This window comes from Rhipicephalus microplus, chromosome 4 (assembly GCF_043290135.1).
Source record: "Rhipicephalus microplus isolate Deutch F79 chromosome 4, USDA_Rmic, whole genome shotgun sequence".
Taxonomy (NCBI): Eukaryota; Metazoa; Arthropoda; class Arachnida; order Ixodida; family Ixodidae; genus Rhipicephalus; species Rhipicephalus microplus.
In genome coordinates, this window is record NC_134703.1 from 65154490 (window position 1) to 65288877 (window position 134388).

The window sequence follows — 134388 nt, forward strand, 5'->3', positions numbered from 1 at the left end:
TGGAGAGCATGCAAAGAAGCAAAGCTGCTGGTGAGCATCAGGTAACATCAGATCTGCTGAAAGGTGGAGGACAGATTGTGTTAGAAAAACTAGCCACCTTGTTTACGAGGTGTCTCCTGATGGAAAGAGTACCAGAGTCTTGAAGAACGCCATCATCACCTTAATACATAAGAAAGGAGATGACAAGGGCTTGAAGAATTACAGGCCTATCAGCTTGCTCTCTGTAGTATACAAGTTATTTACAAAGGTAATTGCAAACAGAGTAAAGAAAACATTAGAATTCAATCAACCAAAGGAACAAGCAGGATTTCGAACAGGCTACTCAACAATCGATCACATTCATACTATCAACCAGGTAATAGAGAAATCCTCAGAATATAACCAACCACTATACATAGCCTTCATAGATTATGAGAAGGCGTTTGATTCAGTAGAAATATCAGCCGTCATGCAGACACTGCGGAATCAGGGCGTAGATGAAGTAGATATTAACATTCTGGAAGAAATCTACAGGGGATCAACTGCTACCATAGTGCTTCATAAAGAAAGCAACAAAATACCGATCAAGAAGGGTGTAAGGCAGGCGGACACAATCTCCCCAATGCTATTTACCGCGTGCTTACAGGAGGTTTACAGAAGCCTAGAATGGGACCAGTTAAGTATAAGAGTTAATGGAGAGTACCTTAGTAACCTGCGCTTCGCCGATGACATTGCATTGCTGAGTAACTCAGGGGACAAATTGCAACTCATGATTACGGAGTTAGACAAGGAGAGCAGAAAGGTGGGTTTTAAAATTACTCTGCAGAAAACGAAAGTAATGTACAACAACCTTGGAAAAAAGCAGCGCTTCGAGATAGGTAATAGTGCACTTCAAGTTGTAAAAGACTATGTCTACTTAGGGCAGGTAATAACCGCGGAGCCGAACTATGAGCTTGAAGTAGCTAGAAGAATAAGAATGGGGTGGAGCACATTTGGCAAGCACTCTGAAATTATGACAGGTAGATTGCCACTATCCCTCAAGAGGAAGGTATATAACAGCTGTATCTTGCCGGTACTTAGCTACGGAGCAGAAACCTGGAGACTTACAAAGAGCGTTCAGCTTAAATTGAGGACGACGCAACGAACAAAGGAAAGAAAATTGGTAGGTGTAACCTTAAGAGACAAGAAGAGAGCAGAGTGGATTAGGGAACAAACGAGGGTTATGGATATCGTAGTTGATAGAAAGAAGAGGAAATGGACATGGGCCGGGCATGTAGCGCGTAGACAGGATAACCACTGGTCATTAGGGGTAACTAACTGGTTTCCAAGAGAAGGCAAGCGGGTTAGGGGGAGACAGAAGGTTAGGTGGGCAGATGAGATTAAGAAGTTTGCGGGTGTAAGTTGGCAGCAGCAAGCACAGGACCGGGTTAACTGGCGGAACATGGGAGAGGCCTTTGTCCTGCAGTGGACGTTGTCCGGCTGATGATGATGATGACAGGCTCCACTTGCACGCACGTGAGATTCATTGACCATTTGAGTTCTTCGACCTAACCCAGACTACTTTGTGCCTCCAAACTGACGTCTAATATGGAGAACCTGGCTGCAAAAGCTGGCTAGAATTCGAGTTCGGGCGAAAAGATCAGTCCTAAACACGACCATCGTTCGTTGGGCATCACGTAAGAAAGCGATCAGAAGACACTATGGAGCAGTGCGTTCGACAGATTACGGTGAATCTGTGACAAAGTGTGGCCGAAGTGGCAGACGAAGAGCCACAAAATATTGTTCAAGAACATGGCATCGATGCTCGGCATCTTTGGAGCAAAAAATGACCATGAAGCCTCACAGCAAGAGCTAGTGAAGATTTCAACAGAAGAAGGATCACTTGCGCCTGATGGCTGTCATCAGGGTAAGCAAACGACTGGCCAGGAGTGGTGTCAAGTGCTGGCTTCCTATAAGCACTTTATGAGACAGGAAGGCATGGTGAACAGAGACTGCAAGTGCACGTTGGTCCTCGCTGCTTGTTTAATGACCACTGGGTTTTGCTTGGCTACTGCTTTCTTCGAAAGTGCTGGTTTTCGGGTGGGCCTGCCACCTGACCAATCTCAAGGGAACGCACTGAACGGCAATTATGATGTGAACGTCAGTGCTGCCAACGCCATTGGTGAGCTTAAACTTGTTTACATTGTGAACAGAGCCGCGACCGTGACTAAACGACGACAAACCAGCTCAGAATCTACTCAAAGCAAATCGTTGTTCTTCAGTTTTGAAAACTATGCCGACAATAGCACAGACGCGGTAACTCAAGCTACACAATGGTCGTCATCGGTGGGCAAGAACGTGAGTTTTAAGCGACCGACTGCAACCAAAGAAGGCGTCACCAGAAGAATGAAGGGTGCTCCATCTTCCCCAGTACGCGAACCGATGCCTTCAGGGGATATGAATGGTGAAGACACCACAGTGGAACAGGATGATGTATTTTAGATGAAAAGTAGCCGTTTTTTAATTATTATAGTATAATATGCCAATGAACTAGGATAACAAACTATTTCTAAATTGAACATAACTAATTTTTATTTGCGAATAGACGCGTGTACAGAGAGGCAACAGTTTCCACACTATATTGGGATAAGGGCTATCCACTATTTCGTGTAGGCGTAGTATGAACTTAGCAGTAATGTATTTGCAATTTCGCGAATCGTAGCTGGTAAGATAATTCGAGCCAGACTATGAACCAGTGCTCCGACACGTTAGGGTTGGATCGACGTAACTATGCTACCACGAATACATATTTTATATTTAATGAAAGTGAAACAGAATAGTCCATGACCAAACTTCAGGGTGAGTTTTTCGACGAGAAGAATGCGGTTTCGCATATGCTACCATGATGGAGAGGTGGCGACCATTTCGCAATAGCATTTCATTAGGAAAGAGGTTGTGTAAATAGGTTGTATAATCTTGCTGTTATCCCGGTCATTCAATGTTGATATCTCCGTCTCTCGTCTACTAACTTTGTTGTACGGACAAACTTTTGGTAGTTTTCAAATCGAGCTACCCTTCTTTAATATGCGTAGTAACTGTTCCGTTTTGTGAGACCTACGTTTGAATAAGTTATAGAACTATGAAAACACCATATTAGGATAATAAACATGACAGTACATTAGTTTGAAGCAATGCAATAATGTGCACGAATAAACAGTAATTATGCTTGGAGGGCGTGCAAGCATTTACTTATTGCGCGAAAATGGCATCATTTCACAACCAACTTCCCAAATAAGCGATTACTGTTTAATTTTTTTATCACATTTGAAAAAGCGTGAAAAGACAAAATATTCATTTAAATACAACATTTATATATTCGTCGCATGGCAATATGGAAGCAGCATTATTGCAATGAAAATTACAGAGTCTGAAGTCGTGTTTTCTCACTCGAGTCACTGTCATCATAGGGACATTATATACTCACCTTAGGAATTCTTGAAATACGCGTTGACCTTCTTACAGCGAACTACAGCAAATTACCCTTCATTTTATGGCCACTTGTAGCTTTCACGACAGTGTTCCATGCATCCGACATGATCGAACTAAGACCAGTCGTGCATTTGTTCATATGCGAATATTTTTGTTGGGAAAAAAATGGTGCACGATTTTTTCTATAGCTTTGCGATGCTCTCAACTGCATTACATGCATTTTCCTTCATGACATTTCTCTCTTATGCGCATTGCCGTAGATCTCATCTGCCATTAAAACAGTCTACCCAGAGTTGATCGAACCAATAAGCTTGTAGATCATCTATTCCTACTGGGCAGAATTCGGAAACGCTTCTTTTCCATAAATTCTCACACAGCAGCTATTACCTGTGTCACCTTGAACGGCTGGTGGGCATGGGTGCCTGTGACAGAACGGTGAAGGCCAAAGGTAGTTGAATCTGAAATGAATCCGCTACAGAGAATTGATTGATTGATATGTGCGATTGAACATCTCAAAACCACCGTACGATTATAAGAAACGCTGTAGTGGAGGGTTCCAGAAATCTCGACCATCTGGGGTTCTTTAACGTGTACCCAAATATGAGAACACGGATGATACAAAAAAGGCTTGTGCAGGTGAACTTATGGCAGTCCCTCCATAATGATTACTTTCTTACAATATGTAGTCCAATTCCGTTTTGCTGAAACTCTGTGCGGATCACACTCACTAATAACCTTGAACCCCCGTTTGTATAACATAGGGCTTAAAGACTGCCAATGATTAAGCTCGAAAAAAAAGAGATTTAAATTGAACTGATGCACTGCTCCTGCCTTTCGGATGAAGACACCCAACAAAACTGCAAAGCATATATAATACGCATAATAGCCATCCCGTATTGAATTCACCTCAGGTGAAATAAATTTTATTCTATATAGCCCTGAGGCGTTCTCACAAATTCGGCGAGAATGTATTGTCTCACCGACCGATGTTGGCTGAGGCTAAAGGTCAGGTCATGGCACGTGCCACTATTTCTTTTTCGGGCCTCCGTTTTGTTAATTCTCACTTCGTAACAGTGGGACTATCAAGCACGAAACTATGCTGAATAAATGTAGGTGTTTGTGCACGTATGAATGAGAGAAGCCTGACTCGGCGTGGGCCATGCTCTTTGATAAAGCGTCTAATGAAAATGCGAGAAAAATAACTAAGCATGCATGCATTTGCGAACGGTACAATCGGGGGTATATCATAACGCATTGTGTGTAGCTTGTTTCTTTGTCGACATTTTTGCCGTGTTGGAGTGGGGATTTAGTTTGCCGGGAAGACATCTGCAGTAAAATATACTGACTGAAATAGTTGTGAAAATTTGTGAGCATGGGGCTATTACAATGTTTGAAATGCGAAACATTCTTTGCGTACTAAAAGTACTTTGACACACACACGCACACACACACACACACACACACACACACACACACGTCCGTCCGTGTCCGTCCGTCCGTAGATCCATCCATCCGCCCATCCGCCCGTCTGTCCGTCCGTCCATCCGTCCATCCATCCGTCCGTCCGTTCGTCCGTCCATCCCATTATCCATCCATCCATCCATAGACAGATGGGTGTACGGATAGATGGATGAACGCGTTAGTGTATGACAAGACGAGCTGTGTGGGTGATCATGTATTGTGCTGCCTTATATTTGATTACACATAAATTGATTGTTTACACATATGTTCTTGTTTTTTTGTTGTGCAGGTGTTCAGTTTTGGTTTCGGTTTTGTGGGGCATGATGGACGCCAACAAGGTCGGCCCTAAGGAGCTTCGCCCCTAAAATCTGGCATTGGCTGCGTTGACCTAACATAAGCATAGAATAAAAATATCATGGTTATATCATTGTCCCAGCACGAATCGAATCCCAGCAGTCTGCGTGGCAATAAACTATTCTACCACAGAGTCACGCCAGGTCTCGGAAGTACGTTACGAATAGACCGTAATGTTCGTGACACCTAGCTTCTGGTTGCAATGCTGGCTATCCAATCTCATAGACGGCACATGTGCACTGATTTCATACAGACGTCACGTCGGGTCAACAACAAGCGCCATCCACTGAAGCTCATTTATCTAGCAGTGTCCAGCGCCGCCATCCTCGTCGGCAGAAGCGCTACATATCAGCTTACCGCTTCTGGTATTGCCAATATCCATCTTGTTTTTGGCATAGTTACGCAACAGTAAACATGCGACTGTTTAACATACGTCTGTGCGTATAACATGGGCACATATTTTTAGCGTCATTTCGCAACGTAAGCTCAATTAAAAAATTAAAACACAGTCACGTTCCCTCCGCTTGTTTCGCATAACATCGATTCCCATGGTACGTTGGATCTGCTGAATTTTTGTGGTCTTCTAACCAAAAAAATTCATGCAAATTAGGTGACATGCATGTTGAAAATTATCATTGGGCAAAGATAAGTAATCGTGACTCTCGATATAAACTACAGTGTGATCCAGTTGCACAGTGATTTTGTTAGTGACAATACCAATCACTGCTTGATGAGATAAACATAAAAAAATGTGTATGTCACCGTGACAGGAGCCAATAAAATATCTCGTCCAATTTTCAATGGTTGTTTTTCACATGGGCAGCTTGCCATGGGCAGCTTGTCAGTCCAGATACACATGCCCGAAGTTTCAAATGGCTGACAGCTCTCCTAATTAACAGATTTACTGTAAGAATTCATTTCCTTAATGTAAGTACTGTAGCACTTTGTGGCACTAGTACTTGCAATTTGTGCGCGAAAAGTTCCATGGATGTTTGGAAAGAAAGAAATCCGGTATTCATTTTTATTTTGTATTATATATGCATGTTCTGTGGGTCTAGTATAAAACTTCCAAAGGCAACTCTAACCTTAAATCATGGCGACGATGACAAGGGTCAATAAAAAAGTAAAAGAGAGGAGCCTAACACAACACGAAGATCAAGACGTGGCATCGGCTCATACAATAAGCGTTCTTTCGCCTTCGTTCTGAGAAGTTTGGCCCTTGCTTGCGTGTGATATACGACCGGTGCATGTACATAGCGGTTTCACAAGAAGATTGCCGGGGACGCGTGGCTCAAACAAGGCGATTTCGTCATAAGCTGCTGACGTCGATGGACGAAGGCGGGGAGGTCGAGAAATGGCGCTCATGTTTGCGAAACATCACCCTGCATCTTCGTCAAAACACTGCCGAGCAATCACTTTGGGTTGTAATGGGCACAGTCGACACTGAAATTGAATGGATGAGTGCGCGAGGTTGGGGCACAACTTTAGCCACGCAATTCGCCTGCCCTGTGTAGTAACACCGCGTGTCATGCTATGGCAGCGAAGAGGTGGATGACGGAGTAGAGTGTTACGTCATGCGAAGTGCTATATTTTGCCTGTATGTTTAGCATTGTCTTTACGTATTGCTTCGCAATGTCCTCGTATAGCTGTGGTGCAGGCAGCTTGGTTCACCGGGGTTGTAATTTTGTGAGGGTTTCGATTAAAGTATAGTTTATGTGGTCTCTTTTGTCAGAAGCAATACCAGGATATTGCTTTAGCGTTACTTATTGCAGCAATGCAATTACTGGGAACAGATAAACTGTCGTCGCCGCAGCGCGACATGGATTCAGTGACACCTGTATAGGGCGTACCGGTAGAAGCAGTGCTATGTGAATAAAAGGCTGACTTCTCGGGTAAAGAGTGTTAATGGGGCTCTAGGGGTCAGTGAAATATCAGAGCATTACTTGTTTCATATCACAATTCTGCTGTCACCAATATGTTATGGCAATAAAAAAACAAAAGAAGGAGAATTTTCAGAGCATTTTTTTTCTACACCCAACAATGAATGGAACAAACAAGCATGATAGCCAAGAGATGTGCAGAGAAACGCATTATTCTAAAGTCGAAGCTTCGTTTTCTGCCAGTGGCAAGCTATCTTTTCGTCCGCTTTATCTTCTTCTCATATACATCATAAATACTACAAACAAAATCTCCTATACATTTATTGGCATTCGTATCTGTTGGTACTAATGAATGTTAAGGCAGAAAAAAAACGGTACGCAAATGACGTTATCATCATAGTAGGTTAATCACTGTAGATATATAGTTTGATAAGTGATACTTCAGAAGGTTGAGTAGAAGGAAGAAGGTGAAAAAGGCGCAGAACATGCAAGGCTCGACCACTCCCCGCAGTGACATGAGCCACAAGCGAAGGTGAACAAGAACAAATATAAGAAGGACCCGTAGAAAAGATACGACCAAGGATGTTCAATTTTGAAACCTCCTTGGATACGACAAAATTCATTCGGCTCCAGCGAACACCATGTAAAAGCTCGGCAACATTTCATGGCAACGATAAATTGAGTGATACACTCTGCGACAAGTAGTAATATAGAATTGGAGCACCCCATTGTTCCAAATATGCATGGCACTAATGTGTCTACCATATGTGGCTTGAAAGGCCTGTATACTCGCAAGTTATATCAGCTCAGCACATGAAAATAAATATACTTTTCCGATGGTTGCATTTGAACTTTGGGTTTCAATGTATAATTGCGATATTTTAAACTTGATGCCACAGCTCATTAGTGTGGTGGTGTAGAACACATATAGATATATCCATCTTGCAAGCAAGCGCGTTCAGATGTTAGGCGGGTGTATCCGCATAGACGATGGCTTCCTCAGAAAGTATCTCCGTACAGGCTAGCAGGTTGGGACGCATGGCTTGTTTTTACAGTAATGAAATAAGTGTCATTGAGTTGGCGTTCCGTCCAGTGTTAGTGCAGATGAGTACTGTTAAGTAAAGTCAGCAAATATCCTGTAGCATTGGAATCCGTGATAAGCGAATCATGCATCACGAAGTTTGCTTTTGGCACTTTAAAATGAGAATAGTCTAACGAGGTGGATGGATGGATCCAGAATGCGTATTTAAACATTTTATATTCATTCAGGTATTCAGAAAGTACGCTATTGCGAGAACTGGCCGTTCATAGTTTTGTAACGAACTGGTCGTTTATAGTTGTGCAACTACTAGCACCAGAAGTGGTAGGCTGAAATGTTCTAACATTCTAACCACGATGAAACATCTAACCACGATGTTGGTTGAGCGAAGCGTAGTGCTGAAGCGTATGCAATTTGTTTTTGGCTTTAAGGCAAGTGTTATGAGGTAGATCAACGTTAAGCGCAGTAGATGCGTGCACATCATGAAATGACCAGGAACGTCCACTACACTGGTGTCTGCTGGAGAGTACAGCGAGTAACCTATGGTCTGGCATTGCCTAAGAACTCACGTTAGAGCTCAGACGTCGCTATTATCAAAGGGAAGTGCGCTTCACGGTGTCACAATGTGAATGGCTCACTTAAGTTTCGTTAGTGGATTCCCCTTGGGTCGAGCAACGCGTGAATACGGCTTACTGAATCGCAGTAATACATGGGTAATGCTTGTTAGACTGCTATAAGTGGAGTCAACATTGGAACTACAATTCGGGTTGACCCGCCATGACCTCTGTGTCATACGTTTGCATGCGTAGTTATTTTGCTTCTTTCGTTATAAGATTAGGTAGACAGCACTGCAGCCCTAATTGAAGTCACAACGACCTTACGCCTGCACAGTGTCTTTTTCCAAAGCAGTATCTAGACCTTGTGGTCAGTTTTGTATGTGCGTGTGTGTCGGTGTTTTTCTCTTATTTATTTTTTAACTCTCCCTTTCTCTTTCAACCTCCTATTCCCCAACCTCAGTGTAGGGTAGCATACCGGATACTAGCATCTGGTTAACCTCCCTACCTTCCCTTTTTCTCGTTTCTCTCTCTTTTGTGGTCAGTACCTGATAGCCACGCAGAACACTTAGGTTCTACCCTTGCTCAGATCATGATTTATATCTTTGCGTTCATAAATCTATGCTGCCACCTGTCCTTTTCCGAGAACGACTGCCTTTTTCCAGGGAAGATACAAACTGTCCATCACCTGTGGCGCATAATTGCGTACCATGGCCCGTGGTATACGGCTACGTGCGTCGGGAGTGTACCTGCTCACGACATGAATAACGGGGCAGTCATATTCCTCATACCTCGTAAGTGTCATACCAGTTTTGGTCTACACCAAGTTAAAGAGGTGATCACGATAGCGTGAAAACGTAGTGACTAGATAGATGGATAGATAGATAGGATAGATACATGGAGAGGATAGATAGATAGATAGATAGATAGATAGATAGATAGATAGATAGATAGATAGATAGATAGATAGATAGATAGATAGATAGATAGATAGATAGATAGATAGATAGAAAGGCTGCAAGTGCCTGTAGTTTGCTATAGGTACTTTTCATACATGCTTCTTCAGGGCTTATTATGAGCGCTACTGCACGTGGTAAATAAAACCCCTGAGCCACATACATTTTCACAAAAAAACGTCAAAAGATAGATGGCAGATACGTGATGTCCACGGCAGCCAATGATTCGACCTCCTACACAAGATTCTCAAAAAAAAAAACAGTCACTCTCTGTCTTGTAGCCGGTACTACAATAATATACGTTTGTAGACAGAGCTGGAGAATAAATTCGAATGTGTGTCATAAAGAAAGCACTTCTGAAATGACGAGAAATCAATGCCGGTCTACGATTTATGCCGCATACGGTTCCTGGGAGGACGCTGCACCATAAAAAGAGAAAATATTTCTCTGATAAATCAACAAGCGTTTTCCTGAATATTGGTTATATCTGGTCCTACTAGTTCTGCTTGCTTCATTGTTTATAATGATGATGCGCCTTTAAGTTATGCAAATGCCAATGTGTCACTCGTGCCTGTATTCCAACATAGCAAGGACTGGAAAGTAACTGTACACTATTTATCTCATCTTTGTAAATGATAATGAGAGGCTGGTTAAATGGTTTTAGTGTACAGTGAATGCGCACTCGCTGTTATTATTAATTGGGTTCACTTACTGAAAGTTTGAAACAGATAACAAAAGGAAATGATCTCGTTATACGGTCCTTCAAACAGACCGGGATGATATGCAGTCGTGGCCGGATGACCACACTTTTACCGGGCTCAGCCTGGCTGAATGGCCTTCCGAGTGCCTCATTACGCGCAGTGAATAGTCTGTCCGGTGGATGTGTGTAATGAACTCACTGATAGAGGGTTTTGCACCGAGACAAGCCACGCTTTTTGCGCTTCTTATTTACGAATCTCGATAAAGTACTTGAAGAACGAACAGCTCATCGTCTGTCCTAAAAAGAACAATTCAACCAGTCGACCTCTCGAACCAGTCGTGAGCGAGGAGTGAGCTCTGATCGTTCATAACTGTGAAGCAAATCTGGTTCATTTCGCAAGAGCGATGGAATCGAGCTGTTGATGTCGATAGTTACGGGTGAAGATGATGTAGGAGACACCGCTTCGTTATTTCGGCGCTGAGAAATTAGATGGGGCCGCACTCGAAACAGCGAGCACTTGGGTGAGGTCGGGTATGGCATCTGTCAGTTGCAAATGATCGTGAACGTGGCCACCTCTGGATATGAAGAGCCTTCGCGTTCGCGCAGAAACTCATCCTCGCCGGTGAACTCGTGAAGTTTTCAGTTTGTTTCCAGATTTCTGCGAGCAATGGATGTGTTCAAACGGCCAGAGCAGATGAACAATTTTGGAGCTAGTCAAGTAATTTGTATTAAGGAAGTGAAGCACAAAGGGTATTTATTAAACTGTGGCAGGCATATAGATTTTTTTTTATGGGAATAAAGCATGGAAAGCACAAGTGTGGTATGTTTTGTTATACTTTATTCAGGTCCTGTGCAGACTTTTTCCTATTTTCACATGTATCATAATGAGTAATACTCATGCATTAAGATCATTGATATCACAATTTCTATGCAATCATTCCATGGTTCGGGCCGCGTTTATGATAGCGGGGGCTTCCGCTTAAGATCAAGTCTGATTATACAGGGTGTACCACGTAGCTTTAGTCAGAGTTTAAAAATATGCCGGAACTTGTAATCACGACGCGACCAAACGCATGTTGCTCACCGTTGCCTGCAGTTAGTCAGAATATTTTTTGTGTTCTCAAATATTGTTTAATTATATATTTTTAATTAACTAACTCTTCAAGGAACAGAGATGGATAAAATTTCAATGAGAAAGTTGTAGATCAGTTAGCAAAACGTCCTATTAGACAGTTTTGAACTTTATATCTGTTAGGTGTTAGTATTTTTTGGCTAATTAGAAATGCCCGCGAAATAAAAAAAAACCACATGACAAACCCACGCTTTCGCCAGTGCTCGCAATGATAATATAGTGCTCCCTTACGTTCCGCGTACGAACGACCATAGCGTTTGCCCCATTGTGCTGCCTCTGCAGGACCGCAACGATGGTGGTGGCTTTACGATGATCATGTTTTACTATCGGCCACAAAAGCAATAACCACTGTGACTGCTTATCGCTGTCATGAACCGGTGCGAGGGAAGCGTGTCGTTCATATGCGGAACGTTAGGGAGCACTAGAATCATCGTGCGCATTGACGCGTGAGTGGGTTGGTCACGTAATATTTTTTTGTATTTCACGGGCATTCGCAATCAGCAGAAAAAGCCTAATACCTAACAGATACAAAGTTCAAAATTGTCTAATCGGACGTTTTGCAAACAGATGTACAACTTTCTCTATGAAATTTTTATTTATCTTCGTTTCTTGAAAAGTTAGTTAATAAACATACCTAATTAAACAATATTTGAGAACCAGTCTGACCTACTACAGGCACCGGTGAGTAACATGCATTTGGTCGCGTGATAATTACGTGTTCCGGCATATTTTTAAACTCTGGCTATGGTTACGTGGGATACCCAGTGCACGTTTATATATGTGAATATTAGTCAATATTTTTATTATATACTTATATATCTATATTATCAACGATTGTAATACAACTGGAATAATTCATAATAATAACCTCTACAGTGCGAAGTTTCGGGACGAGAAAAGCGAAAGGGGAAATTAAAGATGGGTTTAGCATAGGGTGTACGCCACATATTCAAAAAACGACTTCATTTCACTTCGGGTCTCCGTAGCCAGTGCCCCAGACACACTATGTTTTTTTTTGAATTACCTCAATCTGTAGAAAATCAAACAGTTGGAGCGGGCCAATGGACCTTAAGGACCTAAGTTTACGTCAAATTGTATAGCGCTTGTTTTGCGCCTCCTTTTCTGCATGTACTCTACAATTCGCCAAGGCAGTGAGTGATTCACTGTAGTGGGTTAGGCGCTCGATCGAGCAGCGCACATAGCTGGGCACGAGGCAACTCGCGCAGAAGAAGAAGAGAGCAACCATAAGACAGGCACGTCTCTCGTAGCTCTAGAAATTACCGCTGGACGTGTACCGTCATGGATACGCAGAGCACTACAGGCACCTCGAGGCTGAAGAGGAGCAAAAGCAGTTTCGACGACCTGCCAGTGAGGCGGATTCTACGGGAAGGCCGTCGACGAAAAACGGACGAAGGGACGTACCAGGAGCTGCTTGTCTTCGACAGATCGCACGCGGGTCACTTCGTGCGCTACGCGTCGTTCGTGCTCGGCGTAGGCGTGACCATGTCAGCGGCGCTGATCACCCCTCCTGTCCTGCTCATCGCTCGCTTCAGGGCCTGCGAACACGGCTGCCAGTCGCTCGCCGAGGACCTGGCTCGGTCGGTCAGCCACAAAGTCCACCCTTGCGATGACTTTTACAAGTGAGTCGCCTGTTTCGCTCCATCAAGCGTGGTTTATGGACTTTGCGAGTGCTACGTTAGTCATGGCTACGCACTGAAAGAAGTGTTGCGTAACCATTTTCCTAGCATCGCTGAAGTATGCATGAACAAACTCCAGTTTCGATTGGTCAGCTTAAGTCACCAAACTCACTGGTGAGCCGACTCATTCGGACTCACTCAGACCGTGAGTGAGTCCACATCAAGCCGTGAGTCTGAGTCCGAGTTAGACTGGATGAGTAACCTTTTGGTTAGTTAGGTTTTGAAAAAAAATTCCTGATTGTAAGTTTGAGTGAGTTAGGCTCAGGAAACATTTCGTGAGTCTGAGACCGAGTGAGTCCGAAGCGCTAAATACATTTCATTAGTGAGTCTGAGTGAGGTCCCCAAGTTTTGATGAACGCGTCAGTGTTTATAGTTATACAAATTGGCAAGAAATGACTCAGAAGGAAGAAAGTCAATGGAGCCCCGATAAGGGGCTTGCGTTCAACACGTCCAACGCTGGCCCTGTTTGTTCTTATTTGCCCGAGAGGAAAATTGGGGTCAAATAAAGCGGATTGTTTCCGTCGTTGGATTTTACTGCATCACCACGACTGAACAAAAGTCGGGAATTAGTCTATACGCGACCATGAGTATTGTCTCCTGTCCCATGATGCACTTGAGGAAAAGGTTCCCATGACGCACTTGAGACACTTTCAAAAATTTTTTCTTGTTAAAAGGGTGACATTAAAAATTTTTACTTGTTAAAAGGGTGACATTGAGGGCAGGAGAAGACATTAATACTGACAGGGGACGGGGAACTGCATCGTGTCGAAACAAAAGGATTTAAACGCTAGAGACATTTAGTCATATTCATGAAAGAAACTAGACGTACGATGCGTGGAATCACAACGTATTCGAGTTCCTTCGCTCTATACCACAATGAAATTTTTCTGACAATATTTAACCTTTAAATCATACACAAATTTTGAGCAAACTAAGAGACTAGCTTCTAGTCGAGCTATGACTTTGTGCGCATTCTAAACTCGCTCATATAATCTAAGTATGCCTGAACTTATGCACGAAGCTTTCCACATACATTCAGAAGCAATATCATTGGAACTAAAGATCATAGTCGAAACCTCACAAAATTTCCAAGATCCGCTACTGTTGTAGTAGGAAACCCGGCTAAGCACTCTCAGTCGGGACCCAAAATAAAGTAAAGAAGGATTTAAAATGAGAATTTCGTATATAAACAACAAGTAATGTGCTCATACCTGGAAGGTAGATGTATCTCTCGCCCCACCGTGGTGGTCTAGTGGCTGAAGTACTCGGCTGCTGACCCGCAGGTCGCGGGATAGAATCTCGGCTGCATCGGCTGCATTTTAGATGGAGGCGGAAACGCTGTAGGCCTGTTGTGCTCACATTTGGGTGCACGTTAATGAACCCAGGTGGTCGAAATTTCCGGAGCCCTCCACTACGGCGTCTCTAATGGTAATATCATGGTTTTGGGACGTTAAACCCCACATATAAATCAAGCAGATGCTTGTTTAGTTCAACAATAACTGCTACCGAATGATTTATTCAAAAAGGGCAGTTAGAATCGCAGATCTTGATATTATACAAATTATAGAGGGAAATCGGTACTAATGTTCTACGAGGATCCGTGAGCGGTGCTTTAACCATCACAGCTGTGATGGGAAGTACAGGCTTGTGATTCTTTTCACATTCAGTCCGTTTTTGAGATCCGCGACGCCAGTTTCCCGAGTTTTCAAGAAAAGTTGCTTTCCGTTAATATTTACGCCGATCTTTACTACGTAGAACTCATTGATTAAAGTTTACGTGGCTGTAAGACTTGAACGAAGCCTGGGCTAATTGAACTATCGAGGTATGAATTGCTCTGAAATTGAGTTCCAGGTTTGGCGTCAGCAAAGAATAAATTATTTTGAATTGTAGAGCGCTCTAAGGTCTTGGGTGGTCATACGCTGTTGGCGCTTGCCGTAACGCAGACAGAACCACCTATAAGCATAAAAAAAGCAAGCAAGTGAGACATAGAGAGAGAAAAACAAACGTAAATACAGGAAGAAAAATATACAGCAAAAAAGCAATAAAAATAAACAGAGAAAAAATTAAATAAAAATAACGAGAGGAAAAAAAGGACAGACCGAAGACGAAGAGCAGAAAAAAAAAGAGATCAGAAAAAACAGAAAAAAAAACAAAAAAGATGCCCAGATACACACTACGTTTAGGCTTGACACCCCCATAGTGTGAAGCCACCTTAATTTTTTGTGCAACACCTTATGAAAAACACGCTTGTTCTTTCTTCAAAATTAGGTATTTTTAATTATAGAAATACAAATACTGTATTGATAAAAACATACTGAACGTATAATGTGCCGCGACACCAGCTGCACGTGTCCCATGCAGTGGTCTGCTCCCAACGCGATTTTCGCTGTAAATCCAAGTCAGAGAAGCGTAGCGGGGCTTCTACTTCATTTCCATAATCATATGATGGTTTTGGGAGCTTAAACTTCACATATAAATGGATCATTACTTCACTTCATCGTCGTTCTGCATCCAGTTCGAAGGAGTCATCTCAGGACGCGCTTATGAAAAAAAAAAATCAAGCAGTTTCTTGCACTGGCACAGGAGGCTACATGTGCGCGCAGCTCTGAGTGCACGACGCTTTGCTAAAACTGTCAAGTACAACCTGAAAAGCTGCAACAGCGTATCAAACCGAGAGACATAGCATTCTTTAGGCCTCGTTCTACAACAGTCCCCGTTTTATTGCTTTGCATCACACCCCACTTGCGATGCTGCGCGAAGAACGAAATCGGAACTGTAGGAAGAGACCTATAGACAGTTCGCTAACTAATGCAATCCAGTCCGAAGCCTGTACTACCTATAATGCCCTTGGCGGTTCAACAAGCTCAGCGCCAGGTTATTTTGTAGATGATTGTATAAAACTCTGTGCTACCAAGTCACGGCACTAAAAGTAAGAAAACATTTCTGCAAAAAGTCAATCTCCATGCTTTACTAAAAAAGTTTCACATGATCACGAGAAGTATAGCAATGCTTCTGTTTAATTTACATTCGCGCTCGGTACACAAAGCTCCATGATATAGAGAGCGTAACTATTCATTTCTTCATTCTCCAGTCCTATATAAAGAGCTATGCTTTAGTTTTTATTTTATTTTTGTTCAGATTGCGCAGAAAATGCGAGAGTAAATATTATAATTTTTCGCTCATAGGCACGTATGCACCGGCTGGGACCGCGCAAAAATACGATCTCCTTTGGATAACTACAGGGCCGCCTTCAGCCGGAGGATCATCAGGAGCATGATGCTCAATAAAGTCCCTACACGTTCCACCAAGGCCCGGGGAAAGGCTGCAGGATTCGTGTACCGGTGCCTGAGCCGGGTGAGCAACTATAAAATACGACCAGATGCGTACATCGAGCTTGGAATACACCTTTGCTTATACTACAAGGATGCTTCATCGTCATTCTCTATAATCGCAAGAACAGTAACATCGACAAAGGTTGCTTACTGAACGGCTTTCTCGTTGCATAAGAAAGACGTACATTGACTGTGAAGCCATGATGTTCTTACGGAGAGAGAGGTGGCTCAATAATTAGAGTAAATTAATTGAAAGCTATGTTGTCATTGTAACTATAATGTTAGTCAATGTTAACCAACATATTTTATTATTCAACCAGTTTAGACAAAGTTGTTCAGCATTATAGCGAGCGCTGGCCGATATTAAACATTACGCTACAACAACCAGCGCCAGGTTGTAAGAGTGGCTGTATTGAAAAAGAACTCAGGTTGGATCACGTGACACTTTCTCTAATAATGTGTATCTATTTTGTTTATCTCCCGGAAGCTTATCGCTTTACAATTAACCAACATCAGCAAACATACAGTCGTATTTAGTCAATATTTAGTCTGCAAAAGTAACCACTTAATTGTTCGCGAAAACTAGTTCACAGTGGAAATCATATGGCCAAAATTAGGGTACATTGGCCTGCAATATTTGGCACCCATAGTGGGACAGTAGATCAGGTTGTTCAATTCGGTCAAAAATTGTCGTATACGTCATGCGCCGTACCGGAATGCAAGTGGAACTAACTGAGAAAGGCACTATCCTTAAGAAGGCTAACTTGATTGACTAGACTGGCGCTACTGCAACCACCAGTTTGGAACGCTGGTAACAGAAAGCTGCCTGATCGCTGCTGCTACGTCACTAGCAGAACTTGTCGAGCAGCTTGTCACCAGCATGGAAGGAATCATGCAAGAGATATTAGAAAAGAATGATGAGGTCGGGTCGCTCACCTTGCTATGAACCCCGTATAGTTGTCAACGCATTTTAGTTGCAGTGACAGTGCCATGTACGCGGCATATAGAGCTGACGAAAAAACCTATTGAGATATACCCGTAAATGATTTCACCCCACGCTTGTCGGCATAATTGTTGATGCAACGAGCATCATAATAACGAGTACTTACCATTGCTTTAGCAATGTGTAGCATGACTTTAAACATTCCTATTTGTCATCGTGTTCAAGAATGAATACAACGGGAGAACACCCGCAGAAATGAACTTATGTGGACAATAGATAAGCATAGAAACATAGTTTTAAATATCCGTGTAGGTGCTGGCCACGCCAGAGAGTGATTGAAAATCCTTTTATTTGTGGCAGACCTAAAAAAACAATGAAACTTTCTTGAAAACATTGTCCTAACTTTTCATTTAAGCTTCGTTTTTCAATAGGAAAACAACATTTCATTTCAGTGCAACACAAACGACAGTGTCTAATTTACCTTCATAAATTGTCAGTGTGGTTTATTGGTAAACTTTTCTTTTCATGTTAGTAGGTAAGTCCTTGCGACTTTCTTTGAATACAATTTACTTAAAGTACAACTCGGGCCTTAACACGCGCAGCTGCTACACTTCGCTGCTCAACGTAGTAGTGACATATCAGATGATGTCTTGTACGTTCCAGTATTCAACATCGCCTCCGTAACTGCAGGTGGAATTGAATGACTTCTCAAGAATCAACTCGTTCCTAACCGAACTGGGTCTTCTGTGGCCGGACCGGTCTCCTACAAACCGAAAGCAGCTGCTCAATATTTTTGTGACGGCGTCATTGGAATTCGGTATGCCGATGTTCTTGGCCTTTTACGTGGGCCGTCATCCAACCCGGCCGTCCGTGAACACCATCTACATAACCCTGGAAGCACGCTTCAGCGAATGGATGGCCGACATGGAGGCACTCGCCGAGAACGGCAAAGAGGACGACTACTTGAGGCATTGCGCGGAGAGTATCGGTCGCGAGGGACAGTCCTACTCGAGCATGATCCGGCAAGTGCGGCAGACGCACCTTGAGGTCACGAACCTCGTGCGACTTTTCTGGGAGGATGCCGCCGTGCCACGGCTTTACAACCTCAGCGACCCCGATGTGCGCACGGCAATAAACGGCCACTTGCCCGACGAGTCGCAGCTCTGGCCCGAAGACGAGATTGTGGTGCTCCAACCCGAGTTAATCACCAAGCTGGACGCGGATCACTTCAGCCACAGTTTGAACCAGGAGAGTTTCAACCTGTTCCTTGGCGCGTACGTAGTCTGGGCGTTATCGCCGCTAGTGTCCAGGCGCTTGACTACCCGCATGCTCGTCGATATAGGTGGCTGGAGAAGCGAAGCGTCTCATCGTTTGTCCAAGTGCATGCAAGCTATGGAGGTAATGATGCCGCTCGTAAAGTGGCAGCTGCACCGAGACGCACAGAAAGATCTCTGGCCCACTTGGACCATCACACGCTTGTCGGCGCGCTCAATGGTTTCGTTTTTAGCCATGTACGGCCGCAAGACAGAAACGTTTGGTGATGCAATATTGTCGCGGCTTGGAGCGAACGCTTTCAACATGACGAACACGTGGGAAGCGCTAGACTACGCAGTGGCCTACCTTCCGAACAAGACGGACACGCCATTCTACGACCTTTATCGAGCGGCTGCAAAGGCGACAGTATCGTTCTTCAAGAAGTCGCTCCGAAGGCCAATACACAACATCCACCACGTGCCAGGAATCGTCAGTGTTCACGTGTACCGATTGCTGGTGACTCGGGAAGTGTCACTCTTCCACTACCTGACGTCGTCTCCCGTATACGAGTCTTGGCACCCAGCCGCCGTTATTGCAGCGCTAGCGGGAACCATTGTCTCTGCCCAAATGGCCACTTTGATTCTACTCGTAATGTTGTACGACAGTAATTTTCAGGTGAGGCATCTTTATCTTTTGAAAGTATGATGTAACAATCGATCTTCTTTACGGTGCACTTATCTATGGTGCCGAGCTGCACGCAGGGCTGTAATACAAATGGGAGATTGAGTGAGTGATTTTGATGGTCAATGACGTGAGCAGCCATTATGTGATAAAGCTAACAACAAATTTATGCCTTCGAAAAGCTATTCTTGGGTACTACATTCATGTTCACTTAGAAAGACCTCAGTGACAGCGACAAAATATCACTACTTTGATTTTAGCACCACGTATTATTTCAAACGTAACTCGCACTGCATTCGTAGCATCTGCCGCTGAATAAAATTATTGAATTTTAATCAGCACCTGAAGAGCTTTCATGAATAACCTCCCAACATCTTTCGCCAACACACGCGCCTACCCACAAATTTCTGAAATTATTCCATGGATAGAACTTGCTATCTTCTCTATATCAGTGTGGGGAATTGTCGATTTACCCATCTTCCTTCTGCAGTAAGCCTGAATCACGTTCAGCTTAATTGGTTGTGTGACATCGCCATGAGATCACAACTCGGGTCTCGCGCAGAGCCGGAGTTGTCCGCTGCCGCCGTCGTCGCCGGTGTGCGTTACCACATCTCGCGAAATGAGAAAAAACAACCTAGTACCAATGACACAGTGGAGCTCGAACCCAGATCTGAAGGTGCCAGCAGAGTATTTTAGCTTTGAGCCCCACCGGTGCTTGGGACTTGCTGTCAAACTTGCTTTAGGCAGGCTTGATGTCAGGAAAGCAATCGCGTTAGTACGACTTATAAAGCGTTTTAAAACAACAAAAGAACACGCAGTCGTCGCACAATGCGAATAGCGTAACGAGTGGGTCGTGCAATGCTTCAACTCATTACAAAAGCTTGTTTTTGTTCGGCTATTTAAAAAAAAAGCTTGCTTTTGTTCAGCTAATGGTGGCGCATACCCACTTCAGGCATAATCGCTCACCGTCTACAGCCACTGCATGAACAATTGGAACAAAATTTCTCGCAATACTTTAGCGGACACCACGCTTCTCAGAAGAATGACGAAAAATAGCATAGCGAATGTCAGCCCACTACACAAAAATAATTGTTAAGGCCGTGGTGGGAATCAAGCAAGTGTGCTTTCAGCAGTTACCCAATGAATGTTTACAAAATGTTCTGAAAGGCCGCTATTCTAGTTTTCGCCATGACTGTGGTGCGCCTTCCGTGCAGGCCTGGCATTTTTTTTTCAGAAAGCCGCATGGATCGCTTCCATAGCTTCACTGAAATTGTTCGAATTACAATCCTTATTTTGTCCCACTTGCTCATTACTTCATTGCAAGAGCGTAATGGGTGAAAAACTTTAGCTATTAACTATGGCATTTATCATAATCTTGGCGAACCTTGCTCGTGAGCTAGTTAGCACATGCTTACTGAAATGGAGAGAATGCATTTACGATGAAGGACGGGATAATGACTGAACAGAAAAGGAAGTCACTCCCAGCTGACTTAATCATCAGGAACGCTGTCTTCTGAAAAGTTTTAACTGCTTCCTTGATGACACTCGTCTTCTCTGTGTTTCAGTTTCATATTTTAAGCGCCTAAGTCATTCACTCACTCACTCTTTCCATCATAGGTCGGCGAAATTTGTGGAGCTCACTCATACTCACCAATGAGATAAATTTTGAGCTTTGTACTCACTCGGACTCAGACTCGGGAAAATTTTCCTGAGCCCAACTCACTCGGACAAAAAACTCACCACGAAATCACCAACCCGGACTCACTCAGTTTTACGGCTCGATCTGAGTTTGAGTGAGTCAACTCGAGAGTTCATCAGCGTAGACTTGTGGGGTTTAACGTCCCAAAACCACCATAATTCGTCAGCTCAGAATCAGCTTCAACAGTAGTGTCAATGCTCTTCAACTCCTACATCTCATATATTCGGTGTCTTCTTGGCACAGTAGCTTTGAAAACCAGTTATGAGTGCTTCCAAACCTGCAGCGTCACATTTCTTTGAAGAGATGACAGCATACGTTGTAATAATCAAGAAATTCTCCGGAACAGTTCGTGAGGGGAGGTCAAGGCACCCGCCCCCCTCCCTACATAATTCACACCTCTAAATAATAAATATTGAAACAGCGTATGAACGACACCGCTTTAGAACACATGTGAGTAGAGGCAAGTGTAAACGTGAATGCAGGTAAGGCTGATAATAATGCTGAAGATGACTAGATAGGATCTTAGGTCAGCAAAAGAACTTGTAACTCACTCAGACTCACTCAAGATATATAATTTGCGCTTTGGACTGACTCGGACTTTGACCCACGAAAATATTCCTCACATGGTCTTACTCAGACTCACGGTGGATCGATCCGAGTCTGAGTGATTCCGAGTAAGTGGACTCATAAGCGAGTTTACCGACATATGCTCCCCCCCCCCACACACAAACGCAAACACACACACACACAAACGCAAACACAAACACATGAACACACACACAAACGCGCACAGACACGCACACAAACCCACACAAACATGCACACACACAAAACTACATACATACACACGAACACACAAACGCACACACCACACACACACATACACACACAAACACATACACACAGACACACACACACACACCCATATAAACACACCCACACAGACACACACATACACACGCAAACACACACATACACACAAACACACAAACACACACATACTCTCTCTCTTTCTCGATCTGGTACTTTCGATTACACAGCTAGGAAAGAAAGCCTGAAAGTGGACATTTAATGATCTTTTTTTTGAATTTATCTCATCCGTGATAGTAACTTGAAAATGCTGTATATATATAGTCAGACATTGCAACGTCTAACGGATCGTCCCCTGCAATGCCGTCTAGTAGGACGCCCTCTTCCGTTCATTTCTAAAATAGCCCCGGTAGTGCTTGGAATTCCGTCCGTGTTCTCTCTTGACTCTCGGCGTTGCCTATTGTCCCCTAGTTCCGTCAAACAAACACTTTGGCCAACTACCTGTATTTTTACCTTTACGATGGCTTCCTTACATGAAAAAATACCGTGCGGCATTTAGCTTTCGATTATATTATCTGAATATCGCGATAAACGCATTTCAAGTTTCTGAAAGTGTCGTCTTTTTTTGTCGCGCGTGCAGCGTATCCGGTTAAGCGACGTTAAAACCCAAAATGATCAATTGGTACACGACGTGTACAAATTCAGTCTTGTGCTCGAAGCTAGTGGGATCTTCCACGGTGAGAACGAGCAGGAGCGCAGCGACCTGTACATAGCAAGCATCGCTGCTCACGTGGCAAGCCGGGTGCCGGAAATGCCGGAGTGGTCTCGCATTGCTGTTGACGGTGGACAGGACTCTTCCTTGAACGGCGGCGACAGGTTGAAACCATTCCGGAGGTTCCGGCCTGAGCAGCTATTCTTCTATCTGGCTTGCTTCGCACACTGCGGCCAACCCACGCATCAGCGCCAGAAAAGCGTAAGTCTCACACGCATACATCTTATTAAAGACGATAGCCTTTCTTGGGGACCTTCGACGCAAATATTTTGGTTTGCCTGTCTGTCCATTCGTCTGTTCCCCCCCCCCCCCCCCGTAACGGTACCGGGTACTTTAAACGGCAACAGCGGATACCCCAAACGGCCGACCCCATCTCCGCAGAGCGCACCAAGGTCGCTCAAGATTCAGTGTTCATACTTGTGTGATTGTCAATTAAAAAGCAATTATCGCGCATATCTGAGGTACCATAACCACACGTATATATTCTGTATGTGCACCTTTACTAGAAGAGGCATACATAAGTTATTCCAAGGACAGTAGCGTTTATCACGCGGCGCTAACCATGTAACGCTTGCTCGAAACGGCAAGTGTATGCAATGCTTTGCTAAGACCAGATGATGGAGGCACCTCCCCGACGCCTTGCGTCCTACACCTCATCACCTCTGAGATGGGCGCACACACCCGTCTCAGAGCCGCGCACTTCGTTTCCCAAGAAAACTGCCAGATGGCACTCATGTCTCACGTGTGACGCGATTTGATGCACTCATTCGCTTCCGCTGCACGCTCGAGGCACTCTAACACAGGGCCTCCAGAATACCATACACCAATTTTTTTGCGCAGAACATCAAATAATTGTTTTGTCCACTCTCTCCACACACAAGACAGTCGTCTTTCGACGACATTTGCAGATTGATTGATTTGTGGGGTTTAACGTCCCAAAACCACCATTTGATTATGAGAGACGCCGTAGTGGAGGGCTCCGGAAATTTTGACCACCTGGGGTTCTTTAACTTGCACCCAAATCTGAGTACACGGGCCTACAGCATTTCCGCCTCCATCGGAAATGCAGCCGCCGCCGCCGGGAATCGAACCCGCGACCTGCGGGTCAGCAGCCGAGTACCTTAGCCCCTAGACCACCACGGCGGGGCGACATTTGCAGATTATCATGAACATAGGGGGCCAATTTTTCTAAGCGTTCGGCTCATAAACATAGGGGGCAATAGAAATGAAAGTCACTACATTAAAAGCACTTACGGAAGCGAAATCAGTTAAAGATACACCTTGAAGTTGTGATAAAGCAGTCGTATGATTTATTTTTTGGTAGCTGGCAGTCTATACCATCTATTGTGAGCACGCAAAGGTGCGATGAGATTACGTACGAGCATTATTAACATCACCTCCCAACCACTCCGCACTAAGGGTTAACCAGTGAAAACTGAAGCGTGCGGCACCAGTGTTTAGATGAGTGCTTAACACGACACCGCACTGAAGTCTTTCCTAATTATTGGTTGCGTGCTCTTGCTTTTTAATGAGATTAGACACCTTTTGCCCGGGGTTACCTCAGTGTTAATTTCACATCTCATACATTGTGTTTCGCTTTATCACGGTCGAGGAGGAATGCAATGAGTGGCAGAATGTGTTTTGCAATGTGTTAATCACATTGGTTGTTCTCAAACTACAGGTGCTAATAGATGTTGCAGCCGAAGCTAAAGTACCACTGGAGTAATACCCAACGAAAGCTAGCGTTCACCGTGACGAACGCCTCGCAGTCAGCATGTTGACACTGTTTTCCCCACAACGCCGCTTGTCATCGCAAGCTTACTCGGCGGCGGTGTTAGCACCGTCCACCCGCCACCAGCGCTTCCATTCTCGTTCACGTTCTAGCACGGCTTGGAAAATTGCAGGGTCATCACTATCGCCAAGCATGGGTGCACCAGTTTCTACTGAGAGCTTCCACGTGGGTAAGCCACTGAGAACTTTATAAAAGAAGAGCACCGACAGTGGAAACCTAAGAGAGCTCGCATTCGCCGGGCCGATGGTGCAATCCAGGCACAAAAACAGGCCCGGGAGGCCCAGTGCTGGCAGAAAATACGTACCGATGTTTCGGCAGCCTTCCAAGCTACGCTAAATCGTAAACGGGAACGCAAGGGCCGGTGGCGGGCGGATTCCGCAAACCCCACTGCCAAGTTAACTCGCGATGTCAAACGTTTGCAACAACGCCGCGCTGTTGCGGATATGGCAGAGTCAGCGTGAAGATTGCGGGAGTGAGGTCACCGGGGCGAACGCCTGCTTTCGAAGGAAGTTTCTCCAGCCACACATTGGCCTCGGCTGCGACGTCTTTGACTACGGTTGGTTCGAGAACAACTGCTTTAACAACTGCTTTAATGCGTCGCGAAATGCATTAAAGTAATGTTAGAAATGCGCACATTTCTAACATTACTTCGGTTGCTCTGCGCAAGCTCTTTTATCTTCGCAGATGCCTTCGATTGGCCCCTCACTCAACCAAGCTTTTAGCCTATACTACTTACGTAAGACCGGTATTAGAATATGCTAACACAGTATGGTTTCCTTATACAGTCACTAACATTCAAAAGCTAGAAAATGTACACAGGAAGGCAGCAAGATTCATCTGCAACAAATATAAGCGCACTGATTCTCCTACAAATATGTCAGCAAGCTCTGGCCTCCAAACACTTGTGATTCGAGCAAAACAAGCTCGACCTAAATTTCTTTTTCAGCTACTTCACAACCATTATAAAATTGACCCATCATTGTACATCCATCCGTCAGACTCCCGCGTTATTAGGCACAAACATTCATACACACTGAAAGAGTACTCTTACCGCAATGATACGTTCAAACACTCCTTTTTTCCACTTGCCATAAGGGAATGGAACTGTTTGGATTCCTCCATAACTAGTGCGAAATCGGTATCCAACTTTGGACTAAAATTAGAAAATATGTTCTCTTAATGCGGCAATACTGGCATTACCAGAAACATTGCGCCACCAGTGAAAGCGTATTAGTGGAGTGTACAAGTGTTAACTGGAGTATTTAGAAGTTTGCTATTTGTTTGCCTGTGTACCACTGCACTTCATGCAAAATTTCTCTTCTTTTTGGTGATGGTTTCTTTGTCTTTGCATATGTAAACAATTTGTATATTTTTCGCTCTTATACTTTGTGATGACTGTCATTTCACTACACTCCTGTTTCTGTTTTCTGCGCTGTTAATGTACCACCTGCATGTACAATCTGTACGCCCACCTGCTATGGTCTCGGAATGAGACTGGCAGTACTGAAAATAAATAAAATAAATAAATTTAACCGCTCATTACACTCCTCCATGACCATTATCTTGCGAGGTACAACATGTGATATAACACTGTGTTAAGCTCAAGCCAAGCGTGTGTCTAACGTCATTAAGAAGCACGAAAATGTAGCAAATAATTGTGAAAGGCTTCAGTGCCGCGTCGGGTTGAACCCACTGCTTATCACTTGGCTGCGTGTTTCAGCTTTTGTTGGTTAACCGTTTGTTCAGAGTGCTTGGGTGGGGATTTTTTAGTCCGTGTCTTTCTGTCTTTTTATTTCCATGCCTGTAGCCAAACCTGGACCATAACAGCGTTACAGTAAAGCTACTATATATAGCTCGTATATGCCCAGACATTGGGTAAATACTACTGCTGGCTACACTGGCACACTAAAACTACTGAGGGAACACACGGTCTGTGAACACGATTTACGAGCAGCACTTTGCAGCTTTGCTTGTTAACAACTTTACCGAGTGAATCGGTGGTGATTGAGCCTGTATGAATACATAAGTCCTGTCTGCTACACTCCGCAGACTTGGGGCAGCTGAGCTGTAATACTTACCTGCACACAAGAAGGTAATTATAGGTTATATTGTAGCATCAAGTTGCATATGTGGCTTATATTGTAGCGAATTGGTTGTTGCACTGAGAAATATAAATTCAAGTGTAAATATTGAACAGGTATCCATAGAAGAACATTTAAGCACCGCTTCATAATGTCGCACTTGTATGCGGACTTACAAGATGGCACACGGGCTCCCACACTCGGACGCCAAGGATTAGGGATACAGCGTATGGAGTGCATGTTAGCAGCCTTGGGAATGATGCTTCTCTAAAGCTCCAATGAATGCGATGCGTCTTATCAATTTACGAAGACGCGCGTGGATGTAGCCAAAGAGTAAGCTTGCTGTATTCGTGCACAAACGTGCTGAGAGGTTCAGCGCGAGACGAACAAAGACAAAGGCAGGAAGTGACAAACACTTAATCACTCAAGTTACCTGACCAGATCCAACTCGCCGAAATGCAAGTTATTAAGTAATCGTGTACGTTAACATGCATTGATTGATAAGTGGGGTTTAACATCCCGCGTTAACATGCATTACCATGCAAGAATTAAGTGTCGGCAAAGTGGCAATTGTATGGTTTTGTGATTGTAGCTTCTCTCTCAACTTTGTTGCAGATCGCCATTTGCAACGTCGCCCTTCCTGCGTCACCTCGTTTCCGACGGGCATTCAGGTGCTCGTCTCACCACTCACTCACCACGAACTTCACCTGGCCCGATCCACCAGCATCGCCTGTCTCCTAATTCATTCTAGAAAACCAAGAGCGATGTCACTTGTTTTTAATTATTTGGGGTAATACTTATTTGTTGATACCACGTCGTATTCGCTTATTTCAGAAAAAAAATAATGATTTAAGTATCGTGCAGCTGCCGCACGAATAATTATGCATGCTCACCTTCTCAGCCGTACTATTTTGAACTATTCATTTCATGTTCTTTTTGTTGCTTCGAGGCCATGAAGTTTGTTTATAGTTGGTCACAGTTGTGACTTTTATACAAAATATTACCGATAGTGTTTGGCGAGTGTTGTTTCACGATGACACCGAGGCACTGTACGAGCGAGAAGTAATTCTGCTGTAGGGTCGATAGATGGAACGACCACCACGCTTAAACAGTAGCATGTGTTGTCATGTGCGTGATTACACTGTGCTGAATATGCAACCAATGAAATAGGTTGCAATGGTTTTTCTAGAGCTCCCAATTGATCTTGGGCAGACAAGGTAAATTATGACAGACAAGGTAAAAGTATGAAAGAAGAAAGTGTATCAGCTACACGAATATGAATGAAAACGTATATAATCTTTAAAAGACAGTGAAAAATGACTCACATTCGAGCTAGATACGTTTCAATACGCGATAGAAAAGTTTCTTCGAGTCCAATTATAACGATCACGTTCCTCATTATACGAGAGTGCTTCTACTAGCAGTCAGTCAGTCAATGAACTTTATTTACAAATTGTCCTGAGGAGCCGATTCCCCCCAAGGGGGAGGGTCGGCTGCGGGCCGCACCCACGTGGGGACAGGAAGAGCGAGCCCCTCCGCCAAATTGCGGGCCCTCTGGACAGCCCGGATTTGGACCTCTCGGTCCGAGCTGGTAATTGCCGTCCTCCAGGCAGCTTCTGTGCTGAGAGGCTCGCCATCGCGCAGCGCCGCGCATTGCCAGAGCATGTGGGGTAACGTGCAACGTCTCTCTTCGCAATGCGGGCATTGCGGCTTTATGCTGTCGATAAACTTGCTGTACACTAAAGGCGACGGGTAAGTACCCGTTTGCAGCATTCTTAAAGTGACTGACTGGGCCCTAGAGAGTTGCGGGTGCGGGAGCGGAAAGCTACGCTTGGCCTATTGATAATTTTTGCAAATTTCGTTAAAGGTGAGGAGCGAATCAAGCTGCCAGATGCCATCCCCAAAATTAGATGCTGATTGCCCGTCACGGTGGGACAGTTCGCGTGCTCGGGCATGGGCAAGCTCATTGGCATTGGGGATAACAGGGTGGACATCCTTGCCCATGTGGGCAGGAAACCAGGTGATGTAGCCGTCTATTTCCGTGCAATGTGGTCTTTTGGTAAGAAGATGGGCCGCCTGCTCACAGACTGACCCGGTCATGAACGCTCGTGCAGTAGCTCGAGAATCAGTGAAAATGCGCGTGCGCATGGGAATCGCCACGGCCATTGCTATAGCAGCCTGCTCTGCCCTAGCCGGCGTGGTATCTCGAAGAGATGCTGCTGTGAGGATTTTACCGTGAAGGTCAGTGACCACAGCCACGAAATTGGATGTGCCGGGATACTGTGCTGCGTCAACGAACGCCACAAGTTCAGGGGTGGCAGCGGCGGAACTGAGGAGCGACCTAGCCCTAGCGGCCCGGCGGCCGACATTGTAGAGAGGGTGAACATTTCTAGGAATTTGTGAGACCGTAATCTGCTCCCTCAATTTGGGTGGAAGCTGTATCTTTTTGTCTGCTACCATAGTTGGTTCGCAACCCAGAAACTCCAGGATGCGTCGCCCAGCTTTGGAAGAGGACAGTCGTGCAGCTTGTGCTGTTTGTTGCGCTTCTGCAATCTCACTAAATGTATTATGCATACCAAGAGCCTTGAGCCTTTCCTCATTTGTGTTGTTTGGAAGGCCCAAGACCCTCTTAATGCACTTTCGAATAATCGCATCCAGTTTCCCTTGTTTTTTCCTTTCCCACCTATGCGCTGCGGCAATGTAATTATTGTGACTCATAAGAAAGGCATGGAAAAGCCTCATGAGGTTGGCCTCACAAAGCCCTCCACGCCTACTACCACGCCTACTAGCACATGCTATGCGTTCTTAGTATAGCATGTGAAAAGTTATTACTTAAACTAACCTCGAGTAGATTATGTAATCGTGCAATAACTACTGTAAATAAAGCGAAATCTAACAGTACTTTGCATATAGTGATTAGACATATACACCTTCAGAACAACACAAAACGTGATGGTCAACCACAAGGCGCACTGACTTGTTCCAACTATTCTATAATAAATAAAAATGTGATTATTTATTGGATTATTTATTTATGACAATGCCAAAGCTATATACATTACAGACGAGAGTGGTTTTGCGGGAAATAGAATATACCTATATTCCGTGAAAACGAGATAATATATAAAATTACGTGTAGGAAATGTCTGTCAGGGTTTTCTCGAAGAAATACTCGATTGCGGTAAAGCATGAAGGTTAGACACGGCAGAAGGAGACGTACATGAATGAAATAACTTAGTCTCACTTTCGCAGAGAGAAACTTCTTGTGCGTGATATAATTTAGATGAACATACCCAGGTGGAAATATTATAAACTTTTTGCGGAGTACAGAATTTCGTGGAAGGCATGCTTAACTCCCCTTTGCAGCTAGAAAGGATGAATTGCGTGGAGGTGTTTTCAACAATTTCTAGAGATTCAGCAAAAATTTCGTGACTTCGACCCCCGACTCGTGCAGAATGTTCTAGTTAAGAGTCAATTAGCGATTTCTCAACAAGAAACATAAAAAAATGTAGGTGCTTGTGCAAAGTTACAAGGAATACCAGTATCCTTTCTCCGTTGCCAGTGAAGCAAGAAGTGCGGTGCCCTCGGGAGAAATGCCTGTCGGAACGAAACCGTGTCTCGTGGAAATACCATTGAGACGAACATTTCGTTGTCTGCTACGTTCTTTAAACAGAGGTCAACAAACCGCCGCATCTACGTGAATAACTCAAGGGTTCTATGCAGGAACTATCTTTGTTCCTGCGTCACCGTTGCTGTAAATTGTAATCAATTTTCATGTTCTGTGCGTGGGCATTTTCGTTGGAAGCAAGGGTTCATCTGCGTCAATCAGTGAGATTCACTTGCATCTTGCCGTGGGTGGAGGCATCCAAGAGAAGTGATTGATATATGTTTGGGGTTTCACGTCCCAAAAACGCCTTATTGTTCACGTAACAATATGATTATGAGAGATGCCGTAGTGGAGGGCTCCGGAAATTTTGGCCACCTGGGGTTCTTTAACTTGCACCCAAATCTGAGAACATGGGCCTACAACTTTTCCGCCTCCATCGAAAATACAGCCATCACAGCCGGGATTCGATACCCCGATCTGCGGGTCAGCAGCCGAGTACCTTAGCCACATGTCCACCACGGCGGGGCCTGGAGAAGCAAGACCGAGCAGCAAAAACAAAAGAAGCGAAAGTAAGACACACAGCCTGCCATGCATTACCGCCTCGCCACCCGTCGTAAACAACCTTAGCACATACACACGTATGGCCATGCCGAGTGCCTATTCGACCAGGATGTCATTAGCGCTCCACACGTTCTCTGAGCGCATGCGGGTACCATAATATGCGCATAATGCCGTATTCCCTTGGGAAACACAGCTAATCTTTCTTACTCATCGTGGCCTCGTCCTTTCGTTGTTACTCAACGTCAGCGTAAGGACGAACAATAGGGTTAACGAGGCTGACCTACTAGACTTTGCAGCCCTCGTGGCGTATTGTAGCGAGCGGAAAATTTGCCCTGTGCATGCTGTGTAATGAAAGATACGAGGGAGTATTGGTGCTTTCATGACCGCCCAATTGTTTCTTGCTCTTGGATGCGGCTCTCTCAAGCGTGTTGGCAAAATATATGGTTTCTGTGGGTTAATAGTAGGTGCTTTGCCGCTATGCTGTTCAAGATGGGAATAAGCGAAATGTCTTCGCGATGTTCCGCTGGAAGCTCTGAGCCTCTAGTTACGAATCCAAATGCTCTAATTAGGAAGTTGCCGGTGCACGTCTTGTCAGGAAGTGTGGAACGATATGCCCTACTGCAAGCGAGTGATTTTACTCTTTCACGTACCTGTAGGGTGTTTTTATTGCTTTCCTAAATTTCTTGGGGGTACAAGTCAGTGCATTAGGACGCATTTTTAGAACGGTACGGAGTGACGTCGAATCATGCGTATGCCATATTCAATGACGATGACAATAGACACATGTAAATTTCTGCCACAAATATATTTTTGGCAAATTTCATGATGCTTTGGTGTCAAGTAACACATTCTTATAAATTAGCACATAAAAAATAGCTGGCTCTCTTGTCGTTCTATGGAACAGCGACAGTGTAAGGCCAATGCAAGAGCGTTAAATGTCCTTTTCCGCTTGTGACCTCTTGAAATCCTAACTCTGTCTGGCCAGTGGCTACAGGTGCGTGGCCTTACCGCTCATGTCCTTGCTGCTACATGAGACATAACATCAGTTCTCAATTACTGCCATCAATTTTTCTCTTTCTTAATTACAGGAGCCAAGACAAGTGTACGGACACACAGGTGTCCATTATTACCATCTTAGACTTCGTGCCAAGGCCAAGTTCTGTCTTGCTCTTAAGCGGTAGCATCAAATGCCTGCTGGAAATGAGGCAATCACCGAGATTCGAGTGCTGTTAGATTTAGTGAAAACGAAGAATTGAGGCGAGTGGCACCACTAAACCGTTAGCCACCCTCTGACTTCAGCCCTAATGGGAAAGTGATTGGAAAGCGTGTCGCGGTAACGGACTGTGGGCGTGTCGGTCGCTGCTCGGGAATAGGTAGAAATCAAAGGCCTATCAGTCGGAAATGAAATGCTATTTATTTAACGTCTGTCATTTCATTCAAGTTAGAAAGATGAAAGACACACACACACACAGAGAGAGAGAAACAGAGAGAGGAGTAGAAGGAAAGAGAGGCAAGCAGATGAATTTCCTGTTCGTGATTGCGGACTTTGACAAACAAAAACTTACTAGCGACTCGGGGAAAGGGACCTAGAACTTACTTCTAAAGAGTGACTTAGAATTCAAGACAAAATTAATTTGAAGAAATGCGAAGATATTCTCAAAGGAAAAAAAAAAAGGCTTGCTATGAACCGGGTAGGCATGGCAGTCTCAAACCACGAGGCGCGATGGGAGGCGGCACTGCTCAGCCGCGACCTCGCCAATCCACTTTGGGCAGTCCGGCACGCCCAGAAAGCCGCCCGTGTCCAAGGACGTTTTGCAATAAAATTTGCGTAAAAATTTTTGAAATAAATTTTGCGTACAAATAAATGAAGCAAGTTTCAATTAAACATACGTTCATATCACTTTGTTTTATGCTCGGCAAACAAGCGTTGCGATTCTCTAGAACGTAATCCATGCAAAGCAGATCCTGAGCCTGTACTTCCCATCATTCTCATGGGAGTAGAACGCGCACCGCTGAAGGAGCCCACGTAGACACTAGCGCCAGATTCTCGTCTAGGTATTATTGTATGAAACTTTATGATTGAGCTCTATAGGGGTGCGCAGAGATGAATCTCCCCCCCCCCCCCTTCATTGAGAAGGGGAGATTCATCACAGCGGACCCTACCTATTATGTCAATGTATGCGGCGCACTTCCTGCCAACTCCGAGTCACAGGCCCACTCCTATTATGTGTCAATTTTTTGGGCAGACTCTGGAGGAGGGAGGCACAGCCATCCACCTGCACTTTCTCCCCCCGGGCACACAGCAATGTTGGGCTCAGAACAGAAACCACTCCATAAGTGTTCGATGGCGTTTGAAATCCTCGAGGCGTCTTACGCAGCCTCCACAAAAACAGTTTCCTCGAAGGCGACAAGAGTTCAAGACAATGAGAAGAGAGAGAGGGAAAGGATGACAGATGACAGAAAGGAAGACACTATCACTTTCCTTCGGGTGTAAATTGATGTTTACGGTTGCCGTTTGGAAACAGCTTGGGCGATATAATTACTGTCTCCGGAACGTGTAGGCTTTCTCGCGTTGCACGGCCTTTCTAGAAAGAGTGATGCTTTCTCAAAAGTCTCCCGAAATTACCGCACAAGTTATCGACGAAATAGAACATAAGGATAAAAAACCGTGGTGGTTAGTGGAATCTTGATTTATTGGACATAATTTATAAAACAAAACATATGATAAATATAATTTGTTCTTTTACAGCACGTAAAGGGAAACATGTTGAGCCAGTGCCGGCGGTGTCATTGGAGGCTAAAAATAACAACCGAAGGAGAGAGGTGCACAAGCAGTGAGCAAGCCAAAATGTCAGTAAAGATATCTTAACAATATCCGTTTTATAGAGATGAGCCCTACTCACGAAATCCCTGCAACGTAACGAAAAGCATGCACAAAGAGAAAATACAACTTAACTCCTGCACCGAAACTGCACGCGTCAAAAGTTCCACGACTAGCGCCAAGCACCACGTGTTGGTAAGACTCAATACTTGTGACCTCGAACAACTATATATTGTGACGTATTGTTGCGAAATTCTTGTGACACGTAGGTGCTCCAGCGTTCACGAGAACATCCAACTCTATGCACAAGAAAAGTGACATTGACTTCTATAAGTCTACATAAATAATGTTAAATGGCAAGTTTGAAAAATAACCTTTCTTAATAAACAACGTGTACAGTTAGCGTTATCATGTGCGATTCGATGAAAAGTGGCCCAACCATGTCAAAATGACAGCTTCTATGCTATGAGCAGATATGCAAGGCCTAAATGCTTTGTGTCCACTATCGTGATTAAACGCAACACACTGTTTATCGTTTTTGTGAAACGTTTACAGTTTGGTCAGCAAATTTGAGTACATAATAGGGTAAATGGTGGCGCTAGATGATTAAACCTACAAGATAATTTGAATGGGTCATAATTATCTAGGCAGCTGCTTTTGAATAATCCTACTTTCTCTTATGTGTTGCGCAGAGTTCGAAGCAATCATTGTTTAAAGCGGTACGCTGGGAACATTTGCCTCTTTCTCCCACACTCACTCACTCACTAACTCACTCACTCACTCACTCACTCACTCTCTCTCTCTCTCTCTCTCACACACACACACACACACACACACACACACACACACACACACACACACACACACACACACACACACACACACACACACACACACACACACACACACACACACGGATATTTATCAGGGGTCTTGTATTTGTAATGGGGAATCTCGCTTTTATATTGTAACTGAACATTGCTCTTTTAGGAGCTTGTATTTTGTTTCTTACCTTCAGTGCTTGATATTTCTAAAATAGGAGAAAAAGGAAGCATACTAAATTAATGTCTTTTTATTTGAAACACATGCAGCACGGGCTGCGGCTTCATAATCAGATTATGAACCAGAGCTATATTCTCTTTTTTTATGTTTCCCTTAGGGAACACTGTTGCCGATCAGTTTTAATATAAATTCAGATAGCTCCTAACGACTGCTTGTATATAGTCATTTATAGGCGTGCGTAAAGTGCGGTACATTTAAAATTGATGGCTCATTAATACACATTTTAAACTTCGCACTTAAAGACTTCAAGCCATTTTGAGCATTTTTTCTGAGTTGTCAGCGCATGGAAAGTCAGGCACTTTGTAATGGGTCTACTTGTTTTAAATGCAGCAAAAGTATGCCAAATCTATAGATGCTCTCTGATGACCACCCTATTTTGTGCCATGCATATAAGGTATCAACGCGATGTATAGCCGTTCTTCCGCAATTTTTGTATTTGTTGGCATAGTTCAATTGGGTGGTTTTCATATGTCAGCTAAGTAAGAAACAGCACTACTTTCTCAGACAAACATAGGAGCAAAATTATATCATATTACAACTTAATAGTCAGTGGTGATTGCGTTCTTAGTGAAAGGCATCAAGTAACCAGCGAAATTATAATTAACGTTTAAAGGTTGTCTAAACTGACAACACACTCAGCGGCACTTGTCAACCCTGATGTGCACATGTATTTTTTAGATTAGGAGCTGCGTCACTGCCTAAACGACCCAAATTAGCTTCCGTACTAAGATGTTCTGTTTACTCTGGCTTTATCCTGAATGTAGTATAAAATGATAAAGCCTCCCCCCCCCCCGACAGTTTCGACTTTGGGACCTCTGAATTTGCAGTCATATATTCATCTTACATGTTATTTGGTCCAATAAACTCTATTGGATGCTCTCAAGGCTCAATAGCATCAGCTGTTGGCAACGTGAGCAAAAAACGTGGCTGGGTTAAAATTATGATTATTATTATTGCAGCTGTAGTGTCCCACATATCACAACTGTTTATTTTTCGGAGCATAATAAAATAGTAATGAAAAATGAGGGTGAAAAGTGAAAAAAAAATTGCATCATGTCTCATGAAAGGGAATCAGTAGCATTAGTGATTTATACCAAAACAACGACTTACCCCTATAAATCCGCTCCATATAAATTGTGTCACGCCTCGTATCTCAGCCTGCCGAGGCTGAATCTCTCTATGAAGCACTAAAAAAGCCCCAAAGCCCTTTTCGCTTCCAGCCACAGAAGAAAGCGGCCGCATCTAAGCTCGAAAACATCGAAATGCACCAGTTATATGATGGATCACGTAACAGTTAAGGAAACAATGGTGAAAGAACAGGACATAAACAGCAAAATCAACATTATTTGCACTGAAAGGAAGGCGCTGTGATAAATGACCGTTGTTAAATGGCTGTCGTATAGGCTGGTTCTTTGCAGAGTTCAAATTACGTAACTACACGTTCCTAGCACGGCTCTTACCTCCGATATTTCTAAATATATAGCTTGCTCGTCGTCACAAATAGTATGCAATTTTCTTCTTATTGATTTTTGTGTTGCCTTTTCTCTTTATTTCCTTCAGTGATTCGTAATTTGTGAGAATCTTGCAATACTGTAAGCTGCATCGTGTCTATGTTTTCTTGTTTGTACGTGTCGCTGAAGTGATTTTGTTACACTAGACAGATGTACTCACCTGAAGTGCTGTTAGTAGTACGCAATAAACTTCCCTGCTTTCGTCTATTTCATTACTTGCGCTGTTGTCCGTGACCTCTGGGACGGCTGATAACTATGCCATAGTAGAATACGAAGTATTCTAAATTGTTAAACACTTTTTCTAAACACCACACCAAAGGCAATGCGGTGTCGTAGCCAGGGGCAACACATTGGGTCTAACCCTACACCCCCCCCCCCCAACTCAAAATTTTTCAGCCATAGCATAGAGAAAAAAAGAACAACAATTTTAAAAAAGTGCCACCCCCTTTCCCCCCGAAAAATATTATTGGCTACGCGCCTGATGCAAGATAACTGCGGCTTGCCTCCAGGCTCTACTGTACAACTAGGGCACACTAAAGTGGTATCTTGGAAGCGTTTGCATCGGTGATTCTTAAGACGGTGAAGTGAAATATTCCTGGTACCATAAGTTCAAATAATTGCTAATCATCTAGATATCCTAGCAAGAATTATGGTTCACTGAACGTGTCAATAATTTTAGTACCATTTGCACTTCAATGCATAGAGACGTATCATTCAACTTCCTTTTGTGTTTGCTCTACAGCTATCCAATGAAATAATTTTACACAAGAAAACTAAAAAATAACATTGAAAAAAACAATATTTGTTGTACAATGGCCCTAGATTATATAAAAGCGCATATTTAAAACACTGAGAAAATTAGAAAGACAAAAAACAAAAAAGGCACTCTTAATAAAATGTGGTTCGTTATCGCTTCAACATCCCTCTAATTTCTTACACAGTGTATTAAAAACATAAAACCTCTATGGCGAATACCCAAATTATAATATGTTGGCTTCACGTGGTTGCCAGAGATCATGCTTTGTATTTTACACCATTCCTTTTTCATGCATCTGAACCAGTCATAAAGTCACTTTGTCATTTGAATGAATCCCTATGACATACGGTAACACTATTAAACGTCTGCAAAACGAACGACAAAAACTACAAACGTAGTGTTTTTTAACGACCTTAGAAAGTAAAAATGAATTCGCATTATTCGTATTTAACTATGAGATATTAAAGAAGCCGTTCTTGTCATAGACACAAACCAAAACAAAATGTACACCTACATAGTCAAGTAAGAGCTAAAGCGAAACTTCTTTCTAATAATATATATATTCCGGTATTTATGCAGTGATTTAGGAAAGTTTATTTACCGGGAGCTTGTGACAGAACGCTAAAAGCAACCAGAGCAAAGAAAAAAAAAAGCCGCTTTTGGTGCAGCAGTCTCAAAAGTGACACAAAGGAAACTACATGCATTTTTTTCGGCGTTTTCTACTTGAATCTCAACTTTCGTCTTTTTCGCACCGTTGTCGCCACAGGAAACTCCATTCTTCATCACAGCTCAGTTTACCATGGCGTTGAGATTATTCAGCTGCACTCGAGAGAGAGAGAGAGAGAGAGAGAGAGAGAGAGGGAAACGAAGTGGAAAGGCAGGGAGTTGCTTTGGCTTGGTTGGATAGCCTACACGTGGCGTGGCGGAAAGGGGAAATAATAGATTAGAGAATACAGGACAGGAGAAAAGGGTTGCACTATAGGCTGCTAACGCTGTAAGCTGGCTCACTACAAGCCTCTTCATAAGGCGGTGCGTTGACAGTGAAGGCGGTTTTTTTTTTTTTTGGGGGGGGGTGGGGGCAAGGGCTTTAGTTCTGTTACAATCTAGATTGTGTATATTCAGGTTAGAACGCTTCTAGTACACTCTTCCCAAGTGCGACACTTGCTACAAGTGCTCTCGTTATGAATCATGACAGCGACAGTGGGAGAGTTGTAAACAAGAAGCCTAGGCTGGAGTCCATTCGTTTGTTTTTCCGCGAGTGCACAGCGGCCCTGCTCAGAAGGCTACGCTGTGCACTATCAGACGCAGTCACACAGCTGCCAAAAAAGCAAATAGTAAAGTTTTGATGAAACTTGTGCATGGTTGTGACGCATCTTGAAACGGAATGCTATATACATGATATGTATATGGTACACCTCTAACGTAGTTACGTAAAGAGGATGTTCCTTATAGGCCTGCGCACGGAGTCGGGAGTAAGGGAAGGCGGGGCTGTCCCCCTCATATCCTCAGAAGTGAGGGGGAGGGGTCGCAAGGTCTGCCTTATGCATTCAACATTCAATATTAGGTAGGGGGCATAGTGGTGATATAGTGGTGATATTCCTCCCCCACCCCCCTCCTGAAGGGGAATTCTCACATGTCTATGATGTTCATAAGGTAAAGAACTATGCAGTTTTTGTCATGTTTGAATAAACTTATACATGCTTAATGATATAATGTACAGTCAGATAAAGTCGGGCACAATTATTTATTTTATTAATACAGCCGAAGTCAGCTTTATGATTTCTGCATGAGTACATAAGCCATTTAGTAAACTTGGTCATGCTATCTGATCAAGCTATACACCAGAACACAGAGAGTACAATGTGTGCCGCCATACTTACGCAGCACGTCACGCCATCCGTCACAAGCGCGGCGAAGCAACACCCTGAACTGCCGTGCAAGGAGATGCTCCGCAATTCATACATGAAACTTCGCAACCCTGAGTTCAGCTGTGAGCATGTTTCGCGCTTTTACACTCCTCGAAATTCGGGCTGTTTCTTGTGAAACGTCGAGAAGACCTTCCTCGACAGTCCGTAATGTATACAGCACGTGCATTGGAGTCTGCGGAAGCAACGTTACCAGGTACGTACTTTCGGGATGGAAAGAAACGTGAACAGCGGAAAGCCTGACTTTTTGACTCAGTTGAACTGGAGACATGCCTCGGCCGTCGCTAGGCAAAACTTGCGCCTTCAGTCGGCGTCACGGTTGAGCAAGAAGCCGGCTCCGGCTTTCACTCACGCACCGTATGTGTTTATAATTTGCCAGTCATGCAAAAGTGCCAGCCAGATCACAATTTTCTTGTGCTATTGTGACGCAACAGAATAGCGACCGAAGCATCCCAAGAAAGACTATCGTTATAAACTATCGTTTTTTTAAGAACTGATTGTGTCCGCATAACCATTTCGTACAAACTGACTTTAGCATGCTACCCGGACTGAAAGAAATAACGACTAAAGAAAGCTACCGTGCGTCTCAGAGATGATTCTGTAGAAGGTGCATCCAATATCTGACGTCATTGAAATGTTTGCGTTACCGTAGTGTATTTTTAGTTTTTTAAAGAAACGGTTATCTGGTGCTTCACATCACCAAGATAAGATCGATTGACTTGTTTAGGAAAGTGGTTAACGATTATGAGTATTTGGTACTCTACTATGAGAAAGCATAAAGCCGTCTTGTGGGCCTCACACTTTATAGGTCACTAACAGACGTGTTATTGTGCCACGCACTTGTTTTCAGTGCAAAGACAACTCTTTCCACGCTTCTGGCGTAAAGATGGATGTGGAGCGGCTTAAAAAAAACGAGAACCATGTTTACGTATCAACGCGGAACGTCTACAATACCTCGTTAGTGAAGTTAGTATATTGTCAACAATCTATTATTTCGCACGAAAACAAAATACACTTGCCTAATCATTTGAGGTTATTAGTGGTTGTTTATTAAACTGAAGTAATTAAATTTATTATGACAGCACAGTAGTTTTATAGACGCATTAAAATTTTATTGGTCCGAGGTGCCCCTGGAAAAACTGTGGACATTCGTGGAGTTTGAAATTTCGGGTACACTGTTTCACATTTCATAGAAATTTATGGTCCTTTCAACTGAAGATCATTTGTTAATTATTTAAAAAGTTGAGCTCGCTAATTCATTATAGAGAATGTGCGGTACAACATTTTGATAGCTTGACAAGGGTGCATAATAAGCTATGATAAGTTGACATAGATTGAAGTGGACACAGTGTGTTGCAATAGTATCTTTGCGTTATATTCTAACAAAAATGAGAGCGTAGTGGTACAAAATTTAGCCTATCGCTCATGCTGACGTTATATGCAATTGCCAAAATATGCACAAACTCAAGGGTTACAAAGTCCTAGCTGTGAAACGAAATGATTGCCTCTAGAAAAGATGAGTGAATCACAGTTATAAGGCTGCCACTGTATTGTCGGATAATATGTCAGGCCTGCGCGTTGTGAATATGCACTGACTCTGCTCGAAAAATAGCTGACTGTCAGTCGAATCTGTGAACTACGCTTATTTTCGTATGAAAACCTGCGGCGTTACTTTTGTGAGAACTACCACTAATGCTAGATGTAATCTGCGTATAAATAACACATTAATTATGCTTGTTGAACAAACCAAGTTTTCTGCTCCACTTTGTCGTTTTTCATGTAGTACTTCTTCCGTAACTAACCGTTTCTCCGTGAATCTCGCGTGAAGAGAGTATTATATTCCAACACTTATATATAGTTTAGTTGCGGTGGCATTCACTAAACCAGGATTTCTTGCTTTGGAGCAGCGTACCTATGTTTTGAAGATAAATGAGCCTCAATGTATCAATCTTTGAATCCCGGCTGCGGCGGCTGCATTTCCGATGGAGGCGGAAATGTTGTAGGCCCGTGTGCTCAGATTTGGGTGCACGTTAAAGAACCCCAGGTGGTCTAAATTTCCGGAGCCCTCCACTACGGCGTCTCTCATAATCATATAGTGGTTTTGGGACGGTAAACCCCACATATCAATCAATGTATCAATCTACAGTCGTCACCGATATACCACAGAGGAATAAAATTCCGACTGGGTGATGGGCGCATGGCGAGCTGGCAATAAAGGTGTTTTCTCCGCTGAATACACTGACATGTTTTAACGTCTTGCACGCCTTGGTATGTCTTCGGCACACGGGTGCGCCTTGAATAAGCGAAATCTAGTGAGATAAAAAAAGCTCAAACGAGGTTCAATAAAAGTGAAATGAAAATTTCAAAAGGAATTTGATTTTCGGATGTACTCTAAAGAGCGAAGGCCAGGGCCAAGGTGAAGAGGATTTGAAAGTGAAAGGCACTTAGGAGGCGAACTGAACCAAACGCACACTACTCGCACTAGCCTGTAGGTACTCAACATATTTTTGATCGCTCCCCATACTAATAATTATTAATTTTTTATCCATAGTTTTTTATCTATAGCCTGGAATTACCGAATATGAACACTGAGATGTAGAGCACTTTCAGAAACCATCAACAAAATTGTTTCCTGTAAGATACGTATCGCACTGTTATATTTTTTTCACGTTGTAAAGAAAGCCCGCGAAGTGTGTAAAGAAGCCACGTGACGGACCGCGAGCGCACTGCTATAGTGCTGCTATAGGCTTTCTTTATGATGTTAGGAAAAGGGAAAGTACCGCCTGAAGGCCATCACTTATAATAAAGCTCCATTGATGATCGTAATCATACACACTCCCCTCACGCGAAATTCACGAAGAATCGGTTACTGCCCACGGCAAATTATCTTTTCACTCATTTTTCTTTCCTCCCATTTACACTACGATTCGGTCTAATAACTTCCCCCATACTTTACTTGGCATTATTCTCTGTTATACTTAATTATTATTGTGTCTGAAAAACGAACCGTTAAGTATACACTTCCTTCCCATATATATATATATATATATATATATATATATATATATATATATATATATATATATATATATATATATGGGTGGATTGATCATAAGGAATACATTGTGAACTCATACTTGCCTACGTTTTGGATGTTATGGATCTAGTTCTCTTTTTACTTCTCGAGGTGAATAACTTCGATAACTGTCGAAATGCACTTCTTAAAAGAGCTTTTTTTAAATATGAGCAAAAAACAAGATATGTACTACGATGGAGTAAGTCATAACTGATCTTTTGCGCTTTTTGATAACGCCACGCACATACTCCGGTGAGGATTAAAGCAGTGCACTGCGACAACTTCCTATTGTCGATGAGCTCCAACCAAATAAGGGCGTTATTCTCTACAACACGACATGTAATTTTCTCACACGTGGCTTTTAATGTGACGCCGTTTGCAGAATCCTTGCACAATACGGGGCTAGAAGAAAGGTAGTGTGTATGGTAATGAAGTCGTTGCTTTTAAAATGCTGACCACATAATTAAGATCCCGTTGGAACGCTATGCTTCGCTCGAAAAGAACAATTTCGCAGGCATTGAACAACGGGAGATTAAGCCCGTGTCTCGAATACCGGTCCTGTGAAATTCCGTGCATTATTACGGGAAAGTAGGTACCTTTAATTTCATGGCAAAACCACCTGAAAGAACTGCGTCCGTTTTCTCAAGTGTTTTGCCCTTTCGCACGGCGATTTTTTCTTGTATACAATATTCCACAAGAGTTTATTTAAACAAGTGAAACCTATACAAGCCAGTCTATGCTACCCAGGTAAATAGCAACGTGAAATTATATTTGCGTCATTCCAAGTCTTCACAGTGCTGCACTTAGGTAGGCAGCCGGGCACTGCTTTCGAACAAACAGGGCTGTCTTCTAATCGAAATTTCATTTGCAGGAGAGATTCTCCTCAGTGTTCATTTTGTTTCACAGACGTGTCCGTCCTCGCAGTACAGTTTACACTGAGTCGGCTGCCTCAGCAAACGAGAACGGCAGCTGAAGCTAGCCTTTAAATTTTAATTAAGTGTCAACTGCTGTTTATGGAGCTTACTGGTGACCGTGGCAGCAAATATATAACATTGAAGTTCTGGCTGTAAACTACCATCTCCCGTCGGTACTGTGATAAGGTAAAAGAAACCGCTGAAGTGAATTCGAAACAACCCGCCTGTTTAAGTCCGAAACGAGAGGCTCATAATCAAACATAGGAGAAAAAGGAACGAACTCGTTTCTGGAGCTCACAGGCGAAAATTATGTGGAGAAATATATGTAGATAGCGAAAGTTATGCGGAGAGCATGTTGATATTTTTTGCTATGGTTTATTGATTGATTGATATGTGGGGTTTAACGTCCCAAAATCAATATATGATTATGAAAGACGCCGTAGTGGAGGGCTCCAGAAATTTCAACCACCTGGGGTTCTTTAACGTGCACGCATATCTGAGCACACGGGCCTACAACATTTCCGCCTCCTTCGGAAATGCAGCCGCCACAGCCGGGATATGAACCCGCTCGCTATGGTTTATATTCTATCTTCCCCTTTCTTTTCCCCACGTTCTTTACTGGAATACTTTATTTCAAGGTAAATAAATGTTTGCTTCCATATTAGGTGAGAAATGTGTTTTTAAGGTGAGAGCTTCAGATACCTGAACAAACGCACCAAGTTGACAGTCGGCGACGTGGGCATCTGCATAAACGAGGCCAAAAAAGTCATACAATGTCGTCATCGCAAGACGTCGCAGGTCACTAAAATTTGTCACATCATCATGACGGCGCTGTAGTGTCACTTTACGTGACGTAGCTTAATGACACGATAATGTGACATCATCGTTTGGTCAGAGGTGGTTTGATCATGGAGGCACAGCCACCAAGCCACGTAAAACGTGGAAAGCTTGCAATGTCTGCGAATCTGCAGGCATAGAAAAAAATACGTATGTTGCAGAAAGCTTTTGGTTAGGGGGGGGGGGGAAATCTGCATAATCTGCAAAAAAAATGGCTGCCTCCTTCGAGTCACCTTATACGAATGCATAAGCGACTATATGAGTTTGTCTTGGATTGGATATTTGCTGATTGTAGTTGCAAAGTACATCTTTTCAAGGCATCCTCCACCTTCACTCTGGTGTGTAAAGTGTTGTCTGTTAGGGTCTACTAAAGGATAAAACGTTTAGTTGGGGATATGTATCATGCAATTTTCTTCGCAAGCTCTTGGTAATGGTGTTGTCTTTCCTATTTTGGCCAAGTATGCGTGTTTTGTAAGTAATAATGAGGATAAATAAAGGAACACTAAAATATAACTTGGCTGAATATAGAGTGACTTGCGCACTTGCGCTTTTGCTCATGGGAATAGAAGTGCCGGAACGTGAATAATGGTTAACGGTAGCCTCCTGGCTATGGCCAGCACCGGATACACTTGTGTTTCAAGAACTAAGCAAAATCCACAGTTTTTCGTGCTACCCGAGATGCCACCAATATTGTTACTCGTTGATGTTCTAAGCAGTTACTCCTGCTTTTGAAAGATGTTTAGTTTTACTGTATCGCTTCAAAAGTGTTGTTTACGTATATAATAACAATATATATGTTATTACAATGACTATGTTTGTTTCTGTGTTAGAATAGTATAGCGAGCATAACCAGCTTGTCTCTTCAGAGAAATATATTACATAGAAATTGAAACAAGGAATAAGTTATTGTGCATAATGTAATAGGGTCTCATCCTGTACAATGGTCACAGCTGCTCGCTTTGACGAGACGCTACTTGCCAGTCACTGGCAAATGCATTTAAGAAAAAAAAAAGTATATATGCGTGCATGCGTCACCGAGAGGCTGTGTTCACTTGGGAATGTTCTGTATCTCAATAACTACTGCAAGCTTGGCAGCCTGGAAAAATTGCCAAAGGTCATTCTGACGTAATTACTTCAGTATACGCATAACTTTTTTTTTCAAGAAAATAGCTACAATAAATAGTTCCTTTTGCAGTATTCTGAACCTAAATAGAAGACTAGAATAAACGTACCTCATGAATACATTTTGTTATATATTTTCATTTTTTCTGTGCGGCGGCGATACTACACAATTTGTTGCACCAAGAATTCCTAATTTTCAAAGGAAATAAATTATTTAGGTGCTACTGCAAAGCTGATTTTGAAACCTGCTGAATATTGTTTCCAACAAAGGTGCTCGCGAAAAAGTAGCATAATGGAAATTCTAGGGTATTGTACATAGGGTGTACGCTGTTTGGTTAGTATAGAAACCAAATGAACGCAACTATTCTCGCACATATTGCTACTATAACATTCGCTTTCAACCCATCATACGTAAGCAAATAAAGGCAAGTGCATATACGAGATAGCAAGAATAGCTCCTGATTGGCTGGAATATTTGGATTGCGTGTTCTGTTTGAGTGATGAGCTTGTGTGAACTCAATTTAATTAACAGAAAAACATATACTATCGAAGAAACCAGCTTGTCATACCGAGCTGAGCTCTAAAGCTCTGGTGGCTTGCAGCCATTTGACGCAACAGCTTATTTTAAGTGCGAGTTATGATGAGTGTCGCAATTTATTGGCAGCGAAGCGCAATACAGTCACTGCTTCTCTTCATCCCTACTAGATTTTAGCTTATGAATAAGATGATGAGTTGTCTATTTGCATTTTTACTTCGTGCGAATTATATGCCCTTGCTTGATGAAAATAGGTACTACATAAGGAAGTACCTATTAAAGCTTGTAAGGAAAAAAATGCACAAAAACGAAGAAACTTGCTTTTTTCCTATACTGTCTATCTCTAGTGATGTTTCGAAATTTTCGGTCCTGACAAACGTGGAGGCTGCAGTCAAGATTGTGCCTTAGAAAAGCCGGCACGTTGGGGAAGCGGCAGTATATGCCTGATTTTTAGTTGCGCGCTTCTAAAGGCACACTAAAGAGAAAAACAATTTTTTGCGCGTTAGTAAAGTACAATTTCACAGTCTCAAAAATACTATTCTTACCGCGAGATGAACACTTGGGAAGCGAAAAAAACTTGCAAAAAAGGAATTCCTTATGAAAATGCCACTTTGAGGTTCACGCACCAAACACCGTGACGTAGAAGATTTCAACGGCGTCTACTGGGTCTTACTGAGTGTTTAGATGGTGAAAATGAAGTACATATTCATATGTGGTTGGCATGGAGCTAACACACCAAGTTTCAGAAAACTTCATTGAACTCATGTCACGAAAATACGCAAAACACATTTTGAAATAGAGGCGGAAATGTTGTAGGCCCGTGTGCTCAGATTTGGGTGCACGTTAAAGAACCCCAGGTTGTCTAAATTTGCGTAGCCCTCCACTATGGCGTCTCTCATAATCATATGATAGTTTTGAGGTGTTAAACCCCACATATCAATCAATTAATCATTTTCAAATGAACGACGTCACGTGCGGAGGCTTCAGCTCGAACTTAAAAAAATGAAGCTTCGACCCTGATTTCTTCTCTAATGGTGAAATTATGTGAAGTGAAACTCGTGACATAAAAGTTGTCAGAGCACAATTGATCAATCTAATCTAGCCATTGTCTCTCTTCAGTCTCTATTTAAGGCGAAAGTCGTAAAAGCCTCATCAAACACGAAATTTGACCGTCGGTGTCCTACAGCGTCCGGTACGTGTTTCGCAAATAACATCAGCACGGGACAACGTCACCATGTGACAAGATGACGTTACTGTGAGGGCATCATGACACCACTGTGACATCACGGCATGTCATGTCACATGATGACGCCATCCCGCGACATCGTAGCATGATGAAAGGTGCTGCAATCATGGAAGCGGTGCGAAAACAGGGGTGTGCTTCCAATTTTGGAGGCATTGTGAAACCCCATTGGTGGCAAAAAGTTTTCCAAAAGAGGAGGTGGGAAGTCATTGTCAATATATTGTCCAATAAGAAAAAGATAGCTCTCGCCTGCAAGCAATCTTACGCGAATGCGTAAAACCCACTAAGTTTTTTCTTTTTATCTAGTGATTTCTGCGGCATTAGATTAATAAATACGCAAATAATTAAAGATATAGCTGAAATGGGTAGAAATAAAAAAGCATACAAAACAAATAAATCCATACGAGGGGAATGGCAATGTGTTTACCTTAGAGAAGCGAAGTTGGTCAGGCTTCCAAAAATTAAATCGATACTGATTTCCAAAGTGAAACAAATCTGAACAAAATTCTTAAATATAGCGTTTTTGTTCTATGGTGTTGTGTTAAAGTCACGGCATGGTGTGTCTCACGAAAAAAAAACAGGGGGGGGGGGGCTCGACTTTAGTCACGTGTTTCTTATGAAGTTGAAACGCTTTTCCCGCAATAGACTGAAGAATAATGCGAGTACAATTTAGCAATGTCACAAAACCTTACTCCGCGTGAAGGCACGGGCAGTTATAGAAAAAGGTCTACGGCCCGCATGTTTGAGACCCATGCCTTAAGGTGGTTTAATCTACCGAGTTGTTTTTGCAGAGAAACGCACTGCTAACGTAGTCGCTGCTGCTTCGTGCAATCACCCCTATTTGAGATACGCGAAACGAGGACGCACATATTTAGCGGGTGTTTGCAGTAAGTACGTAACTTACTGCTGAAATGGCTTGCGTTAGGAAGGCTGTATATATTGATTAAGAAAAATTGTTTACTTTCTATGCATGTGACCGCTGATCATCCATATTGACGATGATGATACCGCGATGTGGCTGCCTTGCCCTGCTCGAGCTCTACGGCGATGCTACCACGAGCGAGTAGGTAACCGTTTGCTGACAGTAACGTGTAACGCGTGAGTTGGTCAAACATTATGCGTTACATGAAGTCCGGATTTGCATCAGAAATGACAGAGTATATTTGCACTCTTAAACGGAAGAGGCATCAGTGAAATACCACTTATTTATGGAGGAAATAAAGCTCCAACGAGAAAGACATAGGAACTGACACAGACAAGCACGTTTGGTTAGTGCTTTAGCACACCAATGCACTACTAAGCCCGGTAGGAGAGTTCCTATTGACTAAATTGTGTTTATTCGTAAACTTTCAATGCCACTGACTTATTTATGTTCAGCAGAGCATCTCCGGCATCAGCAGAGAAGCTCACTATGAACTTCACACTCCGATTCTTGCGAAACCTAACGAGTTCATTCGGTCCAGTTCATCGAAATGGAAAAAAGACACACCAAAACGTAATACTCCGAGTCTTGGCATGTCCGAATGACTCATGGAAAAATTAAGCGCTCAACTTGTAGCCTTCCAAGAGTGAATGTACGCGATCTCCGGAACCAATGGAGAAAACAACGCAGTAAGAAAAACAATGGTGTAGAGAGGGAGAAAAAGAAGAAAGGGAGAAGAGGGCCAACCACTCAGAAAAGCCGCTAGCTTCTGAGCCGGCCGGAAAGTCAAACCCTGAAGAAGATACCAAATGGGTCTCGAAACGTAGGGCGTTTTCAATATTAATATCAAGTACTATAGAGTAACGTTATTGGTGGGTATCTATTCATAAAGAACAATACTTCATGTAATCGTAATAGTTATGCGTATTCAGTTTAGCTGTCTCCATCTAGACGAAGCCGTGAAAAAAAGAAGAAAAAAAGAAACGACTGAGTTGCATATAGCTTGCTACAGGGCCTATATTTGCAATGGGAAGTGTCCTGGTTGGCAACTTGATGATGAGGGTGATGCACTGCTGAGCCCGAGCACGCTGGTTACGTTAACGGCCGAGCTGGCGATACTTAAGATGGTTGCTAAAACTAGAAGTGCCCGTGCACTTACATTTAGGCGTGCGTTAAATAACTCCAAGCAGCTAAAACTAATACGGAATCTCCCACGAGGGCCTTTCTATGTGGTGCTCATTACCTGTTAAGCACCAGTATTTGCTTTGCAGCTGAGCTTGGAAGGCTTTTGCGAATATAAGTGGTATCGTAGTTATATGGGACTCGGCTAGTAAAGTTAGAGGTGGTTACACAACTGACATATATGCGCGACTGTTTGTTTCATGATGAGTTCCCGGGACGATGTTTCACAAAGACCTCCAGGGAAGCGAAGCGTGAGCAGAAAAACGCAAAAAGCATCGGCTCAAAGTTGATAGACCGGTTACGCTTTCAGGAGAAATGGTCTCCCTTTTGACAAGAAGGTCTCAGTAGAAACAAAGGAAGGGGGAAACGGAAACGCCTTTCATAAGGGCGCCCTCCCTAAACGATAAATAATAATTCTTTCCCATCAATCCCAAAAGACCTTAAGTATAAAGCTACTTGTCTTTTTCGTGTAAACCTCTGAAAAGTCATGTAGCTACACTTTTGGGAAGATTTCAACCGCAAATATTGCGAGTGTATGTTCGTTGCTTTGAATCTAGATTCATTGCTTATTTGGGCTGTCTTTGCTTCGCATACACACGAACGCCTTGCGTGAAGTCATTTCGGGCGCGGTGAAATATTTGCTGGTGGCAGCGAATAGCAATCTTTAGTCGAATGGCGAATATCACGGTTTCTTCTAAGTTTATGGAGCATGCACTTCTAGCACACGGTATGTGCAAATAAGAATTTCACGGGAATACTACGAAAGAAACGTTTTCCCGAGGAAGCTGTGCATTAACCTTGATGTTAACGTACATTTGAAAACATCGTAATTATAGTGGGTAAATGTTGTTTTGGAAAGCAGAAACACACTGTTCTGAAAGCTTGAGAGGTGGTTTCATAGCGATAAATGCGACGTATATGCAGCTTCTTTTAACGGGACTCGCTTGGTAGATTCCGTGCTGAACTGTTGTGTCGTCCGCTATCTACGACACCAGCGTAGCTCTCGCCAATCGGTGCTCCGTCCTTGGACTCCTTCGACCATGCCCTCCATCTCTTCTCTCCTGTGCGGCGAGTACTCTCTCTTCTTTATCTTTCTGCTATTGTTTTTATCTCCTTCTCCCATCTCCTACAAGGCGCTTAGTCATGTAGCCATGCTATGCAGACAAAAATTATTTCCTTTTAGTCGCGAAGATTATTAGGTCGGGGGTCGTTCGCTCCTCCGCATGTAGTATGTAGCCCCCTCTAGTTTATGACTTGCTGAATAGATGGGGTTGTGTGTATAAGTATTTGCGAATAACAGTATAACTAGATGGCGTTAGTGGTTTTTACAGGATATCTACTGAGTGGATGATGATGAGTGGGACGAAGCGTCTGTCCATCCATCTATGTGTCCTACCATCCGTGAGTCCATCCGCACTTCCGTCCGTGCGTCCGTGCTTTTGTTCGTCAGTCCATGCGTCCATCCGTCTGTCTGTCCGTCCGTGCTTCCATTTGTCCATGCATCCGTCAGTCCGTGCATGATTCCGTCCGTCCGTGCATCCGTGTCTCTGTCTGGCCGTCCATCTAGACGCAAGGACTGCACAGCCACACCGACAGAGGCACGAATGTACGGATGGACGGGCTGATGGACGCACAGACGGATGGACAGATGCTTCGACTCCCTCATAATCATTCATCTGTAGATATGCTGTGATTTTTGTCCCTTTCATTGAATAATTACGCATTCATTAACAAATCGTTGTCATTCTATCGAAAGAATTCAGCTGATTTTAAAAAAAAGAAGCTGTTTATAACATTGTAGCAGACAGTGACACAATTAACACTAGACTTTTTATAAACAGCTCTGTGATTAGCATGCCTCATGTGATCCACGTACTGATGTTTAGCATTGCAAACGCGTGGTAACAGTATTATTTATAATGACAGGACTGTACAACTGGCACTACAGCGGTGACAAATAAAAGCCATTCATAGTCGTAGCACGTTTACACAAGCAGCGCTCTGCTAAACATGATTGTTGATAAGGCTACCTGTTCGAATCTTTCTTGGCAATGAGGGAAAGGCCATGGAGCCGTGTTATTTACGTGAAGTATAAATATTCTTGATTATCCTCATGCGACTCATTGTGGCAGGACGTAGAACAGGCCGGTGGGTTATTTGCTATCTCTTAACTTGGCCTTTTCGCACGATTCAGAACGTCACACTTTTACAGTTACCTAAAATGTTACGCAAAACTGTGCCATAGGTCAGCGTAGAAATTGGAGATCATTCAGACAGTGGTTTGGCTCACTCAAGAAATAGATTTTGCTCAGAGTACTCACCGGACTCAGATTCACCAACATATTGCTCAACTGCACTCACTGAGACTAACGGCCTCAGCTAAATTAAAGTGAGTCTGAGTGAGTCGACTAATGAATTCGCTGGTGTAAAATTAGCTTTTTTGATTTTGGTGGCAAGGCTCTATAACGCTGATATCTCACGCAATCAATATTCTACGCTACGCTACTACACCCGTTCACTTTCAAATACGAGTTACCAGTGATTTCAATACTTAGGAATAATGTTTTAAAAAATACGTTACTCGCTTTATCAAGAACTTCCCCCAAAAGACTGCGTAAAAAAAGATCATGTCCCAATCGTAACTCACGCCTAAGATCAACAAATATCAGACAGCGAATTCTTGAGATATCTGTGAGATGACTTGACTACAAACTCGAGCCGATATAACGAGAGCTGATAGTGATGCTTAAGATGAGCAGATAAGAGAAGCTGTGCGCAGCCATTCTTTTCCACAGCAATATGAAACACGCCAAATCGGACTGCTCGCCTAGGTGTGCATGTGCAGAAAGCTCTGCCCCGGAAGCTTTACCTGGAGTGCCAAGAAAAGTGGTAGACGAATATTGACTGCTATTCATTCTGTATTTTGATATTTGGGGACAAACTATGTTCTGCGATTGTACATTGTCACATTCACAGTGACAAAAAAGCACACGTTGCTTTATTTTTTTTTCGCGTTCATACGACAATTCGCAAAGTTCACTCGTGAAATTTACTGGTAACAAAATACGATCCTGCGACACAGACGACCACTATGGAATGGGGGTATAGACTAGAGGTACAGAGGACACGTGCTCCTTTTGAAACTTGACTGGTCTTCAGAGAAAACAGCCAAGAAAACAGCCTATCTATGTGAAAACAAGCACACCTACCATTCAGGAGAAAAATACCATGAACTCTGCACAAGTGTTAAACAGAAATCAGAAAAGAAAGAAGTTAACATAAGAACCGCCTAAGTGAAATAAACAGTTTAGACAACAGTTAACAAACTTAAAATGGAACTTAATCAGTGAAGCGCTGCGTCAAAAACCATAATAAAATGAACAGCCATCATTTAAAAATGAATAGAAAAACAGTCGAAACGAGGAAAGAAAAAAATTGATCCTCGATACAAACAAAATATTAGCACAAAACTACACGTCAAAGAATGTAAGCTTACAGATATAACCTTTTAAGAAGGAGACTTTCTCATCCCAAAATGTGATAGAAGATACACTGACACACTTATTACCAGATTTCTCGATATGGTATGTTTGTACGCTTTTTATTTCTGTTCTGTCATGTGAACGTTTGCGGAAAGCGCAGCGTGCGAACTCTGGAAATGCTCACCTTTCACAATGCTCCTCAAGATGGCCACCAGTATTAAGCAGTGTTGGGCACGTCTTCAATTCGCGACGCGAAGCAAACGCTTGATTCATACCTTGAAGCTTAAAATGCGCCTTGAACGAGAAATTCTAGCTACGGCAAGTACGATATTCAATAATTTCAATAATCTAATATTATTACCTCAGATTTAACGTCCCGAAACCATAATATGATTATGAGAGACGCCTTAGTGAATGCCTCTGAAAATTTTGATCACCTGGCCTTTTTTAACGTGCACCTAAATCTGAGCACACGGGCCTCAAACATTTCTACCTCCATTGAAAACGCAGCTGAAGATGGCTGCCTAAATACGTTGTCCCAAGTACTCCCATTTTATAGTCTTAGCAATTTTTACTTGCTTGGTTTACATTAAACAGCTGCGAAGAAAAAGAAAGCCTTAAACGAAGCTTCTTGCTTTTTCAACATTCTCGTGGAAGGTTTTTTTGTCACTGCGCAGGACAAAATATTTTCTTAAGTATTTTATTAGCGCTTGATTTTGCACGTAACTTTGAAGCCATAACGTATAAAGTGCCTGCTTCAGATTAAAACTGTTGCTATAGGTAGTTCTGTTCTTCATTATTTGTTTCAAAAAAAAAGTTTTTGCTTGTGCCTTTTACGCTTTACTACTCAAAAATGTTTTCTCATAGTTTTTCCCCAGAATAGAAAGTGAAGTTACATGTAGATTGCATAATGAAAACCTGTGCACAACAAGAATAATAGAAATATCTGAAGCTATCCATGAGGAACCTGACTCGGCATTGAAACGAATGGTGCACTGCTAGAAACATAAGCAATGCATAAAGTGGCCATAATAATTTCTGTATTTATAATAAAGATGTTATTACTTTCAGATTGTGAGACATGCTGCATCGTCTCTAAGAAATTGTCGATCGCATAAAAGTTTCTGATGGAGGCGGAAACGGTGTAGGCCCGTGTGCTCAGATTTGGGTGCACGTTAAAGAACCGCAGGTGGTCGAAATTTCCGGAGCCCTCCACTACGGCGTCTCTCATAATCATATGGTGGTTTTGGGACGTTAGACCCCACATATCAATCAATCAAATCAATCGCATAAAAGATGACCGAAAGGAACGGGCGCTGACCCGAGAGTTTTGGTTAAAAAATAAGATGTGTCATTGTGCGTACGAATGATTCACAAGCGCATAAAAACTAATGCAGAAAAAATACATCGATCACGTCATTAAGCATCCATAAGCCTAGCCGTCGTTGGCGCTGACACGAGATAAATATTTGTACGTCGCCATAGGCAACACAAGAGGTGGCATGATAAGAAACATGTGGCCCCTGGTGATTCTCAGACGGCGTTTGCTCATCCATCATCGCGATAGCCGTTCGGGTTACGACACGTAACATTAGCCGTCTCGGCTGATGGGATGATAAAGAATCGAACTTTTTTTTTTGAGTTTTTGCTCGGAAGTGGGTCGATCAGCGTTTGGTGCAATTCTTTCCACAAGCAAAATGCTGCGTGCTCTTCGATTCGTTTCCGAGACGACTGACAGCGGTGACTGGTGTGTTCTTGTCATCAGTACACTGCAGCCGTATCCAGTGACGTGATTAATAAAGACGGATAAAGAGCCGTATTGCCACGCGTTTGATGAACACCACGTAACAAACAAACAAACAAACAAACAAACAAACAAACTAAATAATCAGTTTTTATAAAAGATGCGAATTAAAAATACTTTTAGGGAAGAAAGTCAATGTTATGTAAGAAATATTGCTTTTCATCATTCAGCCGCACTTCAGAATTAGGAAAATAATTATCACTTAACTGGGAAGGTAAGTTTAAAGAAAAAAGCCTTTTGGGAAAGTCGCATATTAAGAGGCACTGTTATGGTTACAGAAATACACATATAACCTCCGCACCAATACCCTATCACTTACTTAACACGACAGTAGTTTTAAAAATGTTTATATAAGCTTAGCAACAGGATATTGTTGCAGAATACGACGGCTACAGTCACAATAGCAAAGGGAGAAGCAATAGCTTTAGTACACAGGATCGAAAAACCAGTCGAATATCCCCTTTTAGGGCGAAGCTCCTTAAGGCGTGGGTCTGTCCATTCCTTGTATGTATGTAGTAGTACGTAGCCACCAGTAGCACATACCCGCTCTATAGCGGATGTGTGCCACAGCGGATGAAAGATGGGAGATGGTGGTACTTGGTGTGTTCACTAGTTGTACGCTCGGACGAACGGACAAACAGACTAGCAGACGGACGGATGGATGGATAGACGTGCGGACGTACGGACAGATGAACGCATGAACAGACAGACAAACAGATGACGGACTGATGGACGAATGCACGGACAGACAAATGGACGCATGGATGGACGCACGAATGGTCGTGCGGACGAATGGAAGCATGGACAGCCTGATGGACGCTTCGTCCCACTCATCTGCATTCACTCCGTGGATACGTTGAGATTTTTTTTCTTCTCGTGCCGCGGCACCCTAATATGGAGATACCAAGTAATTGTTTTTATTACAAATACTTTGGAAAGAGTAGCATTGAAGTGAAGATTTGTCTAACGAAGTCATAACAATCAAGCATTAAGAGATTTTATTTACTTCAATCATACCGGAAGAAAGGACGACAGGTTATTTTTCATAATCCGGAGAACAAAAATAAAAAATAAAGACTGCACATAGAAGAAAACACTATAGTTTGCTTTTTTTCTCACTCACTCTCCTACATGTAGTTTTTTTTCTGCGAGTTAAATTGAAGAACTTAGCATAAGCAGAACGAGAGTATAGGCTGGGAAATGTCTTGCACGTAGGGCGAATACCCAAAGTGGCGTTTTAATTATGAGGCCTGCCACTGTCAAGGCATCTCTGCTACTAACAAAATTCCACTATTTACTAATTTCAACAGTAAAAAAATGACCAAGTACGACGTGAAAATTTATCGTCGAGTTACTTCAGATGGTTACATCATGCGCAGTATACCTTCCTCTTTGATGAACACATATCTTCGAAAGCGTGCGAGGAGTACCAAATTCATCTCTCTCGCCGTAAATATGATGCATATTTATGAACTGGACGTCAGAACAGGGAACAGGCAGTTTACAGTGGTGGTTACAACGGGCAATCAACATCACGCAGGACTTCCCTAATTACAGCGCTGTCTCGTTGGTTTAGGAAAAACAAATCATTTTCACTACGCTAGTAGGTTTCGCAAAACTGCTGATGGCTGGTTTACTTAGGTTTGGGAGCCTGCACTGGAATCATGCAAGTTCGAGTCGCCGAGCCGGACTTTTTTTACGGTGTTCTTCATTAATTTTGGCTTGTGTTGTTGTTGTGCTGCAAATAGGTTTTGAAGTACTGTACACACGAAAGTAATTTCGGTAGACAAGGATGCTGTAAAGCTTTGCTTATGTGCTGGTAATGACGCTGCAGCTACCCACACGAAACAGCACTTTTAGTACCAGTGCTATGCTGCACTGTGCAATTTTATACCGTTTTTGCGAAGAGAAAACACCGATCTCGCCAGTACTTGCACCAGTGCGGTTAAGCATGAATACGTGTCAACCAGCTCATTTTTCTGTTGTTCTAATCAGCGCCAGTTTTCCATGGCAACGAAGTCAGCAGCTCGATACTAAGGAATGCAACACCAGGATGTTTACCAGAGTGCACAATTTAGACTTGCAAATAATAGAACTTCTGCCAACAGAAAAATAGTTGCCTTCGACAGCAGCTGGATCCGCTAAGAAAGCTGTAGTAGCATTACTTTGGACTGTTTTACTTCGTACAACCAACGTCGTCTTACTTTAATTGGAGATAATATGAACGGCGTTTGCTTTAATCCTTAGTCACTACAGTAGCAGTATTCTCCTAGGTACTGATAGAAAGAAAAGCAAACTCAATCTTGCTCTTCGTTTAGGATTCACCTCAAAGGTTGCACAGCTATCTGGTAACTATTATTTGTCCCTAAAAACAGGATTAGTCTTCCAAAGTACAAAACTATGCCGCCAAACTGCACAGCATTCAAATGCCGGCCCATTGAACGTTAGGCTGCTCAAAATTTGTTATCGTCTGAGATATGATGAGTGAATTCCTATTTATTTTTATTTTTATTTACAGATTACTTACATCGCCATACAGGCGTAATATGCTTTCACCTGGTGCTGCAGGGTTGCATCCCCTTTTTGGTTTTGTTCAGGTAGGATGAACAAACAAAAGATATACCGAAATTCAGGTATCAATGCCAAATCTGCGTGGTTAGACGAGAAAAAAAAAGCATATAAGGGATGAAAAAAAGTGTTTTAGGTGGGAACAACAAGACATATACTAGTATAGTGTTATTTACAGCTCGCCACACAAGTGTTTTTTTTACGAAGTAATACATCAACACATCAGCTACTCTATGTGGAAATATCAAAGAACTGCGAGGATAAAGAAAATATTTTGCTGATCAAGATAGTGACAGAAAAAAAGGGGAGGGTAAACACGTTTTTATTTTAACAAAAAGAAGAAAAAAGTTGACAATAAAGCTGTTGCGTTTGAATTGCCTCTTCGCGGCACATTTAGAAAACCTAAGAAAAATAGTTTGTGCTACTCCGGCGTCTTAAAAGATTCCCTAGAAAAGAGTCACTTTTTCTTTTTTTTTCTTATAAAAGCCAGGGTTGATATCAAGCTCCTGCCGTCACGGTTTTATAATAGAAACTCCGGTGATGGTGACACTCTGTTAAAAGGCGCTGAGTGCTACGGTTCACGCACCTCATGGCATCGTAAAAGCTTTCCGAGGCACGCATTCAAAGCCTTACGCAAAGTCACGTTTACTTTCAAGGGAGCAGGATAAAAAAACTCGTCACAGTTTAGCAACTTTTCCAGCTTTATGCGCTGCTCCAGCGACCGCGTTCCTTTCCTCTAGCTCTCCGTGCGACTTTGCAGTGGAGACATCACCGGGAAGAGCTTTACCTTTAACGATACGCCCCTCACTTCGCTGAGGCACGCTGCTACTATATTACGGCGGTAAGCACAAGCATGCCCTTCCAGGCGCCAGGCAGACGTTTTCAAACGTGGTACACCTTTCCTTTCACTACTTTCCATTATCTGTCGAATCTGAACTACGGTAGTGATAAGTACGCTGAACGTTTATTTAACGCTCCAAGTACCGACAGGGAACCTTCCTGGACTGAATGTTACTCTGTTCTGAAAGAAACGTCCTTTGTGGTGCGCTAATTGTTTATGTAAACAATTTTCTCCCCATCAAATTTTTTCCCTGAAACGTATCGCGCACAAAAAAAGGGGGAGGGGGGAGGGTTCTTGAAGAATCCAAGCACAAGTACTAAAAAGAAATACCTACGTGAAATACCCGGCTGTATGAAGTAATGTATAGGAAAATTACCAGACACACCGACAGTGTGCTGCTTTATGGTTTCCGACCAGCTACGTGGAGAGTTATTTTTTCCCAGTCGACATTTATCGACTCACTCAAGCAGGCCTCGTGATAGATCGTTCTATCGTGCGTGGCGGCCTGTATCACGATCAATCTTGCGACAAAAATTGATTAGTCAGAAAATAATGGCTCCTCAGCAGTTTTTTTTTTTTTTGCTGCCACATTTCGCAAACTAGCTCCCAGTTTTATTTCGCAGCCATATTGAGTGCTGCGACCTTTAGTGTTTTATTAAGCGATAAATGTTGCGTAAAAACGTAGACCGAGGAACAAACGAACAACACAAGCGCGTGATAAAACTGAAATTTTATTAAATAAAAAGAAAATGTAGGAGGCATATACCACATGTGCAACACTAAACAGCAGAAAGTAACTACATATGACCACCAATATACCTGATCTCTGCTTTGTGTGTTGCCCTATAATATCTACTGTGATTTAAATAAAACTGAAGTTGTTAGCAAGCGCTTGTGTTATTCGTGAAGTTTTCCTCCTAGCTGATTACCAACTTCCCCAACAGTCTGTTTTTCTGAATCTTTTAAAACAGAACGTTTGAAGAAACATTCTTTTGTTGGTGTCACTGTTACGTTATTGTGCACTGATTAAAAGGTGAATGCTAGGCGTGAAGGCCTAGACGGACACAATCAAGGAATTCATCGTGTCTTTTGAGCAGTGCGCAATAACGTAACGATGATTACCTATCAACTCGCCAAATCAAGTACCCTTACAAGTTGCTGTCACACTCCACTTGTGAAGAACACCCTTCATGATAAAATCAGCAATATGAAATGCCTTAATGACTTTCCGGCAGCTTTATTGCGATGGTAATGTCAAAACGAAGAAAATACGTGAAAAGAACAAAGAAAAGTTAAAGGTAAACCATTTCATGGTTGAAGCTCTTGATCGTGTCTGTTCTTAGTGCATGCTATATCGTAACGGAAGAATATTAAATCGGCAAGAACAAGCTTTGCAAGACCAGGTGCTTTATTTTTCATCTTAGTTGAAAATAAACGGGCTCGACATGTTTTTTGAAAGTATTCGCGCAACTTACGGGGACCTAGCCAGAATGACGCGTCCCAAACATGTCAAAGAAGTTTTCTTTTAAAATCATTATTATACATTCGTAGATTTTTTGGAAACTTAATAAACTAGAAGGCTCCTTTTATCACAACATAGTAGCTGAGCGGGCAGATTGGGGGAAAAGTATATAATCGTGGTGCAGAGCATAGTTGAAAATATCGTTCAGGTGGCTAGAGCAGTCAGCAAAACAGTACAGTAGAATTTTTGTTTTACGTATATGACGAGAGATACGTATACGAAAATATGTATAGACATTAGGCTCATACTGAAAATTTGTGTGGTTTTTGCAGTTTTTACGGCAGTTGCACACATTTTGCTTGGCATTTATGTCTTGGCTATTGTACGCTGTGCAAGGCAACGTGTGAAGATCGATACAAGAGTAAGACCACTGGCTGCGTCAGGAACTCGTCAAAGAGGACGCAGTGGCGAACAGATATATTTGCGTCACGCTTCTGGCACAGTAAAAGTGAAATTTTTAGTGAGGCAGTGTTGTCGAAATGATGCGTCCAGCTGGTGATTTTACAGCGACATGAAACCATCGTTCAATTTCGCGCCAAATTTTTCCTCGTTCTGCCTCAGATGTTTGGCACGAATATTTGATTCTTAATTTTGAGGGTGATGACATTGTGATAATTTCTATAGTTTCTTTATGAAAACGTCTTGTCAGTGGCACCCTGAGTAATTTACTTTTTTCAGCTGCTACACCCCGCTCAGCTCATGAAGGAACCCGTGTGGTCCCGATTCCTCTATCAAGGAATGATGCAGCAAGACAACTTTACCTGCTGGCTCGAGATCTTACACGCACGTTCTGGTCATCTAATAGCTTCCAAAGATATCAATTTTATGAACTGGATCCTTCGCTCAAGATAAAGCTACCATCACAACTTTCCCGCTCCGATGCGACACTGTTATGCCGCCTTTGGTTGGGTGTTGCATTCACAAAGGTGTACTCCTTTCGCATTGGTATAGCAGACACTCCTACATGCGACTACTGCGGAGCTGAAGAGACCATTGAACACGTCCTGTGCAGCTGCGCTTGCTACGACACACAGTGATGCCAGCTCCGGATGGTTTTGAATCAACTTGACTGCAGACCATTTTGTGTGCAGAAGATTCTAGGAGCTTGGGCATCTGCCTCAGTTGCGCAGAAAGCGACTAAAGTGCTCCTACTTTACTTAAAGTCAACAAACCTGAGTGACCGCCTGTAGACTGTGTGTGCTCCCCCGAGTGTGCTCGTGACTGTGTGTACCTTCTTATCTCTCTGCAACCTCTTTTCTCCCCTTCATCCCTTCCCCTGTGCAGGGTAGCAAACTGGATGTGTGCCTGGTTAACCTCCCTGCCTTTCCTTGCATCTTTATCTCTCTCTTGACTGCTACACAAAGTTTGGTGATCATATATTGTGACAATGCCGAAGCGGCTGACGTGTGTGCGTCAAGAATTTCTTCAGACCGAAGATGCTGTTTCATTTTAGGTGTTTGATAGTAAGCGGTGTTGCCGCGTGTACACACTGTTTCCGCTTTTTAGGCCGATGCTATGCTGTGCGGTAAAAATATCAATCAAGGAACCCCAATATGAATGTTTACTTGGGAATGGTATGTTTTCAGCTGAGGGAGTCTTGTTCTGTCAGTTTTTTTGATAGAAAACATAACAATTTCACGTGACTTGAAAAGTGTGTCGTCCCTCAGAAATGTCACCGCGTGGTCAAACTACTCCCAAACTATACTTAGGACCTCGTGCATAAAAAGCCACTGAAGTAAGGGTTTCTCAAACATTGACCTGTTTTGACAATTTCTACAGTCTAGTGGCTGTTACAGATCCAAATTTTTTTATTTGTTTTTTCTTTCCGTTGGCTATTTCAGCGATAGAGACTATTTTATTCCCATGAGCCCTTTTGTTTAGCTCAAAAGAAAATTAAGAATGTTTTTTTTCATAGCTACGAAAAAAATGGGCGCAAACACAATGCATTTTAGAACCAGCATTCTTGCCTTTTTTAAATAATTTCCCCCTCTGTTGTGTCAATTTTTGTGTTGAGCAGCATCCAGCTTCGACGATTACTTTCGACGTTGGGGAATAGTGAAAATTGTGAACTCATAAAATGAAAATACATATGTAAAGAGTTGTTGGCATTAAACAAACAAACAAACAGAGCAGGCAAAGCGAAAGTACAAGAAAGTTTGGTGATGGGCAAGCTTTCCCCTTCACATTGACCCTAAAAATTCGGCCACCAAAAATATTGTGAAGGCGCCAGCCGCTTGTCACGACTAAATATGATGTGACAGAGAGAAAGGGAGATACAAGACAAAGGAAAGCCAGGAAGGTCAACTAGACGCACGTTCAGTTTGCAGCTTACCATGGAGGACAGGAAAGCTTTGACGTAACCTAATAAAAGACAAAAAAGCCTTGAAGTAATGTTCACGAAATCGAACTTTCAAACAGAAAACTAAGTCGAAGAGAAAAGCCTCGCGAGAAACCTACCGTCGTGTTCCCCGTATAAACATCTGCACCACTTTAATATTTGGGAGCAAAGCTTAAGGTTCTCATCTTTTTGTTTTACTGCGCTTTCGCCCAGAAATGGGCTTTCGCTGACACAGAAGTATCGATCATCATTGTTGCGATTCACGAAGACAGAAACACAGAATTACAAGTGCGCTTTTTTAATACAACTTTTTCATTATAGCGGATATAGTGATAGGAGATAGTGGCCTTGTTGGCATGAGGCCAGGACTGAGGTTTCATAGTTTCAAATTTGAGGTTTACCTTTTCAAGTGCAGAAAGCACCATCATTATATCTTATAGACACGATCATATTATACCGGTTGAGACAGACCATGCTCGACTATAATATATGAGGCCAGAGAATCTCTCGCAAAATATTGTAACTTCGTTGAAATGGTGTGGTGTTCCTGGAACACGCACGTGCGCGAGCAAGGCGACAAACTTCATTCATGAGCTGAGGGCATGTCTTTTCCAACGCAACGCCCAGAGGATACAATGTAAACATGGCTGACAAATGAAGTGGTGTCACGAAGCTGACGGTTAATAAATATAGAAGTCAGTCCTTGAAGGAGCCGAGCGTATTCCATAAGCTTAAGTTCCGCCTTTCGCACCATGAATCGAGATGCACAGCTTAATGTGTTTACACAAAGAAGCCAACGTACTTTGCTAGATAGATAATAGCCAGGGTTGGAGGAAAGAAGAAGTGCTGACGAGTGGTGAAGAAAACAGGCAAGTTGCTGAAAGGATTACTAGGACGTGCAGGGACGGAGTGAAACTAACTGAGAGTGATATCGGAATCCTCGCTGGTTCTCAGCAGATTTATAGTCGTTGCCGCCGCCTCGCTCACAAAGACATTTTTACATATGTCAGCTGCTCCCACTGCAGCAATTTCCTTCGCAGTGCATTCTTCAAAACCCAAGACTCTTGTTTTGTCGTGAAGTGTCGTCGTTTTCTGTATTCTGCACAGCTTCTTGTAGTCTCGAGTGAGCACACGTGTGACGCTTTCCGTTCGTACACTACCTTAGTTTTGTGCAGCGATTTTTTGGTTGTAATTTGAGACTTTGGTGGAGAACACATTGTGATATTGCTCCCGAGTTGAAGACGATGCAACTGTTATCAGCCCAGCCCCACCATACGCACAGACCATACGTAAAAATTTTTTCTTTGTATAGTTCATTAAACCATATTCTAATGTTTTCTGGCATTACAAATTTCAAATTGATGTATGTTGATCAATTCATTTTTTGTCCTACCTTTGGCAATAAGAAAACTTAGCTCACTTAGCTACATACAAGTGTGATGTCGAACCTGGCTTGTTAACTTGAATGGAAAATGTGTGCGGTGCAGCGACATGTAATGCTGAAGACAAGAAGGGGCTATAGGGCAGTATCAAGCTCATTGATGTAAGTAATCGTGAACAAGAATGCAAAGCTATCACATTGATTTGAAGATATCCGAAACAGGTCACCAGATCTCACGTGTGTCTTCAACATAGAAATCAACTTGAAGAAGAAAGAGCTTTTCTTGCCCAAAAATATGAAACAACATTTACATTCTTATAATAGCAGTTCCTGTTTAGCACAGTTTTTATAGAGACCGCAAAAGCTATATTGCATTGAGTACGGTTTATCGCCATAAGTCATGAAATTCACCGGCCTAACCCCCTAACTTGACCTTCTTAGTAAACACTCGCGTTTAGTGCACAATCGGTTCTTGTTTAGGCCATAAAATGATGGTAGAGAAATTACGTTCGGGCGCCAAGGGTCGTAAAATTATAGAAAAGAGCAAAGACGCTACCATTTTCAAACGAATCAAATAAAGACCATCTCTTTGTCTAGCTGAGTGCAAAGAACGTAAAGAAAGTTGTGACTGTACGATAGTTTAGATAAAAATTGGCTTTGTATTCATTTTTTATTTAGGCCCTGTCCATCAGATCGGTTATGACGGCTTTCATTTGCGGTTATTGCAGCTTTCCAGCGTGATTGAATGACGTCTTGCCTCTTTTTTGTTTTCTGCAATACACATTAGAGTCATTGAGTCCTTGATCATTTCTCCTAATGTTTTTACAATAGCAATTCCTGCAGATTTCTCAATGAACCAAATTGTTTATGTTGTTGTGTTTATAGCACGATGGTTTATAGTGCTCGAACAACGAATATTTAGAGCGCTCTACTTCACCCCATCCGATGCCCTTCTCGTACGCCGATGCAGGAAATGACCAAGTAGTAATGAGTTCAATTTCGTTAAATTAATTTCATAACGTAGTAATTTCATTATCTAACCAACGAAGGACACGTGACTCTTCGGACGAGAAAGTCAGTGAAGTTTCTGGATTGTTGAAGAGCAAGTAACGACGACATAATAACGCTTTGTCTAATGTTGTCACCTATATTAAAGAGTCCACTTTTTAAATGACGTCGAACATAAATTGCCTTGTCATAACCTTCTCAATACACCAAACTTGTTTCATACGCCTTGTTATGAACCTAACAATAAACCAAAGGCACCCGAAGAAAATTAGCGTTTGCGAAAGTGAGCCTTAACTGAGAGCATGAAAAACATCTTCCGTCGTTCGATGGTGGCGGAAATGTTGTAGGCCCATGTGCTCAGAATTGGGCGCACGTTAAAGAACCCCAGGTGGTCGAAATTTCCGGAGCCCTCAACTACGGCATCTCTCATAATCACATGGTGGTTTTGGGACGTTAAACTCCACATATCAATCAATCAATCAATCAATCGATCAATCAATCAATCAATCATTTTTCGTCTTTCGTGTTTATTGGCATTTGTTTTGCTCTTGTGCTTCTGATACTGATATTCCTTATAGTTATTGAAAACACAATGGGTCTTTCTACCATCGCTTTGTTGACCCAACCTGTAGCAGCAACTTCGCCATCCCAAGTATAGGGTAGCCAAACAGAAATTTCACCTGATGGACGCCATATCTTTCCTTCACGTTTTATTTCTTTCTCTCTATCTCTCTCTTTTCGTTTAGTTCCAGTGCACATCTGATTTGTATATATTGTTTAGCTGCAATCACTACCCTTGTATTTTTAATAGTATCACACAAATACTTATGCTTATTGTTTCTCCTGTAGAGCGTGCACCACCACATACATAGGCTTGAAGTGGAGAAAGCAACTTTTCAATCGTCAAAGTGGAGACGTTTTGTTTCACCTTCCTGGGAATGTTTTTGCCGATGATAAATAATGAATGTGAACTACAATAACTATAATATGGCGATTTACATTCAGCACCGCTTTTCTGCAGTTCAACCTGGTTTATAATGCTCTTTTGAGATATTTGGGATTCGTTTTCGGGATTGAGCTGCTTGCTTCTGGCCTGATAAAATAATATGCCTATCACACTGGATCCGTTAAACACGGTTGGTTATTCAGTGTGAAAGCTTCACGGCTCAATTCAGATCAGTCAGCTGCACGACAATGTGTCACTACAATATTAAGGGTTTTTTTCTTCCTAATAAACACTGTCACTCAATCTAAAATCTGCTCTCATAGTATTGCAGGTGTTTATTCTACCTGAGCCATTCATTCATCTTTACTTTCAGCTATTGGTAACCATAGCGACGTTCCTTTTATTCTGTTATTTTGAAGTGTTATCTGGCTCACATACTTGGCTGCGTACGCCAGCAAATTATGATCTTATTGATTTTGCAATTACGTATTCTCTCGATATCGTCACGTGGATATTGTAATAAATATCCCTCCCAGGAGTGTAAGCAGGTACTATAAATTCGAAAAGATCGCCGCTTGTGCTTTTCGTCAGGTATTTGTTTTTTTATTTTGACTTAATCGAATATCTAACTTTTCATCAGCGCACGGACAAGTTTCCCTATAACGTTATAAAAAACAGCTCCGTTGTCGTAACGACATTAAAGTTTGTAGCAAGTTTTTTCCTACTTTACCTAACTTATTTTTACATAGAACACATTTTTGTTACTTCATTGCGTTCAGTCATACTAGTGCTCAAGCATATTAAACTTAACCTCTTTGGCGAGCTTTACAGAGGCCTATGATTGCGAATATTTGGTGCTATGATTACTACTTCACGTGCGGGTATACACCAAAAAATGGGCGCCACATTTCCGGCTGCAGAATCAGGTAACAGCAAGAACACTGCCCAGCAGCCATTACTGAGCACGTTTGATTCATGCGCTACTTCTATTCCTATGAATGTAAAGCAAAACTTCGACACGTTTTTATTTAGACATATATAAAATCTACAAGATGAGTATAAGCGCTTTCTACAGACAACTGAGGAATAGATGTATAAACTATAATTGGAATGACTGCTATCACTGCACTCGCATTTCAATATGGGGCCCACAACTGATTTCACAGAATATTTTTCCTATAGCGCGTGCACGTCCACATATTGAGTGTTGTGCTTGAAAGCACTAACATGCCGGTATCTATATTTTACTTTTTATGGAAAACACTGCCAGTGCAGTAGCCGTACATATTTATTAATGATAGGTAGAATGTCTATAAAGACGAATTGTAATATTCTATTCCTTTGAGATCCCATAGAAGAGACTGGGGACTAACCGCATACCGACAGGCAGAACGTGTGAGTGGAGGATCTGCGTAGAACGTACAGAGGTCACCTTTCATGTCTGGAACAACAAAGTGTCACGTTCATAACTGCTCGAGCGACATTTTAAGTGTTGAACACGGTACATCTCAGCATGTGTGGTGCCAACGACGCTCCTCCCTGGCATTTTATTGCGATAGCAATTATTTGGACACTCTCGGCATCATGCACCGTATATTTATACGTATCTATATGTATAATAGATACGTAATAATAGATACGAAAAGCCACAGTCCCCCATTGCAACACAGTAACATATGCATAATTATATCTCCCAAGAACTTGTAATGAATGAAATTCCCTGCCTGCATCAATAACAAGCATCAATGAACCCATTCAATTTAAGAATATCCTTAAAACAATGATTACCTAATTACCCCCTGCATGTTTGTTGAACAGTTTATTTGTATTGCTTTGTGCCATCACCATGTATAAAAATAAAATTAGTGTTATAATTTGCTTTATTATGATGTGACGTGTTAGGAGTAATAATCTTTGTACCCCAAATAGTGACAAAAGTTTTATGCCATTTGCTTTGTATTCCTTGTTTTTTTTCATTGTTGTGCATGTCCTTCCCGTCTGAAATGTACTGTGTACCCTGAGGGTAAAATAACTAAATAAATAAAAATACAAGAAAGAAACAATACAGAAAAAAAGAAGGCTCCGGCGCGCGGAACCTAACGTGAGACCTCCGCATCGTGAATGCGAGGAGTAACCCCTGAGCCACCAAGGGATACCTTTTTCAACGTTCAAACGGCAAAATGTTTGTATCTACCACTTACCGCTGTTGGCGGGCATCTCGGGAGAGGGGGGGGGGCTATCCTGTTTTCAGCATTATCAGCAAGATGACGGAATGATCATCTTTCATGCGTACTTTGGCCCGCGGAGAGGAGGAGAGTGGACGATCTCTCGCGTATCCTTATCTTCAGGTGGGGAGGATCATACATCTTAGCTGGCGTTGGGCTTGCACTGCAGCGATCGTGTTGTAGTTATGGGGGCGCACAAAGGTCACTGCAATCGTTGTACAGCCTCCGTTTGCGAAAAGGATGTGCTTTTCAGACACAGCGAAGTAGCAACTGAGACGCTTGTTTGCGTTCATCTGTACCTGTGAGTACGTTTTGCGCGTCATGCGCAAAACGTACTCACAGGTACAGATGAACGTTTGAACGTGAGTACGTTTTGCGCAAAACGTTTTTTTGCGCAAAAAATGTGGGACACATTTTGATGTGCTGGTCATTTTGCGCGTGACCTTCCAGTTTGTTGCTATCGCATTCGTCGCTTCGCCTCTGCGGAAGGCTGCCACTTTTTTGATCCTTGTTTATCAGCGCGGATGAAAAAAAACCAATTTGGCTGTCGTAGGTGGTCTGAAGTGATAAAAAAATGAAGCAATAGTTCCTAATATCATACGATACCACGAACAGAGAATAACTTCATGGTATAAAAGGTTTCCATCAGCGCGATTGGAATTTTTATCAGCCCTACACAGTCTATAGCGTTTCTTACAAAGCAGGTACCATGGCCACAGCGATAAACAAGGGTAGAAAGTGCGAGACATGCACATCAGTCGTGGCCCGCATGGCCAGATGAGGCCTGTTTTGAACTGAAGATGTGGCTCGTAATATTGTGAGGGCGAATATCTATAATTATAGAAATCTATGTTTACCACTCTACGTATGCTCCAAAGATCGGAATAACACCACGCCAAGGGCTTCGTCATTTCCTCGAGAGTCCACGTGCCTAGCAGAGCTTGCGGTGATTCCATCGTGTCACTGTGCCGTTCTCAATTGAACGAGAAGGTATAGACATCAGCACAACCAGACATCGCGTTTCACATTGCGACCAATGGAAAACGACCCATCGTTGCCGAGACCTTGTGACACTGGCCGATGGCGGCGCCAAACGCTCTCGGCACGCGCTTTTTGCGTAGGCTGGGGCGATTACCATTCCAACTCACCACATCAAAAGTTCGCCACCAAGTCATTGGGAGAGTCGCGCTCGCGCCAGCAGGCGTCCCACACTCACACAGCCCATGTGAGCAACATAGGCGGTGGTTTGGCAGTCACCCCCGTTTCGCGGTCTAAATATCTGCGGTTAGGCTGACGCCTGAATATTGCGTTAGAAAGAGTACACGCAAACGCGGAGGGCCTTTGTTACGCTTTGTTGCATCACCCAATTTTTATGCGGAAATGCGAAGAGTAACTTGACTATTGAATGTGAAGAGCAAAATGAAGACTAGAAACTGCACTAATCAACGTGGACGCGTCATGCAACTGACTCAAGGCAATTGAAACGTCCATGTGCGTGTTTGACATGCAGACATTAGCTACATCAAAAATGGCGTACATCAGAAGCACAGACGTCCTTGCTACTTTTCTGCCCTCCCTGCATGACGTTCACGGGTCGTGAAATGGAAATGGTTGGGGTAATGCCTTCAAGCTTTCTTCATAGTTCTTTGCAACATAGAGCCACGCTGTGTATACTAACTTTTTGTCTCCTGCAATGTCACTTGAATGCGTAGTTACAGCCACACGTCAGGTGAGCGAAGAGGGGAGGTATTGAATGACATATCTGGTGGACAAGTCCTAGAGAAGTAAAAGCAGGTTTATCATCTAGAGGTTTCCAGAGGTTTTTAAAAGTTTATGGAGGTTTTATGAAGCTTTTCTGATCCCTTACTATGATAGTGCTTTGGACAGGCATTTTCAATGCCATACTAGCACTTTCGTGCAATCACCGTGATGTTAATATTTTAAGCAACAATCGTCTTTACTGTTGTTGCGTAATAGGCGGAAGTTGACACAAGCTCTATCGACAAGTCGTTTGTGTCTGTCTTCACCAAGGGCTCACACAGAAAATTGGTGTCGAGGCGAGCTGGCGTTTGCAGTAGGTGTTTCGTTACAAACAAGAAGAGGGATTAAGTGACCTAAGGACTGTGAATTGCAGATTATCTGGAAACAAGTAACGAAAACGAGCAAAAGATAGAAGGGTTTCGGGTTATTTGAGCTTATTGGCATGTAATAAAGATTTGCCATTAACAAGCTGCTGCAAAGTCTCCAGAAGATACAAAGAATATTTCATTTTGAATTGCTGATCGATTCTACTTTTTTGTTCGTCTATGCACCTATTCAATTCTGCAGAATTTCCTTTAGTTTGGTTTTACTTGAAAAAAAAAACGTTTATTCCAAACTTAGATGCGGCTTTCTTTGGTGTCCGAAAAAAAAATGTACATAAGAAATGCAGAATTATTCTTTTTTTCATTTGTGAATGATGCCTCTTGATTTTGCGCAGCAGCTTGCCGCAGGCCGTAAAAATGAGAGAACGAAAACACCCTGCGTCGCGAGGTTTCGCTGCCTAACGTTTCACGCTGTCACTCGAAATTACTCACACTGAGATGGAGCCGTAAATCAAAGTCCGAGCAAATCTGGGTGAGTCGACACGTGCACTTTCGTTGAACGCGTCTTCAATGCTCTCTTAAAGTGAGTAACTTTTACACATAAAAAACACAGTACGCGTTTAGCATCGGATGCGCCTAGACGTAAGTGGCTATTTTAAGCCATTTATACGATACGTTTCTGTACCTTGTTGTACCCATTTTGTTCTCTCTGAATGAGTAATTCGCTCTTTTCGCTATAGTTGCATATCTTCGCACACTCCAACCACTTCATTTTTTTGCTTCGAATTGCCTGTTTAATCTTTCTCGAGGTATGTACCGAGGAGGAAATATTTAAACAAGAACGGGAAAATGAGTAACAGGATCCAACACGTGGAAGATACAACTGAGATTGCGTTGGCTTCGTGTGGGTTGGTGTAAATGATGAAAGCGGCGAACGCACGCCACACTGGCACGAAAATGCGTGAACAAAGGATTGGCGGTAGGACAATTACTACCGCCAATCTACAAAGAGCCTGGCAGTAAATCAAAGTTGTGAAACGTGAATGAAATCTAGCGGTTGGATGAGCGGGGGTAGTGCAAGTAACGCGGGCATCTTGTTAGAGCGTTTTCTAACGAACGAGTATGTTGCACCCTCAACCATGAATTATGTTCATTTGTGGCTGGCTGAATAAGAGTTCGTTAGCTGGGCGTGTAACAGGGCCGCTAACGAGGTGGGTTCGCTAGGCTAGACGCGTAAGCGAAAGCGGATTTGTAAGCTACATTGTTCTTGTCCTGTAGCTTTAATAAATTACGTTGCCCCGTAACCAAACGAACACTGTTACAGTGCCATCATTACTGAATGACCGTAGCGCAGTGTTCGTGAGAGATGTGTTAGCGCTGTACAAGACATGCATTGTTGAAAGAAAGAAACGCGCCAAGGCTTTCCCACCATTCCAAAATGTGTCATGCGTCACACTATCGTTCCTTGTCGGTTCGTTGTGGGGCTAGAGCTGTTTCTTCATTAGTCGGTGAGATACAAAGTAAAGATATTATAAAGTAAACGCTGGCAGAGCCATGATCATTTGGAGTTGTCATTAGCATAAATGAGAGAAATTGTGTTGTTTCACAGCTGAAGCAGTGCTGACGAAGCGTGAGCATGCGGCTAATCGAAGAGAAAATCAGAGCACCAATCAAAACATGCTACAAAGGCGAGTCGGTTTTACGTAGTGTCATGTACTACCATCAATTGTTTCAAAAAATTGGAATTATTTGTGAAATAATATGACCATTATGTAATACCAGAATATTGCAGCACTGTTATAACAGAATTAGACATATTAGAAGGGGCGAGGGAAGAAGTGCCTTCTACATTTTTTCATTTCTTGTTCTTAGTACCTCTAGTTATTTTTTAACTTTACCGCGTTACTTTTGGAATTTTTTCCGCAAAGCGCATCCATTGGAGTACCTATTGCACTTTTCAAAGCTACAAGTTATTGCCAATGTTTGAAATGCGCAGATTGTTTAGTTCCATTGCTTTTGGCACTGAGTACGTCTCAGTTACAAATGTAAACCCACGAAAAGCACGAAGAGAATAAACTGTCTCCCCGCCATGGTTTAGTCTTTATTCTTTCTTTATTCGGTGAGTGCCCCGCTTTGCTCAAAAAGGCGTTACAGCAGGAGGGTTACAGACTGGAATAAAACAATTCTTCATTTATACAGCACACTTGCTTGTCTTGCAGCCGGTTCCAACCTCTAATGGTCATCACAAAAAAGGAATTATAAAACATGGTCGTTCTTGCACGATACTCTTTCACTTTGCGTCGGTGGCCATGTCGACTAGATATGTAACTGGGTTCACTGAAATAGTTATGACGGTCAATCCCAGTCCGCCCATGAAAAACAGAAAAGAAAAACTTCAAACGCAGTTTTTTCCTGCGTAAAGAAAGCAATTCCCAACCCAATTCAGCTTTCATAGCACTGCAGCTGTCTCTCCACTCGTACCGCCCTAAAACAAACCGCGCAGCTCTGTTTTGTATTTTTTCAAGCTTATCAATCAAGTTCGCCTGCATCGGGTCCAACACAAGACATGCGTATTCCAAAATCGGTCTAATACATGTGAGATAGGCTCTACTTTTAATGTTCGGGGTGCCAATATTAGGTTCCTCTGAATGAAGTTTAGATCCCTTGCCGCTTTGCCAGCAACGTGATCAACATTGGCATTCCCTGAGCAGTCATGCGACAAAAGAACGCCAAGATATTTGCATGTTGGTTCGGTAATAACAGTATGCGTATCTATGGTGTACGCCGTTACTACTGGTTTCTTTTTTTGGAAACACGCATATGAACCTTAAACATCAAGAAACCAGTCCCTGGTGTCCCCGTTGCTATGCGGTGTTTTTAAACTGACTACAAACAAACAAACAAACAAACAAACAAACAAACAAATGAACAAACAAACAAACAAACAAATAAAAAAAGTGATACTCTCGAAAAGGCCACAGCTGCCATATTGGCCAAATGTACGCAAGATTATATTGCAGCGCTATTTACGGCAATTCCCTCATTATTTTACGCAGTTTGACTGTGCGATTGTGCTTATGAAACGGTCGATATTGCGCGAAAATTAATGCACGCCCTGACCCATACAATGCGAACACTATTTTTTCTTTCTTTCTTTTTTTTTACCACCAGCCTATAGGAGCGCTAATGATTCACTCTACGAACCGGCTTGTCGCGCAATCTATGCCGTCATTCTTCCGTTTCTGCTTTTGGAACCAGTAGTGCGCATATGAGGGGGTATCAATGGATCGTTCGTTCCACCATAGGGTTGCTTTGAAATGTTCGTTAAGAAATATCACGATGATTTTTTTTTAAATATATCTTTATTCTCAAGCATTAACTTGGTATATCCAATTATTAATTAGTTTGTGTGGCACTGTTCTGCCATCGAGTGGTTAAAGCGTTTACCCATTCCAGTGGTCTAGTGGTTAATTCGCTTGACGGCTGACAAGAAGGCCCCGGTAGTGAATCCCGGCCATGGCGGGTACCTTTAGTTGGAGGCGAAATGCTGAAGGTTGTGTGCGTACACTTAAAAAAACACGTTAAGGAGCCTCAGGTAATCGAAATTTTTGGAGCCCTCCTGTGCGGCATCGCGCATTATCATATCAGGGTTTCTGCACGTAAAGCGCCTAAAGTTATTATCGTTATATTTCTAACTCACTCAACATGGCACTTTTTCAGTACTCACCCGCAGCAATGATCGGCACTAGATCAGTGCGAGGTGGCCTAATCTTCAGCGACGGTGACTCTGAAACCAATGTTAGGGGTGAGACAGAATTTCCGGTCACGGAAACATAAAGCTTCGGTGTTTTCAAAGTATTTTGAGAACACAGTGCAAGGGAAGGTACGAGCGCTTTTCTTTCGCATCATTGTCCCGTGTCTACTGCACTTGCACTGTGATTCCTTGACGAAATTATATACAAACTAGCCCGTACCGGCTGTTTGCTTCCCAAAGGAGAAAAGTAGAATTTAGTGATGGTGTCTAATGTAGTCCCAGCTGTGCTATAAGCGAGTCTTTATAAATATTTTATCATCTATTAGAGGACGTTTACACGCTTGGCGGGTTTTATGAACAGGAAGCGCGCCACCACTATACGACATTGTGAATACTCACAACAGGTGTTGGCTCATTTCAAGTTTTTGCAAATAACTAGTAACAGGGCAGCTTACACTATTCCTTAGTTGAATGCCCTTTTGACAACAGTGGTGCCTGAATCACGCACAGTGTTAGATACAGAACTAACAAGTGTGCAAAGAACCGAGACAAAGGAAAAAAAAAACAAGTGGCATGTGTCGCTAAAATGCAGGGCTAAAAAAAAAGGCGACGAAATGAAAGCTGCTGGTAAATTCCAACCAGAGTTTGGCTCAATAAGATAAGAAATGCGAATTTCGAAGAAAATTAAGTAGAATAATCCTAATAAAAAAGACAGAAACATGCGTGATGCAAAAGCGCTGATGCTTCAAATTCATGCAAGCGAACCAGGCAATTCAGACGACAGGGCGCCAACGAAGTCCAATCACCTGAGTCAGCACTATTCGATGAATTCCATGCTTTCTTCTCTGTTCATAATGTTGCTCCGTTCTAAAATGGTGCCTGGCACTTTTGGCTTGAGACAGAGTTAGGCTTCAGCGAAATTCAAAGTTGAGCTGCGAAAATGTAACAGACGAGTCCTTTGAGTTAGTAGAGGTAAGAGCTTGATGTTACTTTTCACGCTGTTACATCCCATGCGTCGACTGCTGCCCGGGTTCTTACTTCGAGAAGCAGGCGTTAATTGACGCCTGGGGAATTGTGAACGCCGTAGTTGCCGAGGTAATGAGACGCTAAGTCGGCTTTCAATTCTCTCAGCAACAATTGGAGTTCCCTGCCTTCCTCCAGGCAATTTTCTCGTTTTTATTTGCTTTTACTGTGCCCCTTGGTTCTCCCACAATTTTATCTGCAGGAGACTCGCTTAGTGCCACAGCACACAAATTCGCTGGAGATTTTCTTCTTTACAGTGCAGTTCACGAGCGCCGGGATCCGTCTTGCTACACCGAGTCAAGTACCGTGTCCTTGATATTTCGGCGCTTTAAGCAAAGTGCTGCCTTACACGAAAACGATCTGGAATGGTTCGCGAATTTCCGTTTCTCCAGCATAACGTTTGTTCCCCTGTATACTTGCGCAAATGGGAAATGAAAATAAAAAAGTCGTACAGAAACACTTTTTGTAAAAAAAAAGTGAAGTAAGAGTGGATTTAAAGTTTTTATGGTTATTACCTTTGTGTCGTGGGTTATGGTTACTTCCGTCCAAATTAATCACAAGGAATGCGCCTCATATTTGTTTTTAATTTAGGGAAAGAAAGGCTGTGAAAAATGAAAGTTGTTTAAATGAAGCACATGAATCGGCATTGCTCTTTTTATTTCCTTTGTAGGGGACTATGCGAACGACGACGAAGCAGCATGAAACGGCAAGCCACAGCGTTGGTGCACGTGCGCGACCCGAGCTTGCGTTTGTTTTGTATTTTCAGCCTGTTGGCGTTCCTCGCTCTTCTGGCGTTCCTCGGCCTTCCAGTTGGTCTGTACGTAAATAGAATGCGTGACATCTGGTGGAAATGTGTGGACTCCCGTACAAACCTGGAACTTCGCTCCCGCACGCTTCCCCCTCTACGTGACACGAACATGACCACCGAGGCGCCTCTCCAGGTGGGACCTTCGACCGTCCATGTCACTTGCGGTGCCGTGTATCCTCAACGAGACCCTCCTATCTTCACGGGCTCCACTGAGTCGGACGTCGAAGATTGGTTGGCGAGGTACGACAAAGTCGGCGCAAGTAACAAATGGGACGACCCAAGTAAGCTGGGCTACGTCACTTTCTACCTTGCGGACACCGCGCAATTGTGGTTTAATAGCCACGCAGCTGACATTACTACGTGGTCTGCATTCAAGACGGCTATTACGGACGTCTTTGGACGACCTGCGGCACGCAAGCTTCAAGCCGAGCACCGTTTACGTCACCGTGCGCAGCAACCAGGCGAGACCTACACGGGCTACATTGAAGATGTGTTGCATCTATGCAACCGCATCAACTCTACCATGCCTGAGGAAGAAAAAATCAGGCACATATTGAAAGGCATTGACGACGACGCCTTTCAGATGTTGCTCGCGAGAAATCCCCCCACCATTGCTGTATTCATTTCCCTCTGTCAAAGCTTCAATGAATTGCGTAGGCAGCGCGCAATTGCTCGTCAAGCCCTCACGACGCCAGACACGCTCGCAAGCTTGCACCTAGCTGCCCATCCTACCGAGCAGCAGCCGCTGCTTTCGACAATCAAGGACTTCGTCCGCGAAGAGGTAGCGCGCCAGCTGTCGCTGCTGCCACTGACACATGAACCCACGCAAGCTTTGGCACCGGACCTCCAACACGTCATTCGGACCCAAGTCGCTGAAGCCCTTCCGCCGGTGCATCAGCAACCACCAGTCACTACGCCTCTCACGTCCGCCGCCGTCGCTGCTCGTCCTACGCAACAGCGTATGCCATATGCTCAACCTGCCACGCCACCCTATGTCGTGCCTACAACCCCAATTGCTGCGCCGTATCCCTACGCGAGATCTTCAGCTCCATTTTACCATCGCTCAGACGCTTGGAGGACGCCGGATAATAGGCCCATCTGTTTCGCCTGTGGTATCGCTGGACACGTCGCCCGCCACTGTGGCCGAGATCCCTCTCCAGTCGACACCGTGGGCAGGCCAATGGCGTCGTCATCTAGGACGCCATCAAGATACACCACTGACGGTCCTCGACCCTACGCAAACCATCGGTCACCATCGCCACGGCGACGCTCCCTGTCACCTATGCGTCACCGACCTGCTACGGAAGAGGGAAACTGATCGCTGCAGCTCCAGAGGCAACAGCTGCATACAATTCGAACTGCTTAAGGCCTCCATCTTTCTCGCCACAAAACGTTATTGACGTCAATGTTGAGGGGACCGCCGCACAAGTGCTAATCCACACAGGGGCCGCCGTTTCCATAATCTGTGAGACCTTATGCCGCAAGTTGAAAAAGGTGACGACGCCTCTTTTTGGCCTGATGCTCTCCACGGCCAACTCGCAGTGCATAGAACCTACAGCTGTGTGCACTGCACGTGTCATTATCCAAGGGTGAACTTTATGCCATTGAATTTTTTGTGCTGGCATCCTGCTCCCACGAAGTCATTCTTGGATGGGACTTTCTTTCGCGTCATCGGGCCATCATAAATTGCTCACGTGCAGAAGTTGCCCTTACACCGCTGCCAACCTCTCGTTTCGCGGATTCTCTTCCTGAACCTTACAAACTTGTCGTTGTTGCAGACGCGGAAATAGCACCGAGAACATCCACCCTTGTAGCCCTGACCTGTACGGGCGCTCCTGCCGGAACTTTTTTGTTCACTCCGTCTGACGTATTTACCCACCGCCGTAGCCTACACCTGCCCTTTGCCGTACTCACCGTGGAATCCGGTGCTACCGCCATGCTCGTCGCGAACTCGCTATCGTCGCCAGTTACCTTACTTCGCGGAGAATGTTTGGGTAATATACAAGACGTTGACCTCTTGCGCCCTCTAGAGTTCGCCGAACACGCACCTCACCTCCAGCTCAATGCTATGACGCCACCTGTGGCCACACTGCCCGCGCCAGACTCATTCCAGCCCTCTGTTGCCACTGAGCTATCACCGACACAAAGAAGGGAACTCTTGTCCCTTCTTCGAGAGTTCCGTTCTGCCTTCGATTGCGCTCAACCATCTTTGGGTCGCACAGTGAACATCACGCACCACATTGACACCGGTACTCATGCTCCCTTACGCCAACGACCATATTGAGTTTCAGCGGAAGAGCGCCGTATTATCAACGAACAAGTCGACGATATGCTCAAGCGTGGTGTCATCCAGCCATCGCAGAGCCCTTGGTCGTCCCCTGTTGTACTTGTGCGCAAAAAGGATGGGTCTATCCGATTCTGTGTCGACTACCGCCGGCTCAATAAGATAACTCAGGAGGATGTGTACCCGTTGCCACGCATCGACGACGCTCTCGATTGCTTGCAAGGGGCAGAATATTTCTCCTCTTTAGATTTACGCTCAGGATATTGGCAAGTTCTAATGGCTGATCCTGACCGATCGAAGACTGCATTTGTAACACCTGATGGGCTGTATGAGTTTAACGTCATGCCGTTTGGACTCTACAACGCCCCAGCTACCTTCGAACGGATGATGGACACCATCCTTCGCGGCTACAAGTGGAACACGTGCCTTTGCTACCTAGACGACATCGTCGTTTTTTCTCGCGACTTTTCCACTCACCTTGTTCGTCTTCGTGCTATTCTCACGTGTCTCACCTCTGCTGGCCTTCAACTTAACATCAAGAAGTGCCATTTTGCCGCACGTCAGCTCACTATACTGGGTCACGTCATCTGCAAAGATAGGTTCTCCCGGATCCGGCGAAACTCCGCGCCGTGGCCGACTATCCGAAGCCCAATTCCATCAAGACGCGTCGAAGTTTTATCGGCCTGTGCTCATACTTTTGTCGATTTGTGCGCAACTTCTCTTCCATCATCGCGCCTCTTACCAACCTGTTGACAACTTCCAAATGCATTTCTGCTTGGTCAAAAGAGTGCGACGAATCCTTCACCGCGCTTCGGCGGTTATTACTATCACCTCCAGTACTACGTCATTTTGACCCTGATGCGCCTACGGAGGTCCACACCGACGCCAGTGGTGTCGGTCTTGGTGCTGTATTGGCTCAACGAAAACCAGAGTACCAAGAATACGTGGTCGCTTTCGCGAGTCGAACCCTCAAGAAAGCCGAGTGTAATTATTTCGTCACGGAGAAAGAGTGCCTCGCAATTGTCTGGGCTTTGACGAAGTTCCGCCCATACATTTATGGCCGCCCTTTCAAAGTCGTCACAGACCACCACGCTCTATGCTGGCTATCATCGCTCAAAGACCCGTCGGGGCGCCTTGGTCGTTGGGCGCTTCGCCTACAGGAATACGACATTCGTGTTGTATACCGATCCGGCCGCAAGCACTCCGACGCTGATGCGCTATCCCGCTCGCCGCTACCGGCTGACCTTACCCACTCCTCACCTTCTTCAGCTGTCATAACACCAATCGACTTCACAGACATCGGAACAACGCAAAGATGCGTGGATTTCCCAACTCCTCGCCTTTCTGACTGATTCGTTAGCTAATTTGGTCTCAAGAACTATCCGCCGTCAAGCCACACATTTCGCTATTCGAGACGACCTACTCTATCGGCGGAATTACACGTCTGAAGGTCGGAGGTGGCTGTTAGTGATACCCAACCACATGCGCTCGGAAATCTGTACTGCTTTCCACAACGACCCGCAAAGCACTCACGCTGGCGCTCTCAAAACGTACAACCGTCTACGTCAGCGGTACTACTGGCGCGGCATGTACACATTTATCCGCAAGTACGTACGTGCTTGTACTGCATGCCAGCGACGTAAAGTCTCACCTCAACGCCCTGCCGGTACACTTCAGCTTCTGCCTTGTCCAGCGCGTCCATTTGACCGCGTCGGTATCGACTTATACGAACCACTTCCCACGTCGTCTTCTGGAAATAGGTGGATAATTGTCGGCGTGGACTACCTCACGCGTTACGCGAAGACGGCAGCACTACCCGCAGCAACCGCGAGGGAAGTTGCGTTTTTCATCTTGCGCAACTTTGTTCTTCGCCATGGTGCTCCCCGCGAACTTTTGAGCGACCGGGGGCGTGTTTTTTTGTCTGACGCCATTCCAGCGTTGCTCGCTCAGTGCAACATGGTTCATCGCATGACGATAGCATATCACCTGCCGACGAATGGCCTCACAAAACAATTTATTCGCACTCTCGGTGATATGTTGACGATGTACACAGCTTCAGACCAGACCAATTGGGACACTGTCCTTTCATTCGTCACGTATGCGTATAACACCGCTACGCACGCGACAACAGGGTTCTTCTCTTTCTTTCTGTTGTACGGACGCGAACCATCGTGCACGCTGGACACTATCCTCCCATACACGCCCGACTCCTCTGAGTACACTGCAATTTCTGATGTTGCCAGGTACGCAGAAGATTGCAGACGATTGGCCCGTTCACTGACAACCGAGGACCAAGGCCACCAGAAGCTACGGCGTGACACCGACCGACATCTCTCTACTTTCACGACTGGTACTCTCGTTTGGCTCTGGATTCCACCGAGCACTCCTGGCCTTTCGTCGAAATTACTGGCACGATACCACGGGCCCTACCGCATTCTCGCCCGTACGTCACCAGTAAATTATGAGATTGAGCCTTTAACACAGTCTCATGACTTACGCCGTCGTGGCCGAGAAATTGTGCATGTGAATCGCCTGAAGCCGTATTACGACCCCGCTATAGTGACTACGCCTTAAGTCGCCAGGTTGGCTACGCTATTCACCGGGGGCCAATGTAGGGAACTATGCGAACGACGACGAAGCAGCATGAAACGGCAAGCCGCAGCGTTGGTGCACGCGCGCGACCCAAGCTTGCGTTTGTTTTGTATTTTCGGCCTGTTGGCGTTCCTCGCTCTTCTGGCGTTCCTCGGCCTTTCAGTTGGTCTGTACGTAAATAAACTGCGTGACACCTTTGTGATTTAGAAATACATATATAGTGAATTATACCCTTGTCACACGTTCACTCTTATTCGCGATCAGTGTCGATGTGGATTAACCATGATCCGGATTAGGTGCTGCTACACGGTCACTTTTAATCACGATCAGGCGTGATCGGAGTCAAGACTATCGCGATCCGCGCATCCCGATATGCCAGAAAGATCGTGATTTCACTGTGTCTGCACCCCCAGGCCGAGCATATTGAAAGCACAATAAACAAGAAAATTGAGCTAAGCTCAATAAAAAACACGTGAGAACAGCTATTTGTTTATAGCAAAAACAAGTTCCGAACTTTTTCATTTGGAACAATATCTGAAATATCACATAATTTAGGATTCGTGCTGACCGCATGTAGTTATAGAAGAAGCAGACGACAAGCAGTCGACCACTGCCTTCAAGGCTTAGTTCGAGTCTCGCATCGTCGGAACTATAAGAGCACCTCTAAGCAAACTGATTATGAGTGTCGCAAGCCTTTTGACTACGTAACGACGTACGCGCACTTCGAGGTCGAATGAAAAGACTTTCCCAGTGACTGACACCTGGCAGTAGCGACTGGAAGTTTGAGACGCCAGCACTGAAACTCTGGTGCGTACAACAAGATTGACGTTTAACCGCGACCGAGGACGTCTACGAGCGGGAGCCATCATAAATAAAAGCGAAGGTTAAAAACCTCATGCAGCAATACAGGTAACAGCAAGTAAAAGTCATCAAATGATGGATTCATGAAGTTACTCTTGTGGTGGCACGCAAAGTTCTTGACGTTCGAGTGGTTATTGGACGAATAGCATTGATGATAAAAGGGTCCACAGAAATATCGTACGCCATGTTTTGTCAGTGACATGTTTTACGGCACGCAAGTGTGACCTGCTGCATTTCATCTGACACAAGCTCGAACCATATTAGATTGGGTCGTGTAGCAGAGGTCATAAAGATGATCGCAATCAAGAAAACCAATCTGAATCACTCTGAACGCGATTAAAAGCGCCCCGTGACACCGGTATTACTTAACTATGAGTTTAAAAAAGAGCGATTGCACGGCTTGTAACTCAGTGCAGAAAACCTAATAGTTATCATTTTACGCAAGTTAACTGCTCAGCTCCAGAACACTACAAAAACGTCTAACGAAAAAGAGAGATAAATGGTGAGAAGCGGGAGAGTGGGAAGGTAACCCGTAATTAAATTTGGTTTGCTACCCTAAATTAGAGACAGAGAGAAAGAGAAAGAAAAAAATGAAGAGAAGATGCAGAACACCCTTGTTTATTAGCCCAAGTTTTGCTGAGGTGGAACAGAGCACCAGGAGGAGGGGATAAAGAAATTAAATAAAGTTTTGACAGAATTTAAGTTAGACATTTCACAAAGCTATTAATCATGAACTAACTACAAAACCCAGGAACATTGATCTCCCCGGAATATTCATTGCCTGAATTGAAGACGATTTTACAAGATGTTCACGGTTTGTTAATATCTGAACGTAGCGTGCACGCACGAGGCTTCATTCAAAGATGATGCAGGAAAGCGTGTTGATGGAGTTTTGTGGCACCCCAGCGTTAGGAATTCGGGAATGTTCCACCAGGCTGCTCGTAATCATCAGTTTTTTTTATTGAAATAGAAAATAAAAGAAATTTGTGTTACCGTTACTTGGCGACGGCTACCCCATTGGACTTGAATGTTACAAATAAAAAAAGCAAGATAACACACACACACACACACACACACACACACACACATATATATATATATATATATATATATATATATATATATATATATATATATATATATATATATATATATATATATATATATATATATATATATATATATATATATATATATATATATATATATACATATATACAGTCATACATAGCTGAGAGCAAAAGTTCTCCTATGATCAGAACAAACGCGCAGTCACCACGCTCACTTTTATCTATAGTCCGCTCAGTAGTGGTCACAAATCTTTGTTTCTTCGAAGAAGTATTGCAGCACCTTCATTGCTTTGCCATTTGTTTTAGATGGCCATGGGCCTAGTATTTTATTCAACACAAATGGCCGCTCAGGATCTAACTGATGGAGTTCCTGTTCGAGTCGCCTTCGTTGTGTGTTGTATGTAGGACAGTTGAGCAAGATGTGATAGATGTCCTCGTCGTCGCGGCCGCATGAACATGCTGACGATGCTGAACGATGAATACGAAGTAGGAAGTGCTTTGTGTAAGCAGTTTCGAGTTATAGGCGATGTATGAGTGTGTCGATACGCCTTGAGAGGTCACGGTAAAATTGGCATTCAAGATTAGGATCAACAGCATATATGATTGATTCCTTTGTTTTATTTGTGAACCAGGTAGACAAGCATAATTCACGTTTTGTTGTTCTTAAAGTTTTATTCACATAATATTGAGATACAGAAATGAGGTACGTTTGCATAGAATGATGAGTCGTTTTCGCCAACTCATCGGCCAATTGATTTTCTTTGATTTCGCAGTTACTGGAAACCCACCAAAATGCTACTCGATGATTCGAATTCATAGCTTCTGAAAGCTTTTTTAATGTAGCGTATGCTATACGCACATCAATGTGTCGTGAAGTGGCATTTTCCATACATGCCAGTGCCGCCAGAGAGTCTGTAATTACCACCCATTTCTTAGTGTCGTTGACAGTTTAATAAAGCTTACGGCTAGCAAAATCGCCACGAGCTCCGACGTTGTTGAAGAGGAGAGATGGCCCAAACAACATGCATATTCTTCGCGCAATTCCGGAATTATAAATGCTGATGTCGCTGTCTCTTTGGTGACGGAGCCGTCAGTGTACACGTGGGTGTAGCCTTGGTACCTGTCAAACGGATGATGTGATGCCAACTGCTGTGCGGCAACGATAGGCTCTTCATGTTTGCTGCGAAGTCCTTCTATTGACGTAGCAATAGTTGGTAGCTCAAGCAACCATGGCGGGTAGTTTTGGTCCAGTGGCCAATGTGTCGACACAGAAAGCCGGGAAATGTACTGTTAGTACAAACGGTGTATTTTCACTCCAGCACGGTTCACGTTGTGTGATATGAGCGAATGTAAAGGGTGTTGAATGACTAGACAAAAAAGGTGTTGACAGGTCTCGACATTTCTAATTACTATAAAGTTGGGTTCTCTTGCCTCTGCCAGGGTCAGAGAAGTTGATTTTGCCTCTAGAATCCCTAGACATATGCTTAAGCTTTGTGCTTGTAACAGCTGAAGTCGGTGTAGAGACGTCTGATAGATGTTGTGGAGAACTGGAGCGCAGTAGGCAATCTTCTATCGAATTAGTGCACAATGCACGTGGATCAGAGACGCTGATGTACCACCCCATTTTGTTCCCGCTTTGCGACGTATAACATTTATTGTGCAGTTTACTTGATTTTCTAGATCAGCATTATGCTGACTCCATCTGAGTTGGCTGTCTAATGTAACACCAAAGAAGCGATGCTTTCGTGCAATTTCGATTCTCTGGCCGTCCACAAAAAATTTCAGGTTCGTTGGTGTTTTTCTCATGAACGGCAGAGCTACCGATTTGGCGTGAAAAATTTGTAGGCTTCGCTCTTTGAGGAAGTCACTAACTGTATCTAGTCCTTGCTGAAGCCGATGTTTGATGACTTCCAGTGATTTGTGGGACGTCCGTATGCATATTTCGTCTGCATTAATGCATATGTTCAAGGCTTCGAACAGCACTTCTGGAAGACCTGCCATTGCAGCATTGAAACGGCTTCTTTGGTGAGAGTGAAAGTGATTGCACAAAAAAAAAATCTGAAAAACAACCACAAACGAGATGAATTTTGTCTGTACACGAGTCGCAAAATTGTTTTTTAAAAGGCATCACGTGCCCGAACGAAACGCAGGCTCATCGTTTGGGTTGACAAGGTTGGTTGACGATGAAGATGCGAGCGCCATCCACCGATGGGGAGAGTCACGCTCGGAAAATGCGACGACAAAGAATTCTTTAAGCACAAGCACTTGATTTGAAAGCAGTGCACGTGGCTGTGAATATCCCCGAGCAAATCAGGGACATACAGAGCGTGAGGACTGTGGCATGGCATGGTAGCACTATCCTGAAATAAGCTGTGTTTCAGCTCGAAAACGTTGTAATCACACTTGATGTTATGACCGATGGTGAGTGGGAAGAAAAGGGAGGCAAATGAATGCAAATATAGCCTTTTCTATAAAGTAGATTCTGGAGAAAGGATTGTGGGTAAGCTGAAAGCCATGATAAGAGTGCATTCGAGAAAGCATTTTTACCGAGTGCATTTCTTAGCTGTCTGTGCAGAATATGCATATCGGTGGGCATACTATGTTTGAACCATTGAGCCTGCATGTTTGAAAGACATGTGCAGTTCACGTTATCTATATTAACTGAACCGAAACAGTGCTTTTTTGTGTGCACATGAGAAGCTGCTGCTGGAAGTCGAATTGCGATGTTAACATTTCGCTGCTTTGTTTTGGTGTGAGCACTGTGCTTTTTCGTTAAATGCCGTTTATCCTAAATGTCTACGGGAAAACATTTGACGCATGCATCATTGCCCGGTGCAAAGTATTTGCATGTGCAAGCTCAAACAGAATTTCCGCAACTTAACCAAGCTCATTTATATATCATCGTAACACTGTTACTTAGATTTTGTTTCTCCGTAATGTTGCCCTGCTTCCTTTCTAATACATAGCTAATATGAGCCTCAAAATATGTCATGCACCTGTACAATTTTATCAGTTGCAGAAAGCAGTTATATCGTGTTACTGCATAAATATATGACACTATAGCAGCATCCTATTCCGCTTTAGCACGTGTAATAAGCTACATATATAGCTGAATAATAAAATATATGCCCGTATGAAAATCCTAGTGAGATTCGAGGGTCTTTATAGGCAAAATTAAATGTTGTCACAGATCATGTTTACTTTCCGAAATGTGCTAGCACCTTAAAAAATGAGGAAAATGTGGGCGCCAGAAAAAGTGCTACAATGTTTGCCATCTTTTGTTTTTTTTTTTTGCCAAGGAAGAGAACATCCAGCCCAGCTACGAATCTTGCTTGACATAACGCAACTACTATACATTGGAAAAAGCTGATAGACGTCATAAAATGAAGATTAATATGTATAATAAAATTGTGGTATTATTTCGCTATGTAACCAATTTTCACTGCCTACCATTCAGGCAGGGGAGGTGTTTCGAAAGTGACGCTGCTATGATACGCACCTGTCATGGCATAGAATTTCTTCTTCGGCGTTCAGCTACGTGAATCTTCATCTCGGATATAATGCTCTGTTTTATAACATGCTTGTGTGAGGGGTACTCTATAAATATTTATTTGGACGCATTCGCTAGATTTGAATGAGCAAAACAGTACAGTATGCATTATCTTCATTGCCTGAAGTGACATAACTCATCGCGCCACTGCAGAACAAATGGTTCGTATCTTAAAAGGAGTGGTTACCGTGGAAATGAAAGGAGCTTGGAAAACTCACAGTGGGGGCTCTTATTTAAAGGGGAAAATAATTTTGGATACGAAGTATCTCATGATGGTGCTTTGTCCATTCCTCCTTACCGCAGCGTCCACACCTACACTGCGCATACCCATCCCTCCCTCTCTCTCCTCTCCTGAGTTTCTCCCTTCTTCTCACAAGCCGGCAGGGAAGGCAAGATAACGCTTCCTCAGAACACACGATCACTACGAAATTCTTGACAGCTGATCTTGCGATGTTCCACGTTTACGTGAAACAGATCACGTCTGCTTTGGTTAACACAGAATCACATTCAATATCTCTGGCGTGTGCGTTCAGGGACTGGCTGTTCAGCAGTGCCATAGTCATGGTCCCCGGCAGCGTTCACGGCAGCGGTCACCAGCATTAAGCGATGGTGATCGGCAGCGCTAGTGTGGTAGAGGTTCTGAATGGTGGTGCACCTGCTTAAGGCGACGTAGGCGAGCTTCTGCGGGTTCCGTTTACCATCTCTCCGCTGCTTCTGAAGAGGCATTAAAGGACGATCACTGACGCAACAAGCCCGAAAAATCGCCATTTTTACTTTTTTTGCCTTTAAGGCGTTGGAAATTTCGCCTCTACGAAATCGAACATTGGCAGAGTTAACATACAAAAAGGTGAAACATAGAGCAAGCTTTATCTGAAGCTCATGCCACAGTGTTGTGCTAAGTACATTTTAAGTACACATATAAGCCTTTTATCTATTATGCCACGCAGCCGTAGTTTAGCGCTAGCATAGTACCGTCAGTGGTGCAAGAAAAGTAAGCGAGCAGCCCCAATGTATGCGGGAAGCTGCAGATGCATCATTGTTTGTGCGAGATTCTGAACTTTGTGGGTTACTGATGAAACTATTGCTTTTTATAATATTTTGACGTAGTCTTGTGTTCGCCGGTTTTGTCGCACGTTCATTTTTTTTTTACCTCAGACTTTAAAGGATTGTCTTACCGGTGCGAAAACTCGCACAGGAAAAAAAAAACAAATCGCAGAAACGTCAAAAATTTATTTGCCATTCTGACCAAAATAAAAATTGAAAATGAATTTTGAAGACAATTAGTAGCTCTGGATAGCCATTCGCAGTGAATCATCCCACAGTTTCGACAAGTATCAAGTTTTTAGATACCTATCGGCAATACACAATGCAGGCAGAACGAGAAGTTTTTCACAAATGTCAGCACACATTAAAAAGCGTCGTGTGCCCCAAGCGACGCTCGTACAGTGTGCGTGTCACGTACAGTAAAGCAATAATAAAAAAGAAGATACGAGGCACGATACGTGCCGAGTCCTTACACACTACCAGAGAATTCATCTGCGTGATCTCACCGACTCCATAATGCAATTGCAGAGGGCGTTAGATTACTAGGCGTCGGAGGAGCTGGAGCGCTCTTTCTGAGGGCATGCTATGCATCACGGAGACGAAATTAGCGCGAGCGAAAGCGGAAAGTAGACGAAGAAGAGGTGCAGGAAGAAAAGAGAGAGAGAGATGGCGTTCCGGAAGTGCCCATTTGGGGCGTATGATCCTGAAACAAGGCCTAGAGTGAATGAAACGCGTGGTTGGATCGGCTACGCAAGCGCTGAGGATTCATTTTCAGCCAGCTGATTTGCATACTTAAGATTAGGTCTCCTCCTAGCGAAACTTCCTGTGTACCCTTGCCGGCACGCTTGGCAAACTCTGGAGACTGTATGTGCCCCTGCGGAATGAGATGGGCGGACTGAGAATAGAGAGATGAGTATAATGGTAGAGTTGAAGCAGGGGAACGCAATGAGGGCGAAGGGGGTGTCCAGCAATGGTAGAGAAATAATTACGAAGAGAAGGAGCGAGGTAGTAGGAGAAAACATAGAAGGGACGAGTGTCGGCCAGAATACGGGCACCTCAGTGCTGCCTATGTACCACGGCCTTCAGGCGAGAGTTAAACTTCTTAATACCGTGATTATTATCTGGCTACGTCATAGCCCACCGCTCTCTTTGCCAAGCAGCGCTGATCTTGCCAGCCTTTGACGACACCGAGCGCGCAAAAGTAGTGGACGTATAACTCTTCATGTAATATTGGGCTCATATGCTGCATTTCCGTGAAGCCGGTCATGCGTTATCAGAGGGACCTGCGGAAGCTTACAGTTCTTTTCATTTGAAGAAAAAAGTTATAACTTGAAAGATTGACTTGAAAAATTTTTTTCGAAAAATTCTAATGGAACAAAAAAGCGAATAAAATAAAGTTTACTCTACCATAGTTAAGAAAGACATAAGTGCTTTTTTTGTCGTCCCCTCCTACTTCGCTTAGTTTTTGTAGTGATGTATAACTATTACAGTAACTAGAATATAGGGAGGGTAGCGTTATCTAGAAAATATCGGATAACAGATATTAAGAGGCAACAAAATCTCGAACTTTACAAGAGGCTGAACCTCATTGCTTTCTTCTGTCCTTCGTTTTGCGCTCTTCTTTGTTTTGTCTGATTTTGCTTGACTAATGTTTAGTATCACTAGAGAACGTGGCTTTAACTAGGGCATTAAATTGTAACTAAACAGAATTTTAAAGTTTCAACTTTTTATATTTTCTGAACTGTTTTACTTAGCTGCAATAGTTGCGTGCACTTGTAAAACACGCAGGCGTGCTGGTTAAGTCCATCATGTACCAGCCATGCAGAATGTCAAAGAAGCCCATTTGCTATGCCCATTTTCTATCACGAAAGCACATACACTACCTGCGTACAAACAGGAGTTTCAAAAAGGGATGAAAATATTAACGCGATAGCGCTAAGAAACTTGTTTAGCAGAAATTTCGGCGTCGGCGTCATTGTCAGCGTCGTTGGTTGTGAGCAAAACATTATTAACTTGTCCGTGGCCGAAAAATGAAGAAATATGTTAATAAAACGGATAATCAATACTTCTGGGTATGAGTGAGAATCGAACCCGGGCGGCTTGCATGGCAACTAGATGTTCCACCCAACAACCACGCATCTGTTTAGAAATACAGTGAAAATAACTTCATTTACTTCAACATGCAGGAGTACATTGTCATTGGGTGTCAGAGCATGTGATTATCATAACTAGTCCGTGGTGAAAAGGTGGCCACCCGTTACAAAAGGCAAACACATTACTCCACGTATTTCCTCAAGTCCACGTAGTGGGTTCATAACAGGTTCAAGAACAATTCATGGGTATAATCGCTACTTCATCATCATCATCATAATCATCATAATAATATTTATTTTTCCCTAAAGGACCCTGTAGGGTATTACATAATGGGGGGGGGGGGGGTAACATAGAAAGTTAGACATGAGACTTGTCAGGTCAGAAACTTGAAACAAACGTCTCAGCGAAATAGATTACATGTTTAAATGCAAAATAAAAACATTACAATTTTACGAGAAAGAAATCGCAGAAAGAAATTTTACGAGAAAGAAAGAAATTTAAGGAGAAAGAAATCGCAGAGAGAAAAGTTTTTGCTGTTGGCGTGGAGGGCGCCGAGTGAGGCGCACGGTCTGCAGAGCATATTTGTGCGGGCATAGTGAGAACACCAAAGAGATGGGGAAAAAAGGAAAGCCTGTTTACAGCTGTCAAGCAATTTCCTCGCTTTGCCGTGGAACTCCCTTTACCCCTTTAGCAACAAGCAGAAGCGCTGCCAGTCCAGAGCTCTGGTGTTTTGCGAAGCTATCTCGGCAGGTGCTGTCGAGTCAAGGCGATGGTCGCCTGTCCTCGCACCATTGCCCCTCATACAAGCGTCATCACATGCTCGCCACTTATTTCTTCACGAAACAAGTGGACAATGTCAGTAGTAACCTTTGGTTGATATGTAGGCTTTAACGTCCCAAACCCACAACAAGATTATGAGAGACGCCGTAGTGGAGGGCTCCGGAAATTTTGACCACCTGGGCTTCTTCAACGTGCACCCAAATCTGAGCGAACGGGCCTAGAACATTTCCGCCTCCATTGGAAATGCAGCCGCCACAGCCGAGATTCAATCCCGCGACCTGCGGGTGAGCAGCCCAGTACCTTAGCCACTGGAACACCACTGCGGGGGAGTAGTAACCTTTAAGCCATAAGTATTTCTTGCTTTTCGGCTGCACCTACTATCTTGGCTCGAACAGTCGAAGTCGCACAAAATGTACTGAAATCAGTTGAGTAGTATTGCGAGACGGCTGGAAAGACGTGCGACTCCATGGCAAGGCGGGTTAAGAGACAATTAATGACCAATATTCCTCTAATCAAGAGCTTATGCCGTCACATGAACAAACGGCTGACGTCACACGTTGCGCTTTAAAGACGGTGAATGCCATGGCAGGATAAGGGCTCTTTCTTTTTCTTTTCAGAGATTATTTCGGGGGCCCCTTGAAGTGTTCATGGTTAAGAGGATGCACGGGAAAGGGGCAATGCCAGCACGAAGTGAAGCAGTCGAGTGAAGGACTGCCGTGTTGCCAGACGTGCGCCAACGGTTTCACTTGCGATATGCAATATCACGGTGGCACGTGGTTGTTACTTTGCTCGGGTGCTGAACTAAAGAGACGGGTGCGACACTGGCTGCGGCGGTGGCATTTTCATGGAAGCAAAACTAAACGTTAAAGGCATGTGTAATACACGGTGTCGGTGCATTCTGAAGAGCTCCTGGGATAGAAGTTTTCCGGAGCCCTTCATTACTGCGTGTCTCATAATAGCATCATTGTTTTATTACGTTCATATTAAATAAGTGTGTATTTGTGTTTGCGTGAACTTTACTGTAGTGCACATCATGGCGGTATAACGATCGAATGATGTGCGCTCTCCATTTTATAGCTAATACGCTCTGTTTGAAGACGTGAAAAGCATGCTGTGCTGTCTTCTCTTTTTTTTCTAGACTGCGAATGTGCTCGGATGCAAGTTTTTCAATTAAATAGAGGGGAATTCGGGAAAAGTAAAAAAAAAACAAAATGTGTCTTACGTAATCGAGAACAGTTAGTACTGAACTATTCTCTTACAAGAGAGAAGTTAAAAAAGAAAACGTGGGAGTGGGCTTTGTTTTTGTGCGCTTGTGGCAATGAGAAAGATTTTTCTCGCTATACTAACAGCATAGTTCTGAATATTCACAAGAAAGGAAAAAAACATAAACTCTTACATATCAAGAGCCCCTGCCAGTGCGTGTAATTTATTTTGTCGTGGGAGAAGCATTAAATTGAGTTTACTCTCATTTCGCAGCCGTGATTATGCACATTGGTCGTTGCTTAAGCAGTTCATTTAACGCGAGATCTGCACGTAACAATAAAAACAAAATAGAAGTGAACAAACACTGTCCTATTTAGGTATGCTTGTAAGCCTTCGTTTCTTTGTGCCCATTTCTACGTTAGAGAAAAGTTCACCATGTGAAATAAAACAATGAACCGGGACGCAACAACCTAATAAAATAAGGATCCTGGTACCTCATATTCATTTAAAAGGCACTCATGCTCCTTCTAATATTCTTTATTTCATTGAATGCTTCAGTTATGATAGCCAGAATATTGAGCTAATTAACGGGCTGATGTCCGCAATCTGATTATAGAACAACTTGTGGAAAGTATTGCCGCAATAATTTGTCCACCGTCTTTTTTTAGAAAGTGATTATATCTGAGCACCGAAAAAAATTTTTGTTTTCTCCCAGATCAAGCTACAGAAGTCGTGCCGGGTGTAAAACCAATTACTTCGAACTATATACGTAGTCCCCATCGCTATGCGCATTATAATATGCATTTTGCGGTTGTAAATGCAGAAATGGGAGAAAAAAAAAAGAATACACATCTTTGAAAACTCCAGTCCATTCCGAAATAATAAGAACGGGCCTACAGTGTCATCCTCTGGCTTTGCCACTGATCACCGATTATGTCTGAATAATGAGGGCAAAAGGAGAGATTTCGTGGTTGAGCAAATTCAGTGGAATATCAAGGAAGCTTACTGTCATCATCATGAACCTGACTATGACCCTTGCAAGGAAAAGGCCTCTCCTGTGTTCGGCTAGTCTACTAGGTACTGTGCTTGCTGCTGCTTTATACACACAAACTTTCTTATCTCATCTACCCACGTAACTTTCTGTCTTCCTCTCACCTGCTTGCTTTTCCTGGGAATACAGTCAGTTACCCTTAATGACCAGCGGTTATCCTGCCTACGTGTTACGCACCCGGCCCGTATCCATTTTTTTCTTCATATCAACTATATTATCCTTTAGCCTGCTTTGTTCTCTGACCCACTCTGCTGTCTTCTAGTCTCTTCAGGTTACACGTTTCGTTTTCCTTTCCATCACTTACTGCGTCGTCCTCAATTTAAGCTGAACGGTCTTTGCTCCGTAGGTAAGTACTGACAAGATGCAGCTATACCTTCCTCTTGAGGGTTAATGGTATATTACCATTCATAATTTCAGAACGCTTGCCGAATGTGCATCATCCCATTCTTATTCTTCTCGTAATTTCAATCTCGTGGATCAGCTTCTTGATGTACTCGTTTACCGTTTTCAGTGCACTTCTACCCATCTCGTAGCGCTGTTCTCTTCCGAGGTTGTTGTACACTACTTTTGTTTTCTGCAGATTAATCCTAAGACCTACCTTCCTGCTCTTCTCGTCTAATTCAGGTATCATAAATTGCAATGCGCCCCCCGAGTAAATCAGTAATGCTAGGTCATCAGTGGATTGCCGATTATTACAATACTCTCCATTCACTCTTATCCCTAACTGTTCCCATTTTAGGCCTCTGTAAACCTCCTTTAAGCACGTGGTAAACAGCATTGGGGAGATTGTATCCCCTTGTCTTACACCCTTCTTTATTGGTATTCTGTTGCCTTCTTTATGGAGCTCTATGGCGGCAGTTGATCCTGAATAGATTCATTCCAGGGTTTTTTCACAGCGTACTGCCACCAAAAAAAAATAAAAATCAAACCCTGCAGCGATGCAGTGAACGTGGAAAAAAGAAAAAACCAGAAAGCGAACACAATTTTTCCTTGAAGCTCTTCAATTAGGCGCAGCCACATCGACTACCCGCTCTTCATCAATTACGATTGCTCTTTATTTTCCGTTCGCGGTGAAGCTTGGCACGCTCTGTCGCATTAGATTCTTCTGTCCATCAAGTGCCGCTGGCATGTTCGGGACGAAGAGAAGCTCTCGCGCACATCGCAAATACAGTTCCTTCGATGAATGGAAGTGACAATTCATTGGAAACCGCAGAGGAAAGTTAGTCGTCGTGTCTTCTTAAATCAGCACGGCGCGAACTAATTTGAGCTTAGAAAAGAAGGAGCAGCCTTGCCAAGCATTGGGCGTTGACTCAGTCTCTCGTGGTTTACGCACGTATGTACATTACCACGCGTGGTTGAAAGCTTGATGGTGTGTCTCCATAATGAAGGGGCAAAGAGTAAATAGTGCATAAGAGACAAAAAGAAACTAAACAAGACAAGAAAAAGGCAGGATTCTTCAACTTTTTAGCAATCTGGTAGGCTCCTCTGCCATTGGGCAGGGGTTTAGGAGCAATAAATATAAAGAAGAAAAACTGGAATAAAATCGTGCTGGGAACTATAGTTTTTTCAACCAGTCATAAATTTTTCGCGTTTATGTGATGTCATGGTAATGCCTGCCGTTTTGCGTGAGGGCTTTTTTTGTGCCCTGGAGCGACTAGAAATGCAACGAATACTAAAACGTGAGTAGACGTGACATTGATAGTAACGAAAGTTGTCTCGTGTTCTTGCGCCATTCGTGAACATGAGCCAGACCAGCGACCTTCTGGAAAATGAATACCAATTGAAATATAAAGGTAGAGTCAAAATAAGGACAAGGCGTGCGAGATCAAATTGAAACAAGACTTCGATGCCGTGGTGTCCGTAGTTGGGCTCAACAAATACAACACAGTGTAGTAACGCAGTTACGTAGTAACGGGAGGCTTGTTCTGTATTTGTGATAATTCTTTATATACATTGTTGTTTTTAGATATTGCGAAAGCTTTCTATCATTTTATGAGGCTTTACACGTCGACCTTTCTTCAAGAGATTTTTGTAAGAACGCGTGTCACTTTCTCGTACGCCATAAAAGAAGCAAACGCGCTAAAACGGGATTTCATGTTCAAAAAGAACAGGCCACTAAAAAAAAAAACATTTCGGTTGCATCGCGTAATTTGAGGGAGCTTTTAAACAAGCACTTTCCCATGAAGCGTCGTTGAATTGACTGGGTTGTCCTATGTGAATACGTTTCTTTTTTGCTTCTTCTTGCTACGCTTCGTAATCGTTTCTTTGCCATGAGCAGAAAATAAAGGAAGCATTCTCAGAGGCTTTCATTAAAGGGGCTAAATAATACAGTGAGCGGAAAGGGGTGGTTCTCGTCACATGCAGGGGAATGAAGAGAGCCGAGCTATGTGGCGATGAGATAAAAATGGGGCTGGGTAGATATAACCGCCACAAATAAATGTTTCGGCAGCACTACCTTAGCAATGATACGCACAACCCCGGATTTCTCTGCCAGCTGACACCTCGTATATTGCTTTTTGTGCGGTCTGTATTTCCCCCATAAATTTGTCTAGCTTCTGAGGCAGCAAGAACTAGGTGCTAAGGGGGAGTAACTATTTTTCCTCAGCCCTAAGCAATAGTTTTATTGATGTACTGGTGAGTTCCCACTGATTCCATGTTGAATGCGTTGGCAATAAAGAAACAGCAAGCTGGATGAACGAGCGTTACGTCAGCTCTCTGGGAATATAATTGAAGCTTGTTGCTATTACAACCACACATTGCAGTCGTAACGGGTGTTGTGCGCACGCGGGCTGAAGGTTGTTCCCGCCTGTCCAGGCGCTTTGCACCAGCTTCACTCTGCTGTGAGTGCTGTTTGCAATTACTTTTCTCACGCAACTTTATAACTTATGCTATCGAAACAAGCCTTTCGTTGTATTCTTTTACGATTCTGTTATGGCTGTGAAATAATAAAAATACAAAAAACTGTGCGTAGGCTTAGAAGATCAACGCTGCTCACGATAAAAAGTGGAAGCGATGAAAAACGAAACGATTTCACCGAGACTTGGTCCCGTTAACTGTAAGCTCTCTTTCTGTAGCTTCAGTATTGTACTGCTACTATGTACTGGACAGCCAATGTTATGGGTTAGGTCAGATATTAAGGCCCATTTATTGCGGCTTCGTGCGAGAATATTGGCAAAAAGAAAGAGATACAAAATGAGGAAGAAGGGCGAAGGTAGAAATGGGCATGCTTGCGTGCACGCATGTTGAATTCACCGTGGTTGCTGTTGATCAGCTATTTATAAAAATGACTTATGGCAGCAGTGGTACGAATATCTACTAAGCTTCTTTCTTTACTCTTCACAGACGTGCGCTTCATATTGCTCTAACACTACGCGCTAGAGCCATGATAGAGCAGTTATTTATTTACACAATTAGCCTCTTCCCTTTCTACTCCTATAATGGCTTGCAGAAGCCCAGCTGGCATAGGCTTCAGCTAGAGCTTGAAAAATGCATTCGAAAAAGCGTTTTTCATGCAACACGCTTACAAAAAAAAGTAAGTAGCTGGGCAGGCATGTAGGCAGGTGGGTAGGTAGGTAGGTAAGTAGGTAGGCAGGTAGGTAGGTATGTATTTAGGTAGGTAGGAAGGAAGAAAAAAAGGACAAGTTTGGGAATGCCCACGAAACACAACGAAAAGGCACAGAAGTGATGAAGGAGTTAGCAAATATAGCTTTTATGCTTCTTTATTAAACTTGTTTAAGGCAAAGGAGATTGCAGCAGTTTTACGTATTCCTACAAGTGCCCTTTCATAATATTAACGCGATAGCGTTAGAGAGCTCGTGTTGCAGAAATCCCGCCGTCGGCGTCGGCCCCGTTTGTTGTGAGCGAAAATCTTCTGTGGGCCTGTGAGTGAAAAAGCAAGTTAAGAAATTGCCGTGGGAGGCCACTACTTGTCCACACGTGCGCACGTGATCACACCGACAAAGCCGCGCATTCGAAAAAAGGTGCTCAAGGTCACGAGGCGTGGTAGTTTCTTTGTCCCTGCCACCGCTTCCTGCTTATCTTCCAGCGCTTTCGTTGAGACGAGAGAAGAGATAATGTAATTGTAGCATGCGACAAACCTTTGTAACTCCACTCGCACTGGACGGATTTTTAAAATTTTGCGGCATTGAATTTGTGAGGCAATAAGCTCTTCTAGTGAATTAGTTCTATGGTTACTTGAAAAATTGTTTTAGGGCCCCTTTAACGCATTTTGTTCGACAGGTGTCACAACAAAAACGAGCCCATTCGGTGACTTGTAGGCCCATTTGGGAAGCCTCAAACTAAGTCTAAAACGGCCGGAATAGTGCAGCAATTACCGCTAAGAACCCACACGAACTTTCAAACAGCTCTAAAAATGGACAACTATGTCCATATAACATGTCATGCGTTTCCAGAGGTGTTGATCAAGCAAACAGCCAACGCTAGATAATGTGCTGCCATATGTGAGGCATTGTCAAACTCCTTACGGCCCCCGAGATGGCAAGCGCGTGGCGTGTATCTTGGGTCATGCGACTCTTGCTTTAGATAAAAAAAAATGTATCAACGACTCCTAAAAAAATTATGCCTGGAACGTGAGCCGCGAACGCGATGCCCTATTCTCCGATTTTACCCTCCTCCTCGGTACGAAGGCGAGTGTCTACGACGGCCGCCCCCTGCGAACACAGCAATTTTCTCACTGGGGTTCTTCGATTTTCAGGCCTCTGGCAGCTCTCTGGCAACCAGAGCTAGCCAGAGGTCAGTAAGCTAGTTCCGGTCTGGACAGGAAATAGCGTCGTGGTCACGTGTGTGGGGAACCCGAGACAACCCGAAGCTGCCCGAAGATCGCAAAATCGAATGCTGGGACAGCCAGCGTAAACGTAAACAAACTCTACCGTCATGGTGGCAAACGAAACAATGCGCCGCGTGTATGTTGTTTTTTTTCTGCATTGTCCTTTTGGAAATGCGTAGCTAAGCTCGTCAAAAAGCTGAAATAATATCCTCGAGTGTACGCATTTGGGGTCCGAGTTCGAACGCTCACACGATCACTCGCCGCGTCCGCGAACGAAACAGCCAGCTGGCACACGCCTCCTCGAAAACGATGCAAGGTGAGATGCCGCGACGCTGACGGCTTAACAAGCTCACGTCTCTTTAGTACATGTATCAGTCACTGCACAACACGACGCGAAGTCACGCGAAAGTGATCGTGTCCCCAAAAGAGCTCGAGGATATATACCCCTAGTATGCGTTGCATACACGCGTTGACCAACTTACGTTCTTGTCTAATGTTTACACATGCGTAGGTATCGGTACCACGAATGCGCGTCGTATATAAAATAAACGTATGCATGACACGTTCTCGACTCGTTTTGGAACTTGCCTGGGCATGTTTTCCGGTACTAAGTGGTACTTAACAAAGTTCATGTATATCAGCTTTGATTTGACCAACTAGGTGATAGTACATACTGCGCGGCATTATTACGAAGAGGCGAAACAAGACAAAGCCAACGACGAAATGGGTAACGAAAGGATGTATACATTTCTGAATTCATTGTCATTTTGTTTCTCTCGCGTAGTATCGTATAATATCAAATCACATATGTTGGCCCATTGATCGAAGTGGGTTCGCACGCCACTCTCAACCAGCGAGCATCACCACTGTGGCATCACCAACAGTCGCAATCTAGGGCCTCCTATGACCATCGAAGATCAATTGAATAGTCAGGACAGATGTTCTAAGAGGTTCACGCACGCAAACATACGACGAAGCGAGCTAGTTTGACCACAATCGTCTTCGCCGAGTGCACATGAAGCAGGCACGGCTCCATAAACGACTACCAAAATCTCGACTACTACGAGAAAAGAAAAATACCTCCACAGTTGTCTCTATGCGTGCGTACGAACGTGTAGTACATAACTTTTGAGGCATGTGTACGACGAAGTCTGCAGGCCCGTTCGCCGCGTTGTTCACAGGAGGGAGCTTCACGCGAAACGTAACAAAAGCGATGAATAGTAGCTTCAAACACTCGCCGCCACTCGTAATCGCCTCATCTCGCAAGGCGGAACAGGCTTTGGAAGATAACGCCATGCGTAATGACAAGCGCAGGCGCAGTCCTCAAACGCCCACTTTGTAATCCGTCGAGTCCTCACAAAGATGGCGCTAAGCGCGTATCGTACGTTTTCGGCGTCTGCTAGCCCGAAACTTGCCCAAAACCTTCCAGAAAGCTTCCAAGACTAACCGTCCAACCCGAGAAAGACGAACGCCAACCGGAAGTGTGCCGCGGGGAGGGGGGGGGGGGGTGGAGCAGGCCGAGAAAAACGAGCGCGCTCTGGCTGGCTCTGGCAGCCCGCAGGTAGCCAGAAGTTGAAAATCGAACTGTTGCCTCCGAGCGGCCGTGATGTCACGTCACAGAGCGGTACGGTTACGTCACGTGACTGAGCGGTACGGAGGCAAGCGGTCTCACGCGGCGGCCGGTCACAACACAAGGCAGGAGGCATGGCCTCCGAAATTGCGTGATGGCAGGAGGCGCCCAATTGAAAAGGGAGCGACGTTCTAGGCATAGGTTTTCTAGGAGGCGTTGACTGTATGTACTATTCGCGCACGCGTGTTGGTACAATCTACTGTGTGCGTGTTTGCATGCGTGCGTGTGTGTATGTAACAAAAAATATTAGTAAATATGCACCTAGCGGTTGAAGGGCACACTAGGGGCCGGATTTTGCTATCGCATTCAACTCCTGAAGGCGAAGCTTATGGGTCCCCTAAGTTTTTATTTGTTACTTAATTTTTCTAAGTTCACATCAAATTTTTATTTGTATTTCTATCCTCTTTTTTTCAATATCACCAATTTTCTTCTCATCCAGGCACCTCCTGGATTTTATTCCATGGCTTCTTCTGGCGCATTTTTTTTACATTTGGCGTATTGTTCCTGTCATTTTACGCTTTTTTCTTCCTTTTCTATTCTTTCTTTTTCTTTCTTCCTTTTTGACTATAATGCAGTTAAAACAGAATGCATTGTTGGTTTCTTTATCGGTCCATGATTTCTTATTCCACCATTTATTTATTTTTTCTTTAGTTATTGGAAGTGCTGCTCGCAAAAAGTGATCAGCAATTCCATGAAATTGACTACACACACGACTAGAGTCTGAGCAGCTGTTCGAATGCACTGCATTGCCGGGCTGGAATCTCAAATACATGCTCGAGCTCGGTGCAATCGTTAAACACAAATTTACGCGGTCCTTACCACACTTCACACTCACTGATAATTAAGCGATGGCACGGCTGAATGAGAAATTAATCTGCTATATATAGCAGGCCATCATCAACAAGACAAAGGTATTTCTATTTGACTCTGATGCAATGGCGACGAAGAGGATTGAACAAATTTGTTCTTTTTTGCTTTTTTTGTTTTTTGCTCCTGAGTCGTATTTTTCTTTTCTTTTTTTGGCTTCATCCCTCTGTACTCATACAGGATGTATGAGATAGCATCGTTCTCTGAATCTCTTTTTTCTCACTTATCCGAGCCTAGTAGATGCCGTTGAAGTGTACGATGTCGTGGTGGTTGCTGCAGGAATATAAAGGTGGCGTCGTGAAGGGCATTTCTATTTTACAAACTTACTCGATATTCAAGTGTCTTTTCGTGGCAGGCGTTTGAGTTTTGGTACCGTGGAAGTGTAATTTACTCATACGAGAAAAAAACATTTTTTACTTTAGTGCCATAATGGTTGAAGCCCTATACACAAGCCTAGTACAGTAAGCCTTGTCTGAGTGTAGAACTTGAAATACGTTAAGCACGAGAGAGGGGTTAGAAAGAGAGGTGCACTGAATTTATCAGACTGTTGAGAGAGTAAGTGCTGGTTGTGCAACTGTCAGCATGCTGCACCAATTATCGATGTGCGGAAAAGGCTTGAAGCCTAAGCAAAAACAAGGAGGGGGGAACCACTTTGTCTGGTTATTTCTTACAGCAAAAGCTGTTATCAGATAACAACAAGGGCCACGGGCACTTTAGTTGTCTGTAGCCGGTGCCTGTAACCACTATCGGACGAAATGAGAAAAAATAAGTAAATACAAAACATCACGGACACACCGGAAATGAAACCCTGGTCTGCTGGTTCCTAGCCCAGTATTCTTCTACGGAGCCACGCCGGCGCTCCTTATCTTTTTTACACGGGATTTATTATAATGCGTGTTTGAAAATGCCACAATTGCGTTAGCGTAGTGATGCATTCCCTCAGCGACAATATTCGCATAAGCACTGTACAAACAATAAAAGGGTTAGACGCTTACATACTAAGTAGGACCAGCAAAAAGAGGTAAAGTTTTTAAAAAGGTTGGTAAGGATGAGCACCTCATCATGATGGCGTGCCAGTATAGTGTGTTGTCAAGTTCTTCAGTTTTTCATAAATGCACTTTAGATAAAAAGTCGTACGCATGCAATGCATATTTCAAGCAGTCATTGGTCTTGCATTATGGTCTGGCATGTGCGTTTTTCCACAGACTGAACACTCCCATAAGAAAGAACATACCAGAGGGCACTTCATCAATGCATGTTGGGAGAAGGTAACGTAAGGTATGTGATTTAGTGCTGAAGTCTATTTTAACGGTTCGTTGAAGGATGTCCCAAAACAGATATGAATCTTTGCGAGATAATAAATCTGCGTTTTACTGTCTCTGGTACAACCAAGAGACGACAATTAACTAAGCTGGTGCTTGTAATTAAGTATGATATCACTGTGGCTACAGTGCATATCTGATTCTTTTGACAGATAAGATTCAGCAGTTACATTTCACGTGACCACCTGCATTACGAATCAGTACGCCACCGACTCTCGCGTTTCCTTTGACAGGCGGTATCATCCTGCGATACTAATCCGGGTGTATACTTTAGCACGTTGGTAAGCGTATATATTTATGGCAACACGTATTCCGCCACCTGTCGCCCCATTGAAATAGCTTTGCGCTAGCTCTCTAGTGGCGCCCAAGTGGTGAGGCCCGTTGCAGGAGCTACTTTTTAAGAAACCCATAGCTCGCAGATACACATGAGGCATCTACCATTTAGTCGCTCCTGTAGTCGAGAATAAGCTGAACTGGTACAGGCTCTGTTCCGTGGAGTTGGTGTTTGTTATACCAAGCTTTAAGAATAACCTTGGCGCACCGGGGCGAGAAACTGTTTTCACAATCGCTGTTGATCAATCAAACTAGTCTTCATAGGGTCACGGGAGACTTATCTAATGCCGTGTGGGTGTATATCTCAATACTCAGAGCAGACAGACGCCAAAGAAATAAAACCTTGGGACATCTCCAAAGGTTATTGTGATTATGCAGGCCATGAAAAAGCGATCGCATAAGTGAAATACTTTTTATTTATTGTACTATAACCAGATCTTAGAAGGAACCAATAAGCGCAGAAAAGGTAAGTGATGTTCAGTCCCACATCTGTTTTTTTAATCCCGCAATTCCTTGTGGTTCGTCCAAATGTTATAGGGTGAATTTCCGCTGCTGTGGGATCCCACAGGAATTATCTGCGGTATTCTACAGAAGAAAGAAGACGCACAATGAGTAATTCTAACGCAAGGTGCCTCATAACATTTCATTATTTATTATGTGTGTAAAAACAAGCCCATCTATAGCCCCAATCGGACCTCAGTGGTTTATGAGGCTTTCACTTGGGACGACATCAGCAAATAACGCTTGCGTTATCATGCTGGAACACGTTTTTGTTAGGTTCAGCTGCCGAAAAGTAATATAGACAAGAGCCTTAAGAATAATAGAGCCATCGTGGATGCGTGTTCACAAAAACAGATAACAGGAATACTGTTCGTAAAATATATAGTTTTAGACACTCCTGATGCCGAACAATAAATTAAGGTGGCCGATGATTGCCAAAGGGCACATCAGAATGAAAAATATTGGATATTCAAAGTCTGGGCTACACAAGATAACTGTTTTATAATTCTGAGGTTCAGACAGTATGAATATTGGGACAAAAAAAAAACAAATACAAATCACCAGCTGAAAAGAGTTCTCCCTTTCTGTAGAGTAATTTTTTTGTATGGTTTCCACTCGGTCGTTCGCTTTTCATAACGGTATACGATACACAGGACGAGGATCGATAACACTGCGAGGGAGGACCTGCATCTGTTTGCAATATCGAACAAATTTCAGGCAATAGGCGCCGCGGATATTGCTTCGCGCTGCTGAACCGCCTTCACAAAGCTCTCGCGAAAAAAAAATGACAAACCGCATTCAGCTGTTCGAACATGTGGTGGCAGCATGCTTCTGAAGTATTGATAACCATGACGTAAGATAGCAAAAAATTTCAGAAGGCTATTCTTATTTTTCTTTATCGTTTCTCTCTTTTCCTATAGGTTTCAGACGCAATGCAGGGATGACAACAGCATGGACAGAGAAAAATTCTATTTACACTTGAATAGCGCTAAGCGACGAGTGGGATGAGTAGGGCTGTTCCCTTCAATGCAGGAGTGTTTTTTTTTTAAAGCTGCTTGTTTCTTCTACTTTGACATGTGGGGGTGCAGAACAAAATCGCTGGCTCCTCTGGAAGAGACAAGACAGAAGTTCCTAAAAGGTGCCTGAAGGGCACGTAGAAAAGGATATGGTGAAGAAATAGAAAAACAATTATATGACTGGTCATCGATTGGCAGTGTCCCATATTACTTGTGCAATTTGAAAGCGCTTTGTGCAGGCGGAAAGAAGGCATACCACGCGACAGATTGCTTCAACGCGCCCGCGTAGCAGCTGGGAGGATCATTTTCTAAACACTGCCCGCGGCTTTTCTCCCTTTTCACGTTGGCGAGGTGAGGCCCATACATTGCGCCACAGATGTGTAATCGATAGGTGAGCAGCCATTGATGCCTTTCTGTCATTGTATTGTTGCCAAAGAACAGAGCTGGGCTTGAACTCGCAGTGAGAGATTTCAGGAGGCAACCTCCTCACACTCTTTATTGAGAGGTAGGAATAACGATTCCTCAGCCCGCACCATATACATACAGCAGGCAACGTCAATTAAAACAAAATGAACAGGGAAGAGCCAAGTAAAGATTTTAGAGGGAAGGATGCGCAGCAGAAATAGACTCCACCTGCAGTCAAACGGGACAAAAAAGAAAAGCTCTTGTTTTGGTTTACAATGATGTTCTTGCTGCTAAAATGTTTGACCTAGTTGATCTTCAGTGACGAATTCTTGCGATGCGCAGGTTAATGTGGCTGTCTCGGAGTTCTTGCTTTTTTTTTGTTGGTTGTGAGAGTAGGAGTTATCTGTTAATTTAAATCTCTCTGCTGAAATGAGTGCTCTGTTGCAAGCGACGTTGCAAGCGTTTGACATCGCGAGCGAACTCAGTGGCGTGGTTCCAAGAATCCACCCATGCACAGGTGCCTGCATTCCCGTTTGCGATTGAGCGCGGCTTGGAAGGTCGCCCGATCATCGGCACGCAGTTGCGGCCGGCACTCGACCTCCCGGGCTTGTTTTTGTGCCTGGCATGAGCCATCGGCCTGGCGAATGAGAGCTCTTTCACGTTTCTACTTTGTGGAGTTTTCCGTTGCATACCCATGTCGAAGGTTTCAGGAAAAAAGTGATGCGTGCAGGTTTGGCCAACACCTTAAAAAATTCTTCAAGCCTCTTCACATCCTCCTCTCCTCGCGTGCTACGTCACGCCAAGGGGCCAACCGAAGAAGTGGAAAAATGTCTCGCTACATTGTAGTCTCGCTCCACGTCTGTCCTCCGAGCGCTTGCCCAGGCAGGTCAGCGCGTGTGCGCCAAGCTGCTGCGCAATTTGTGGTCTTTGTGGCGTGTGATCACGGTCAATTCGGTGTTCATCGTGTCTGTGAGAGCTTTTTTTTTTGAGCGTACACGCGATAATGCTCGATGTCATGTTTGGCACGAATTGCAGGAATTGTAACAACTGCCAGTTTGTGCAACTTAGACCTCAGGCTCTGCCCAGGCGGCGCTGCGAAAAACGCCGCCACTAGTACCCCCATCACCGTGCCCGCCATAAATGGGTAGTGTAAAGTGAGCCATCTGTAAGTTAATGTGTATAGGTCCTTCTCTTTCGTTACTCTTGAGGCGAGGTTTCCTAAACATCAAAAACCTGACAAGCTTCTTCTTGCCATCCAACCTCGCTTCAAAAAAGTAGAAAGCTCATCAAAACGCATTGCGGGTACAATGCGAAAGATGTTTAAGTTACTCGATGTACTGCAACTGACAATTTAAGTGCAAGCGAGCAACGCATGAGATCAAGCTTGGGGCCAGCACTCCTAAATACATTTGTAACGCCCAAGTGCGTTAAAATTGGGCATACACATGATGCCAAAGCGATGAAGTGCACATATGAGCAATTCATCATATGATCAGTGATGCAAAGCTTGCTTTATTCAGCACGAATAGCCTTCGCGATTCTCGCCTTTGCAGTTGCATTCTCCATCGATCTTTGGCTTCCCGTACGTTGAACTGTTTTATTAACCATGCTAGAATATTCTGTTGACGGCTGTCATTCGTTTGTATATACTGCAAATGGGGATACATGCGGATCCACTTTCTTGGCGTACAACGAAAGGCAAAACCGAGGCCTCCGAGATAGCTCTGTGAATCGCGGCAAGAAAAAAAATTATTGTGGTCAATATCATTTCATGGTTTACCTGTATGGTGTGCGTGTTCGCATTTCATAGTCAAAGCTAGAACTTACAGCCTTTAAAGTCCTACGTTCTTAATGTTCTAAAACTTCAGGTTATTGGTGGTCGCCATGTGTGCGATGTTTATCGCGCGCGTCCTCTGTCTACTGCTGCAAGGCGTGCACCGCACTCAAAGGCTCCGTTTAGCTTCATAATCAAAGTTACCATCGTTCTTCGTCAAAGCTAATCAAAACAATAACAGGAGACCTACATTATTACACCTTCTCATGCGAATGGCTGCAGAGAACACGAGTAATTCGCTTACCAAACACAATTGCAACGGCTCGTATTTCTTGTGGCAGGTATTACATAGGCCAGACTGGTAGATGCCTCAACTTTCGCCTGCATGAGCATAAAAACAAAGTCAGGAACACTGCAACTGACGGACACCTTGCCGGCCATTGTAAGAAGTGTGACGTGAGGCCACAGGGTGCTCCACTGTTCAGCAAGACAGTTCTATACTGTATGGGCATTAGAAAAAACTAGAGAAATAGTAGAGGTGACAGAGATAACGAGGGCAGGTGACAGGTGTGTTAGTATCCCGTCCATCTTGTTATTTGTTAAAGAGCATGAAACATGTCCGTTTTCGTTCTGGTTTCTTTCTTTCCTTCTTTCCTTCCTTCCTTCCTTCTTCCTTTCTTTCTTTCTTCTTTCTTCTTTCTTTCTTTCTCTCTTTCTTTCTTTCTTCTTTCTTCTTTCTTTCTTTCTTTCTTTCTTTGTTTCTTCCCTTTATTGCGGTTTCCACAGGTTTATATATGCTTTGATTCTGCAATAAAACTTCAATTGATAGTGAGCGCTTGTCCTAATCTCTTTCTGCCCGTGTTTTGTGCGCTCTGTTTTATGAAGAACAATCGTATCTAGAGCTTCCGTCGTTCTGCATCGCTAAAGCCTTGGAAATCAGCAAAACTGAAGTCCTCTACAACCGTAGCAATTCACTACGCAACAGTAGTGTGTGGCAGCTTGGGCTAGTTGATATGACATGACGATAGTTATAGCGCGAGAACAGAACGTCGAAAAAGAGTAAAAAAAGGACATGAAGGACATGAGCGCTAGTGACCGTGTCCTTTGTGTCCTTTTTGTCTCTTTGTCGTCGTTCTGTTCTCGCGCTATAACTACCGTCATGGGAACAGTAGCATCGACTGGGGTCTTTTTTTTTTTGTAGAGCGCAGAGCTGTTGTGTCTGCTCTTGTTTTCGCCGTCATTCTGGCGAGCGAATCAGCAAACAATTCAGGGCGGTTCGGGAAAGCACCCGAATAGCGGAGAGAAATTCGTAGCTCTTTAAGGGGTGAAGCTATTTAGGTCGTGGGTCATTCCCTTCTCTGTACGTAGTATGCAGCCAACTCCAGTTTATGACTGTGTGTGTATATGTCTTTCGGAATAATATAACTAGATGGCGTTAGTATTTTTCACAGCATATACACGGAGTGAATGAAGATGAGTGGGGCGCAGCGTCCGTCCGTTCGTTCATGCGTCCGTGCTTTTGTACGACCGTGAGTGCGTCCGTGCGTTCGCCCGTTTATCTGTCTATCTGCGCTTCCGTCTGGCCGTCCGTGCTTCTTTCCGTCCGTCCATTCTCTGTCTGTCAGTTCATGCTTGCGTGCATTCGTCCGCCTGTCAGTGCTTCCATCCGTCCATGCGTGCATCCACGCGTCCGCCGTCTGTCCGTCTGTCCGTCTGTCTTTACTGGCACTTAAGGATTATTTACTCTTTACTGGCACTCAAGGAATCGGTGAGTACGTGTGCATGGACTCTCGCAAAAACCAAGCCTTTCTCAGAGGTACTTAGTGTCCGTGCTATGCTGTTTCACTATCGTGAGTAATTGGAGTAGCACTTAGGTTTCCTTCAAATGAGAAACAGCTAAGGTGAAACACGAAACTTGTAGGCGCATCGCTTGCGTGATTTATTTTGATTGCTATATGTTTGTTTGTCAAATTTCCGTCTGTGTACTATGTTCGCTATATGACATACTAGCTGCAGCAGCGTGACAGGCCCGACAAAAGCCTGCGATCCATTAGCTCCCTTTGAACGCCCTTACCAGCTCACGACCATGAATCTCCTGCGTCAAATGAAATAGTTAACACTAACTCAACTTGACCCAGATGCTTCTTCGCTGCTTAAATTTTAGGGGCGAAGCTCCTTATGGCGTGGCTTGTGCATCCCTCGTAGTACGTAACCACCAGTGGCACATACCCGAAATAGTGGTCCTTACGATTTTAACCTCCAAGGTGGTTCCGGTGAGAGATTTCTTCTGTGCGTTGTTGAACAATAAAAGATAGTGCTCAATGCACATAAATGGCTGCTAAGGGGGAATGAGAGACAGGAGCATTCGGGCTTTAGGTAACGCGCACGCTGCGATCCCCATTAGCAGCTATTGGCATGTACATTGAGCACGATCTGACAAAAAAGGGTTGCTACGTTATACTCGCTGGGTGTAACCTCCTTGGTTTTAGAAAGGTTTAGCGAGCGTTGGGCCGCATAGCCATGAATACAGTGAACTAGTATATACCATGAACTCGAGGTGGTTAAAGGTGGGAAGTAAACCTGAAGCGCAAGCCATAAGAAAGTGTGCATGTGCCACCTCCCGTTTAGTCCTTGAAATGTCCGCTGGATGGCGGTGCTTCTATATGGAGAATATATGATGAAAAGATGCGAGATGGTGGTAGTTGGAGTGCTGAATAGATGGACGAACGGACACACAGACAGATGCATGGATGGACGCATGAACGGACGCAGGCGCGGATGCATGGACGAACGCAGGGACGGACGCACGAACAGACGCACGCACGGACGGGTGAATGGACGCATGGACGGTTACACAGACGTACGCAGGAACGGACGGAAGCAAGAACGAATGGACGGACGAATGCTTCGCCCCAGTCCCCATCATTCACTCCGTGGATATGCTGCCATTTTTTTATAGGGGCCTCTCTCGGGTGCATTAGCGCATACAATAGAGCTCGTTGAGGGCCGGCCAAATAACTCAAACGAGTGCAACCACGTCGGTGGAATCTGCACGGGTGTCCGAGAGGCGCGCAGCCCTAGGTTAACCCAAATTTTCTTTCGGAAAGTTGACAAGACAAATAAAGGGTGGGGGGGGGGGGGGGTTAGTAATAGCATTGTAAGTGGCGATAAGACCACCTTGAAAGCATGTAGTGAATCTTTCTGTTGTGAGGATACGAGTGGATTGCTTCAGAAGCTTATAGGAGGTATAGTGCTTCAGGGGCCAATAAAGTGGGTGTTCAGTATACGTTCCTGATACTGAAATTCTGGGACGTACTACAGTAAGCTGCAGTAGGCTTTCAGATGCAGCGATGGCACAGTGGTTAGAGCATCATCCTCACGTGCGAGAGGTCAATGGTTTGAATGCTAGTGTCGCGCGATTCCCCACCAGAATAAAAAAAAATATTCGAGTGATGATGAAATTGCATTAGGAGGGCTGGGGTGCGGCCTCACCGATGACCACCACCGGTAACGAACTCCCTAACCAAAGGAGGACTGGCCACCCTGATGCAGTATCTGGCCACTACTTCTCACATAGATATGCTAATTAACATTCAGCCCTCAGTTCCCAGCAGATGTGAAGCAAGTGACCATGGCTGCGGTCAGATCTGCGTTGCAGCACAGGTTGCTAAGAATCTGTGGGGTCTAGCTGTACTATTAGAGGAACTACAGGGTGTTAAATGAGATGTAATAGGACTCGGTGAGATTAGAAGGACTGATGAGGCCTATATAGTGCTACAGAATGGTCATGCCCTTTGATATAATGGCTTCACTTACAAAAGAAAACTGGGGGCGAGGTTCCTTATCCCCAGAAATATAGCTGGTAACATAGAGAAATACTATAGCAGTAATGAAAGGGTGGTAGGTTTCGTAACTAAACTCAATAGGAGAGCCAATATGAAGGTGGTACAGGCCTACGCGCCTATATCCAGCCATCATGCTGTATTAGTTGAAAGCTTCTATGAAGACGTGGAGTCGGCAATGAGCAAGCTAAAACACAGTACGCTATACTGATGGGCGAACTCAATGCCAAAGTAGGGAAGAAGCAGGATGAAGACTACAGATCAGGGAATAATGGCATCGGTACTGGAAATACCAGAGAAGAGTTAATAGTAAAATTTGCGGAATGCAATTATTTACGGATCCTGAATATCTTCTACCAAAAACAAGTGAACCGTAAGTGGACATGAAGGAACCTTAAAGACAAAAGCAAAAACAAAATATACTTTATACTGAGTGCACATCCAGACATCGCAGAATGTAGAAGTGCTTGGCAAGGCACGATGAAGTGATCACACAATGGTAAGGTGTAGAATTCACATGGACTTGAAAAAGAAGCGACAGAAACTGATACCTCAGAAGTAAATAAGTGAGCTACAGCACTGAGAGGGAAAATACTCGACTCTTATCGAAGAACGCGGCCTTAGCGTTGACGCAATGAATGATAATCTGACGAGTATCGTCAAGGAATGTGTAGCGGAAGTTGGGGGTACGGTAGTTAAACAGGATACTAGCAAGGTGTCCCAGGAGATGAAGAACCTCACTATAAACATCAAAACAAGAAATCCTAAAACACAACAGACGAAATAAAACTGACAGACCTTTCGAAGTGAATCGATAAGTTTAAGGAATCCAATGTAGGAAGGTATACCATGAAGAGAATTGAACATGCTCTTAAGAACAAAGAAAGCGTCAAATCGTTGAAGAGGAAACTTGGGATAGGCAAAAAACCATAAGTATGGACTAAGCATCAAGGAAAGTAAAGTAACAACCAATACTAATAGAATAGTTAAAGTAGCGGAGGAGTTTTACAGAGATCTGTACAGTAGCTGAGACAACCACATCAATAATGTGAGAACTAGGAGTAACCCAGATGACATCCCACCAGTAATGACAAAGGAAGTCAGGAACGCCTTGGAGGAAATGCGAAGATGCTAAGGTGCACGGTGAGGATCAGGCAACATGAGATCTGCTGAACGACAGAAAACAGATTGTGTTAGAAAACCTAGGCACCCCGTTTGAGAAGTGTCTTCTGATGGGCAGGATATCAGAATCTTGGACAAATGGTAACATCACCTTAATCCATAAGAAAGCGGACGACCAGGACTTAAAGAATTACAGGCTGATCAGCTTGCTCTTTATCGTAGACAAGCTATTTATAAAGATGATTGCTATCAGAATAAAGACAACATTCGAATTCGATCAATCGAAGAATCAAGCGGAATCTCTAACACACAATCGACCACTTTCGTACAGTCAATCAGTGGATAGAGAAATGCTCAGGATACACTTAACTACTATACATAGGCTTCATAGATGACGAGAAGGCATTTAATTTAATAGAGGTATCAGCAGTCATGCAGACACTGCAAAATCAGGGCATCGACGAAGCATATATAAACATCCCGGAAGAAATCTACAAAGGATCAACAGCCACCGTAGTGTTCCCTGAAGAAAGTGACAAAATACCAATAAAAAGGGTGTAAGACAAGATCATATGATATACGCAGTGATATCTACCACGTGCTTAAAGGAGGTTTAACAAGGCCTAGAATGGGAAGAGCTAGGAATAAGAGTTAATGGAGAATACCTTAATAAACCGCACTTCACCGATGACATTGCATTGCTGAGAAGAAGCGCTACCGACAAGTGCTCTGAATCTGCAAATAGATAACACTAAATGATGTTGAAATGAATATCCCTGACTAAAGAGAAGAACGCACGATGATTGATGGGCTAGAGAGCGAATGGTTGTACGTGAACATAGGTAGAAGAGCGAATCAAGTTCTTCGAAGATAAAGACATAAAACAAGTAAAACAAAACGATCCAGTTTTTCAATTTTCAACGAAAGAAAAAAAAAAGAAAGAATAAACTGACATGACTACTTAATGGTAATCGATGGGAAAAAAGGAAGTGTGGAGTTCATGTCTTTTTAAAGTACATGTAGACCCCCCGTGCAAGCATTTTCTCTCGCTGCCGGTTGACCCACCTATACCGCATCCAAACTCAAACTTTGTTTCTCAAAGGCTGCCCCTGTTTCTCAAACGCCAAGTTTTAAACCAATTGAACCTGTACAAATTAACGTGACACGTTTCTACCCAAATGCAATGCATACATACGCTGCAGCTTCTCGATGCGACCTCATTTTTCATTCAAAAGGTCGTGCCTCTTGTGTGGCGCGTGAGCGACAGAGCCTCCCAAATCAGAGGCAGGAATGAAAGTTGCAAAAAAAGAAGAAAAATAAAGAAAGAAATAATGGTCCCTAGGTTGCGCGTACCGGTGATGAAGTGCATTCAAACCCTCGACAAACCATTATGCGATTACTGTGCCACAAACCAACGTTCGGAATAAGTCGGGTGATTGCTGAGTGGTCCTGAAGCCCTCAGTGTTGATTATAGGAAGATTCTCGCTTCCTTAACGCAGTACTGGTTCTCTAGTTAAAAAAAAAGAACGTTCATGGTTTTGTACTCGCTAAGCGAAGCTATCAGTGTGTGCATTCATATAGGCGAAAAGAAGGCTAACCAGTGACAATGGTGCGAACAAATGAAAGCACAACGTCACTCTGAATGCCGTACACGGTTCGCTGGTTTCGCACGGCGATGCAAACATTTCTTTATATGAATGGGCTGGACTTCGTGAATCGTTCAGTCCGTTTGAAATGAGAAAAAGAGAAAGAAAAGCCGTGGTGTTTTGGAGATTGGGAGGAGCAGATACATCACTGGGTATATATATATATATATATATATATATATATAAGGGAAAGAAGTGTATACTAAGGGATTGTTTTTCCGTGTTTTAACACAAAATTAATGAGATCTAACAGACAGTAATGCCAAGTAATGTACAGGGGAAGTTATTAGAACCAATGGAATGTAAATAAGAAGAAAGAAAAGTGGATGAAAAAATAACCAGCCGCGAGCAGGAACAACCTCACTATATATATATATATATAGTGAGGTTGTTTATATATATATAAAGGAACACACTTATGAAAATTTGACAATTGTTTACTCTACGTTTCGGCCGTGGCACGGCCTTCGTCAGGATACGAAGGCCGTGCCACGGCCGAAACGTAGAGTAAACAATTTTCAAATTTTCGTAAGTGTGCTCCTTTATTCCTAATTATATATATATATATATATATATATATATATTGGTCTTACCAACGCCGGATACTTACCATACACAAACTTGCAGTCATTCTTCTTCACTGCGGAGCAAAAGTGAGGTTGAAAGTAACCACAAAACATCGTCTCCGTGCTCTCAAACCGCGAAGTTCAATATTCTTATGTGTAAGCATCAGATTCGTCTTACAGATCTCCGCAACCCTTTCACTATATACAAACACAGACCCTTATATATATATACAAACAGCACATTATATATATATATATATATATATATATATATATATATATATATATATATATATATATATATATAAGAGCGGAGCGGGAAAGCTGGCTACGAAACGTTTGATTGTGTTTGGAACGAACTTTTGCGGCAACAATGTGCAGGACTCCATGTGGACTCTATGTACAGCTACACTTACAGAGACGCGAGCGTGGCAGATAACGAGTTTTATCACGCGGAAGCGTTCACACTACAGAACTTCTAGAGTGCATGGGTTAATAAGAAAAAAAAAGCAAATTGAATGCGGGATTGAGCCACGATATTTAGTTAGGAAAGGATTTAGAGAACTGTGTCACAGGCTAGGCACACACAGGGAGAACACATTAAATGTTCGCGATTAAAAAAATGAAGAGAAAATAAGCGAAAACAAATTGAAAATTCAGTTAGAAAGCACTTGAAACTGTCGTGCCATGGCCACATTGGAGCACTTAAATTATTCTGATGCGTCCTCAAAACACCTCTTAAGCATTTTTGTATACTTCGGTTGTCACAAACAAACATAAGCCTTTCTCGCAAAGATAAAGTTCAGTTAGGCATATTTAAGTTCCGGGGAATAAGCCGACGAGTGTTCCCTCTTAAAAGAGAGAGAATTGTTTGCAGAACGTTGCCATTGAAGCTTCAACGTGTACGTTGAAGAACCAACTTTGGTTATAGTTAGTTATCACAAACTCTGTTTTAGCACTCCGTTTGTATAACTCTTTTCCATTTTAAGTCATCGGCTGCTTGAGGATTAAAGACTCCGTTTCGAATGCACGTGTTTTCTTAGGACATCCGGACATTATAAGCCTCTTGTAATCGTGACTAAGCGCGAAACGCCCGAGGCGTTGTCTATAACGCGCATTATCTATAGACGCACTCATGCCATACTGAGATTTAAAAGTGCAACTGAGTTCTCGTCTAGCCGTGTGGGCTTCAAGCTTGCCTTTGATGTAAAGCTGAATACGAGGATATTGCACTTTCACGCGTAGCCAGCCACGTCGTGTTTGCTATGTGGGCAAACGGACTGCAGTGCCTTTCTTCAAGCTGTAATGACGCCATGGTGATATGCCTTTGGCATCTATTAAACCTTACAAATCCAGCGCTTCTTGCATCGTAACGTACACCTCTACCCTTCGCACGATACCGTCAATTCAAGTACGCCGCCCCAGGGGAATACAATGAGTGATAATAATTGATAACTTCCTGTTTTAGACTTCTCCGTGCGTCATTAAAACTTTAGTTTCATATTGACACGGGTTGAGGAAGTGTCCTCACTGGAGCACGCCTCGCAAATTAATTCAGAACTTTTCAAAACTGTGAATACGTGTTTCATACTAATGACATATTGATAGGCCCAACAAATTCTTAATTTTTTTCTACTGGTAAATCTACCTTCAGGCTAAGTGACTCCATGAACGTTTTAGAAACGATGCGCGGCGTGCTATTTACAGAACACACTTGCATTATAATTTCTGTATCTCCTATCGACTAGAGTTCTTAGAATATTCGCACTATAGCTTGCTCGTGCTTTGAAGATGCCATGTTAAAGTATAAAATACGAGACGCCAAACTATACGATCTGACGTGACTTACACTTCAAGGAACGCCAAGGATAGATGAGTGTGAAAAAGCCAAAGTCGGGACACTTGCAAGATCGAGTACCGGTTGTGTACCACCAATATTACGGCTGTATCGTTAAGACAGATCAGTCGTGGTGGTAAAACATTCAAATGAAAGAGCGAGGATGGTCAGCTGGTCATTTATTGCTCATTCAGCTGAATCCAACACATGCCAGATCAAGCATACTGCCTTATTGAGTGAGTGCTAACAATGCTGTGTGAGAAATCAGAAGCATACTTTTCGTGAGCTGATTGGTTACAGCGCCATTCTGTTTACATTACGCTTTGTTGTTTTTGCAGGCAAAGGACATGAGTGAATAAAGACCGCCTAACCCAACGTGTGCGCCGTCAATAGCGGGTCAGTAAGTAATCGACTGTGGTACCAAGATGAGACTGTGGCTTGTGTTGAGTTGCTACCTCAACAAATAAAACATAACAAAATGTACTAGCCACAGTTATTAACCACGAATAGGCAAAGTTGAAATGAAGGGTGTGAATGGCAATAGTATAATACCGGGTCAATTAGTCGTGTCAAAGACGGTTTCAAAATAACAAGTTCTACTAAAAAAAAGACTGCCGGTCACCTGATTTACCAATTTCTAACTTTGAAACTGAAAGCACGCTCTCAAGTTTTTTTCGGGGGTAAGGAAAGTCTCTCTTTAGTTTTTCAGATAAAACGCACGCACGTAAAGTTCAAAAGAATCTCTTATCACATTTATATAGCTCAAAAACATTTAATGAATATATTTTGCCAACTAAGAGAAGGAAAGTGTAGAAAATGAGCGGGCTCTTTTCTAAAGCTTTTTTTGCTTACCGATGCTATTAAGGCACATCGGAGGGAGGACGAAACCGGATGTCGTCAAGGGTCTGTATTTGTAAACAGTGAAAGGGTCGCGGAGATCGGTAAGACGAATCTGAAGCTTACACATAAGAATATTGAACTTCTCGGTTTGAGAGCACGGAGACGAAGCTTTGTGGTTACTTTGAACATTACTTTTGCTCCGCAATAGTGAATAAATATGACTACAAGTGTGTGTACGGTAAGTATCCGGCGTTAGTAAGACTAATTTATACTAGACTATATATATATATATATACTAGACTATATATATATATATATATATATATATATATATATATATATATATATATATATATATATATATGTATATATATAATATATATATATATATATATATATATATATAATATATATATGTATATCACGTTTCGCAGTTAGAGAGCTCTTGGAAGCTTTTTCTTATCAAAACGAAAGTGCCTAATTGAATCAGTGGAACTTCGAAATTGTTCTATTCGACAGAAATGCTTTTGTTATAGCTTATCGCCTTGACTATGTCGCTGTACGTCGTTTTTTATCTGTGCACGCACGCGTGGAATTGTCTTCTTTTTTCCTGCGCATTTCCTAGACTGTCACTAAACAGTTAATAGTGGAGCTGTTCTTTCTTCTCTTGTGGTCTTCTCGCTTCACGAAATGTTTTTGCTCTCTAGCCATCTGCACCAAGAGGCAAAAGAACCTCGAATCGGAGCGGGCGCGGCAAGCAGCTGTCAAGCGCCAAAAGTGGTCGCTACCCGAGTTTGATGGCGCCGACGAGCGCTTCAAGCGTGACTTCCTCGGTCACTCGTTGGGCCACGGCTGTGAGGTTTGCCACCACTTGTGGTTTGACGACAACATAACCGTCAACGTCTCCGTCCGCAACAACCATTCTCGCACCAACGTTACCAGCGTGCTACAACGGTAGTTTCCTGTCACTGCCACGTAATCGGCCCCCCCAACCGACTGCAACGAGCCCCGCGTTTGCTCCACGTGAAGGACTCTGATGGCGCGAAATGTTTCGCCCATGAGTGTGACGCACGGGTACCAGTACCCTCTCAAGCCAGATCACCTGCACAACGTCATCAGAGGGACATGTATTGACATTGCCTTTCTTAATTTTCAACTACATCCTCTAATTTATATCATCTAGCCTCGTTCTTCCCCGACCACAAAATTGTAGTCTTCAAAGAAAAACGCGTCCCTCAACTTTGTAATCACTAATGTAATCCTCGTACATAATTTCGTTCATATGTAAATGATTATGTGTTGTGCGCATATAAGTTTATATATTTGCATCGATATCTAAATAATGAACATTGTGTATGTAAGCGTATAAATAATCAAGCCTATAACAAAATTCCATGTCTTCATATGCTGTGTGGGCGAACGTTTCGCGGTTCTACTTATAAGCATTTTAGCTTCGCCCAACTCGTCGTCATTCACTTTGAGCAGATGGTGAGATTTTTTACCCAGCAACTCTTCACAAGGAAGTCTTATTTGTAGTTTGTGCGCAATAATACAGATTCCGATTTCATACGGACGTATCAAATAGGCAGTTAGTGAGCGAATGTTAGTTTTATAATCAACAAGCCGAGTAAATGAACCATTTGTAGCAACAAAACTAGGTAGCTACGCACGAATGAGCAAACTAGAAAACGAACAAAAACAAACACTGTCATTCATTTCTTTTAGTCAAAAACAAACAAACAATTCATCAATAAAACAAACAAGCAAACAAATACATTGCGAATCGCCATTTGCGATGGCACAGACTAGGAACACAGACAAGAATATTCGAAATGTTTTGAAAGAGCTCTCCACGTGGTGAGAAAACGTCAGAAGAGGTGCTGTGTTCAAAAAGTATGTGTATAACAGAAATGCTTTTTTGAAATGCGATGTAAAAAGCAGAATGCCACCACACACAAAAAAGCGTATTGAAACAAACGTTTTAGCACATATCATTTGCATTTTAATCACTGAGCTGCGCCATTGCTGTGTTAGCACAGGTGGCTGCCTGCAGTATCCCTGCGTGCCTGAGGACGAATAATTCAGGTTGCGAAAAGCTTTAGCACTGCGACCCTTTGAATGAGGCCACTGGTGGTCTTCCTTTATTTGTCCCCGCCTTAAACTTTGTGCAACTTGTACTGCCGTTGCTTCGACAAAAAAAAAATGCTGCAACTGTCACTGAATTGGTTTCCCAGAACGATAGAGTTCCTTCTATTTAAAAAAAAAACTTTTTGCTGATGCTATAAGCTTCATATTTTTACATCATATCTGCAATCTAAAACAAGTATCTCGTTGATGTCTGAGAAGGATACAACTACAACAACACAACAGCGCTGCTCTTTTTCAAGATCTAGGACTGCAATGTTGACACATTCGATAACGCAAAGCAATGGCAAAAAAATGAAGTAGAAATAAAAAAGAATGGAGGCCTTGTCGACATGTCAAGACCAAAAAGAGCCAAGTTCCACTTGCATGTATTTGAAGATCACCCAAAAGTCACATATCTGCAAGTATAAGCTTGGCCGAAACTTTTTTCTATTTATACAGTTACAGCATGTTAGCTTGTAATGTGACAAAAAATAAAAAGCAAATACTGAAAGGATGATGCAAACAGCACACGAAGACAAATATCAAGTAAAAGAAGCTTTTATGCATATTGAAAGGCCGTACGTCTCCGGAGAGACGGCTTCTTTCGGTATCATTACGTGAACTGAAAGCCACATGATAGAACTATCCATCATCAAGAATCTGTAATAGTAAGACTCCGTTTGTTACTTTTTTATACTGGCAGAGGTTTCCGTCTCACACTACAGTCAAGTGTAAAAAAACGTCAGGCCTGCGCTGTAGGCGCAGCGCAGTCACAGCGAAAGCTGAAAGAGCTGCCTTTCAGAGCCTTTTCAAAACACTCATTGGGTAACTGCTGCAAGCACACTTGTTTGGTACCCACTAGGGCATTATTAATAAACTTCTGGGCAATAGGCCGTCATTCGCTATGCTATTTTTGTAATTCTTGTAAAAAGCATGGAATACGCCAAACAATTGCAAGGAATTTTGTGCCAATTGTCCATGCAGTGGCTGACGATGATGAGGAATTATCGCTGAAGTGGGTATGCGCCATAGTTAAAAAGTCACAGCTTTGACGGAAAGGTGAAGCAATGAACGCGATAGTAATAAATTGAAAGGTCACGCTCAGAATGGAAAGCAGATTGAAACATGCCCCGCGTTCCTCACACACCAATGACACACAAAACGTACTCACCGGTTCGAATGCACGCGAATAAGCGTCTTATTTGTTACTTTGCTGTGTCTGGAAAGCATGCGCTTTTCTCAAATGGATACTGCAATGATTGCAGTGAACTTTGTGCACCCGGTAACTACAACAGAATCATTCCAGGTAAAGTTCGAGGCCAGCCAAGGCGCATGACCTCCCCCCCCCCCTCCTTCTGTCGGCGCGAGATAAGGGCGCGTGAGGGAGCGTCGTTCCCCTTCTCACGCGCTTATGGCGCCATCTTGCTGGTACTGCCTAACACTAAAAATACGACCCCCCCCTTCCCCGAGATGCTCGAGAGCAGCCGTAAGTCGTAGATTTAAGTAGCCTGACGTTTGAAAGTTGAAGGATGTTCTCCGGGGTGGCTAACTGTTAACTTTGACACTTTTTACCTCTTTTCTTTTGTTCAAGTTTGGCCTTTGTTTGATGTACATTTGTTTGTGAATGTTGTATGTACACAGGCAATAAAGAAAGAAAAAAAGCTCCGGGGTGGCTGAGTGGTTAACGCCTCGCTTTCACGAAGCAAAGGTCCCACGTTCGATTGCGCGTGGCGGAGTGCTTTTGTAGATTTTATTTTCTTTCTTGCGTTTTCATATATATAGATACGTATACGTATACGGTGCATGACGCCGAGAGTGTCAAGCCGAGAGTGTCCATATAGTTGCTATCGCAACAATATTGGAACAAGAAAAAGCTTTTGTGATGGTTTGGAGCATTGGAAGGCCCACTCACTACGCTATTCCAATTGTGCGACGACTGGTTGTTCTTTCACTGTTGGAAAACGCTTTATAAGTCGCATTAACGCGATATCTTTCACGACATCAAGCCTGCCTAAGGCAAGTTTGACAACAAGTCACAAGCACCAATGTAGCTCAGTGGTCGAATACTGGGCTGGCAATCAGCGGACCCGGCTCCTAGCCCACTGTGCCATTGGTGATCGGTCATGCCTGCCTAAGAGAAGTTTCACAGGTTACAAGCACCGGCGTAACTCAATGGTAGAATAGTGGGCTGGCAACCAGCGGACCCGGGTTCAAGCACAACTGTGTCAGTGGTACAAGTTTTTTTTCTAATTTCTCGTGATGTGGTTACGGACATCGGTGGGGTGGGGGTGGGGGGGACAACTGCACGTGATCCGAAAAGCGATCGCATAACCACTTTCGCTATAAAAGAAGAATAATATCAGCACAAATCAATAAAAATCATTTGCTGTTACCTTGCGCCTCAAAACATGCGCTTTTTTATGGCTGCGTGAAAAGTCTTGTCAACAGCTCCAGACAGCTATTGCATCTAGCCCTATGAAAAACCTTCAGCTGAGATTTGTCGCACCATCTGGTCTTCCTATCTTTTGTTCGCAATAAAAAGTTTTGCACAGTGGCTTTTGCTTTTTCTTGCTACAAAACGTGGCTTTCTTTGAAAACTTGGAATGTTTTGATTCAAAGGAATTCTTTAGATATTAGGTTCGTTGCTAAGCACAAGTACGACGATTTGGTTCCTGTACACGGCTGGAACATTTAACTGGACAAGAATTGAAAAAAAAAAGACATATTGCAGACATTCCCTCTTCCGCAGTGCAGGGTAACAAACCAGGTTGTTGCTTTCTGGTTAACTTCCATGCCTTTCTTCATACTATATATCTCTCGAAAGGTGACAGGTGGACTACTTTTTACTGTGGTTAATAGTATTCCCTCTTGCCATGGCAGTTGAGATATGTGTCATCTGCAGCGGGTTCACTGAGGATGTTTTCCCTATTATATGTAGTGACGCTGCACGGGGGAAGCATAAAGGAAGGGGCATTCAATCACTCGGCCATTTGGTGGCGTCATCTCTGCGTGTTTTCGGAGTAAACAGCAGGTTTAGGAAATATTTCAGGATATCTTTGTTAATGATTCTAATTACTTCTGGGTTGTTTTTGTTAAATAAACATTCTCTGTCCTGGTTCGCCCATTTCAGTTTGTTTCCATTTCAGTTTAGAGTAGTGCTTCAAGAAGAACAAGCCATAAGCACTAATTTGCTCCACACTCAGAGCACTTTTGCACTTCGTTCGTGGCTTGAGTTCACGTTAAAAATACCACGAGATCAAAATTCATCTGCAGGGCGTCACCACCGCCCGAATTTCTTCTCATAGTCTTTCTACACCACAAATAAGATTTATTTTATTCGTGCTGCTCCGTTAGACCACAAATGGGGCTATTTTTGCGAAAAACGCATTCGTTATTAGTTTGCCGAGTTTGATATTAATATGGGCATTGCGGAAAGTGGGTGGCGTCCATATCTGCCTGTGACCCATTGCAGCATGGAAACTGTTTTTGTGAACGCCGAGTGGTGAAAGCTTACTTTCACAACTTTTTTTTGGGTATGTGAAGCTCACAGTTTCCCCCTTTTGGCTTGGAAGTGTTCGTTATGTTTTTTAAACAGAGCTGGATGCGATAGCCACCAAAGCTGTTATTACAGGCGATTAGAAAATTGCGTACATTGTAACATTTTTCAAATTGAAATGAATTTCCTTTCATAACGCACGCGGTATGCAGTGAACTTTGTAGCGTGTTGAACATAATTTTAACTGGTGCGAATGTTGATGCCTATTGCTATAGGGAAGCGAGAAATATTGACTGAGCGCTCATTATGAAGACTTTTTTGAACGAGTGATAGTAGCGCCAGTGTACTGGTATTTCATCATTGATATGACAAATTCGGAAGAGCATGGAGCTATGAGCTGAATGTTGCGTTGCGGGAGAGCTCAAGTTCACATCACTTAATTTGTGAGTATATACAAGAACGTGAATGTTGTCATCGGTGTAAGGATCGATGACCAAAATATTTAGTATCAACAACATGTAAGTGCAACATAAAATAAAAAAGTAAAGTGCTAATTTTGCTCGAGTACCCGTTTTTCAAAGAAATCCTGTCTTTATTTTCAAAGACGTCGCTTTGTTTTGAGGTATAAGAATCACAAACTTGTTACATGACACCACGACTATGAAATTGCTCGGCAGAAAAATAAAAGTTTAGTCTACTTATGCATCATTGTTCAGTCTTCATCATTCACTTTCACCGATAAAAGAAAAGAGAGCTTTTGCAAAGCCTTTCTGTAAACACGCCATTCTTAGCCCAGCTATCAATCAGGATCTGGCAGACGCGTCAGACAGTGGCCTGTAACTTTGTTGAGTTTGCCTGTTTGTTTTTTTTTGTAGATATCGTTGAGGGTTGCGTATACTGCAGCTGGTCTCTTGTCGTGCCGGTGCGTGGTTGGCTACAGAAAGTTGTAATGAGCCACAATTTGAATACCAAAGCTCTTTATTCTTCTTCGCCCGTGATGTGTCCATCCGGATTATTATCCGTTATTTTTTATAACATTTTTGTTTAATCGTGAGAGATCCGTCACAGGAAGCTTTACATTATTGAATAACGTAGTAGGGTAGAGTGACAAAGAAAATCACAGCATATCCACGGAGTGAATGATGATGAGTGGGGCGAAGCCTCCGTCTGGACGCAATGACGGACGAAGGGATGGACGCACGGACGGATGCATGGGCGGTCGGACAGACAGACAGACGAACGGACGAACGTACGTGCGTACGTACGTATGGATGGACGGATGGATGGATGGACAGACAGACAGGCAGACAGACGGACGAACGAACGAACGAACGAACGGATGCACCGATGCACGGATGGATGCATGGATCGACGGATGAACGAATGGGTGGACGGATTGATGCACGGACTGACGCACGGATGAACGGATGGATGAATGGCCACGCTAATGCACGGCCGGACGGTCAAACGGACAGATGCACGGACGCACAGAAACATGGACGGACAGATGGACGCTTCACCCCACTCATCATCGTTCACTCCGTAGATATGCTGTGAAACCGCTTTTAATGACACGCAATGCAATTTAATGACTTTGAAAACTGGCTATTACGACAACCACACGGGGCGTACGACCCACGTTGTAAGGAGCCTCGCCCCTAAAAGTTGAAGTACTATATACATTTCGCCAGCCTTCAGTAACAAATTGTATAAGCAAAAGAGAAAGGGCGCAATGCCAGGGGTTAAATTCTAAGAACATTTATTTCCTAGAGAGGGAGAAAAAATAGGAATAGAAGAAAGAAAGGTAATCTAACCAGGGATATTGAACTGAGTTAATCCCGCTACGCTACATTGCATCATCGCTTTGCCAGTTCTCTTTGCCACGGTCTGCTCACCCAAGCTAATAGTATTCACTGTGTTATGATAGGCTGGACTTTTTTCGCCTTATAGAAAGCTTGAGCGCTTCTTGCTTTATCCGGACGTCATTTTCTTCAGGTCACAAAAACGTGACCTATCTAGCAAAATATGTTACAGCAGCACTTGCATTACTCGAGAATATTTTTTTTTTCAAGGATGTTTTGAAGTCGGTGTAAAAAACTTCCTTTCATGGGGGAGGCGTCACGATTTATTACGTTGAATTTACCTACAGAAAACTGTATCGCCGACAGTATACACGGAGATTTTCTTAGCTTTAGCTTTCCCAAGCGGTGAACAGTTAAAAGAGATAAAAACCACAAATTTTCCTCTGTCTCAAGTAAAGCAAATTAAAAAATGAGTCAAGGAAATATATAATGTTCATTGTCAATCTCGGAGCAAACGCACAACTGATGTCAAAGAAAGCGGTCGTTATTTAGCCTTCAACATTAAATTGACTGATTTGTCGTCCTGTTTCTCATGAAAGTCTTAGTTTTTCGCTTGCTTTTTTGCCTCGTAATACTTGTAGGATAAATTTATCCGTGAAGTTGCTGCGTGACTACGTGACGATGCCTCTCTCCCTTTGCCTTGTGGTTAAAAGAACCCCCGAGGCGACTTGAGCTAAAGTTCGAGAGGCTTAAGGAGCGGCGGCTGCCCGACAGAGATTCCTCGATGCAGTCTCGACGGGGGTGCTAAATCTCAACAGGGCGCTGGTGTTTCTGCTCCAAGTGAGTTTTTTCCCGGAATTGTACTGCGGGAGCAACGGTGAAGCCGCATTTCGAACACCATCTGAATCAACGCATGCTCCACCTACGCAAACTACGAAAACAAAAGAAAGAAATAAGAATGGAAGGAAAGGAAGAAGCAATGTCTACGATTGTACATCGAAGAGAAAGAATGTCCGGTAGAAGGTATCACGGGGGGACTCTCAAATTTATGTGGAGTACGATCACGTCTGTAGTATGCTTCCACTGCGCACTGGTTCTCGTTAAGATATCTTTTTTTGCTTTAAGTGAATAACAACACGTAAATACTCGCTCCAAGCAGACCCGACGCAGCGCGCAAACGGCGCGAACTCACAGCGGTAAGTCTAGAACTATCGGCCCACAGTTTCACGTCGAAATCGAATTCTCATTGATGTATCGGGACGTTTCCAGCGCCAAGCATGTAATCAGCGAGCTGATGGCCAAGACACGTTTGCGAACAATCTCTCTTTGATGCTCTTCATACTAGATCAAACGAAACGTTTTATATATGAGCGGGGGAAGGGCTGCTGCTTTGACATCATTTTTTTAGTTTACCTCTTTGGTTTAAATAGAATTTTCCGGAAAAGTACACCTCTTCAACCAAAACGATGATGATGTTTCTTTATAGAATATTGCTTAGTGTTAAATGAAGCACGCCTTTGTAGTGTAGCTACAAATGGTGCATAGCTGCCCATGCCATACTCTGGCATAGGAATCTAATAAAATGGCCACGAAATGTCGCTTAATGTTTTTGCTGAAGCTGTGGACACTGATGTCGTCCCCCTTTGAGATGCTGGACAAAAAAGTTCTTTCAGCACTGTAGATATACAAATAATTCAAGATTTTGATAAATGACCGTTGTAGGACGGCACATGCAACCGTCTTAACAGTGACCACACTTGTTTTCGTCCTGACAAAACAATAAATCGCAACATAACACTTGACTGCCATTTGTCACGTTCCAAAAGCGCAAGTGGAGTGGCCTGAATATTGAAATGTGGCTTTCAGTGGTACTGTTGAAGCATTGTGCCGCTTATGAAATTAAACTGACTCGACAAACATGACCGGGGCGGCATTGCGAGAGAGCATGATTCCACCATTCTTTGGGTGCCGGTAAGGCCTGTCTGACGAGAAAGCCGCTGTGCTACACTGCAGCCAAAACTAATGAGTGTCGGTGCTATAGAAGGATAAGCAGCAAGAACAGCGTGACATTGGTATAAAGTGCATTAAAATTTAAATTATTGCTTTGGGATTTCTGCTAGCTTGCACCTACATGCATGCTTCTTTCCTTTACCCAACTTTGAGGCCTTTCTCTGCCTTGTGCTCAGTGTGGTGGCCTATTGCGCCACGCTGCTGGCGTCAGCGTCTAAAAGTTTTAGTGACCATAAATATGTCCTTGCGCAAGAACAAAACCGTGTAGGCGTATATATTTTTGGTTACAACACTCTGTTGAGAACAGTGGCTGAGATTTTGTGTACTAGGCACAATATCGCCCACGTTTTCTGCTTATTGACACAGTGTATCGGCCGTTTAACTCTTTCCTTACCACGAGTTAACGAAAGAGTAGCATGGAGACAAGGTTTACTGGTAATGTGTACGTGAAGGAAAGATACTCTACCATTTGATTGTTCCATCAATGGGAGTGTCTCTGTATAATACTCTTTCATCATGATATTGTTGTCTTACTGCCGTACAACACCATGAGAGCTTGCCAGTGCTGATATTGATTTTTTTACGCATTCAACGAAACGTAATGCATTCCAAAAATAGAACCCCGATATGCGATAACCATCTCGTACGGTTTTCAAACGGAAGCGTTATGTTTTTATGGCAGACTGTATATAGGCGGTTATTTTTGCTGAGAGTGCTTAAGAGTTACTAATATTTTCTCAATATTAGTAGCATTCAGCAGATTTTCAAGCGGGTTTTCATTAAAGAGAATTAGGTCATTATTGATCGTTAATTTCGGGTACTCTTACTTTTTTGTCTCTTTGAACTTCTCAAAAGCATCGTTTTTTTTTTGGACGTACCTTCCCTCTTGTTCTGTAAGGTGAGCAGTTTACGTCGTGCCCTAGATTCAGACAGAGAGCGAGCAGCGCACACTATGTAGAAGAAAGCTAAGACAAAAGCTGAAGCGGTTATAACACCTTTTTCTTTTTTGATAGCAGAATAGCCCTTGCCTGATCTAAAAACACTGGTGATTTGTTCTCTTCCCGAGAAGGAAAAGTGAAAAGAAAGAAAGAAAGAGGGTTGAATAAAATAAAGCTTCATAAGCGTACTACCCAGACAAGAATACAAAATGAAACGAACTGACCTGAGTGCGAAAAAACGAAAGCTCTCACACTTCGGCGACTTTTGTTATTGAACATTTTTTTACCCTTATTTTCCCCTTCCACTGCGCACTTGTAAGCCTATGTTTATGCACTTGCGCGGAATGTAGTTTAGTCCAGTCGGCCTGTCTATGCTATTACCCTTCAGCGAGAGTATTCTGGGGGCTGTGAAACTAAGCGAACAAAACGACGCCACGTAAACTGAAATAAAAGAAGTGCCAGAAAGAAAACACCAACAAAGGAAAAAAAACGTAAAGCATACAAGGCAGAACGACACCAGTTCACGGATGAGACAAAAATGCCTCAAGGTTCCGAGCACTTACGAAATCACTTACAGGTCGTAACTAACAGTGAGCATACAAGTGAACATACGAACGAGCAAATAAACGTCGCGACGTTTAGCCGACTACCAGGAAAGGACTATCAAGTTCGACCGACTTTTTTGTGGTTTAAATGAATTTGATTTTCCTAGCTTAGCGGCCTGGCTTCTCCAACCTACTATTGGCCAGTTTTTTTCCTAGCCAATTCTTCGTAGTTTTATATACTGTGATCACTAAAGAGATGTTCACTGTGTGGATATTTGCGAGTTCAACTAAACGCTCGCTACCTAGCTGCCACGCCTAGTAGTAGTAGTAGTAAACAACTTTATTAAGGCAGCTGACGGTTTCCTAAGTGGCAAGGGCTGTCAGGCCATGCCTGGTCGCCACCTCGTCAGCGCGTTTGATGGCCCGGAGCTGGGTGTCCAGGCTTGTGGTCGTGAGGATTCTCTCCCAGGCCTCACTTGAAGGTGACTGTCCTAGGAGGTTTGGTGGGGGAGGGTCCTTGCTGCATCCCCAGATGATGTGATCCAAGGTTGCGGTCTGGGTCTTGCAAAGGGTGCACGTAGATGTGAATAAGGCAGGGTATATGTGCCTGTATATGTACGGGGAAGGGAATGAGTTCGTTTGAAGCCGCCGCCAAGTGATTTGTTGAGCTTTGTTTAGTTCCGGGTGCGGGGGTGGTCTGGTTTGCCTTGATAGCTTGTAGTACTGTGTGATGTCGTGAAAGGTGATGAGTGCTTCAGGTGCTTCGATATCGTGGTCCGAAGTCTGGCCCACCGCTCGGCATACGAGTCCTCGAGCTTGTCTGTGGGCGGCTTCGTTGCCCGGGTTTCCTGCGTGCGCTGGGACCCAGATGAGTTGGATTAAACGAGGATCGTCATCGTCGGTGCTGCTGGCAGTAGTGTCGCCTGAGGCGTTGCGTGCCGCTCGGGGCAGAGGACGGAGGATGCGCGCCGTGGTTGGGGAAACAGTGCCCCGGGCAAATCGGATGATAGCAGATTTGGAGTCACTGATAATTGTTTCAAAACCGGCCATTGCGGCGAGTGCTATGGCAGCTTCTTCGGCCTCGGTTGGGTCTTGTGTGCGTATGGAGCCGGCGCACCTCGTGGTAGGCTCTATATCGACTGGGGTACGTTTCGACGAGACGTTGATTGCAAAGGCTTGTTTGGGGGTTGGGTAGCTTGCCGCGTCGACGTGAGCCACTTTTGTGTTCGTACCATAGGTATTGTGAAGGTTTCTGGCGCGGGCTGATCGTCTACCGTCATGAATGCCGGCCAGCATGTTTTTCGGCAGCGGCTGCACAATGAAGCGCTGTCTGAGGAGAGGCGGTAGCGAGATCAAGTCTTGTCCGCTTGGTGACGAGGGAATTCCGATACGTTGAAGTATCCATCTTCCGGTTTTACTACCACGCAATCGTTCAATTTGTGCAGTTCGGTGAGCCTCGATAAGTTCATCTATTGTATTGTGAATTCCAAGGCTGAGGAGGTGCATGGTCGATGTGGTGCGGGAGAGGCCCAAAGCGATCTTGTGGACTGTGCGAATAAGTCTGTCTACTTTTTCTTTTTCAGCCTGGAGGAGTCGTAGGTACGGTAAGGCATAAGTTATTCTTGTGGTTACGAAGGCGTTTAACAGCTGGAGAAGTTCCTTTTCTTTCATGCCGTGTTTCCGCGCGGAGATTCTTCCTAACAGACGGGCAGTCTGAGTGACGGTGACCGCAAGCCTCTCTAGTGCGACGGTATTGCCCCTGCCGGCTTGTACGTGAAGGCCGAGTACCCGCATGTGCTGCACTATCGGTATTTCGGATCCGGCCATTCTGAGAGTGATGGTTGGTAGTGGCGGGTGTTTAACCTTACGGTAGTCAGGAGGACGAAGAAGGAGGAGTTCAGATTTCTCCACTGAGCATTCGAGACCTGCACACGCGACGTATCCGGCCACTGTGTCCACAGCACGTTGCAGTGCCTCCTCGATCTGTCCGTCGGAGCCAGTAGTGGTCCATACCGTCACGTCGTCCGCGTATAGGGTGTGTCGGATATTGGGTATGCAGTCTAGTAACTGTGGGAGTTGGCTCATTACAAGGTTGAAGAGGAAAGGTGAAAGAACAGCTCCCTGTGGCGTGCCTTTGTTGGATAGGGCAAGTCTCTTCGTGGCGTTGCTGTCAATCAGGGAAAGTTCCACAGTACGGCCTTGGAGGAAAGAGCACACGTAGTTGTAAATACGTTCCCCAGGGTTTGTTGAAGCCAAGTGCTGGGCTATCGCTTCATGTGTTACATTATCGAACGCCTTGCGTAGGTCTATGCCTAGCATTGCTCGCGTGCCCGCACGTACGGGGTCTTTCAACAAATCGTGGTAGATTTGTACGAGGGCGTCTTGAGTAGATAAGTGGGCGCGAAAACCGAGCATGGTTGGAGGGAAAAGGTCTTGCTCTTCTGCAAGTGTTTCTAGCCGAGCCAAGACCACGTGCTCAAATAGTTTGCCAAGGCATGAAGTTAACGAGATGGGGCGAAGATTTGATAAGTCTGCCTTTTTTCCGGGCTTTGGTATAAACACTATTTTCGCGTGCTTCCATTCTTCTGGTATATTTCCGGCATGCCAGCAGTCATTGAAATATTCAGTAAGGGCAGTTACTGACCTTGCGTCTAGGTTGCGGATTGTTTTGTTCGAGACGCCGTCTGGACCTGGTGCCGAAGTTGTGCGAAGCTTTAGAATGGCTGCATACACTTCGGCTTCTGTGATGTCGGCATCAAGAGTTGGATTTGGTTTACCTTCATAGGGTGGTAGCGGTGTCGCTGGTTGATGGGCTTGGTTGATGTATTTGTCCGCCAGTTCAATTAGTAGATCTTCGTCTGATCCGGGGTGTTGGTGGACAAGTCGCTTAAGTCTGTGCCGTGCGGCTGTTTTCGAGTCGTCGGGATCCAGTAAGTGGCGTAACAGGTGCCACGTCTTCTTGTTGCCTAGCTGTCCGTTGAGTCCGCTGCACAGCTGGCCCCATTGTTGGCGGGCGAGGTAGGTACTGTGTCGCTCAATTTCTTGAGAGAGGGCCTGTATGCGGCGACGCAATTTCTTATTGTAGCGCTGCTTCTGCCATCTGCGCAGCAGGCTGGCGTGTGCGTCCCACATGTGGAGAAGACGAGAGTCTGTGGCAGGCGTTTCCTCTGCTGCTTTACTTTCGCGCGTTGTGCGTCGCACGTGGTCGTTTAGGGAGGCTGTCCATTCCTTGAGGTTTGTTATGCGTTCTGGGGCTTCACTTTCACGGATGTCTCTAAATTTTGGCCACTCCGTGATTTGAGCGAGGGCGTTGTGTACTCTCTTGCCAGCGGACGTCTGTACCTGGATGGCAATGATGTAGTGGTCACTACCAGCGAGTTGACAGGTGTTCTCCCATCTGGCCTGCGCAATATTCTTGCAGTATGTGAGATCGGGTGACGTGTCCCTACACACGCTGTTTCCTATGCGGGTTGGTGACTGCTGCAGGTCATTTAGTAGAGTGAGCCGGAGGTCCTGACCGAGTTGCCATAGCGATTTCAACGCCAGGCACCCTGACTGGGGCTACCTGCAGGCGAACAAACGAGGCTGCCACGCCTAGAAACGGCGCTGACAGGGTTGTTGCGCGCGTTCAGAAGTGGCCGCATAGTTTCTTCGTTTTCACCATGCCTCACGTGCGAGTCCGGAAAAGAGAAAAAAAGAGATATTCAGAGACTAGCGAAGTGTGCCGCAATGCATGATATTGCGGTGGAAAGGTGGCGACGTGTCGTTCTATTCCTTCCCAAAAGATACAGAGGACGCGTCACAGAAAACAGCAAAAATAAGAAACTTGCGCGTTCGAAAGGAGGTGACAGCCACTGCGGTTGTCTGTTTAAATAAATTCGCTCCCGACGAATTAATTTTTCCAGGTAAGTACACCAATGTTTAGCATCTATGCGTTTTTAACGATATGCGTGCTTCTCAGATCACGGAGTATAGCTCCGTTTATAAAAGTAAGCGCTTCTAGAAATATGTTGCCTTACGCGCGTGACTGCATATCTCGCATATGCTTCTTTTCTGTGCAAGTCGTAGTGATAGCCATTTTTAAACTCAGCTACTGTAATTCTTCACCTGGAAAATTTGTCATCTGAAATGTCGCGCGCGACAATCGCGCGTGCGTAGAGGGCATGTATGTATCTTCTTGTGTACTTATACTATGTCCGGTTATTCGTAACGTGCGTAGTGCGCGTGCATATATCTTCTATGAATATCGACTACTGCCAGCACGAACAAGCGAGTGTTCAGAAGAACTTGTCCTTATTTCTTAAGAAACATAAGAACATAGATAGGCAAATAAAAAAGCACCCCGATAGCAATAGAAATTGTATACGATTTGCCTCACCTCAAAACACACTGGACCAGCTGGACCAGCTTTTGACGGGACAACGAAACTCATTGGGGTACATGATATCAACAGCATGAGTAGCAGCGTAGTTACCTCGAAAACTGTTAAAGTCCTGCCTGTAGCAGTGTAGAAACATAGCTCAAAAGGGCTCGCGCCTTTTGAAGAAGCCCGCCACACATGAGGTGTTGCCTTCTTCAACCTCCGACTCGCTAGCTGGGTTCTTCAACTTGAAGTAAGTCCGATATGGTTCGGCGTAGAGGCGCGATGTTTGTACGCACAGCGCCGAAATTTCCACTGTTTGGCGAGTAAAGTCCTTTATGCCGATGAAAATGAAGTGGTGCGTTGGCAGCTACTTTACACCTGCGACGAAGCAGCGCGATCCAACGCGACAGTGACAAAACTTAAGCACAGCGCCGAGTTAAAGTGCTGCGTCGACCTTGTTCAGTGCAGTCATCTTTGTTTTTTGACCAGTGTTGGCAGCACACGGAGCGTTTTCTGCAGTTGCGAATATATTTTCAATATAATATCTACGGACACAACATCACGACGCTGGAAGTTTGCGTTCTGTCTTCACTGTTCGTTATCCATCGTGACAATATCTAAAACCAAGACCATGATGATTTCCTCTTGTGAACAACCAAGTAGCTGAAGCCGCAATCTTTCTAAGTTACCCTTCAAAACCTTAATGCGTTGCGAGCATCTCTACAATCATAACATGCCATCAACTTCCCATATTGCATACTGCATGGCCCTGCACGTGTTTTAAGACTTGATAAGCCATAGCTTAGTTGTATTGTACACAAGATGGGTAATCAGGGGATTCTTCAAGATATTCATTCGAAAAAAATATTAAATGGTGAGCAATGAATAGTAAAAGAAACCCCCAATCTGGTTCATAATATAAACCACTTGTCAAGAACAAAGTTTTGTCGCTTTTATGTAAGACTCCACCCTGCTACATGGTTGTACAGGGCATAAGGCGACCGGCGTGGTCTAGAAAGACTTAACATGGTCCGACGCATTGAAAGAAATGTCACTGTTGTGCCTCCCTACAATAAATAGAAGTGTAACTCACAGTACAAAACCACGACCATTTCTTGTTGGGGTCAAGAGCGGACCTCCGAAGAGGTTAGAATACAATGTGGGTTGAGCCATTCTGTTGCCCCTTTCATTTTAAGGGTCTAAAGAGAAGAAGCATGTTTACCTAAATATATTGCGCTTTTTTCACACAAGACGGTGAAAGATGTCTCTAAATCGCAATTTCCACACAGTGACTTCAAACTGTAACAACCGCGATGGCTAAGAGAGAAATTGCTTTTAAACGTCAACGCCACACAGCGGTAAACAAGAAAAAAAATAGAACAGTGTGAACTGCAGAAAAATCTTTTCGAAAAATTGCCACTGACATGAGTGGCTGCAAAAGATATTTTAGCGAGTGAAACCGCAATGCTTCCTTACTATTTTTACGCGTGAGACAGTTGAGCAGAATCATATAGATGCATTGAAACAACGAGACAAAGCGACAACCTGAAGAAACAAGATTTATACTGCGTATCAAATGAACGTCTGTAAATGCAGGCAGGAAGGGGTACATGATTCGAAGAAGGCATCAAGGACAGGCGTACGCGCCAGCTGGTAGCCCCATTTCGACAGCACTGCAATCAATTAAGTCAGTTTTCCTTCTCAGTATCTAAGATCGCGATGTGTGCCCACACTTTGCCACTCTTTTTTAGTAGTCTGGTTTTAAAGAAGGTTTGGTCCTCGTATGCCAGGCGTCGGCTACTGCCGAAAAATAGAGATTAGGCGCGAGAAACAAATGCAGTGAGGTACGTCCCAATTTTCTGATAACGCTATCTGAGTCAACATAGTCACAGGTATCGAATAGTTCTTGTACTGAACTGAGGTTGGGACCTAATAATAATGCAAGCATAAGTTTTTCTCTGCTGCAAATTAATATGCATGCCACCGTTCCTCTTCTCTTTAGTACTACAAGTAAGACGTCATTTTAACCCAATAGCATTGAAAAGTTTTTTTCGCAGAAATTCTGGTGTCGGCCTCGGTGACGGTGCCGGCGTCGGCGTCAGTGCCATTGGTTGTGAGCGAAAAATCTTCATCTTGAGCGTGACCAAAAAAGTGTGAAAAGTGAAAATAAAAACCTGCAAAAGTTTGGAGTCCGAGTTGAGATCAAACGTGGGTAGTTTGCATGGCAAGCTGGTGTCCTATCACAAAGCCATGCGCCTGCTTGGAAATGCCGTGAAAATAACTTGCTCTGCTCGGAAGTTCAGTGAAAGTAAGTTGCGTACTTCACCAAACACACGTGTTCTATACACATGCTTGCCTTCACACCATAATTTAGTGAAGTGATGGGCTCGCTGGCTTTGCATTGTGAATTACCATCAGCGCTTGTCCGTGTCTCCTCTTGAGTTCCCGCGATGAATGTCGTGCTGTTCGTACTTCACAGTAGAAGATGAAATACTGCAGTAATACGGCGCGGTAAAAGCGTACATTGCAACTTGGTGTCAGGGCATGTGATTATCATAAGAACTTGATGGTATAACGCTGGTCACCCACTACAAGATGCACACACCTTACTGTGCCTATTTTGACCACGTAGTGGGTGATGGGCAAGTTCGAAAAGGTTTCACGCACTAAGTATTTGAAGTATGCACTAGAAACCGGATATTGCTGTCACGTTGAACTGTTTTTTCTTTGTACAAGTATTGGATACATTTTGCAGTTGTTGCAGTTCTCCCTACAGTGCTGGCACCTATCCAGTCTTTGCCACGGTCGGTGTGCTCCCGAAAGATGCTTTGTTGCAACACAACACATTCGCACTTGAATTCCAGACCATTCAGATGCTCCTTACAGGATCAACGTACAATCTTCTACAACGTACGAAGATTTCCAGAATTCAGATAGAATAAGAAGCCTGGAGCACTTGCATAAGCAATAAAGACTATAGATAAAAAGAAGTGTACCAGGAAAGACGTTTCCATGTTTGCAACTTCAAGACATCAAATACTCGATGATGAATCTGATTTTCGAAGTAGAAGCATACTGGAGGGCAAGATGCAAAAAAAAAAGAAGTTTGAAAAGGGTGCTTGCTGGACACTGAGGAGCTCCACTGTTCCATTCCTTGAAAAGCTGCGAGTAATACGATCACGAAAGAGAGAAGCGGGCGGCTGGGAAGATCCTATTCCGGAAGAAATTTTTAGAAGTGCCCGATTATGGCGAAATCTTTGAAATCTCATTGACCCGCTAGATCGTGATGTTGAAATCTCCTTTAGAACGCTTATCACGTTGACCCAAGCGCCCCACGAAAGATGATCCGGCTGAGAGCGCAATGCGACTGGCGTCTTCGGGCAATCTCATTGGATCTCGTTCGATATCAATGCATAAGAATGACTGCGCTGGCTGAAATCCACGTAACTCGTATCCAAACCCTTCTACTTGCGATATGTTGTTTTTTACTAGAATTTTTTAAAGTAATTGGTCATGATAAAGGTTATAGAATGGCTTTCAGAAACTCAAGTTTTCATCTTTCATTTATGACAGAAGTGGGAAACACTCCTCCTCTCTTTATATACCTGCTTCTACCAATAACCTACGTTCCTATATTTTAGCTCCGTCTCCTCCATAAAAAATGTGAAAAAAAAAACAGTATTGCAGGCTCGTTCTGGTTTTCATGAATAATTATTCCAGACTTGCATAATGACACGTTGCAATGCAGACAGCCGGTGCTACCTAACATCAGGGCGTTTTCGTTGATATTGTGTTGTGGATTTGATACTTAAGCGCGGCTGATTTTTATGTGCTTCAGAAGTGGTCACCATTGCTGAGTGTGAGGGCCGCGATCTCTTTTTGAGCGCACCAGCATGCTGAAAAGATCCTAGTAAATTAAAAATGCTCGAGACTTGAACTAAAAGAAATTACGGTGTTTTCACAATAGTGGTGTCAAGAGCGAAGCTGGACGGCCATTTTTGCTTCTTCTTATCTTCCTCTTCCTTTGTTCGTTGTATATTTTTCCATTTTACTTCAACTTCTTGCTTAGGTTTCTTGTGTATACTTATTTCCATTGCTTTCTTTCTCATTCGATTCATTCCTTCTCTCTGACGCTCTTCGACATTTCTTTCCCCTTCTTCTCTTTGTTTCTCCATAATTTTCTCTCTCTCTCTCTCTTCCAAAATATCTCCCTTTCTTTCTCTAATTCTATGACCATTCTATGAACGCTTGGCGCTAGACTCATTTGTAAATTTCAGGGCCAAATTCAGGGTTCATTACTACTGGACCTCTACAGTCAGTCACTAAAAAGTAATTTTTATCGTGTTTGCGATGCCGCATTAGGTTGTTACATCAGTATCCGCTCACTGAAATATTGATTACTATGCTGCAAGCTTACTATGAAACGGCCAAGGCAGCAGCAAGTATAACTTCCAAAGTATTTCCGTGGGAAGAGGACAAGCTTGGCTACTAGAATTTTGGGACGCCTAGCACTACGATAGCTGGACCACACGGCAGAAGTGCAACACAATATCCCAGCCGCCTGATTGAACGCTGACGCTTACATAAAATGGGCTACGGTGTACGATTACACAGTAGATCTTTTCCGTTTAATTTGCGCCGCTATTTGGCTGTTTTTATGTAGCACCTTGTAGAAACTATTATCCTCCATTGTTAGAGGCGTACACGTAGAAACGAACACAGTCTGCGTCAGTTGCGGAATTACGTTTCGAGGAAACATGAGCCCAGCGGTCGCCCCTTCTTTCCGCATACCACTCGCTTTTTCCGTTAACAATGCCGCGTTGTTGACGGCTCGTGTGTAGTTGGGGACAGAGTTTTTGTTTTAAGCCGTCAATATGATTCTAGCATAGTTGTGGAAGTCATTATTGTTGGGCTGGCACGGTGTCAGTGAAGTTACTCAACTCCCTGTATTTGGTATGGCATAATGTGTACGGAGTGCTATCAAGCCCACTGCTATATTTCTCGTCAATAGCCCCGCCGCGGTGGTCTAGTGGCTAAGGTACTCGGCTGCTGATCCGCAGGTCGCGGGTTCGATTCCCGGCTGCGGCGGCTGCATTTCCGATGGAGGCGGAAATGTTGTAGGCCCGTGTACTCAAATTTGGGTGCACGTTAAAGAACCCCAGGTGGTCAAAATTTCCGGAGCCCTCTACTACGGCATCTCTCATAATCAAATGGTGCTTTTGGGACGTTAAACCCCACAAATCAATCAAATCAATATTTCTCGTCAATAATTTTGTTACTTTACAGTGTCAGGCTATCACTGAAATTGAAAGGTGGGACAAAAAAAAACAACAACACACTAAATGCCAAGTTTTGAGCAAATAAACAGAAGTGGCGAAGACTATTGGAGGAATTTTGATCAACTAGACGACCACAATCTTTCTGAAGAGAAAAGCCTACGACATAGACCGGACAGAAGAAGGCTGTGCGGGCACCACTACGCTTTCTGCGTTCATATAGTCTCTCCAAACGACTCTGATCGGAACCACTTGCACGTGTGTGCATGTGAGCATTGCCTAATTTTTGTGTTTATTTTATCTCTCTCTCTCTGTTCTCTGTTTGATCCGTATTTCCGCACCCCTCCAACGTGGAGCACACCCATTCTACCA

General features: G+C 43.6%; 1 protein-coding gene across 1 annotated transcript; it reads left to right on the forward strand.

The window, feature by feature from the left end:
* Positions 1 to 12822: 12822 nt before the first annotated feature.
* On the forward strand, positions 12823 to 114417 carry LOC142814367 (uncharacterized). The gene is made up of 6 exons (XM_075893086.1): positions 12823 to 13163; positions 16463 to 16574; positions 18186 to 19424; positions 22580 to 22912; positions 112958 to 112970; positions 114167 to 114417. The coding sequence occupies exons 1-6, from the start codon at positions 12823 to 12825 to the stop codon at positions 114415 to 114417; spliced, it is 2289 nt and encodes a 762-aa protein (XP_075749201.1).
* The last annotated feature ends 19971 nt before the right edge of the window (positions 114418 to 134388 follow it).

Coding starts and splice junctions, on each gene's coding strand:
- LOC142814367 (XM_075893086.1), top strand. CDS start 12,823: ATGGATACGCAGAGCACTACAGGCACCTCGAGGCTGAAGAGGAGCAAA. Junction 13,164..16,462: donor CCTTGCGATGACTTTTACAA/GTGAGTCGCCTG, acceptor GGATAACTACAG/GGCCGCCTTCAGCCGGAGGA. Junction 16,575..18,185: donor TGTACCGGTGCCTGAGCCGG/GTGAGCAACTAT, acceptor CCGTAACTGCAG/GTGGAATTGAATGACTTCTC.